This window comes from Pristiophorus japonicus, chromosome 2 (assembly GCF_044704955.1).
Source record: "Pristiophorus japonicus isolate sPriJap1 chromosome 2, sPriJap1.hap1, whole genome shotgun sequence".
In the NCBI taxonomy this organism is placed as follows: Eukaryota; Metazoa; Chordata; class Chondrichthyes; family Pristiophoridae; genus Pristiophorus; species Pristiophorus japonicus.
This window is the reverse complement of record NC_091978.1, coordinates 277702881-277847059: the sequence shown is the minus strand read 5'-3', so window position 1 is coordinate 277847059 and position 144179 is coordinate 277702881. Positions and strand designations below refer to the sequence as shown.

Genomic DNA, 144179 nt, shown 5'->3' with positions numbered 1-144179 from the left:
CAATGCATCCGCTATTTCCAAGGCCACCTCCTTAAGTACTCTGGGATGCAGTCCATCAGGTCCTGGGGATTTATCGGCCTTCAATCCCATCAATTTCCCCAACACAATTTCCCAACTAATAAAGATTTCCCTCAGTTCCTCCTCCTTACTTGACCCTCTGACCCCTTTTATATCCGGAAGGTTGTTTGTGTCCTCCTTAGTGAATACCGAACCAAAGTACTTGTTCAATTGGTCCGCCATTTCTTTGTTCCCCGTTATGACTTCCCCTGATTCTGACTGCAGGGGACCTACGTTTGTCTTTACTAACCTTTTTCTCTACATATCTATAGAAACTTTTGCAATCCACCTTAATGTTCCCTGCAAGCTTCTTCTCGTACTCCATTTTCCCTGTCCTAATCAAACCCTTTGTCCTCCTCTGCTGAGTTCTAAATTTCTCCCAGTCCCCAGGTTTGCTGCTATTTCTGGCCAATTTGTATGCCACTTCCTTGGCTTTAATACTATCCCTGATTTCCCTTGATAGCCACCTTCCCTTTTTTATTTTTACACCAGACAGGAATGTACAATTGTTGTAGTTCATCCATGCGGTCTCTAAATGTCTGCCATTGCCCATCCACAGTCAACCCTTTAAGTATCATTCGCCAATCTATCCTAGCCAATTCACACCTCATACCTTCAAAGTTATCCTTCTTTAAGTTCTGGACCATGGTCTCTGAATTAACTGTTTCATTCTCCATCCTAATGTAGAATTCCACCATATTATGGTCACTCTTCCCCAAGGGGCCTCGCACAATGAGATTGCTAATTAATCCTCTCTCATTACACAACACCCAGTCTAAGATGGCCTTCCCCCTAGTTGGTTCCTCAACATATTGGTCGAGAAAACCATCCCTTATGCACTCCAGGAAATCCTCCTCCCCCGTATTGCTTCCAGTTTGGCTAGCCCAATCTATGTGCATATTAAAGTCACCCATTATAACTGCTGCACCTTTATTGCATGCACCCCTAATTTCCTGTTTGATGCCCTCCCCAACATCACTACTACTGTTTGGAGGTCTGTACACAACTCCCACTAACGTTTTTTGCCCTTTGGTGTTCTGCAGCTCTACCCATATAGATTCCACATCATCCAAGCTAATGTCTTTCCTAACTATTGCATTAATCTCCTCTTTAACCAGCAATGCTACCCCACCTCCTTTTCCTTTTAGTCTATCCTTCCTGAATGTTGAATACCCCTGGATGTTGAGTTCCCAGCCCTGATCATCCTGGAGCCACGTCTCCGTAATCCCAATCACATCATATTTGTTAACATCTATTTGCACAGTTAATTCATCCACCTTATTGCGGATACTCCTTGCATTAAGACACAAAGCTTGTTTTTTTAACACCCTTTGTCCTTTTAGAATTTTGCTGTACAGTGGCCCTTTTTGTTCTTTGCCTTGGGTTTCTCTGCCCTCCACTTTTCCTCATCTCCTTTCTGTCTTTTGCTTTTGTCTCCTTTTTGTTTCCCTCTGTCTCCCTGCATTGGTTCCCCTCCCCCTGCCATATTAGTTTAACTCCTCCCCAACAGCACAAGCAAACACTCCCCCTAGGACATTGGTTCCAGTCCTGCCCAGGTGTAGACCGTCCGGTCTGTACTGGTCCCACCTCCCCCAGAACCGGTTCCAATGCCCCAGGAATTTGAATCCCTCCCTGCTGCACCACTGCTCAAGCCACGTATTCATCTGCGCTATCCTGCGATTCCTACTCTGATTAGCACGTGGCACTGGTAGCAATCCCGAGATTACTATTTTTGAGGTTCTACTTTTTAATTTAGCTCCTAGCTCCTTAAATTCGTTTTGTAGGACCTCATCCCTTTTTTTACCTATGTCGTTGGTACCAATGTGCACCACGACAACTGGCTGTTCTCCCTCCCTTTTTAGAATGTCCTGCACCCACTCCGAGACATCCTTGACCCTTGCACCTGACTCTGCTTCTGTCTGCCAACCAGTTCTCTATCCACGTCAGTACATTACCCCCAATACCATGTGCTTTGATTTTGCACACCAATCTCTTTTGTGGGACCTTGTCAAAAGCCTTTTGAAAGTCCAAATACAGCACATCCACTGACTCTCCCTTGTCCACTCTGCTAGTTATATCCTCAAAAAATTATAGGAGATTCATCAAGCCTGATTTCCCTTTCATAAATCATGCTGACTTGGACCGATCCTGCCACTGCTTTCCAAATGCGCTGCTATTTCATCCTTAATGATTGATTCCAACATTTTCCCCACTACTGATGTCAGGCTAACCAGTCTGTAATTATCCGTTTTCTCTCTCCCTCCTTTTTTAAAAAGTGGTGTTACATTAGCTACCCTCCAGTCCATGGGAACTGATCCAGAGTCAATAGACTGTTGGAAAATGATCACCAATGCATCCACTATTTCTTGGGACACATCCTTAAGTACTCTGGGATGCAGACTATCAGGCCCCAGGGATTTATTGGCCTTCAATCCCATCAATTTTCCTAACACAATTTCCCGCCCAATAAGGATATCCTTCAGTTCCTCCTTCTCACTCGACCCTTGGTCCCCTAGTACATCCGGAAGGTTATTTGGTTTTGTCTTCACGAAGAAAGACACAAAGTATTTGTTCAATTGGTCTGCCATTTCTTTGTTCCCCATTATAAATTCACCTGAGTCCGACTTCAAGGGACCTATGTTTGTCTTCACTAATCTTTTTCTCTTCACATATCTATAGAAGCTTTTGCAATCAGTTTTTATGTTTCCGGCAAGCTTCCTCTCGTACTCTATTTTCCCTCTATTAATTAACCCTTAGTCCTTCTCTGCTGAATTCTAAATTTCTCCCAGTCCTTGGGTTTGCTGCTTTTTCTGGCCAATTTATATGCCTCTCCTTGGATTTAACACGATCCTTAATTTTCCTTGTAGCCACGGTTGAGCCACCTTCCCAGTTTTGTTTTTACTCCAGACAGGGATGTACAATTGTTGAAGTTCATCCATGTGATCTTTAAATGTTTGCCATTGCCTATCCACCATCAACCCTTTTAGTATCATTTGCCAGTCTATTCTAGCCAATTCACGGCTCATACCGTCGGAGTTACCTTTTCTTAAGTTCAGGACCCTAGTTTCTGAATTAACTGTGTCACTCTCCATCTTAATAAAGAATTCTACAATGTTATGGTCACTCTTTCCCCAAGGGGCCTCACACAACAGCATTGGCAATTAGTCCCTTCTCATTACACATCACCCAGTCTAGGATGGCCAGCTCTCTAGTACCATCCCTAATACACTCCAGGAAATCCTCCTCCACCGCATTGCTACCAGTTTGGTTAGCCCAATCAATATGTTGATTAAAGTCGCCCATGATAACTGCTGTACCCTTATTGCACACATCCCTTATTTCTTGTTTGATGTTGTCTCCAAACACACCACTACTGTTTGGTGGCGTGTACACAACTCCCACTAACTTTTTCTGCCTTTGGTATTCCGCAGCTCCACCCATACCGATTCCACATCATCCAAGCTAATGTCCCTCCTTACGAATGCATTAATTTCCTCTTTAACCAGCAACGCCACCCTGCTCCTTTTCCTTTCGGTCTATCCTTCCTAAATGTTGAATAGCCCTGGATGTTGATTTCCCAGCCTTGGTCACCCTGGTGACATGTCTCCGTGATGCTAATTACATCATATCCGTTAACTGCTATCTGCGCAGTTAATTCGTCCACCTTATTCCGAATGCTCCTCGCATTGAGGCACAGAGCCTTCAGGCTTGCCTTTTTAAACACACTTTACCCCTTTAGAATTTTTCTGTAATGTGGCCCTTTTTGTTTTTTGCCTTGGGTTTCTCTGCCCTCCACTTTTATTATTCTCCTTTCTAACTTTTGCTTCTGTCTCCATTTTATTTCCCTCTGTCTCCCTGCATAGGTTCCCCTCCCCCTGCCATATTAGTTTAACTCCTCCCCAACAGCACTAGCAAACACTCCCCCTAGGACATTGGTTCCGGTCCTGCCCAGGTGCAGACCGTTCGGTTTGTACTGGTTCCACCTCCCCCAGAACCGGTTCCACTGCCCCAGGAATTTGAATCCCTCCCTTCTGCAGCACTCCTCAAGCCACGTATTCATCTGAGCTATCCTGCGGTTCCTACTCTAACTAGCACGTGGCACTGGTAGCGATCCTGAGATTACTACTTTTGAGGTCCTACTTTTTAATTTAGCTCCTAGCTCCCTAAATTCGTCTCGTAGGACCTCATCCCATTTTTTATCTATATCGTTGGTATCCAAATGCACCATGACAACTGGCTGTTCACCCTCCCTTTTCAAAATGTCCTGCTCCGAGACATCCTTGATCCTTGCAGCAGGGAGGCAACATACCATCCTGGAGTCTTGGTTGCGGCTGCAGAAACGTCTATCTATTCCCCTTACAATTGAATCCCCTACCACTACAGCTCTCCCACTCTTTTTCCTGCCTTCCTGTGCAACAGAGCCAACCACGGTGCCATGAACTTGGCTGCTGCTGCTCTCCCCTGCTGAGTCATCCCCCTCAACAGTACCCAAAGCGGTGTATCTGTTTTGCAGGGGGATGACCGCAGGGGACCCCTGCACTATCTTCCTTGCACTGCTCCTCCTGTTGGTCACCCATTCCCTATCTGGCTGTGGACCCTTTTCCTGTGGTAAGACCAACTCACTAAACGTGCTATTCACATCATTCTCAGCATCATGGATGCTCCAGAGTAAAACTGCCAGAAACTGCAGGCGGATGCACTTCCCACATATGTAGTCGTCAGGGAAACTGGAAGCGTCCCTGACTTCCCGCATATTACAGGAGGAGCATAACTCATGTCCGAGATCTCCTGCCATGATTTAACCCCTAGATTAACTTAATTTAACAACAATGCTAAAGGTTACTTACTGATAAAGAAAAAGAAAAATTACTTATCACCAGCCAATCACTTACCCCCTTGGCTGTGACGTCACCTTTCGATTTCTTTCTACTTCTTTTTTGCCTTTCTCCCAGCTGCAGCTGCACCAGCTGGTTTCTTGATGCACTTCGATCTCCCCGCTCGAAGTCCCGCTGCCTCCGACGCTCACAGACCTTTTTATAGGCCGCTCCTTGAACTCCCCCCGCTCGAAGTCCCGCTGCCTCCGATGCTCACAGGCCTTTGGGTTTAGATGCTCCCACACCAGTGAGCACAACTCAGCGTATGACTTGTCTGTGAGTTTTGCTGGAGCGAGCAGATTTTTCATGAGGCCATACGTTGGTGCCCCGCAAACGGTGAGGAGGTTCGCCCTTCGTTTGGCAGCGTTCCCTTCGTCTTCCAGCTCGTTGGCCACGAAGTATTGGTCCAATTGTTCCACAAAGGTTTCCCAATCATCTCCCTCTGAAAATTTCTCCAGGATGCCCATGGTTCTCTGCTTTGTGGTTCGTCATCTGTATCTCGTCACCAGTTGTTACGTCTTGAATAAAGAGTCAGACTAGATCCTGCAAGCTCAAAGTAAGGTGTGACCGTAGTCCTTTATTACAGATCTCAGAGTGCCTCTCCAGCCTGTGAGGTCTCCTTATATACAGGAGCTCCCAAGGGATTGTGGGATCCCATGGGTCTCCAGGGGATAAGCCCTCTGGTGGTTAGATATGGTAATTACAGGTTTACATATATAAATGGCTCGATGATTACCTCTGCAGCACCAAGGTGTTAACTGCCTCACATTAACGATTGATGGCAGACTCTGGGTCATCTGAGGTCGTGCAGCTACAGGTACGTATGTTCTGCCATATGCATTCCTGCCTGAAAACAATGTTACTTTGTGTACAGTACTTGCCAAAACCTCTTTATGCTGCAAAATTTGTTTGGTGTTATCGCTGGTGGACATAAATGCCTGGCCTATCGTTATGGCTTTGCTCAGGTTCGGTGTTTCAACTGTGAATAGTTTGTGAAGAATAACCTCATGGCCAATGCCAAGCACAAAAAAGTCTTTTAGCATTTGCTCCAGGAATGCCCTGCAAGGCGCCTTAACTCACCACTTCCTGGCCTTCAGACCGTTGACATGTGTAGAATCGATACCTTGCCATCAAAACGCTTTCCTTCAGATTTAGGTGCTCGCGGACCAGAGTACACAGTTCTTCATAGGATTTGGTTGTTGGTTTCACTGGAGCTAGAAGATTCTTCATGAGGCCATAGGTTGTTGCCCCACAGATGATAAGGAGGATCGCCCTTCGTTTGACAGCATTCTCGTCCCCTTCCAGCTCGTTGGCCATGAAGTATTGGTTGAGTCGCTCCACAAAGGCCTCCCAATCGTCCCCTTCTGAGAATTTCTCCAGGATACCAACAGTTCTTTGCATTTTCGCGTGGTTGTTCGTTATCTCGTCGCCAATTGTTGCACTCATAATAAAGTAATGCAACGGAGTACTGTAGACATTGAGTAAGTGTGTCCTTAGCTCCTTTATTTAAACTCTAGAGTGCTGGTACAGCATGGGAGGCTTGCTTATATACAGTGCTCCCAAGGTATGCTGGGATCTCTTGGGACTCCAACAGGTAGGCCCTCTGGTGGCGGTACGATACAGGTTGCCAATACATAACATTTTACACATTGTCAAGTCGATGCTAGTGTTGTAGCTGTACTGGAACAGTTTGGCTGGAAGCGCAGCTAACTCTGGAGCACAACAACTGGGATGCTGTCAGGACCCATAACCTTTGCGGTGTTCAGTACACTCAGCCATTTCTGAAAATCACGGAGTGAATCGAATTGGCTGAAGACTGGCTTCTGTGATGGTGGGGCCTCAGCAAGAGGCCAATATGGATTATCCACTCAGCACTTCTGGTTGAAGATGGTTGCAAAGGCTTCAGCCATGTCTTTTGCTCTCACATGCTGGGCTCCGCTATCATTGATGATGGGGATATTTATGGAGCCTCCTCCTCCCATTGTTTAATTTTCCACCACCATTCATGACTGGATGTGGCCAGACTGCAGAGCTTTGATCTGATCCATTGATTGTGGGATCACTTAGCTCTGTCTATAGCATGCTTCTTCTGCTGTTTGGCATACATATACACAAGAAATAGGAGAAGTATATGATTTGACCCCTCGAGCCTGCTCTGCCATTTAATAAGATCGTGGCTGATCTGATTATGGATTCAGCTCCACTTCCCTGCCTGCTCCCCATAACCCCTTATTCCCTGATTGAATATATTTAAGGCGGAGATACAGATTTTTCAGCAAAGACCCAGCTTCTACAGCACTTTGGGTTTGTGAATTCCATAGATTTACAACCCTCAGAAGAAATTCCTCATCTCAGATTTAAATGGGCAGCCCCTTATTCTGAGACTTTGCCCCCTAGTTTTAGTTTCCCCCCATGAGTGGAAATATACTCTCTGCATCAATCTTGTCCCGCCCTCTCATTACCTTATATGTTTCGATATGATCACCTGTCATTCTTCTGAACTCCAATGTGGTCTCGTGTTGCAGCTTCCTCAGATTGGCACCTCATTTTTAAACTGCTCCTGGCCTGCTCTTCTGCACTCCTCATTGATCCAGGGTTGGTCCCCTGGCTTGATGGTAATGGTAGAGTGAGGGATATGCTGGGCCATGAGATTACAGATTCTGGTGGAATACAATTCTGTTGCTGCTGATGGCCCAAAGCATCTCATGGATGCCCAGTTTTCAGCTGCTAGATTTGTTGTGAATCTATCCCATTTAGCACGGTTGCAGTGCCACACATGACTGAGGGCGTCCTCAGCGAGATGATGAGATTTAGTCTCCACAAGGACTGTACTTCTACCAATGCTGTCTTGGACAGATGTATCTGCGATAGGTAGATTGGTGAGGATGAGGTCAAGTAGGTTTTTCCCTCGTGTTCGTTCTCTCACCACCTGCCGCAGTCCTAGTCTGGTAGCTATGTCCTTCAGGACTTGGCCAGTTCGGTCAGTAGTGATGCTACCGAGCCACTCTTGGTGATGGACATTGAAGTCCCCCACCCAGAGTTCTGTGCCCTTGCTACTCTCAGTGCTTCTTCCAAGTGCTGTTCAACATGGAGGCGTACGGATTCATCAGTTGAGGGAGGGTGGTAGGTGATAATCAGCAGGAGGTTTCCTTGCCTATGTTTGACCTGAAGCCATCAGTCTTCATGGGGTCCAGAGTCAATGTTGAAGACTCCCAGGACCATCTCCTCCCGTCTGTATACCACTGTGTTGCCACCTCTGGTGGATCTGTCCTGCCAGTGGGAGGAATCTGAGACACTGGTTACAAGGTATAATTCTGAGTGTATGATTATGTCAGGTTTTGCTTGACTAATCTATGGGACAGCTCTCCCAGTTTTGGCCCGTCCCCAGATATTAGTGAGGAGGACTTTGCAGGGTCGACTGGTGTGCCGTTGTCATGTTCGTAGCTGGTGCCAAGGTCGATGCCGGGTGGTCCATAACCTTAAATTTAGATCTAGGCCAGTCAGGGGAGATGTCCAAAAGCACATCTTCACACAAGTGTAGTGGAAATCTCAAACTCACTTCCACAAAAGCTGTTGAGGCAAAGTCAATTGAAAATTTCAAAATGGAGATTCATAGTTTTTTGTTAGGCAAGGGTATTAAGGATTATGGAACCAAGTTGGTGAAATGGAGTTAAGATACAGATCAGCCTCGATCTAATTGAATGGTGGAACAGGTTAAAGCCTGTTCCTATGTTATCACTATCCCAGTGCTTCGACAGCCCAAGAAAAACCTCGTACCACTATCATATCCCAGCACATCCTCCCACATTCCCAACATACAACTCCAGTACTTAAAAATGCAAGAACCCTCTGTTGTGTTCCTAACACAGATGAGCCTGCAAACAGGGAGGTTAAAGTAACAGTGACCTCAGTCTTTATTCAGACACTCCAGTGTGAGGAACAGGCCTTAGGGGCCGGCTTATATACAGTGCTCCCAAGGGATGTTGGGATCATTTAGGACTTCAGGGGATGCGCTCCCTGGTGGCGGAACATGGGAGTGCATGCTTTACAGACACACAACACCCTCCAATACCCAAAACTGTCTTGTTTCTCCCACACCACACCAGCAACATTCCCACTCAGCTGTGCAGAGGTCTGGAGATCCCACACAGTGCGCTCACTGGATTTACGAGAGAAACCGTGCAGGAATGAAAATTTGAATGGGCCGCACAGCCTGTTAAAGAGACCATGCACAAAAATAAATTAGAGGGAACATTGACCCTTTAACTATTTTCATACCTTAAACCACCCTCCAAATATTACTATAACCACATCACTTCCCCCACTGACTCCACCAGTACTTCTACATGCCTGCTGCTTACCAGCAACTGGAAGCATTATCTTTACTATCTTCCTCTGGATCCTGGACTTTATTTAAAAAAAAACAAAGATGCAAAAGTCACTTCATACCTAAACAGACATGTAATAATCAAGACCACTGATCTGCAATTTCCAAGTAAATCTAGATATAATCACATAATTTCAGTGAAAATACTACTAAAAGCCCTATAATATGTGGTAATAAAAATGCAATTTTTATTATTCATTGGTTCTGTGGCATTGACTACATTCAGCAGACTAAAGTATAAACACTCTAGTTTACAGCTCCAAAAGTTTTTCACCTACAAGTGATTTTCATGTTTTCTGTTGCTATTTGCTTTATAGGTAACTACAGGTTGAAACTCCCTTATCCAGAACCACCCCTCATCCAGAACCATTCCTGGGCACCGGGTGGTGCATGTGCAGAACTCGAACATGAACAAATTGAAGTCTTTCCTCGCTGCCGACTCCCACAATCGCTGGCCTGACCCCACGATCCACCGTCTCTCCTTCCCCCCCCCCCTCCTCCCATGATCTCTCTGCTGCACTCCCAGCCTTAAACCAGCCAGCCCCAATTTCCCTTTGCTCAGTACCTGTACCATCCAATTTAATGTGACCACCACTCGTACAGAAAAATCCTTTATCCAGAACAGGCCAGGTCCCAAGGGTTCTGGATAAGGGAGGTTCAACCTGTATAACTGCACTGTGGAAATCTGAACTGCACTATGAATTATGTGCATTTTCAGCTTAACTACAGTACTGCATTTGTAGTAAGCAACTCAGTAAGATGCTATACAATAAAGTTAAATATCAAAAAAGCCAACATACCAAAATTACAATACACATCCATTTAACATTGTTGCACATTATTCTAACTTATGCAAAAATCAGGCTACATTCCAACATATACCCAAGATTTGCGTGAATGTACAAATACAGCCCCCTCCTTTCCATTGTGAGGGAGATATAGGGCCAGAATTTACGGTCGGAGGTGCACCTCTGGAGTACTCCTCCGAACCGAAAAATGCGAACCTACCTGCTGGCTCCTGGGCTTCGGAGATTTTGGATCCTGGGCCTGCAGACGTACGGCTACATAAAGGTCCACAGATCCCAGGGATGCAGGCGGTTCAGAAGCATCCCTGGGATCACATGGGCCAGGTGCTCCTATCAGAAAGGAAGATTCTTTATCATGCTTATGGGGGTTCCATTTACAGAGAATCCTCATTAGCATAGGAGGAATCCCCAAATAATTAAATAATTTACACAATTGGAATAAAAATAAATGTTCCCATTTTGACATTTAATTAAAAGTCTCTTTAATTAAGTCTTTACATTAAAAATTAAAAAAATAGATATATTTTAATTCGGGCCAAAATTTACAAACTAATTTTAAATATTTGTGGATGATGTTTTATTTTAAATTAATATTTATATAAACCCTTAGGCGAACCTCGACAGATCACAAGTTCTGGGTTTTTCGCACATGCGCAGCACATGTGGATACCCAGAACTTGCGGGGTCCTTTACAAGGCTTACGACTACATGTACTCTGCGTACGCAGTCATCGGCCCCACAAAATCTGGGCCATTGTTTACAACAAGCATTGTTAGACAGTCTAGTGGTGGTCATAGGCCAGTAATTAATTTTCAATCTAGCAAAATAGTAATTATTGAATCAGGACAGCTATGGACCATGCTATTATTCATGTTTAGTTGCCCATGGCTGGCATTTAAGTGTAATAGAGATTTTAGCAGTTTTTTTGTTGATTGTTGTTACATGAGAACAAGAGTATTTCGTACTGATTCCAATGGCTGCTGTTGGCTGTGAATCGAATCTTGAGTTGTTAGACGGTGACATGTCAGTTTGTTTTTTAAACCCTTTCCACCACAAATGCTTGTTTTGTCCATGTCACATACATGGCAAATTATACTTGGTTTCGCATGAGCTACATGATTGTAATTTTACGTTGGGATTCAGACACAAATGCAACGTTTAAATAAAATTAGATCCATAAACTTACTTGCCACTATCTATAATTATGTAGTCATTTATACAGTACATATTTTTTTTACTAGTGGTTCACGACTCAGACTATTTTTCTCAAACTGTTGAAAAATGTTTTAATTTTTCCTAACTCAACCACTCCTAGTTTATTGCTAAAAAAAAAAGTTAAATGCAATTTTTTTTGTCCCCCTTTACATGACACGTTGTGCGTGAATTTGCTGATAATTGAAACAATCTACTTGAACCATTCTTATCTTTAAAAAAAATGTAAAGCCAAATATTAATGCAAATGCAGTGGACCTGAATATATGCAAAACCTTTTTTTCCTGTTTTTGGATCACCAGCAATGGCATCAACATTGATACAACAATGGCATTCATTCTTATGGCAATGGTAAACAAAAATGAATCTGGCCATGACAACAATGTTGGACAACCAGAACACTTTTTGATTATACTAAATAAACGATTTGACTTGCTTTTATATTACGCAGTTTCATGTACAGTGCTTATCACAACACTGGTTATAAAATAAACAAAATAATCCCTTTCATTCTCACTGTAATCTTTGTCACTGGAGGTTTAATCAGTCAAAAGTGGGGTGAAGACCAAGAGAAGCTAATGTGAAAGTCAGAGAAGAATAATAGGGTCACAATATAGGGAGCAATGCCGGACAAGAGATTACAAAAGAGAAAAAATGTATTTTATACAAAAGTGCAGAGTAGACCATTAGTGTCAAAATATGTAAAACTGAGATGATTTGGGCAGGTGGGGGAACAACCTGTAGAGCTATCTGGTTAGAGCTCACCTTGAGTATTGTGTCCAGTTCTGGACACCCGAGAGATAAAAGGAGACAATAAGACATTGGAGGCAGTGCAAAGAGCCATGAGTCTGATTCCTATTGTCAAAGGTCTGAGTTGATGAAAGATTGGGAAAACTTGGGCTTTTCAGCCTGGAAAGATGATGTTTGAAAGGGGATCCTACAAGATTACTAAGGAAATAGAAGAGGTAAATCCAGAAAATTACTTTAAATTGAGAGAATAGAACAAGGAGACACAGGTTCAAGCTCGTAAAAGATAAATTTAAAATATCAGGAAGTTCTTCTTTACACAGTGAATAACCAACATATGGAATGGACCTTCACAAAGTAGTGGAGGTGAAAACCTAGGAATCATCTAAGAAACAATTACATTTTGAAATGGGAAGACTTTAGGCTTTTTCCAGATGGATGAATCAAAACGGGCTGCATGGCCTTCCTTAGCCATAATTATCTTATGATCTTGTGCACAGATTCACACATGTTGTGAAGACTGCCAAAATTTCATTCACTTGTTGACAAGGCGGCAAGTAGTAGCGACCAAGAAGGGTTCAGAATACAGAGACCCGAGGACCAGGGCTGATTTTAACTTTTGGAGGTGGCAGAAAAGAATGGTAACAGATCGACCATCCATTATACACCAATCAGCATTGAAGTCAAAGGATAGGAAAATCGTGGGAACATAGAAAATAGGTGTAGGAGTAGGCCAATCGGCCCTTCGAGCCTGCACCACCATTCAATGAGTTCATGGCTGAACATAATGTATAGCCAATCCGCTACTACCCAATCTCTGCCACCACCTAAAGTTAAAATGACCCCGATGACCGTTGGAGTCAAACCGGGTTTCCTGATGCGTCCAGAAGCAGTGTGTTCAACAATACTACTGCAGAAGTATTTATACATAAACAAATTGCATAGCATTACAGAAGAGATTTTAATTTTTGAACATTAACGTAAATCATTTGGTAGTATACTGCTCACTTTTCCAGGATCATTCAGGATTGCAAAAATAACCCCCGGCTACTATTCTCTACTGCTAACCATCTCCTTAAACCCGTCTCCCTTGTCTCCACCACACTCACCTCCAACAAGTGTGAGGAAACGTTTGTCTCAAAGGTTAAGACCATCCGATCAGCTTCCTCTGCGAGTTCACTTCCTTCACCTAGCCCACAGGGCCAAACTTCATCTGACGCTCCCACCTGCCATAGCCCTAAACTCACATCTTTCTCTAGTTTCTCTTTAATCTCCGCTCTTGATCTCTCCAAGCTCATCTTGTCCATGAGACACCCTTGACCCTATTCCCACTTAACTGCTGACCACCAAATTTCCTTTTCAGCTCCCATGTTAGCCAACATTGCTAATGATTCTCTCTCCTCAGATACTGTTCCCCTCTCATTCAAATCTGCTGTCATCACCCCTCTCCTCAAGGAACCAACCCTTGACCCACTTTGTTTGCAAGCTATCGCCCCATTTCCAACCTCCCTTTCCTGTCCAAAGTCCTTGAACGTGTTGCCGCCTCCCAAATCCATGATGATCGTTCCATGAATTGAATGTTTGAATTCCTTCAATCTGGTTTTCACCCCTGTCACAGTACCGGAACGGCTCTCAAGAAAGTCACAAATGACATGCTTTGAGAGCGTGACAAAGGTAAACTATCTCTCCTCATCCTTCTGGACCTGTGTGCAGCCTTTGACACAGTTGACCACTCCATCCTCCTCCAACCATTGTCCAGCTAGGTGGGAATGCACTCGCCTGGTTCCATTCTTATCTAATTGTAGCCCAAAAATCTCCTGCAATGGCTTCTCTTCCCACTCCCGCATCGTTACCTCTGGTGTCCCCCAATGATCTATCCTTGGCCCCCTCTTATTTCTCATCTATATGCTGCCCCTTGGCTATATCATCCGAAAACACGGAGTCAGTTTCCACATGTACACTGACGACACCCAGCTCTACCTCTACACCACTTCTCTCAACCCCTGCTTGGTATCTAAATTGTCAGATTGCTTGTCCGACATCTAGTACTGGGATGAGCAGAAATTTTCTCCAAATAAATATTGGGAAGACCAAAGCCATTATGTTTGGTCCCTGCCACAAACTGTGTTCCCGAAGCACTGACTCCATCCCTCTGAGGCAGACTAAAGCAGGAAACTATAGACCAGTCAGCCTTACATCTGTGGTTGGGAAAATGTTGGGAGCCCATTATTAAAGAAGCAGTAGCAGGACATTTGGAAAAGCATAATTTGGTCAGGCAGAGTCAGCATGGATTTATGAAGGGGAAGTCATGCTTGACAAATTTGCTGGAATTCTTTGAGAACATAACGAATAGGGTGGATAAAGGGGAACCAGTGGATGTGGCGTATTTGGACTTCCAGAAGACATTTGATAAGGTGCCACATAAAAGGTTACTGCACAAGATAAAAGTTCTCGGGCTTGGGGGTAATATTTTAGCATGGATAGAGGATTGGCTAACTAACAGAAAACAGAGAGTCGGGATAAATGACTCATTCTCAGGTTGGCAATCAGTAACTAGTGGCGTGCTGTAGGGATCAGTGCTGGGACCTCAACTATTTACAATCTATATTAACAACTTGGAAGAAGGGACTGAGTGTAACGTAGCCAAGTTTGTTGATGATACAAAGATGGGAGGGAAAGCAATGTGTGAGGAGCACACAAAAAATCTGTAAAAGGACATGGACAAGCTAAGTGAGTGGGCAAAGTTTTGGTAGATGGAGCATAATGTTGGAAAGTGTGAGGTCATGCACTTCTGCAGAAAAAAAATCAAAGAGCAAGTTATTATTTAAATGGAGAAAGATTGCAAAGTGCTGCAGTACAGCGGGACCTGGGGGTACTTGTGCATGAAACACAAAAGGTTACTGTGCAGGTATAGCAAATGATCAGGAAGGGCAATGGAATCTTGGCCTTTATTGCAAAGGGGATGGAGTATAAAAGCAGGGAAGTCTTGCTACAGTTATACAGGGTATTGGTGAGGCCACACCTGGAATACTGCGTGCAGTTTTGGTTTCCATATTTACGAAAGGATATACTTGCTTTGGAGGCAGTTCAGAAAAGCTTCACTAGGTTGATTCCAGAGATGAGGTGGTTGACTTATGAGGAAAGGTTGAGGAGGTTGGGCCTTGACTCATTGGAATTCAGATGAATGAGGTGATCTTATTGAAACGTATAAGATTATGAGGGGGCTTGACAAGGTGGATGCAGAGATGTTTCCACTGATGGGGGCATAATTTTAGAATAAGGGGATGCCCATTTAAAACTGAGATGAGGAGGAATTTCTTCTCTGAGGGTTGTAAATCTGTGGAATTTGCTGCCTCAGAAAACTGTGGAAGCCAGGACATTGAATAAATTTAAGACAGTGATAGATAGTTTCTTAACCGATAAGGGATTAAGGGGTTATGGGAAGCAGGCAGGGAAGTGTACCAGAGTCCATGATCGTATTAAATGGCGGAGCAGGCTCGAGGGGCCACATGGCCTACTCCTGCTCCGATTTCTTATGTTCTTCCTAGCATCAATCTGAGGGTCATCATCATCATAGGCGGTCCCTCGAACAAGGATGACTTGCTTTTACACCAAAAGAGTTGAGTTCATGGATGTTTCAATGAAGGACCCCAATGTTCCAGTCCTGAACTCCTCCAATTGGGGGGGGTGAAAGATGCCTGTGCATGGATTTTTTTAATGTGTGGCAACCATTGCACATCAGCTACCACATGGGCTTGACAGAGCTAGGCCTTATCCAGTGGCAAGGGTAAACCAGGATGACTGGAGACCTGCTCTGCTGCACGGACATATCGCAGTGTGTGCTGGCCCGCGCTGGCTCTGGGCCCTCAGCTCTTCTGGGTCCTGCACGCTCATTTGCTACACCTCCGCCACGATCTCTCACTGCTCAACTCGTCACATCTCAGCCATGATCTCTCATCACTCCTCTGCCTCAATCATTCACCGCACCTCCGCCACGATCTCTTGCTGCTCATCCGCTCCGACCTTCCCACTCCTCGGCCGTGCATGGCCCTGCCTATGCTTTAACCGGCAACCTGGGCCCCGGTGATGCCACCCAGTCACCCACTCTGAAGCCGTCGCACACCACCGCAGGTCGGGAGTATAAGAGCTGGAGCGCCGGGCCCCTGCAACATCATGGGCCACCCCGACCTGCGAGAGGACACCACTGCACGGCGGGAGTATAAGAGCTACAACTTACAGCGAGAGTCGTCCCGGGTAGGTGAAAACATTGCAGATGCCTTAACTATGATTGGAGTAATTATTTGCAAGGTCTTTTATGACCTTGCAAATCTGAAGTCATGACACTGTCACTATTCACTTCATACCCAATAAACCAGTTAACAATCCATGACCCACACATAATGTCCCATCAGTCACTGCAGCTCTTACCCAGAGTGTTTAGTTTGATGGAGTGATTAGTGACAGTGTGGGTAGTTCTGGTGAACAAGACTGTTCGCAACCTAGGTGTCATATTCGACCTTGAAATGAGTTTCCAGCCACATAACCACTGCATAACTAAAACCGTCTTTTTCCACCTCTGCAACATCGCCCATCTCCACCCCTGCCTCAGCTCTTCTGCTGCTGAATCCCTCATTCATGTCTTTGTTACCTCTGGACTTGACTACTCCAACTCACTCCTGATTGGCCTCCCACACATTCTACACTATGCAAACTTGAGGTCATCCAAAACTCAGCAGCCTGTGTAATAACTCGCACCAAGTCACGATCACCCATCACTCCTGTGCTTTCTGACCTACATTGGCTCCCAGTTAAACAACATCTCGATTTCAAAATTCTCATCCTCATTTACAATTCACTCCATGGCCTTGCCCCTTCCCATCTCTAATCTTTTTCAGCCTCACAACCCCACAAGAGGTCTGCGCTCCTCAAATTCTGCCCTCTTGAACATCCTTGATTATAACTGCTCCATCATCGGTGGTCGTGCCTTCAACTGTTTGGGCCTTAAGCTCTGGAACTCTATCCCTAAACCTCTCCGGCTCTCTAACCTTCTTAAAACCTACCTCTTTAACCAAGCTTTTGGTCATCTGCCTTAATTTCTTTGTTTGTGGCTCGGTGTCAAATTGATCTGTTTTACATAACATAAGAACATAAGAAATAGGAGCAGAGAGTAGGCCATACGGCCCCTCGAGCCTGCTCCGCCTTTAATACAATCAAGGCTGATCTGATCATGGACTCAGGTCCACTTCCCTGCCCGCTCCCCATAACCCCTTATTCCCTTTTCATTTAAGAAACTGTCGATTTCTGTCTTAAATTTATTCAATGTCCCAGCTTCCACAGCTCTGAGCAGCGAATTCCAGATTTATAACCCACAAAGAAGAAATTTCTCATCTGTTTTAAATGGGTGGCCCCTTATGCCCTCTAGTTTTAGTCTCCCCTATCAGCGGAAACATCCTCTCTGCATCCACCTTGTCAAGCCCCCTCATAATCTTGTATGTTTCGATAAGATCACCTCTCATTCTTCTGAAATCCAATGAGTAGAGGCCCAACCTACTCAACCTTTCCTCATAAGTCAACACCCACATTTCCAGAATCAACCTAGTGAACCTTCTCTGAACTGCCTCCAAAGTAAGTATATCCTTTCGTAAATATGGAAACCATAACTGCACGCAGTATTCCATGTGTGGCCTCACCAATGCCATGTATAACTGTAGCAAGACTTCCCTGCTTTTATACTCCATTCCCTTTGCAATAAAGGCCAAGATTCCATTGGCCTTCCTGATCACTTGCTGTACCTGCATACTATCCTTTTGTGTTTCATGCACAAGTACCCCAGGTCCCGCTGTACTGCAGCACTTTGCAATCTTTCTCTATTTAAATAATAACTTGCTCTTTGATTTTTTTTTCTGCCAAAAGTGCATGACCTCACACTTTCCAACATTATACTCCATCTGCCAAATTTTTGCCCACTCATTTAGCCTGTCTATGTCCTTTTGCAGATTTTTTGTGACCTCCTCACACATTGTTTTTCCTCCTATCTTTGTATCGTCAGCAAACTTGGCTACGTTACAATTTAATATAGATTGTAAATAGTTGAGGTCCCAGCACTGATCCCTGCGGCACACTACTAGTTACTGATTGCCAACCAGAAAATGAACCATTTATCCCAACTCTCTGTTTTCTGTTAGTTAGCCAATTCTCTATCCATGATAATTGTTGGGGTAAAAGGAAGACTTCTCTCCCTCGAGGCAGACTACCTGATATAGGTAATTGACACCTCGCCCGTCGCCCTCCGTATAACGACCATGAAATTAAACAAACAAAACCTTCAGTTTAACTGGCTTTATTTCGAGCAAATGCAAGGGAGGGTTCAATTGTTGAAATCTCTTGTATTTTGAAGGTTCAAGTATAATTTATACAGGTTTTGGAGGAGCTACCCTCCTACAAAATCGATAGGTCTATTGGTATAAGCGGAGTTACATTGATTTGTCGATTCTTATCAGACTGGCTGAGTGGTACATGCAATTGTCCATCTCCCATCATATGTTAATTATGTTTGTTCCGTGATTTGCACTTTGCCATAGTCTATATGACGCCTGAAGTAACTGCTCCCAAAATACTGGCTTTCTTATCTCTTCCTCAGAGACTTCTAATCAAAATTGTCACTGCTGACTTCTGCTGTTTTGTTAAGTGCTACTAAAGTTAACCATATTGTTTTATAAGTGTGGCTATACTTACATAAGTTAGTGTTACATACAATCGGCAATTATTCCTCAGACCCTCCTAATACTGATTAGTTCACGACCTTCAGCATTGTGTTGTAAACACCTAGCTGTCTGCCACAATTCTATATCCCTTACACTAATATATTACCCCCAACCCTGTGAACTTTTATCTTATGCAGTAACCTTTTATGTGGCACCTTGTCACATGCCTTCTGGAAGTCCAAATACACCACATCCACTGGTTCCCCTTTATCCATCCTATTTGTTACATCCTCAAAGAATTCCAGCAAATTTGTCAAACATGACTTCCCCTTCATAAATCCATGCTGATTGTGCCTGACCGAATTATGCTTTTCCAAATGTCCTGCTACTGCTTCTTTAATAATGGACTCCCAACATTTTCCCAACCACAGATGTTAGGCTAACTGGTCTATAGTTTCCTGCTTTTTGTCTGTCTTTTTTTAATTAGGGGCGTTACATTTACAGTTTTCCAATCTGTTGGGACCTCCCCAGAATCCAGGGAAATTTGGTAAATTACAACCAATGCATGCACTATCCCTGCTGCTACTTCTCTTAAGAGCCTAGGATGCAAGCCATCAGGTCCATGGGATTTATCTGCTTTTAGTCCCATTACCTTACTGAGTACCACCTCCTTAGTGATTGTGATTGTGTTAAATTTCTCCCCCCTATAGCCCCTTGACTATCCACTGTTGGAATATTGTTAGTGTCCTCTACCGTAAAGACTAATACAAAATATTTGTTCAGTGTTTCTGCCATCTCCATGTTCCCCATTACTAATTCCCTGGTCTCGTCCTTTAAGGGACCAACATTTAATTTAGCCACTCCTTTCCTTTTTATATACCTATAGAAACTCTTGCTATCTGTTTTTATATTTTGTGCTAATTTACTTTCATAGTCTATCTTCTCTTTCTTAATCATTTTTTGAGTCATTCTTTACTGATTTTTAAAAGTTTCCCAATCTTCTGTCCTCCCACTAGTTTTGGCTACTTTGTATGCCCTTGTTTTTAATTGGATACCGTCCTTTATTTCTTTAGTTAGCCACGGATGGCTATCTTTTCTCTTACACCCTTGTAACACTGCTGTGATGTGCCTTGGGTTGTTTTACTACGTTAAAGGCGCTATATAAATAAAAGTTATAATATCTGTGGAAAAATCAATCCTCAGCCATCTAGATTCTTCTAAACTTACTCAAATCTCTGGGACTCACTAACAATAAAATATCAATGTCTAGTGCTGCTCGTTTGGGGCACAATGCCCCAGCTGTAAATTCCTGCCAGACAGTTTTCATTTTTCTTCACATGCCTAGGTTATATTTCAAAAATTATCAAATTTCAGATCTAACCAAATACCTTTAAACACATGCCAATATAAAACAACTGCTTCCCTGTGGTTTCTTAAAACGCTTTATTTAAATACCACATTGTAATTTTTATGGCACGATAAGTTGTCTGCCAATTTTGTTTTCCACATTTTCATTGCCATGCTATATATTCTCGTATTCATGCAAGAACATTCTGAAAGGCCAGATTTGTTTAACTTCTTTCAAAGACTGAACAATCTTCCTTTTAAAGCCAGGACATATAGCTCGGAAAGGAGAAATTCGGTGCGATTTTATTTTGTTCAGATTGTGTGCTTCACCGTGTTTGTATGCCAAATTAGACTCTTGCATTCCACATCAACTTCTGCACAGCTGAAGTTTTTGAATGTCCACCAAAACAAGAGGCTAGAAAGTTAGCAATGCTCATAAAATATCCACAAAAAAAGTGTAGATGTGGAAGGGTTTGGAAATCATTCAAATGTCAAAATGTGATGCCAAGGAAAGTGCAGACCACTGATAATCAAAAAGAATTGGGGGTTTGTTTCATTTTTTTACTTTTATTCTCCCAACGTCTTTAACTTTCAAATGAACTTCCAGAAAGCTGTAAAAGACAAGATTTTTTTTGCTGTATCGGCAGTGTTGTGACCATTGCCAATAGTCAAAGCTGCCAACGCAAAAGCTTTGCTGTATATTCACTTCTTTGCTATGGCTTAGTGTGGAACACAAGGAAGCAAAATACATCAGAACACTGACTGATACAAAGTTAATTTTTCTTACAAACCTTTAAAATTCTAAACGTTTTTTGTACCACTTCTCATGGTAAGGCCAGGATTGTGATTTCTTTTTTACATACCAGTTTGATCTCAGGACCTGGTGACACTGATGAGGTATTTACTGCCCATCCCTGGTTGCTGAGAAAGTGGTGGTGGGCCCACCTTCTTAAACTGCTGCAGTCTTTATTGCTCATGTTCACCACAGTCCTGCTGCAGCCTAAATGTAAGTGTGACTTGCCAGTCAATGCAATATAGCAAATTTACTGTAACAATATATCACATGACTAATACAGGATATTACTACATAGAATTACGTAGAATATACAACACAGAAACAGACCATTCGAGCCAACCAGCCCATGCCGGTGTTTATGCTCCATCTTAGCGTTCTCCCATCCTTCCTCATCGATCAGCATAACCTACTCCCTTTTATGCTTATCTAGCATCCCCTTGAATGCATCTATCCTATTTGGTCCAACACCTCCCTGTGGCAACGAGTTCCACAATCTCACCACTTCCTGGGTAAAGCAGCTTTTGCTGAATTCCCTATTTGATTCTTAGTGACCATCTTATATTGATGGTCTCCAGATTTGCTCTTCTCCACAATTGCAAACTCTGTCTACTTGATGAAAACCTTTCATAATTTTAAGACCTCTATTAAGTCACCCGTAAGTTTTCACTTTTCAAGTAAGCAAAGATCCAGCTTGTTCATCCCTTTACACATTACTAACACTGAAAAAATACAGCCCTTGTAGATATATTTGCAAATCATTCACATACCACTCTACAAAACTTAAAATGTTAAGTAAATGTGTTTGTTGAAGAGGTTGTTAGTGGAGCGTTGGACCAGGGACATTTATCATATCGTCAAATCTCCAGTGACCAGCGTCTTGAACAGATGTTTATTTGCCATGATCTGGACATGACTGACTGTAGAGCTCCATCAGTAATGTCCGAGTTCAGCATTAAAGTGCCTATTAAATATTAGGTCTTGCTCAGTGATTCAAGAAAACCTTCATTTAGACTTTTTCGCTTAGAAATTTGAGTTAATGGTTTAAACTGTTTAACTGAAAACATTGAACATATTTTATTGTGATCATTCCCTCCTTTTTAGGATTATTTTGAGAGATTATATTATAAAATATTAGAGAGTAGTATTGTGGTAAACCAAGATGGCCGATCACAGAAAAACATTTCAGGTATTCGATTGGTTGGTGTTGGTGTATTTGGAAGCTGCAATTGGGTAGTTTAAAAAAAAAACTTAATTTAATTGTTAGGTGATTGTAGCTTTTCTTACCTATCTATATTGGGGTAACAGCATGGTTAACTTAAAGTGGTAATGAGCCAATTGGAAAGATGTGATGTACACTTTTAAGATGTAAAGCTGTGGGTGCAATGTCCTATGAGTATGTACGAGACAACTTTTATAATGCTATACAATTGCTTAAATACTAAAATAGAAAAAAGTTCATAGTAAAGTACAGAAAAAAGGATGAGAGACTCAAGCCAAGTTTTTGCGTATACAACATCCTCAAGGATGAAGATATCCAAGATTAAGATTTTTTTTTAAAAAGACAACTGATTTTCATGTAGAATTGTTTTTACTTAGTGCAGCAGACAATTTGTAATTACATTTGTTATTATACAAAGCAAGACAATTGCGATAACTTTGTATATACGATACTCCATTGTAAATATAAATGTGATTCATGGCTAGCATACCGAGTTAATGAGGACTTATTTGGTCCCATGTGTACGTGCAACTAAAATTAAGCTTCACTGTAAAACTATAAACAATACACAATCAAGACAATCCTGAGTGGAGGACAAAAGGGTTTCTCCCCCCAAGAGCAAATATGTAGGGTTTTTTTTCAACAGAGAAGATTGATAGAGGTATCCAAAATTGTGCAGGGTTTTGATAAGATAAATGGGAAAAATAAACTATTTCCATTGGTTAGTGAATTGGTAAACAGAGGGCATTAATTTGAGACCATCAAAAGAATGAAGGGAGATGTTATGAGATTTCTTCTGAAAATACAAAGGATATGGCGTACCCTACCAAATAGAGGTAAAATACATAATCACTTTTAAAAGTAAAGTCGATATTTGAAAATTAAATGATTATGGGGCAAGGTCAAAGGAATGGGACTACATGGATGGCTCTTTGAGAGCTGGCGCGGGCTCAATGTCCTCCTTTTGTGCTGTAAAATTCTATATCATGCAACACTATTGGAACCCCAATGGAATGCCTATATACACGTTAATATGCTGCTATTTCAATAGCAGCAGCAACAATTACATAAAAACATAAGAAATAGGAGCAGGAGTAGGCCATACGGCCCCTTGAGCCTGCTCCGCCATTCAATATGATTCATGGATGATCCGATCATGGATGCAGGTCCATTTTCCTGCCCGCTCACCATAACCCCTTATTTCCTTATCGTTTAAGATGCTGTCTATTTTTGTCTTAAATTTATTCGATGTCCCAGCTTCCACAGCTCTCTGAGGCAGCAAATTCTACAGATCCACAACCCTCAGAGAAGAAATTTCTCATTTCAGTTTTAAATGGGCGGCCCCTTATTCTAAGATTATGCCCCCTAGTTCTGGTCTCCCCAATCAGTGGAAACATCCTCTCTGCATCCACCTTGTCAAGCCCCCTCATAATCTTATTTGTTTCGATAAGATCACCTCTCATTCTTCTGAATTCCAATGAGTAAAGGCCCAACCTACTCAACCTTTCCTCATAAGTCAACCCCCTCATCTCCGAAATCAATCTTGTGAACCTTCTCTGAACTGCCTCCAAAGTATATCCTTTCGTAAATATGGAAACCAAAACAGTACGCAGTATTCCAGGTGTGGCCTCACCAATACCCTGTTCAATTGTAGCAAGACTTCCCTGCTTTTATACTCCATCCCCTTTGCAATAAAGGCCAAGATTCCATTGGCCTTCCTGATCACTTGCTGTACCTGCATACTAACCTTTTATGTTTCATGCACAAGTACCCCCAGGTCCCGCTGTACTGCAGCACTTTGAATCTTTCTCCATTTAAATAATAACTTGCTCTTTGATTTTTTCTGCCAAAGTGCATGACCTCACACTTTCCAACATTATACTCCATCTGCCAAATATTTGCCCACTCAATTAGCCTGTCTATATCCTTTTGCAGATTTTCTGTGTCCGCCTCACACATTGCTTTTCCTCCCATCTTTGTATCAGCAGCAAACTTGGCAACATTACACTCGGACCTTTCCTCCAAGTCGTTAATATATAGATTGTAAATAGTTGGGGTCCCAGCACTGATCCCTGCGGTACCCCACTAGTTACTGGTTGCCAACCAGAGAATGAACCATTTATCCCTACTCTCTGTTTTCTGTTCATTAACCAATCCTCTATGCATGCTAATATATTACCCCCAACCCCGGTTTACGATGGAAAGCACTGGCAAAAAAATGCAAAACAAATGAAAATATGGCACTCTCCCCAGCTATTGCAACTAATACATAGAGCAAAATGTGTAACAAAAATGGAAACTTCCTACTGTGAAGAAAAGGAATTTTCAGGCAAATACAGAGGCACTTACTTCCCTTTATGAATCCTACTTGAGCAGGTAAAGCCACAGGATTACTCACACCCATTTCATATATCGAGCTCGGCACTGGGGGCAGAGTTTATGCATAACGTGGAAATCCAGCAAGGTAAAATTTGCTTTCGCCCCCCCCCCCCCCCCCAAGTCTATATAAATATTTGGCCCACAGCACAGCCTGTACCGTTTTGCCCCAAGCAGAGGTACATTTTTACGATCCAATCTCCCAGGTACCACCCCCCCGCTCCCTCTCCCGGCATCATGTCCATCATCAAGGCCTCAGCTTTTAAAAACTTGGCTCATGTTCTTCCTCAGTTCTCCCCCCCTACCAAGTATATGCCACTAATTAATAACACATTACTTGTTCAATCTTGAATATTTGATATAAGATCTAAGACAAATAACCTCAGCGCTCTAAAATAAAAATAGCATTTTTCTCAAATAGCTAAATGTAGTATGGCACTACAATGTTTCAAGAAGGATAACAAAATAAATGGAAATTGGTTATCTGTAGACCCCCTTCATTCAAAAAACAAGGAATGAGTGAAAGGTAAATTTTCCTTCATTATTCATGATCTTGGACGGAACATGGATCACATTCCCAATTGTAGTGCACATCCACAAGGCAGCGACTGTTTAGGATCTAAGGTAGATGATAGAAATTTACAGCACGGAAGGAGGCCATTTCAGCCCATCATGTCAGCACTGGTCGACAGAGCTATCCAGCCTAATCCCACTTTCCAGCTCTTGGTCCGTAGTCTTGCAGGTTATGGCACTTCAAGTGCATATCCAGGTACTTTTTAAATGTGGTGAGGGTTTCTGCGTCTACCACCCTTTCAGGCAATGAATTCCAGATGACACCCCCCCCCCCCCCTCCCAGCCCCTCAAACACCCTCTGGGTGAAAACATTACTCCTCAAATGCCCTCTTAACCTCCTACAAATCACTAAATCTATGCCCCCTGGTTGTTGACCCCTCTGCTAAGGGAAATAGGTCCTTCCTATCTACCATATCTAGGCCCCTCATAATTTTATACACCTCAATAAGGTCTCCCCTCCGCTTCCTCTGTTCCAAAGAAAACAACCCCAGCCTGTCCAATCTTTCCTCAGCTAAAATTCTCCAGTCCAGGCAACATTCGCGTAAATCTCCTCTGTACTCTCTCTAATGCAATCACATCTTTCCTGTAATGTGGTGACCAGAACTACACGCAGTATTATAGCTGTGGCTTAACTAGTGTTTTATACAGTTCAAGCACAACGTCCTTGCTCTTTTATTCCATGCCTCGACTAACAAAGGCAAGTATTCCATATGCCTTCTTAAGCACCTTATCTACCTGTCTTGCTACCTTCAGGGATCTGTGGACCTGCACCCCAAGGTCCCTTTGTTTCTCTGCACTTCTCAGTGTCTTACCATTTATTGTGCATTCCCTTGCCTTATTATCCCTCCCCAAATGTATTACCTCACACTTGAAGTCCATTTGTCACTGTTCTGCCCACCTGACTAGTTCATTGATATTTTCCTGCAGTCGACAGCTTTCTTCTTCATCGTCAACCACACAGCCAATTTTAGAACTATCTGCAAACTTCTTAATCATACCCCCAACATTCAAATCTAAATCATTGATGTATACCACAAAGCGCAAGGGACCTAATACTGAGCCCTGTGGAACCCCACTGGAAACAGCCTTTCAGTCACAAAATCACCCATCAACCTTCCTGCCTCAGCCACCCTTTGCTTCTTGCCTCACCTATTTTTGGATCCAACTTGCCACTTTGGCTTTTATTTTCATGACTAGTCTGCCGTGTGGGACCTTAACAAAAGCCTTGCTAAAATAAATATGGACTACATCAAATGCACTAGTCATCGAGCCTCCTCGTTACCTCAAGTTAGTCAGAAACGGCCTGTCCTTAACAAATTCATGCTGACTGTCCTCAATTAATCCGTCTTTCTAAATGAAGATTTATCCTGACCCTTAGAATTTTTTCTAATACTTTTCTCACCACCGAAATTAGGCTGACTAGCCTGTAATTACTCGGTCTATCCCTTTCTCCCCTTTTAAACAATGGTACAATGTTGGTAGTCCTCCAGTTCACCACACTTGTAGCCAGAGAGGATTGGAAAATGATGGGACGAGCTTCTGCTATTTTCTCTCTTGCTTCCCTTAACAGCCTGGTATACATTTTATCTGGGCCTGGGGGTTTATCTATTTTCAAAAGATGCTAAACCCCTTAATACTACTTCTCACTATATTTATTTAATTTAATATTTCACACTCCTCCCCCCCCTCCGATTGCAACATTTGCATCGCCCCTTTCTTTTGTGAAAACAGACGCAAAGTATTCATTAACATACCCTACCCACGTCTTCCGCCTCCACACACATATTACCTTTATGGTCTCCAATAGGCCCGACTCTTTCTTTAGTTGTCCTCTTGCTCTTAATATATTTATAAAACATCCTTGGGTTTTCCTTGCCAATATTTTTTCATGCTCTTTATTTTCCTAATTTCCTTTATAATTTCCCCCCTGCACCTTCCATACCCCTCTCAGGTTTCTGCAGTATTGAGCCCTCGGTATCTGTTATAAGCCTCCCTTTTTTTCGTTAATCCTACCCTACATGTCCCTTGACCCCAGAGGGCTCTAGATGTTAGTCCTGCCCTTTTTCTTTAAGGGAACATACTTGCTCTGAACCCTCAGTCTTCACCTTGAATGCCTCCCACTGTTCTGACACTGATTTACCTTCAAGTAGTTGTTTCCAGCCCACTTTAGTTAAATCACATCTCAGCTTAGTAAAATTGGCTTTTTCCCAATTAAGAACTTTTATTCCTGGTCTTTGTCCTTTTCCATAACTACCCTAAATCTAACTGAATTTGATCACTAGCATCAAAATGCTCTCCCAGATGCCCCTTCCTGTCCAGCTTCATTCCCTAAAACTAAGTTTCTTCAGTTCAACCCATATAGCCTCATTTAATTATCCTTCTAACATATCATCCCTCCTCACAGCTGTAATTATTTCTTTAATACTGTAACTCCCCCTCTCTATCCCGTCTGAAAACTCTGAAACCCTTCTCTTGTTTGGCTTGCTAAGTACTGGCTAAGCAAGTTCTCCTGATGCATTTTAGGAATTCTGCACCCTCTACACTAATTTTAGCCCAGTTAATAGTAGGGTAGTTGAAATCCCCTATTACTGCCCTATAGTTTCTGCACTTTTCAGAAATTTGCCTACATATTTGCTCTTCTATCTCCATTTGACTGTTTGAGGGTCTATAGTACACTCCAGCAGTATGATCATCCCTTTTTTGTTCTCGAGTTCAACCCATAGTCTCATTTAATTATCCTTCTAACACATCATCCCTCCTCACAGCTGTAATTGTTTCTTTAATCAATACTGTGACTCCCCCTCTCTATCCCGTCTGAAAACCCTGTAACCAGGAATGTTGAGCTGCCATTCCTATTCTTCTTTTAGCCATGTCTCAGTAATAGCTACAATATCATACCCTCATGTATCTATCTGTGCCCTCAGCTCATCTGTCTTATTCCATAGACTTGCATTAAAATATATACCATTTAGCACTGCCAAACTCCCTTGTCTATTTTCTAGCCTTTGTTTTCTCTGCCTTTCAAATTCACTTACTAATTTTCTGTCTTCCAATTCCAGCTTTGCTTCTTTCCGTTCTGAAACTACTCACGTTCCCAACCCCCTGCCAAGCCAATTTAAACCCTCCCCAACAGCACTAGCAAACCACCCCACCACGAGGATATTGGTCCCAGCTCTGTTGAGGTGCAACCTGTCCAGCTTGTACAGGTCCCACCTCCCCTAGAAATCGTCCCAATGTCTCAGGAATCTAAAGCCCTCCCTCCTGCACCATCTCTCCAGCCACGCATTCATCCGCTCTTTCCTCTTATTTCTGTACTCACTAGCACGTGGCACCAGGAGTAATCTGGAGATTGCTACCTTTGAGGTCCTGCTTTTTAAATCGCTCTCCTAGCTCCCTAAAATCTTCCTGCAGGATCTCATCTCACTTTCTACCTATGTCGTTGGTCAACGACCTCTGTCTGATCACCCTCCTCCCGCAGAATGTCCTGCAACTGCTCAGTGTCATCCTTGACCCTGGCACCAGGGAGGCAACATATCATCCTGGAGTTACATCTGCAGAAACGCCTGTCTGTTCCCGTAACTATTGAATTCCCTACTATTGCTCTTCCACTCTTCTTCCTCCTCCCTTGTGCAGCTGAGCCACCCTCGGTGCCATGGACTTGGCTCTGGCTGCATCTCCAGAGGAACCATCAACCTCACCAGTGTCCGGAACTGAAAATCAGTTAGCAAGCTTGCAAAACTTCAATAAAACTATTTTTGCTATTAAATCGAAACTAAAATCTAAGTATTCTTTTGTACTCTAAATATGTCTTAACTAAAGAACATTTTATTAGTGTGAAGAAAGTTAATTGTTGAGAATATAACACTTTCCCATTTCAGGCACCTGTTAGTTTTAGAAATAACCCAAGTTTTTCTACTTGTCCCCAACAATGCGCCTTTGACCGAACCTCAAATAGGTACCAGATCATGTCTACTTTTGTGTCAGCCATCTTCATAATCTCCGAGTCTGAATAGAAACATAGAAACAAGGTGCAGGAGTAGGCCATTTGGCCCTTCGAGCCTGCACTGCCATTCAATAAGTTCATGGCTGAACATGCAACTTCAGTACCCCATTCCTGCTTTCTCGCCATACCCCTTGATCCCCCTCGTAGTAAGGACTACATCCAACTCCTTTTTGAATATATTTAGTGAATTGGCCTCAACAACTTTCTGTGGTAGAGAATTCCACAGGTTCACCACTCTCTGGGTGAAGAAGTTTCTCCTCATCTCGGTCCTAAATGGCTTACCCCTTATCCTTAGACTGTGGCCCCTGGTTCTGGACTTCCCCAACATTGGGAACATTCTTCCTGCATCTAACCTGTCTAAACCCTTCAGAATTTCAAACGTTTCTATGAGATCCCTTCTCATTCTTCTGAACTCCAGTGAATACAAGCCCAGTTGATCCAGTCTTTCTTGATATGTCAGTCCCGCCATCCCGGGAATCAGTCTGGTGAACCTTCGCTGCACTCCCTCAATAGCAAGAATGTCCTTCCTCAAGTTAGACCAAAACTGTACACAATACTCCAGGTGTGGCCTCACCAAGGCCCTGTGCAACTGTAGTAGCACCTCCCTGTCCCTGTACTCAAATCCCCTCGCTATGAAGGCCAATATGCCATTTGCTTCCTTAACCGCCTGCTGTACCTGCATGCCAACCTTCAATGACTGATGTACCATGACACCCAAGTCTCGTTGCACCTCCCCTTTTCCTAATCTGTCACCATTCAGATAATAGTCTGTCTCTCTCTTTTTACTACCAAAGTGGATAACCTCACATTTATCCACATTATACTTCATCTGCCATGCATTTGCCCACTCACCTAACCTATCCAAGTCACTCTGCAGCCTCATAGCATCCTCCTCGCAGCTCACACTGCCACCCAACTTAGTGTCATCCGCAAATTTACATTTAATCCCCTCGTCTAAGGTTAGTTAAAGGCAGTTTTTCAGGTCACATTTTCATCCACTGGGAATTTAGTTGAGACTGCCTACAGATATGTATTCCTTTGTGCCAGACACTGGTATCAAAAGTCTTGGGGGGGGGGGGGGGGGGAAAGGAAGTAATTGAGAACAATGAACTGCCACTTACAACAACAGGAACTTTCGATAACTTTCCCTAAAGGCTGTATAAGATCAGGCAACTTCTGTGTAAATTTGCCATGTTGAATTTTCCAGAGTTTATTTTAAGTGCTTTAGTCTCAGCTTGTCCTGAAGCCTAGCCTCTCACATTGCATCTTAAAACAATAAAAACCACAACCTTTCTGGTGACATTTTTATATCCAGGGAATTTAACAAAAATGTTTAACTCACTTAGAAACATCCATCTGTGGAGAATTCAAAACCTCTTGTCTGAATATAACCAATTAAGACAGCTACTCTGAACTTTGGGGGTGATTTCAAAAAATGAGACACACCAGAGAAACAGATTGTCTCATCCAGATACCTAGTGTTTTGCATTCACTAACTTTTTAAAACCATAAAAGTCACCCCATTATTCTCATCTTACCCTGTGATGCACACAAAGTTGAACTTTAATGTCTGAATTTTTTTTGCAATTAATTGTCGAGGTCATGTGGTAGCATCTTGAAAATGATTTTTAAAGGATCCCAATTTGGATTTCAATGCATTGATGCTTGCTTTTAGGTACAAGACAGCATAACCTCAGCAATTGCTAGGTCTTAAAATATTAAGAACATCTTCTAAATCCAAAGGGGAAACCAAGCCGACCACAGGAAACACAATCTACTTTTAGAATACCTTTCAAGACCTCATCATTTTGTACATCAACTAAGGAGTTCAATGTCAGCCCATTACACCATTTGCAAGAGCTTCTTACCACCAAGTGGAACTCTAAAATCAGGAACTGCAGAATTGTCCAAACTCGAGATTGGTTTATTCCATTGACTTCAATCAGGCAGGGTGTAAAATGCGTAGCCACCATTTTTGCGCTTGACAATAAAAGTAGTGCCAGCTGTGGCTCAGGGGTAGCACTCTCGCCTGAGTCAAAAGGTTGTAGGTTCAAGTCCCACTCCAGAGACCTGAGCACAAAAATTTAGGCTGACACTCCAGTTCAGTGCTCATAGGGTGCTGTACTGTTGGAAGTGCCATCTCTCAGTTGAACCTAGGCCCTCTCTGCTTTCTCAGGTGGACGCAAAAGATCCGATGGCACTATTTTGAAGAGCAGGGAAATTATCCCTGGTGTCCTGGCCAATATTTATCTCTCAATCACATTAAAAAACGATTTTCTGGTCTTATTGCATTGTTATTTGTGAAAGCTTGTTATAGATTCAGAAAAATACAGCATGGAAGGAGCCCATTTCGGCCCATCGTGTCCACGCCAGCCGACCAAGAGCTATCCAGCCTAACCCCACTTTCCAGCTCTTTGTCCATAGCTCTGTATATTTAAGTGCACATGCAAGTATTTTTTTTAAAAAATGTGGTGAGGCTTTCTGCCTCTACCATCCTTTCAGGCAGTGAATTCCAGACCCCCACCACCCTCTGGGTGCAGACATTTCCCCTTATATCTCCTCTAAACCTCCCCCCAATTACTTTAAATCTATGTCCCCTGGTTGTTGACCCTTCTGCCAAGGGAAACAGGTCCTTTCTATCCAGGCCCCTCATAATTTAATACACCTCAATAAGGTCTCCCCTTAGCCTCCTCTGTTCCAAAGGAAACAGACCCAGCATCTCTAATCTTTCCTCATTGGCAAAATTCTCCAGTCCAGGCAACATTCTTGTAAATTTCATCTGCACCCTTTCCAGTGCAATCACATCTTTCCTGTAATGTGGTGACCAGAACTGCACACAGTACTCCAGCGGCAGACTAACCAGTGTTTTATACAGTTCAAGCACAACATCCTTTGCTCTTGTATTCCATTCCTCGACTAATAAAGGCAAATATTCCATATGCCTTCTAAACCACCTTATCTACCTTCAGGGATCTGCACTCTAAGGTCCCTTTGTTCCTCTACACTTTTCAGTGTCATACCATTGAATGTGCATTCCCTTGCTTGTTAGACCTCCCCAAATGCATTACCTCATATTTCTCAGGATTGAATTCCATTTGCCGCTGTTCTGCCCACCTGACCAATACATTGATATCTTCCTACAGTCCACAGCTTTCTTCTTCACCAGCCTATTTTAGTGTCATCTGCAAACTTCTTAATTATACCCTCTATATTCAAATCTAAGTCATTGATATATACCACAAAAGCAAGGGACCCAGCACTGAGCCCCGCGGAACCCCACTGGATACAGCCTTCCAGTTAAAAAAACACCCATCAATCATTACCCTTTGCTTCCTGCCTTGGAGCCAATTTTGGATCCAACTTGCCACTTTGCCCTGGATTCTATGGGCTTTTACATTCATGACCAGTCTGCCATGTGGGCCCTAATCAAAAGCTTTGCTAAAATCCATATACCATCATCATCGGCAGTCCCTCGGAATCGAGGAAGACTTGCTTCCACTCTTAGAATGAGTCCTTAGGTGGCTGAACAGTCCAATACGAGAGCCACAGGTGGGACCGACAGCCGTACGTTCTTTCCGCTGCCTGCGCTTGTCTTCTGCATGCAGTCGGCGATGAGACTCGAGGTGACAGTGGGGATGTTGCACTTTATCAGGGAAGCTTTGAGGGTGTCCTTGTAACGTTTCCTCTGTCCACCTTTGGCTTGTTTGCCATGAAGGAGTTCCATGTAGAGCGTTTGCTTGGGAGTCTCGTGTCTGGTATGTGAACTATGTGGTCTGCCCAGCGGAGCTGATCAAGTGTGGTCAGTACTTCAATGCTGGGGATGTTGGCCTGGACAAGGACACTGATGTTGGTGCATCTGTCCTCCCAGGGGGTTTGTAGGATCTTGTGGAGACATCATTGGTGATATTTCTCCAGCAACTTGAGTTGTCTATGGTCCATGGTCTCTGAGCCATACAGGAGGGCGGGTATTACTACAGCCCTGTAGACCATGAGCTTGGTGGAAGATTTGAGGGCCTGGTCTTAGAACACTCTTTTCCTCAGGCAGCCATCATATACAATCCATATACACTACGCACTGCCCTCATTGACCTCCTGGTTATGTTGTATAAAAATTAGCTGCTGTGTTTCCTACTTTACAAGTGATTGCACTTCAAAAATACTTTATTGGTCATGAAAGGCACTATATAAATGCAAGTCTGTCTTTTCTAAAATTACTCCAAGTCTCCAATGAGCTAAAACCTGCATGTTATGCACGCCATTGATAGAATAGCACACCACAAGACTAACAATTAGGTACAATACACCAGAGACCATATTGGATGTCCATTATGTTTTCCTGCCTTCTCTGAATGGTGGCAAATACCATACTGTCAGACACTATATTCAGGATAAACCTATGATTTATTTACAATATAATTGCACAGAAGCACAAAAACACAATACTGATGGTACAAATACTTACAAACCAAAGTTAAAAATCAGTCAAGAAGTTAAATTGTCCTGACTGGAACAAATGTATGGTTCAATAATTGTGAAACCTTTAGCGGAAACAATTTTTTGCAACTTTCTGAGATGAAGATTGTAGATGTGAGAGGCGGCACTCTGCTCACTGCAGAGTCCAAGTATCAATCCCAGAAACTGAAAGATAGAAAAAGTGAACTGAAAATATTGAACACTGAACTAATGAGGTTCACTGAATGAGAACACTGAATGATGACAATTATCTTTATATCAAGACAAGTCCTCCAAGACGTTAATCTTGAGATATTAATTATCTTGCTCCCTAGATACACTGCTGCCTCAGTCATTAGTGACAATAGGCTCAAGTTTCGGCCCTCCTTTAGAAGAGGCATGCTTGTTTCCTGGAACAAAAAAATGTGCCTAAAGCCTACCTCGGTATTCTGCAATCTTTCTCGGGCCCGTTCCAGGTCGGCGCAGCGCACTAGCAGCTGCGGGGGGTGGGGCCAAAGCGTGGCGCCGAAGATCTGCCGGCAGGGCTAGCTCACAGCAGCACATTTAGTGCCGGCAGCCCTGCTCATGCGCGCTGGAGTGTGTGTGCATGTGCAGTAGCTCCTCGCCCCGAATCTGTGCAGGCAGTGTGGGAGGGGCCCGACGTATGCCGTCCCTAGCACTGGTCGAATGGGTTCCCCGCCGTTACCTGCGGGAACAGTGCCTGTCGCGTTCAACCGGGAGTATTATAAAAGAAGTCTGGAATGAGAAAGGGCCATTTGAATCATCAAGCCTGCACCATCCCGAATCCATACCTTATTATTGTGTCATGGAACAAGGAGGGAAGTCAGTGAGCATTTATTTACACAAAGAGTAATGACGTTGTGGAAGCAGTTGCTCAAGAGAGAGAGCAAGAGAGTAATATAAATGAGTTTAAGCTAAGTTTCTGGAGAGAAAATGATTGAAGGGTATGGGGAAAAGCTGGGTTTCTGGGGTTGAGATTATTTAAAAAGGGATGGGCTTGTTCCTACATAGGTGTCTGTTCTCCCCAACCCCATGGAGTTGTGTGTTTTTGCATTAATTTCTGAAGAAGCAATTACAATGAGCGTTCGCACAGTGGCTCAGCCATTTGGGGGTTTACAATGTATTGTTGTGCAGACAGCTTCAAATAATTTGATAAACTATACAAAATTCACTTGAGGGTGTAAAGATCCTGTGTTACTGGATGTTTTAAAGTACTTTATTCAGCTTTTACCTCCACCTACCTGTTGCGTGTAGATTTGTGTTAGTTTACCTAGGATTCTGTAAAAGCAATCAATATGGTAAAGGAGGGACAGTTCTGAAGCACGTCTGATTTAGCAATGCATGAAGCAGTAGCTTGTAATTCAAGACATACGTTCGGAGGAACTGGCTGAGATAGTCGGTTGTGATTAGGCATGTCAACAGTTAATTAGCAAATTTATTACGTCAAAAAATAGTTATGGTGTGGAATGGTGTAATCATTTTCAAAACGTTATAGTGATTGGTTGATTTATTGATTTATTTATCATTTATTACTGATGATGGCTCACTTGTAAAAGTGAAGTGTTTAATGTGGATAAATCATGGCAGTTTTGTGTATGACTACTCCCCAATGACAGAGACAAAGGAAGCCTTTTTCCTGGATATCTGAAATCAATTTTCAATTAATATCGTTTACCAAAAGACATTGAAAACAGAAATTCTCTAGGTTTAATTCAGGACGTAATCTTCAGTCACAACGCTAACTGTTGATTCATTTGTGTCTCACTCTCCGGCTCAATAATTATTTATAGCCAGTATCCTGTGACATCATTCATAGTTTAGACAATACTTTTAAATTAAAAAGAATGCAAATATTGCAAAAAAAATTAAGAGGGCCCTAAATGGGCAGACTTATAAATTATAAATATATAATACTTCTAAATATAAATTGTACTCTGAATTGTAAAACAGCTTTGTGGATTAAAAAGTACCAGAAACAGAGATGGCAATGTTTAGGTTCAAAGTCAAATTAGCCAAAGCTATTATTTTTTCCTATCTTAATGCAATATAAAAGTATCAAGTTTCAAATGATTAGAATTAAAAAGTAAAATACCAAAAAGACAAGAGTTAGTACCTTCAAAATTAAACAAAAATAAGTATCTGGACTGTAGCAGACAACACATTTTATTGCCACATGAATGGCTAAATGAACATCTTGAAAGAGAATAAATATAAAATCAGCAACCCACTGTAAGTCAATACAGTATTGGTGGTCAATATTAAATATCAAAGAAAATCACTACAGGAAGTATGAATTAGGTTTGTGTAGATCTATAAACAGTTGTTTACACCAGAATAATTTTTCACAACATTGCTGTTAAGTGTTGAAATTACAAGAATTATGAACTTCATTCATTTTTTTTAATAAGCTATTATGTATCTGTGCATTTTATCATCAAATTTCCTTTGAAGTAATATTTACAATTTCCAAATCAGCATTATAAGCTACAATCAACAATGAATCATAGGAATATAGCATGGTAAATACTTCCTTTAATATTTGTTAACATTGCTGTTGTCGGGGACTGCATTCTTCTGCAGTGAAACAAACTGAGGCTCCTTTTTACAAAATCTGGCTTTACTGCATCTTTAAAAAAATATTGCACGTTAGTTAAGTGACAGCATAATCACCACAATAAAAAGTAATTAATTTACCAACAAAACATTTTGCAGCTATGTAATGCTAAGTGTCATATTTTCAGAGTAAACTTTTTTTTTTATACACAATATAAAGTACAGAATATACAGAATTTAAACTGGTTCTTGTCATTTATAATGTACATCACAAAAAAATGCGAGGGTCTTATTCTAGACCTAGTATATAGTTAATACCCTGTACGAGACCTATAATTACAGGCTGCCATGCAACTAGGTATCGCAGCCAATCCAAAAGCTGGCCATACAAAACATGTGTGCGCTCCCACCTGTGAAGAAGTTAAAGAAAATATAATATTCGGTGCACACTTAATATTTGTTAATATTTTACACTTTGGGAACTGCGAGGCATCTTGCACACAAATTGTTCATTTTTCATTGGATGACAGTAAATATTATGCATGTCCAAAAGATGTACAATCACCTCTAATAGACCAATCAGCCTTGCTTTTATTGCTCTAATTCATTTACCATCAGTTTTAAATACATAAAATGTTGACAAATCAAAAATGTTCTGTACTCAGACAAGTTTCCTTGCAGATAATCAACTCTTGGATGGTTAAATAAGGAGTCCAAACAAAGGAAGTAGTAGCCGGACATTTAGAAAATCATAATACAATCAAGCAGAGGTCGGTATGGTTTTCTGAATGGGAAATCATGTTTGACAAGTTTATTAGAGTTCTTTGAGGATGTAACGAGCAGGGTGGATAAATGAGAACCAGTAGATGTAGTGTATTTGGATTTCCAGAAGGCATTCGATAAGGTGCCACATTAAGATAACTCTGCTGAATTCTATATTTCTCCAGTCCCCAGTTTTGTTGCTTTTTCTGGCCAATTTAAATGTCTTTTCCTTGGATTTAACATTATCCCTAATTTCCCTTATTAGCCATGGTTGAGCCACCTTCCCCGTTTTATTTTTACGCAACTATCAAAGCAGTTTATCAAGTGGGCAAAATCCAAAATAATAGTGTGTGTGTGGGCGGGGGAGGGGGCGGGTGCGGGGCATGAGAAGGGACAGAAAACACACATACTTAGGGCACCTTCCATACTTGCCTTAAAAGGGACCATGTCCAAAACTTGCATGTGTCATGGGCCGTTTTGTAAATAGTGTAGAAACTAATACCGCGGAGTTTAATCATCATCGGGAACTTCTATCGCAGACTAGCACTATTTTTTTGTGGCAACACATGCACACACGCCTGCAAGCTCACTAAAATCAAAATCATTACTTAAAATGACAAAAACAAATTGTGCCAATATTTACTTAAGTCATCAATGACTTCCACGTAGCTCTTATTCAACTTGTTTCATCTGAAATGTAACTAAATTATAAAGGATACGGATTATTCAGCATTCTTTTGAGGTCCACCTTTTCATTACAGTATGGGCATGTCTGCTTTTTACCCACAATGCACCAACCACGAATGCAGAATTCATGAAATCTGAATGTGTCCAGTTAAGGATATTCTGCTATTTGTCAGTAACAAAATAATTGTCATCGAGCAATCTGTTTGTGCTGATTCACTGTTTAGTTACCAACATTGATGAGCACAACAAAACACGTTTCTCATGTGCAATGCACAATGCGCTAACGAAAGGTCATCGACCTGAAACGTTAATTTTGTTTCTCTCTCCACAGATGATGCCTGACCTGCTGAGTTTTTCCAGAATTTTATGTTTTTATTTCAGATTTTCAGCCTCCACAGTATTTTGTTTTTGTGCCAACAATGTGAGTGGTTCATGTGTAACTGTAAAATACAGCATTCCAAAATTCTGTTATCAAATGTAACTAGATGGTAAAGTTTTAGATGCGTAGCTCATGCGCGTACACACACATTAGTCAACTGATGACGTCACCATTCTACAGGCATAGCAGAGTAAGCATTTTCTGGAATTTTCTTTGACAGTGGAGGCCATTTGGGGGAAGAATTTATTTATTTTTAAAACACAGTAATGAATCATCAATTGAATATGTGCAATGCTTTGGCCTCCAAACAAAGTATAAAATAAATTACTCAACCAATCTTCACAAAACAGGCAGTATTTCAACAGTTTATTATTGTTGGATATCAGAGTATAATTAAATGACAATACTGCAGTTAGCGAAGAGCTTGAATACTGATCCAGTAAGTTTGAAGCCCAAAATTTACTTTCACTCATTACCATATTTGGGTGAATTTTGTAAGTTCTCAACTATCTGCCAGAAAATGGTGTTTCTTCTTTGGGGCAAAAACTGAACATGGCTTGGCCAAGTCTACTTTAAATTCCCCTACTGCCAGCTAGATAAGGAATTGCAGTCACAGTAGTCATGCCAAAACTCTCCAACACAGACTTTCCTGTGTAGCAAGCTAAGCGCTGCCAAGAAAGATACAAGGGTAAAACAGATACACCAAAGATGGTGAACTAAAAATTGTGTTGCTTGGGCATTCCCCGTTATCTGCTAGTTCTTGCAAAAAAAAGAAATAACATTTTAAATTTACCACTATGAATCACTTCACTTTTTAATCCAGTCACCTGCACTGGGACATACCACACATTTTACTGTTTCCCTGCTCAGAAATGACTGAATAATGAATCAACCACCCAGATAATTTAAGCGCTCTATAAATTAACAGATGTAATTGCCCCAATAGTCATTTGTTCATTAAAAACTAGACTTATACACCAGTTACGTGTATTCAGATATTGAAACTATTTGAAATGAATTTGGGGAGGGGAAGAAGAGACTCAATTTTCAAGTGTGCCTTCAAAAATCACACAAATTTATGTAGTTAAGAATTTTTATGTTACTACTTTTGCATCAATGCAAAACAGTTTCAGATGAGGACTAGATACAGCAGTATTGGCCTCAGTTTTCAGCAGTCTGGTTCCGAAGGCACAAGATACAGAAAACCCTATATTAAAATGGTTATACATGAATGCCAGAAGCATTCGTTACAAATTAGAGACTGCTGCAGCAGTAAGGAACTTGAATGGAAACAATGGCTTACCTCTCAAAATGGATATGAATAAAACCCATTCAGGAAATCCAACTGTTAGAAAAGGAGTGGGTGTTGCTCAAAATGTCAGATACTTTGGAGGTAAAGAAAGTAGAAAGAGCAAAGCTACGCAATGAAATACTCTGGCTGGAGGTTACTAACAAAGAAAGTTAAAACTACACTAGGAATTTGCTACAGATGACAGAAGGAAACAGAATTTGTGTGAAGAGACAAAAAGGATATGTGAATGTAGAAAGTTTATGAGGGATTTCAACCAAATATAAATTGAGAATGTCAAGTGATCAACAATGGCAATTGATAAATATAGTGCATGACTGCTTCATGATGCAATGCATCAGAGAAACCACAAAAGGCACTTCTCAATTCAACTTAGTATTGGTTAAGTGACTTGGTAGCATATAAAAAGTTTAAAATAAAACAAAACTAGTCAGATCTGACGTTAACTCTGTTTCTCTCCACAGATACTGCCTGACCCGCTGAGATTTCCAGCATTTTCTGTTTTATTTCAGATTCAAGTATCCACAGTATTTTGCTTTTGTATAAAAAGTTTAAGTTGCGGCACCTCAGTGATAGTGACCACAACATGATTAAGTTCAATACCATTTGAGATCATACACAACGGACGATAAACATCTAGGTCTAACTTTTAAAATAGCCAAGTACAAGAGTGTGAAGGAAGAAGTAAAACACAATGATTGGGGAGGAAATAGAACACCTTAATAGAAGACAAATAGAATACCATAAAGGAATATTGAGGAATATGCAGGACAAATGCATTTATATTAGCACGTATTGACTCAAAAAACAAGATACTAAATGGATGAATATGTCAACCAGAAAAAGATACAAGAGGCAGAAGGAGTGAGGGTGCCCCTGGGATGATTACAGGAAACTACAGAAACATGTCAAGAGAGAGTGATGAGAGAAAAGAGGGAACTGGAAATTAATTTAGTTGCAAATGCTAAATACAACAGCTATTCCCTTGAAGTATTCATCTTACAGTATTCAGGTTACAAAGGTTATTCAGGGGTCCCCTGCAGTCATCTCCCTCCAAAACAGATACACCATTTTGAGTACTGTTGGTGGAGATGGCCCATCAGGGGAAGGCAGCAACAGCCAAGTTCATGGCACCATGGGTGGCTCTGCTGCACAGGAGGGCAGGAAAAAAAAAAGAGTGGGAGAGCTATAGTGGTAGGGGATTCTACTGTAAGGGGAATAGATAGGCGTTTCTGCGGCCGCAATCGAGACTCCAGGGTGGCATGTTGTCTCCCTGATGCAAGGGTCAAGGATGTCTCGGAGCGGCTGCAGGGCATTCTGGAGTGGGAGGGTGAACAGCCAGTTGTCGTGGTGCATATAGGTACCAACGGTATAGGTAAAAAACGGAATGAGGTCCTACAAGCTGAATTTAGGGAGCTAGGGGTTAAATTAAAAAGTAGGACCTCAAAAAGGTAGTAATCTCAGGATTGCTACCACGTGCTAGTCAGAGTAGAAATAGCAGGATAGTTAAGATGAATATGTGGCTTGAGGAATGGTGCAAGAGGGAGGGATTCAAATTCTTGGGATATTGGGAGAGGTGGGATCAGTACAAACCAGACAGACTGCACCTGGGCAGGGCCGGAACCGATGTCCTAGGGGGAGTGTTTGCTAGTGCTGTTGGGGAGGGATTAAACTAATATGGCAGGGGGATGGGAATCTATGCAGGGAGACAGGGGGAAGTAAAATGGGGACAGAAGCAAAAGGTAGAAAGGAGGTAAGGAAAAGTGGAGGGCAGAGAAATCAAGGGCAAAAATCAAAAAGGGCCACATTACAACATAATTCTAAAAGGACAAAGAGTGTCAACAAAACAAGCCTGAAGGCTCTGTGTCTCAATGTGAGGAGCATTCGCAATAAGATGGATGAATTAACTGAGCAGATAGCCGTTAACGGATATGATGTAATTGGGATTACGGATGCATGGCTCCAGGGTGAACAAGGCTGGGAACTCAACATCCAGGGGTATTAAATATTCAGGAAGGACAGACAGAAAGGAAAAGGAGGTGGGGTAGCGTTGCTGGTTAAAGAGGAGGTTAACGCAATAGTAAGGAAGGACAGGAATCTGTATGGGTAGAGCTGCGGAACATCAAAGGGCAGAAAACACGAATGGGTGTTGTGTGCAGACCACCAAACAGTAGTAGTGAGGTTGGGGATGGCATTAAACAGGAAATTAGGGATGCGTGCAATAAAAGGTACAGCAGTTATCATGGGTGACTTTAATCTATATGTAGATTGGGCTCACCAAACTGGTAGAAATATGGTGGAGGAGGATTCCTTGGAGTGTAAAAGGGATGGTTTTCCAAACCAATATGTCGAGGAATCAACTAGAGAGTTGGCCATCCTAGACTGGGTGTTGTGTAATGAGAGAGGATTAATTAGCAATCTTGTTGTGCGAGGCCCCTTGGGGAAGGGCGACCATAATATGGTAGAATTCTTTATTAAGGTGGAGTGCGACACAGTCAATTCAGAGACTAGGGTCCTGAACTGAAAGAAAAGTAACTTCGATGGTATGAGATGTGAATTGGCTAGAATAGACTGGCGAATGATACTTAAAGGGTTGACGGTGGATAGGCAATGGCAGACATTTAAAGATCACATGGATGAACTTCAACAATTGTACATCCTTGTCTGGCGTAAAAATAAAACAGGGAAGGTGGCTCAACCATGGCTAATAAGGGAAACTAGGGATAGTGTTAAATCCAAGGAAGAGGCATATAAATTGGCCAGAAAAAGCAGCAAACCTGAGTGAGAGAAATTTAGAATTCAGCAGAGGAGGATAAAGGGTTTAATTAGGAGGGGGAAAATAGAGTATGAGAGTAAGCTTGCATGGAACATAAAAACTGACTGCAAAAGCTTCTATAGATATGTGAAGAGAAAAAGATTAGTGAAGACAAATGTAGATCTCTTGCAGTCAGAATCAGGTGAATTTATAATGGGGAACAAAGAAATGGCAGACCAATTGAACAAATACTTTGGTTCGATCTTCACTAAGGAAGACACAAATAACCTTCCGGAAATACTAGGGGACCGAGGGTCTAGCGAGGAGGAGGAACTGAAGGAAATCCTTATTAGTCAGGAAATTGTGTTAGGGAAATTGATGGGATTGAAGGCCGATAAATCCCCAGGGCCTGATGGTCAGCTTCCCAGAGTACTTAAGGAAGTGGCCCTAGAAATAGTGGATGCATTGGGGATCATTTTCCAACATTCTATCGTCTCTGGATCAGTTCCTATGGATTGGAGGGTAGCTAATGTAACCCCACTTTTTAAAAAAGGGAGAGAGAAAACAGGGAATTATAGATCGGTTAGCCTGACATCGGTAGTGGGGAAAATGTTGGAATCAATTATTAAAGATGTAATAGCAGCACATTTGGAAAGCAATGACAGGATCAGTCCAAGTCAGCATGGATTTATGAAAGGGAAATCATGCTCGACAAATCTTCTAGAATTTTATGAGAGTGTAACTAGTAGAGTGGACAAGGGAGAACCAGTGGATGTGGTGTATTTGGACTTTCAAAAGGCTTTTGACAAGGTCCCACACAAGAGATTAGTGTGCAATAATAAAGCACATGGTCTTGGGGGTAATGTATTGACGTGGATAGAGAACTGGTTGGCAGATAGGAAGCAAAGAGTAGGAATAAACGGGTCCTTTTCAGAATGGCAGACAGTGACTAGTGGGGTACCGCAAGGTTCAGTGCTGGGACTCCAGCTATTTACAATATACATTAATGATTTAGACGAAGGAATTGAATGTAATATCTCCAAGTTTGCAGATGGCACTAAACTGAGTGGCAGTGTAAGCTGTGAGGAGGATGCTAAGAGACTGCAGGGTGACTTGGACAGATTAGGTGAGTGGGCAAATGCATGGCAGATGCAGTGTAATGTAGATAAATGTGAAGTTATCCACTTTGGTGGCAAAAACAGGAAGGCAGAATATTATATGAATCGTGACAGATTAGGAAAAGGGAGGTGGAATGGGACCTGGGTGTCATGGTACATCAGTCATTGAAAGTTGGCATGCAGGCGGTGAAGGTGGCAAATGGCATGTTGGCCTTCATAGCGAGAGGATTTGAGTATAGGAGCAGGGAGGTCTTACTGCAGTTATACAGAGCCTTGCTGGTGATACACCTTGAATATAGTGTAGTTTTAGTCTCTTAATCTGAGGAAGGACATTCTTGCTATTGAGGGAGTGCAGCGAAGGTTCACCAGACTGATTCCCGGGATGACAGGACTGACACATGAAGACAGATGGGATCGACTAGGCTTATATTCAATGGAATTGAGAAGAAAGAGGGGATCTCAGAAACATATAAAATTCTGATGGGATTGGACAGGTTAGATGCAAGAAGAATGTTCCCGATGTTGGGGAAGTCCAGAACCAGGGGTCACAGTCTAAGGATAAGGGGTAAGCCATTTAGGACCGAGATGAGGAGAAACTTCTTCACTCACAAGAATTGTGAACCTGTGGAATTCTTTACCACAGAAAGTTGTTGAGACCAGTTCATTAGATATATTCAAAAGGGAGTTAGATGTGGCCCGTACGGCTAAAGGGACCAAGGGGTATGAAGAGAAAGCAGGAATGGGATACTGAAGTTGCATGATCGTATTGAATGGTGGCGCAGGCTCGAAGGGCCAAATGGCCTACTCCTGCACCTATTTTCTATGTTTCTATCAGAGAAGACTACAGTAACATGTGCAGTATTAACAGCAATAATCCATGCAGAATTACAGACTTTGACTTCATCAAGGTGTAGGTTTCAGACAGGCTTAAAGCGCTTTAAACCAAGCAAGTCCACGGCAACAGATGGTATATATCTCAGAATACTAAGGGATGAAACTTGTGCCGTGCTCATTATATGTTGGGGAAGGTAGTTAATATAGTATCCATTTTTAAAAAAGGAGACAAGTTTAACCCATAAATTGCAGAACCATCATCACTACCTAGTAATGGAATCGATCATGAGATAATCTAAGGGTATCCTGTACAAGAATAACCTAGTAAATAACAGAATCTAGCTTTCGAAACTGTTGGGAAATAATAGCAAGTTCACGGCACTCACCATTATTAGTTTGTAACAAATACAGCAATTTGTGGCGAAGAGGAGATAGGCCAAGAATTCTGATTCTCCACAAATTGTTGGACAATAAGCCTGGAAAAATCTGAAAAATTTGCAACCTTCCCACAAGCCTCATGGAAATAAATTGTGTGGCATGGAATTTTTGGATTTGTGCCGTTAACGCAAATTAATCTCACAGCAGACATTTAGGGCTGGTAATTCATATTGTAAGGACCCGGTTAATGATATGATTTATGGTCCTGATATGGCAGTCAACCTTGGAGGCCCAGAATGGGAACAATGAAACTGTGGAGTCTCACTCTGAGGTAGTAAATTGTTTCTAGAGGTTTTTAACAACTTTATCTATCTTTTCAATATTTTTGTGCCAGTCATGCCATCTAGATTCCTGTTAGGAGTCATACAATTACCAGGATGGTAGAAGGCAAACTAGATGAATCCTGGTCTTTTTTTGTCTAGCAATTCCTATGAAGCAGTTCCACTGTTCCTAATCATGATGATCATGCATGGCCAAAGAACGTTTGTACATTTCGCACACCTACCCTGCCATTCACTAATAACTTCGCAAGGACCAATACAACAATTCTCAAACACAACTAGGTTAATATACTTTTATGCTTGTTTTTTTTTTTTTAAATTGTATTTTTCCTTCGTCTATTTTTTCTTTCCCTTTCTATTTCTCAGTCTCTATCCTATTTTCTTCAGTCATTTGCTCACTTTTTTATCCTTTTGTTTCATTAGGTAAGGAGATAGACCATTGGGCATGATGTTCATGAGGTCCCAGATAAGGTGTTGACATCACTGTACCACTATCAATTTGCATTTCCAGTACAAATATAGTGCAATTTGAATGGTAAGGTAGAAAGTCCAGTTCATGTCGCTCACCAGAAGATGTGCCATTTCAGCAATTTCTGGGCCAATATCTTGCCTGATGAATCTCATTACCTCTGAGAAAGTGACATCTGAAATGTACAGTGGAAAACAGTATTAGGGTGTACATTTATTTCCAAAGAGCCTTTGATAAAGTTCCTCACAATGCCTACTAAACTAAAAACATTGGGAATTTGGGTAAAATCTGAATGTGGATAAGAAATTTGGTTGAAGGAAAGTAAGCAGTACATATGTTTGCAGAGCAGGGATTACTGCTGAGGCTCCAACTGTTCTTAACCTACATGAATGATTTAGAATCCACTGCAAACTAGCCAAATTCACCATTGATATTAAGTCCAATGAAGCAGCTTACAAGAAGAGTTGGCAAATGGGCAAAATCAGTGACAGATGAAATTCAATGCAGTTAAGTGGAAGATATTGTATATTGAAAGAGTATAAATTCCTTCAGAAACTCACGACTATTCATGGGCATGGCCATCGCTTACACCCTTGCCATTTAACGTGGCCTCTCCTTTGGTCTGAATCAGACAAGGCCATCTCCGACCATGTCCTTGTATCCCTCATTGCGTACATTCTCCTACCGCCTTTCAACTCCACTTTTTTCTGTGCCAGCCCCTGGAAAAAGCTGTCCAAGTCACTTACAATTGTACTTCCAAGTTGCCTTTGGCTCTCAATTTACCACAAAGGGCCCAAGTTTCCACAGGATAAAAAACGGGCACCCCTCCGAGCTGGGCGCCCGTTTTTCGCGCCTAAAAGGGCGTCAGAAAAAAAATCGCGCTATTCTCGAGCGTTCTGCAGCTCCTTGTCTGTTTGGCGTGGCGCCCAGGGGGGCGGGGCCTACACTCGCGCCAATTTTGTAAGTGGGAGGGGGCGGGTACTATTTAAATTAGTTTTTTTCCTGCCGGCAACGCTGCGTGTGCGCGTTGGAGCGTTCGCGCATGCTCAGTGTGAAAAAAACATTGGCACTCGGCCATTTTTGTAGTTCTTTGTAGCTGTTTAATTTTTGAACATTTTTTAATAAAAGCACATTGCCATCAGCACTGAGGCTACCCTTCTCACTGTCTCCTTCCCCTCCCTCCCCTCCGCGGCAACAAGCCGCTGTCTCCTTCCCCTCCCTCCCCTCCATGGCAACAAGCCGCTGTCTCCTTCCCCTCCCTCCCCTGCGCGGCAACAAGCCGCTGTCTCCTTCCCCTCCCTCCCGTGTGACAAAAAGCCGCTGTCTCCTTCCTCTCCCTCCCGTGTGACAAAAAGCCGCCGTCTCCTTCCCCTCCCTCCCGTGTGACAAAAAGCCGCTGTCTCCTTCCCCTCCCTCCCGTGTGACAAAAAGCCGCTGTCTCCTTCCCCTCCCTCCCCTGTGCGGCAACAAACGGCGGTTTCCTTCGAACGATGGCTGAAGCACTTTCACACAGGTAGGAAGATGGTTTATTTAATCTTTTCTTTGCTTATAAATGTTTATTCAGGTTGGATTTATTTGTATAATATTTGTAGAAGTATAAATAAGGATTGATTGTAGAATTTAATTACTTCCCTTCCCCCCACCTCCCCCCCCACCTCGTTCTGGACGCCTAATTTGTAACCTGCGTCTGATTTTTTAGTGTAGAACAGGTTTTTTCAGTTCTACAAAAATCTTCACTTGCTCCATTCTACTTTAGTTTGGAGTAAGTTTTCACGGTGGAAACTTTGAAATCAGGCGTCAGTGGCCGGACACACCCCATTTTGAAGAAAAAATTCTGTTCTAAAGTAGAACTGTTCTACCTGACTAGAACTGCAGAAAAAAAAGTGGAGAATTGCGATTTCTAAGATAGTCCGTTCTCCACCAGTTGCTCCTAAAAATCAGGCGCAAATCATGTGGAAACTTGGGCCCAATATTTCTAAACCATATATCTAGTCAACCACTCCCTCGCCTCCACCTTTGATGGCCTTGTCCCCAGTCAAATATTTAGTCATTCCCATTCTGATTGCTCTCCCTTGTATTGCACCCATTTTCGCTTCCTCAAGTCCAAAGGGAGCAGACTTAAGTATATGTGGCGTGCAACTGGTTTAGCCATCCATTACCAGACTTGACTGAACCACATCAAGAGCTAATACAAAAGCAAAATACCGCAGATGCTGGAATCTGAAATAAAAACAGAAAATGCTGGAAATCTCAGCGGGTCAGGCAGCACCTGTGAAGAGAGAAACAGAGTTCACTTTTCAGGTCAATGAACCTTTGTCAGAACCTGAAATGTTAACTCTGTTTCTCTCCCCACAGATGCTGCCTGTCCCTGCTGAGATTTCCAGCATTTTCTGTTTTCACATCAAGAGCTCTTAGGCCTCACGCTCCTTTACCAAGACCACCCGCTGCTCGAGGATCGTCACTGAGACGAAAAATAACACTGGCTTCTTTTCTCTACTACCAACTCTTTTCTTAAGCTCTTTTCCAATGGCACCTCCACGCTCACCTTCGTGTGAGGAGCTCATAGACATCTTTGCCGCTAAGATGTTATGAGGGATATAAGATACAAGTTTTTGGTCACCTTTCTGAATATCTCTTTCTTTGGCTTGCCGCCCACTTGTGTCCGATTACACCTCTGAAGTGCCTTAGATGTACTTCTATGTTCAAGTCACTATATAAATGCAAGTAGTAACTGAAAAATACATGTCACAGGAATACTACATATGGCATAAACAATAGCTAAAGGTGAGGTGAAAAGACATTTGGCGAAGCCAACAGTAGATTTGCCACTTTATATGTCAAATCATTATGGAACAGCAATTTTAAAAAGTAAATAGAATGCTTAAATGATATTGCTCAGCTGAGTACAAGTTGGAAGATATCATGCTAAAACTCTAAGACCACTCCCTGAGCACTGCATTCCATTTTGTTTGCTAGTCAATTGCACCATCAGAAAACAAAAATGCCTATCCGTAGCATCAATGTAGAAATTGGGGCTCTTTAGCTTTGATAGGAGCTGGCTCAAGTGGGACTGAATAGAGGTATAAAAGATATAAAACAGCATAGATTAGGTTAAGCTGTACTATTACCAGACATTAAGAATACTACAACAAAGAGAGATAGACATTTCAAACAGGTTATTGGAAAGTACTTCATCACACAAAGTGATCAATATTTGGAAAAGTCTTCCAGATAGGTGGCAAAAGCCTTAAACTAATTTAAAAGATAGTTAGATGATGCAGGGGAAGGAGAAGCCAAGATTTTTTAAAGTTCCATATGAATGATAATTAAGATAGGGCAAAATTACTTCCTTCATCTGTATCCATCTTGAGTTAAGGGGTACAAGACTATCTCTAATAGCTAGTCTTAAATCACTTGGGCTTCATACCAGATGTACTGTAACTGCAGCCTGGTATAAAGCTACCTTTAAAAGCTTCCAGGCTGTCGCATGGATGGCCTGGTAACTTAAAACTTAATTTCCTGTTTTTATTTTTAGTTACAAGAGAGCTGCCCACTCTCCTAATATAAAAAATTAACAATGCATGTGCAGAGCTCTCTCCACATTTGCTAGACTCAACTAGCAGCACAGCACAATCTTCAGGTTCATCACACTTGGAGACCAGTACTTGTAGTATAATTGTGTTTTTAGGTAGTCTTAATAACTAAAAGCTGGCCTGGGACCAATATGTCCCGTTTATAAATATAGTTAAACTACACAGCGTACCAAATCAATGCAAATTTCACGATGTTGATATATAAATCCCAAACTATGGGCCAGAGGGAAAACCTAGTAACAATGGAAAACAGTGAATTCTGATAGTTTGGCAGCACCACCACAAGAAACATAGCAGTACTGCAGCCGTTTGTAACGTGCACATCTCAATGTAGAGGCCACAGAGTTTTTTTTGCCCAAACAGTAAACTGAATTAAATTGTGTAATGGTGACAGAAAGGATACACATCACAAAAAAGGATACACATGATTACAGGAGAGCTGGTAGGTGTCTTCTATAATTCCTTCTTCACTGATATCCACATAGATTTTCTGACCACACACAGCACAAATGTCATCAGATAGATTCCTGGATGGCATACTACCACAATTATAGAACTGTGAATAGAAGTACACAAAACAAGAATATTTAGCATATGAAGCAAAGTATTGGTTTATCTTGAAAAGAAATCGTTTTCTTACGGTAAAAATATTACTTACTCCAATAGTAGAGGCCATATAGTCAGAACAAATCTCAGCAAAATCTCTTCCCATAACCCCGTAATACAAGCCATAGAAAAGCAAAATTACACCAAAATCCATCGAGTCTTCAGTCTTTATTCTATGTTTAATGAAAAAGAAAATTGAACGATCAACTTTTCAGCTTCAGCTCCAATGGCTAACTGAGATGGTAAAATTGTAACCTGTAGCTCAGTTGACAATGGTGCTCTTCAGAAGCAATGTACCCAAAGTTGAATTTTTATCCTTGCCCAACAGAAAAGATCAATTTCCCATTCCTGACTATACCCTACCATTTTGACAAACTGTCCTTGTTTGATATTACTGCAAAGCCATTGGGCTGGATTTTCTGGTCCTATGCGCTCTGGGTTTCGCCCTGGAGCGACGTAAAATGGGGCGGCGAGGTCTTCTGCGTCCGGTCGCGATCCTTGGGTCGGGTTTTGCGGTGGCGCTTAGCACTGTCGAGAAGAGCTGCGCCAGGTGTGCTATGCCTCTCGTTGCAACACAGTCAAGAGTTTTGACTCGAACCCAACCCGTGCGCCTGGAAACGCACCAAGCAATGACCGCCTGGGTAACAAGAGTGGTCCAGCCATGACGGCGGCAGTGAGGAAGGTAAAGTGCTGCAAAGGTAAGTGCGAGTGTTTGTTATTCCCTTTTTTTTAGCGATTTGTGTGGTGGGCAATGTTTTTTTTAAATATATAAGGATCTCACCCCCACCCCCCTCCACCAGGTCTCTCTCGGAGCGCACACGGCCCGGCACTTTAGTTCATGAGTTTCCCATATTTGCGCCTCGAAAGTTGTACAACGCCTCCCTTTGCACTGCGCACTCTGGCGCAGGGCCCAGATGCCTAAACTTCTTTACTAAAGTGTAACCAATTCCCGGAAATCAGAAAAGCCTAAAATCGAGCCCAATAAATGTTAAACATGTGTAACCATGAGTTTACTTTATGCTCCGTACAGATTTATAGCATGTGCAATAATTCCAAAACGTTAGCTACAGAAAACTATGTTATATGTTTGATGGCATATAACTAGTTTGCTTCCATCACGAATTTATAACTTCTGCTCCCAAGAACCAGGCAATGAATGAGAAACCACATCAAAAAGCATCTTCTGCAAGCATATAGTACTGCAATTTGATCTGAAAGAAGAACTGGAGCAAGCTGATTCACTCACAAGAAACCTCATGAAACAATTACGCTTTACTAAATTCGGTGGTTGAAACACGTGGAAACGTTAGTGAATGCAAAATATAGTGGCTAACAAAAAGTAATTTCAAATTGTGTTAATAAAACATTCCAAAAAGTACCATACCTGAAGAACAAATTGAAGCCAAACATTGTAAACATTACCGCCAAATATCCCACAATTCCCACTGCATAACTTAGTTTGTAGATCAGAAGAAACCATTTGTAGACCATCCTGTTGATTTAATTTAAAAAAAACACTGTTCAGGAGTAGATCTTTTCTATTTGATTTTTGACTGACAAAAAACAGACATGAACTTTACAATGGTCTGAACTGTTTAATGTGTGAAAATCTTAAAGCATTTAGAATTTTCCCGATAAACCCACAACAATGAAACAATTACAAAATCTAGTACACGACACATGAAGTAAAAGCCAGCAATATGCAACAAGTAAGTGATTTAATGCAACAGTTCTAAAACGTTTTTGGTTGAAGAACCCCTTTTCAAATGGATTAGTAATCATGGACCCCCATATAAATTATAATACTGTATAACACTCAGTATGAAAGTGCGGCATGTAAAGAATGTTTTAATAATGCTTTTAAAAAAAACAGGTATTTATTTATGGATATCAGAGAGATGGGTGTGCCTGCTTCTCACCAATTCTGAGTACTCCACAGCAACATATGGCCACTATTAGCCACTTGTTGCTGGACATTTTTTTTAAGCCATCAACAGGCTAGCCAAGGTGAGGGTATGAGCACTCATACACATGCTGCTGGAAGCATGCCTCACCACCATACTGTTCCACTGGCATGTTCTGTAACAGCTGTACTGTGGGTTTGCACGTGTTTGCGCAAACATGTTCAAGCATGTATTTGAAGGGCTCCGCAGGCTTTCTGATTACGTGTCAGGAGATGGCAGAGAGTCACGAGGAATCGACAGGGAGCGCTCGTTGCAAAGTGAGTGAGAGCTGTAGGCCTCCGAGGAGGTGGGCCCAGCTGTTGAGAATAATTTGCAAGAACTGAATCAGTGTCAGTTTTACAAATTACTCCTGGTCCACAGACCCTAGTTTGAGAACCATTGATTTTAAACAATACAATACGTCAGAATGTGAGCCAATTACTATAAATCTTTGTGATCTTTCTAACAGAAACGGATGAGTAATAGCCATTTACTGCCAATGGAACTGGCATACGACTTGATACTACAAAGTAACATAACTCAAGTAAACAGAGCTCTATTAAAGAACAAACTAACTTGCATTATTATAGCGACTTTCACAACTTCAGGACATGTCAAAGCATTTCACAGTTAAATAATTATTTTTGACGTACAGTCACTATTGTAACGTGGGCAAATATGAAAGCCAATTTAAGCACAGTAAGGTCCCAAAAACAGCAATGAGATAATGACCAAATAAACTGTTTGTGATGTTGGTTCAAGGATAAATATTGGCCAGGACACCTGGAGAACTCCCCTGCTTTTCTTCAAATAGTGCCATGGAATCTATTACATTTACATGAGAAGGCAAACAGCCTTGGTTTAACATCTCAGCCAAAACACCATACCTCTGACAGTGCAGCACTCCCTCGGTATTGCATTAAAATGTCAGCCTAGATTATGCGCTGAAATCTTGGAGTGGGGCTTGAACTCCTGACTTCGAGGCAAGAGTGCTGCCACTGAACCATGACTGAAGCAAGTAGATACTAGTTTTTACATTTAGAATGTATTTTCTTCTTCTTAGGCAATCCCTTGTAGCGAGGATGACTTGCTTCCACACCAAAAAGGGATGAGTTCACAGGTGTTTCAATGAAGTACCTGATATTTCAGGTCCCAAACGACATGAACGGTGGAAGATGCCTGCACGGGATTTAAAAAAAAATGTGTGGTGGCCGTTGCACACCAGCCACCACACGGGCTTGTCAAGCTAGGTCTTGGTCCAGTGGCAAAGATTAACCAAGACAACTGGAGACCAGTTTTGCTGCACAGACCTACTGTGCACACATATTGCAGTGTGGGCTGGCCCATGCTGCTCCAGGGCCCCGACCTCGCCACTCTAGCTGTACCTGCCCATGCTCAAATCAGCAACCTGGATTATGGGAGCGTCCAATCCAGTCGACCACTTCACTGCCTCACCCTCTTGCACTAGCTCGTGTTGCTCTCTGGAGTGGCATGCCGTCACGACGACCATGGGAGTGCTTGAAGGGACAATGTAAAGGGAGCTTTACTCTGTATCTAACCTGTACTGTACCTGCCCTGGGAGTGTTTGATGGGACAGTGTATATATATTTTCATACACAGAAACAAAACACTGATAAGGATTATACATATTACACATTAAATATATAACTTGCTTTTATATAGCCTTTAACATAGTATAACGTCCCAAGGTACTTCACCATGAGCGTTATCAAACAAAATTTGACACCAAGCCACAAAGGAAATATGAGAACAGGTGACCAAAAGCTCGGTCAAAGAGGTAGGTTTAAAAGAGTGTCTTAAAGGAGGAGAGGTAGAGAGACAGATATTTAGGGGTAGATTTTGGCTAAGCCTGTTTTTCGGCGCACTTACCTGATCTTAAGGAAAAAAATGTTGCAACTTTGGCCGCTGTCTGGCCTCTTCACTGCAGTCGCGCAGCGTGGCCAGTCGACTCGGAGGGTGGAGCCTGCATTCTGCGCTGCGCATTGGCAATCGGCCATTACAGATCGAGCACTGTTCTAAAAACAATAGCCAATTCCTCCCATGAGGAAGGTTACTGAGGCACGGCAATGAACAGAGATAGATAAAGACTTTTAATAAGGAGAGGTCGGATGAAATGAGTTTTGTCTTTACCCAGCAATTCTTCTGCTGCCAAATGATATCAAGGTAAAATACAAGCTTTTTATATTCCATTTAACTTTGCTAATCCTCATCTGGCAGTGCTTTTTTCTGACACTGGATGCCCAAAATGTAGAAATTTTGTTCCCTTTCCCAGCACCAAGCAGTAAATAAGGTGGATTTTAATAACATTTTGAAGGCTTGATACTGCCCTTATGCCAGCCAGTTCGATCGCTCCTGCCCCTAGCCCACACCGAGTGGCCTCCTTGTTCGTTCTCCCGCCCCTATCCCTGGCCGAGTGGCCTCCCAGTGAGTTCTATGAGTTCTCCTGCGTGCGTTCTGAGAGTCCCGGGCCGAGTGCTGAAGGTAGGACTTTAATTTTTTATTATTTTAATTGTGCAAAGGAAGGATGGTTTTGCAAGTCTGTTCCCCAAGGCTTGGTTGGTTCAGGTCCAGTTCCTCTCCGCTTCCCGCCCCTATACCAGGCCGAACGGCCTCTGATGTACTTACATGCGCCGATTTCTTTAACTCTCTGCAAAGGTTTTCTGAAGTGGCCACATACACTAAGTAGAAATGGAGTAACTATTAGCTGGCCAAAGTTGCTTCAATAGCCAAAACTGGCATAGGTGACTGGTAATGCCCCTTTTGAGAAAAAAAAAACTAAAAACTGTAACTAAGTGAGTTACGCTGGTGCAAATTTATTGGGGAAACTGGGGATTTTTTAAAGTTAGGCTAGAAAAAGCAGCCTACTCCAAAAAAAAGAGCAACTCCTGGCCAAAATTGAGCCCATAGGGAGGGAATTCCAGAGCTTAGGGCCCAGGCAGCTGAAGGCCGCCTGCCAATGATGAAAATCAGGGATGCTCAAAAGGCCAGAAATGGAGGGGAACAGAGATCAAGGAGGGGTGTAGGGCTGGAGATTTCAGAGATGGGGAGGGGGAGAGGCGAGGACATGGAGGGATTTGAAAACAAGGAAACTTGCAATAAGTTTCACTGATGATGTAAACATCTTTACTTACTGAAACTTAGGACAGTTTTGGAGGACTTGTCACCTGGTGGTAATGCCTGTCGTGTGCTTCTACAATTTGGCTATCCACAGAATGACCTGGTTATTTATCAGGCCAATTATTTGTGAAAAATGTGATGATTTTCTTTGCTGCAATAACCCCTTCACCAGTAACATATCTAGGTTTAGACTGATCAAAATCTTTTCCTATTAATGGAGAACAAGATTTCAGACTCTGGCTGTGTTCTTAAATTTGTGTGGCTAATGGAATCTGCCTGATACTTTAACAATGAAATATACATGAAAAAGATGAAATTCAATTAAAAATGCAACAAAATTAAGAAAAATAATTTAAGCAAAAGCTAAAATCTAGTCTTCCTAAAATATATCTTTCAAAAAATGTAGTTACATTTTTAGGTTGCATTACACTGGACCTGTAGCATTAGTACATTAACTCAAAACAGTTATCGTCACCTCCAGACATACCCTCACCCATCTCTACTTCTGCCAGATGGAGTATAATGTGGGAAAGTGTGAAGTTATCCACTTTGGCAGAAAAAATAAAAAAGCAAGTTATTTAAATGGGGAGAGATTACAAAATGCTGCAGGACAAAGGGACCTGGGGGTCCTTGTGCTTGAAACACAAAACGTTAGTATGCCGGTACAGCAAGTAAACAGGAAGGCAAATAGAATGTTGGCCTTTATTGTAAGGGGGCTGGAGTATAAAAGCAGAGAAGTCCTGCTACAAATGTACAGGGTATTGGGGAGGCCATACCTGGAGTGCTGCGTACAGTTTTGGTCTCCTTATTTAAGAAGGGATATACTTGCATTGGAGGCAGTTCAGAGGTTGATTCCTGAGATGAAAGGGTTGACTTATGAAGAACGGTTGAGTAGATTGAGCCTATATTCATTGGAGTTTAGAAGAATGAAGTGATCATTTTGAAACAAGATACTGAGGGGGCTTGACAAGGTAGTTGCAGCGAAGATGTTTCCACTCGTGGGGAATCAAGAACTAGGGGGGGGCATAATTTTAAGAATAAGGGGTCGCCCATTTAGAACTGACATGAGGAGGAATTTCTTCTGAGGGTCGTAAATCTGTGGAATTCTCTGCCCCAGAGAGCTGAGGCTGGGTCACTGAATATACTTAAGGTGGAGCTAGACAGATTTCTGAACGATAAGGGAATGAAGGGTTATGGGAAGCGGGCAGGGAAGTGGAGCTGAGTCCATGATCACATCAGCCATGATCTTATTAAATGGCGGAGCAGGCTTGAGGGGCCAAATGGCCACTCCTGCTCCTATTTCTTATATACTTATTAACCTCCTCCAGCTCTACAACTCTCCAACACCCCACATCTCCTCCTCTCCCCGCCCCACCCCCACCAATCCTGGAACTCGCCGTTCTTACGGCTCTGGTCTCTGCATCTCGCTCATTAGCAGCTGTGTCTTCAAATGCCAACACCCTGAATTCTCTCCCTAAAACACTACACCTCTCCTCTTTTAAGACCCTTCTAAAAATCCACCGCTTTGACTAAGTTTTTGTTCACCCCTCTTAGGTACGCTACTTTGGTCATCCATTTTTTTTAATATTACGCTTTTCTGAAGTGCCTTGGAGCATTTTCTATGCAAAGGGATAACTATCTCTGACTTATTACAACAACAGGCATTTAGATAGTTACAATGGGATAGAGTTTCCCTAACCTGTTTTTCTGACGCCCTCACCCGAGGTGCGCTGCTTTTGTCCGCCTCCAAGCGTGCCAAAAAAAGACATCTGTATTCTGGCCGCTCCCCAGCCTCTCCTCGGTCGTGGCGCAGCGTGGCCCAATGGATTGGGAGCAGAGCCAGGTCCCGCTGCTAGAGTCTGCGCGCATGTGCAGTAGCTCCTGGCAGGCCGTTTCTACAAACACGCGCCGCAGGCTGTTTGGGAGGGGTCCGAAGCACGCCGTCCCTAGCGCTGGCCAAATGGGCTCCCTCATCGGCGGCCTGCTGCATTCTCTAAGGTAGGACTTCTATTTTTTTATTTGTTATTTACTGATTGATTTTGGTACTTTAGGTGCAGGGTTCCTTCTATTTTATTTGTTAATTAATTGCTTATTACTTTTTGTGCTTTGTTTGGTGCTTGGTGGTGCTTTAAATGTAGTTACTTGTGCTGATTCCTTAACTTTAGGTAAGGTTTTTCTGTGCGGACACAAGTGGCAAAATATGCTGGCCTAAGTTAGTTTGGAGCAACTATTTGCTGGCCAAACACCTAAAACAGGGGTACGTGACTGGGAACGCCCCCTTTTGGAAAAAAAAACTAAAAAAAAACTAACTCACTTACACTGGCGCAAATTAAATGGCCAGAATTGCAACTAAAACGATAGTCCAGAAAAATCAAGTTGCTCCAAAAAAAAAAGGAACTCCTGGGGAAACTTGGGCCCAGTACAACTTCTCGAAGCAGAAAATTAAGTTATACACTGATCACAATTGCAACAGATATACAAGAATGTATTTACCTGTTTCATTTCTTTCTACCCCTCCATGGCCTCCAAATTGTCAGACTGCTTGTCCGACATACAGTACTGAATGGAGAACATTTCTGCTCAATTAAATATTGGGAAGACCAAAGCCAGTGTGTTCGGTCCCCGCCACAAACTCAATTCTCTAGCCACCTCTTCCTAGCATCTGTCTGAGGCTGAACCACACTGTTCACAACCGTGGTGTCATATCTACCCTGAAATGAGCTTCTGACCACATATCCGCGGCATAACTAAGAATGCCCATTTCCACCTCCGGATCATTGCCTGCCTCCTCCCCTACCACAGCTCATCTGCGACTGAAACTCTCATCGATCCTTTGTTACCTCTAGACTTGACTATTCCAATGCACTCTTGGCTGACCTCCCGCGTTCTACCTACTTAAACTTGTCATCCAAAACTCAACTGCCCATGTCCTAACTCGCACCATGTCCCGCTTACCCATCTCCCTTGCTCGCTGACCTACATTTGCTCCCAGTTATGCAACGTCTCGATTTTAAAATTCTCATCTGTTTTCAAATCCCTCCATGACCTTGCCCCTCCATCCCCACAACGCCCCCCGCCATCCCCATTTTCGCTCTTCTAATTCTTGCCTCTTGAACATCCCTGATTTTAATCGTTCAACCATTGGTGGCTGTGTCTTCAGCTGCCTAGGCTCTAAGCTCTGGAATGCCCTCCCTAAATAGCTCTGCCTCCCTAACTCTCTTTCCTCCTTTATGACGCTCCTTAAAACCGAACTCTTTAACCAAGCTCTTGGTCATCTGCCCTAATTTCTCCTTATGTGGCTCAGTGTGAAGCACCTTGGGACATTTTACTACGTTAAAGGTGCTATATAAATACAAGTTGCTGTTGTTTGGAGTGAAACATGGTGAAGAACTAGAGTGGGAGTCATTTAATATGCAGGCTTTATCCTCCCGCATTTTCTTTTGATGGATATATTCATTTGTTCGCCACATCCCTGGGCCACGGAAACCTCTGCCAATTTGTCCATGCTTCTCTCGCCTTCTGCTATTCTGCTGTAAACATTTATATCTCCTCCAGACCCATCTTTTGTTTCTATACTCCTCATTTTGGCCTGTACCATAATCACTTGTTATTTAATCAATCCTGCTCTCCACCCCATCACAAACTTTTCCCTTTTGTTCTTTTCTGCCTTGCATTTTCGCTAGCTCTCCACTTGCTTGAAAGCTGTTCATTGTCAGCATCTTCCAATTCTGATGAAATGTCACCGACCTGAAACAATGGGGTGAAATTGCGGTCGGAGGCTTCTCCTTCGTATGAACGCCTCTGACCCGAAAAAAATCCATGAAAGTGCCTGGTGGTCCCGGAGGAACGTAGAATTCCAGTCGGAGGCCTAGATTCGCTGTGCAGCGCATGGGAAGATGTCTTCCACATACGTACAATCTGGAGTCATGTGGGTCTGGACCACCAATCACAATACAGTATTCTCACTGATACAAATGGGAACTCTTATACGAGTTTCCATTACTATCACTGAGAAAACCCCCTAAATACCGAAACACAGAATAAAACACTTCACATATTTTAAATGAATTGAAATTAAATGTAATTAAATGTTTTAGAATTTTTTAATAACTTGTCCTTAGTGAACAGCTTTTCCTTCAACTCTACTCACTTTGTTCAAATAAAAGGCGTTACTGTGAGAATCCATATGGGTGCTAGCTATGCCTGCAATTTGTGGAACATTCATTGTTCCTGTTCTACTCCGTTCCCCTCTCTGACCTCTTTTTCTAGTACATGAATGGCTGTCGGTGTCACTTACTGCTGTCGCCCTGAGTTAGGAAATTTAATCAATTTTGTTTCCAACTTTCACCCCACCTTTACCTTCAACATGGTTCATTTCCGACTCTTTCCTTCAGTCCTATCCTCGACTATTCTATCTCCACTTCTGGGGATAGGCTGCCCACAAATGTCTATTACAAGCCCATCTCCCACAGCAACCTTGATTATACTTCTTTCCACCCCACTTCCTATAAAAGAATCTATTCCATTCTCCCAGTTTTTCCATCTCCTTTGCATCTGTTCCGATAATGCCACCTTCCACACCAGAGCTTCAGAAACGACTTACTTTTTCCTCAGCCAAGAATTCCCCTGCACCGTGGTTGACACGGTCCTCGACCTTGTCTGTCCCTTTATCCGCACTTTCACCCTCACCCCTCCTCCTTCTCCCTCTCAGAACTATAACAACAGAATCACCCTTGTCGTCACTTTTCACCCCACCAGCCTCCACATTCAAAGGATCATTCTCCACCACCGAGGCCAAACATATCCTTCCCTCTCCTTTCAGCATTCTGCAGGAACCATTCCTACCCATGATACCCTGACCACTCTTGCATCACCACCAGCACCTGCTCCGCTTCCCCCGGCACCTTTCTTTGCAAGCGCAGGAGATGCAACACATGCCCTTTTAACTCCTGGCTTCCCACCATCCAGGGCCCCCAAACACTCCTTCCAGGTGAAACAGCAATTTACTTGTACTTTCAATTTGCTATACTGTATTCGTTGCTCACAATGCAGTCCCATCTACATTGGGAGGACCAGGCGCAGATTGGGTGATAGCTTTGCTGAATCTTCATCCCACTCCCAATCTGACCTTTCTATCCTTGGCCTCCTACACGGTTCCTATGAAGTTCAATGCAACCTCGAGGAACAGCACCTAATCTTCCGGCCTTAGTATCCACACCACTGGGGTCTACCTGCCTTTCTTTCTCCACATTCTTGGGCCATAGGAACATTTTCTTTGCCAGATTTTCCAGGCTGTGTTTATTTGCACAAGTGGGTTGGAACAGATTTCTGATTGGTCCCCTTGAAAGACAAGACACATCCAAGAGTTTGCCTGGAGTATGTAATTTGATCCTGCTGCTGGAGAGTAATTCAAAGTCTCTGAAAAGTGTAATTTGACCAGGTCATTATCACCAGTGGGCTCCCCGAGCCAATCTGCTCCAGTGCAGCCATGACAGTGGCATCTACCTGTTAAACGTGGAGGGCTACCTAGAAAGGCAAAACAACTCTCACATGGCCACAAACAGTTTACCCAATTGACTTCCTCCCAACCAGTTGAGTGATAGAACATAAAATGCTGGAAATGCTCGGCAACTCGGGCAGCATCTATGGAGAGAGAAGCAGAGTTAACGTTTCAAAACGTGAAACATTAGCTCTGTTCCTCTATCTGTAAATGCTGCCTGATCTGCAGATTGCAATCCACAGCAATGACTATTTTACATAATTTAAACTGCGAGGTTGGTTTAGTGAGGCACATTTCCTTCTACCAGAACAGGCGAGGGCGATATCATTGTAAGTGACATCACTTGCAGAACTGTAGACTTCTAGCATGCTGAGAATTACATCATTGATTGGCCTGGCTCATGAGCAGGATAACATCATGAGTCAACCGGAAGTTAATCACTCCGTCAAACTAAACACTCTGGTGAGAGCTGCAGTGACAGATGGGGCATTGTGTATGGGTTACAGATTGTTAACAGGTTTATTGGGTATGAAGTGAATAGTGACAATGCCTTGACTTTCAGATTTCATCCAGTCCAACGATGACACTTTCTACACAGGGACCAGGCTTTGAGAAATCAACTCGCTGTCGTTCATAGTCAACAGCGTGATCCAGGTCCGGGAGGGGGGGGGGTGAATGTGATCATCCCCCCCTCTCCCCCGCCCTCCCTCACCCCAACCCCCCGATCCCATCCTCTTCACCCCCCCAATCCCGTCCTCTTCACCCACCCCCCCACCTGTCCCCTCTCGCTCTCTTTTCCCCCCCCCCACCCACCCCGATCCCCTGATCTACTTCCCCCTCCCCCCGATCCCCTGACCTCTCTGCACCACCTCCCCTCCCCCACCCTATCCTGTCCTCTCACACGCCACCACCGATCCCGTCCTCTCTTCCCCTGCCCCCGCCCTCTTTTCCCCTGCCCCCGATCCCATCCTCATCCCATCCTCATTGCCCGCCCCCGGTCCTCTTCTCTTCCCCCCCCCCCCCCCCCCAACCTGTTCTTTCCCCGCCCGATTCTCTGTCCTCTTTCCCACCCCCAATCCGATCCCCAGCTCCCCCCACACCATCCGATTCCCAGTTCTTCCACTAGCCCCCCCCCCACCCCCTGATCCACTGTCCTCAAAGAACGAAGGACAAACGATGACGCTAATAATAACATTTAGTTATACAGTGCCTTTAACGTAGAAAAGCGCCCCAAGGCACTTAAACTATAATGGCATTAACAAATCAAACCTTGGTCTGTCTCCCTACTCCTCTGGCACTTTCTCCTCCTTTGCGTATCTCACCTTATTCCACCCCTCTCATTTAAAATTCTGATTCTCTCCCGCTCACCCAAATACCATAAAAATATTACCGATATTTCTTCACTACTTTCCTCCCTTTGCCTCTGCACCGAACGACTTCTCATCCTCTGTGATTTCAACCTCCATCTCATGTCAATCGCAGATAAGGCCATCTGACCATTTCCTCGTATCGCTCTCCACCCACATCCCCCTTCCACCACCCCCTACCCTACCTCCTTCTGTGTCCTCCCCGGAAAAAATGTCTCCTAACCTTCTTACAACTGCACTTATGACATCCAACTTGTCCAGCCTTTGGCCCTCCATTCACCATGACATTTCAGCAGCTAACGATCTGCTCAATCACACTCTTACCACCACCTTTGATGCCCTAGTGCCTGTTAGAACAATTACACTCGTTCACTCTGGCCATTGCCCCTGGTACAGCCCTGATATTCGCTCCCTCAAGTTCAAGGGATGCAGACTTGAATGGATATGGTGGACAACTGGTTTAGCCATTCACCGCCAGATCTGGTTAGACCACACAACCATTATCAGGTCCTGCTCTCGTCTGCCAGAATTGGTCACTATTCCAGAATCATTCTGGAATATAAAGATAAACTCCAGCTTCTATTCTCCACTGCTAACCATCTTTTTCAACCCCTCTCCCCACCCTCACCTTCAACAATAGGTGTGAAGAGTTCATGGACCTTTGTCTCCAAGATTAAAACCATCCGTTCAGCCGCCTCTGCCTCTTCCCTTCCTTCCCCAAGTTCACCAGGCAAAACTTCCTCTAAGGATCCCCCCTGCCCTAACCTCACATCTTTCTCCAGTTTCTCTCCGATCTCCCCTCATGGCCTTTCCAAGCTTATCCTGTCCATGAGACCCACTTCCTGCTCCCTTGACCCTATTCCCACCAAACTGCTACCAGCCAACTTCCTTTTCTGGTTCCCATGTTAGCTGACATTGTTAACGGTTCCCTCTCCTCAAGTACTGTCCCCCGCTCCCTCAAATCTGCCATCACTATCTCAAAAAAGAAACCCTTGACCCACTCTGTCCTTGCAAACTACCACCCCATCTCCAACCTAGCTTTCTTCTCCAATGTCCTTGAACGTCTTGTCGCCTCCCAAATTCGTGCCCATCATTCCCACAATTCCATGTTTGAATCCCTCCAATCTGGTTTCCGCACTTGCCACAGTACTGAAACGGCTCTCATCAAAGTCACAAATGACATCCTTTGTGACTGTGACAAAGGCAAACTATCCCTCCTCATCCTTCTTGACTTGTCTGCAGCCTTTGACACAGTTGACCACTCTATCCTTCTCCAATGCCTCTCCACCGTCATCCAGCTTGGTGGGACTGCATGCGCCTGGTTCCATTCTTATCCATCTAAATCAGAATCACCTGCAACGGCTTGTCTTCCCACCCTCGCATCGTTACCTCTGGCGTCCCCCAAGGATCTATCCTTGACCCCCTCCTATTTCTCATCTACATCTTGCCCCTTGGCGACATCATCCGAAGACACAGCATCAGTTTCCACATGTAGGCTGCTGACGCCCAGCTCTACCTCACTACCACTTCTCTCGACCCCCTCCAGGATCTCTAAATTGTCAGACTACACGTCCGACATCCAGTTTTGGATGAGCAGAAATTTTCTCCAATTGAATATTGGGAAGACCGAAGCCATTGTTTTCGGTCCCCGCCACAAACTCTGTTCCCTAGCCAGTGACTCCAACCCTCTCCCAACCTTTGTTAGAGGCTGAACTGGACTGTTCGCAACCTTGGTGTCATACTTGACCCTGAAATGAGCTTCGACCACATATCCACAGCATAACTAAGACCGCCTATTTCCACCTCCGTAACATCGCTGCCCTTGCCTCAGTTCATTCGCTGCTGAAGCCCTCATCCATTACTTTGTTACCTCTAGGCTTGATTATTCCAACACACTCCTGGCTAGCCTTCCACAATCTACTCTACATAAACTAGAACTGATCCAAAACTCGGAGGCCCGTGTCCTGACTTGCGGCAAGTTACGCTCACCCATCACACCTGTGCTCGCCGATCTACATTGACTTCCAGTTAAGCAACGCCTTGATTTCAAAATTCTCATTCTTGTTTTCAAATCCCTCTATGACCTTGCCCCTAACTATCTCTAATTTCCTCCAGTCTCTCCTCCCTTCCACCCCCCCCCCCCAAGAGATGTCTGCGCTCCTCTAATTCTGCCCTTGAGCATCCCTGATTATAATCGCTGAACCATTGATGGCCGTGCCTTCTGTTGCCTAGGCCTTAAGCTCTGGAATTGCCTGCCTAAACCTCTCCGCCTCTCTATCTTTCTTTCCTCCTTCAAGACGCCCCTTAAAACATAACTCTTTGAATTTCTGCTTACGTAGCTCGGTGTCAATTTTTTTTAAGCTTATAATACTCCTGTGAAGTGCCTTGGGACGTTTCACTACATTAAAGGTGCTATATAAATACAAGTTCTCAGGATAATAAAACCAAAAGACAGAAAGGGGACTAGAAATAAAATCTAATCATCTGCTGTGTTACTATATATAGACAAATATATATTATTAAAAATCTTGCGTATGGCAGACACCATTAAAGATGTGGTTGCAAGGTGACCAAGGCTGGGAACTAAATATTCAGGGGTATTTGCCATTTTGTTGATAGACCGAAAGGAAAAGGAGGTGGGGTAGCTCTGTTAATAACGGATGAGATCAGTGCAGTAGTGAGAAATGATATTGGCACAGAAGATCAAGATGTAGAATTCGTTTGGGTGGAGATAAGAAATAATAAGGGAAAGTCACTGGTGGGCGTGGGCTACAGGCCCCAAAACAGTAGCCACTCTGTAGCACAGAGTATAAATCAAGAAATAATGGAGGCTTGTAAAAAAAGGTACATCAATAATCATGGGGGATTTTAATCTTCACATTGATTGTGGACAAATCAAATTGGCAAAGGTTGCCTTGAGGAAGAGTTCATAGAGTGTATGCGGGATGGTTTCTTGGAACAATACGTTGTGGAACCAACCAGGGAGCAGACTATTTTAGATCTGGTACCGTGTAATAAGTCTGGATTAATTAATGATCTTGTAGTGAAGGATCCTCTTGGGAAGAGTGATCATAGCATGGTAGAATTTCAAATTCAGTTTGAGGGTGAGAAAGCTAGGTTTCAAACTAGTGTCCGGAACTTAAATAAAGGTAATTAAAAAGGTATGAAGGCAGAATTGATTAGTGTACTGGGAAAATATATTGAAGGGTAAGACTATAGAAAAGCTGTGGCAAACATTTAAGGAGATATTTCATAACTCTCAAAGATATATTCCAGTGAGAAAAAAAGATGCTAAGAGAAGGATGAACCATCCCTGGCTAATTAAGTAAAGGATGGTATCAAATTGACAACAAAGGCATACAATGTTGCAAAGGACAGTGGAAGGCCAGAGGATTGGGACATTTTTAGAAAACAGCAAATGACGACTAAAAAAATGATAAAGACAGAAGATAGCATATGAGAGTAAACTAGCAAGAAATATAAAAATAGACAGTAAGAGCTCAAGTATATAAAAAGGAAGCGAATAAGCCAAAGTAAACGTTGGTCCCTTAGAGGATGAGACTGGAGAATTAATAGTAGGAACAGGAAAATGGCAGAGACTTTGAACAAATATTTTGTATCGGTCTTCACGGTAGAGGACACTAAAAACATCCCAATAATTGATGAACAAGGGGCTATTGGGGGGAATTTAAAACAATCACTATCACTAGAGATAAAGTACTCGGCAAACTAATGGGACTAAAGGTGGACAAATTCCCTGGACCTGATGGCCTGCATCCTAGGGTCTTAGGAGAGGTGGCTGCAGAGATAGTGGATGCATTGGTTGTGTTCTACCAAAATTCTCTGAATTCTGGAGAGGTCCCAGCGGACTGGAAAATTGCAAATGTAACGCCCCTATTTAAGAAAGGAGGGAGACAGAAAGCAGGAAATTATAGACCAGTTAGTCTAGCATCTATTATTGGGAAAATGCTGGAGTCCATTACTAAGGAAGTACTGTAAACTCTCATTTACCCAGATTGTTTGGGGATTCGGCAACTCCGGGTAAACAAATTTTCCGATAGGGTGTATTTACATTTTAATGTTAATATTTGAAGGTGATAAAACCACCCACAAAATATTTTATATATCGTATCGTATAGATCTTGATCCGCTCTTTCCAATGAGCTATTCAGATTGAAAATCAATTCATAATTTTTCAAAATATAAAATAATTGACAAGTGCTAAATTTATACGGTCGAATAAATAAAACGAAGATTTAGTTCATGTTATTTGAATGTAATAAAATAAATGAAAATTGATTCATAACTTTTCAAAATTAAAAATAAATGTCTAATAAATGAAACAAAATATTTAGTTCATGTTATTTTATGATGTTAAATTTGCTTATTCTGCCATTGCTTCTTCAATTGCTACTTCTGCCAATGTTTCATCTGCAGATGCTTTTTCTGCGTTAACATTTGCGATTGATTTTTAAAATATAGTCCGTCAAAGTACGCACACTTCTGCCAGCTTCAAACTTCTTCATAATTTCTAATTTCTGCTGAATGTTCAATACTTTTCATTTCCTAACACTGCATTTGCTTTTAGTGCTGTCAGAAGACATTTTAAATTGTTTGATTTCAGGGTGTTTTGAACAAGTACACTCGACAGACTGATGCCTTGCAATGAACTGCTTTCAATGTGTGCGACAGTTGAAAAGTGAGCAAAAAGTCCACGCCTGCGTCAATTTATGTGTAACTGAGCAACCTGTCCACGCTTACGATAGTTGAAGTGAGCGAGATATTCACGTTTGTGACAGTTAAACTGCCGAATCTTGCAATATTTTAAATTCCGTTACGGCGGGTTTTCTGTTACATTCATATCCGGGTAAACGAGAGTTTACTGTAGTAGGACATTTAGAAAATCATAATGCAGTCAAGCAGAGTCAGAATGGTTTTATGAAAGGGAAATCAGGTGTGACAAATTTGCTGAAGTTCTTTGAGAGCAGTGAATAAGGGGAACCAGTTGATGTGTATTTGGATTTCCACAAAGCATGCGATAAGGTGCCACACAAAAGATTACTGCAGAAGGTAAGAGCTCAAGGGGTTGGGGGCAATATATTAGCATGGATAGAGGATTAGCTAACTAACAGAAACAGAGAGTAGGGATAAATGGGTAATTTTCAGGTTGGCAAACTGTTACTAATGGGGTGCCACAGGGATCAGTGTTGGGGCCTCAACTATTTACAATCTATATTAATGACTTGAATGAAGGGACCGAGTGTAATGTAGCCAAATTTGCTGATCAAGATAGATGGGAAAGCAAGTTGTGAGGACGCAAAGAATCTACAAAGGGATATAGATAGGCTCAGTGAATGGGCAAAAATTTGGCAGATGGACTATAATGTGGGAAAATGAGGTTATCCACTGGTAGGAAAAATAAAAAAGCTAATTATTATTTAAAGGTGGTGTGATTACAAAATGCTGTAGGAGAGGGGGATCTGGAGGTTCTTGTACATGAAACACAAAAAGTTAACATGCAGGTACAGCAAGTAATCAGGAAGAAAAATTGAATGTTGGCCTTTATTGCAAGGGGGATGGAGTATAAAAGTAGGCAAGTCCTGCTCCAACTGTACAGGGTATTGGTAAGAGCACACCTGGAGTACAGTGTACAGTTTTGGTCTCCTTACTTAAGGAAGGATATACTTGCATTGGAGGCAGTTCAGAGAAGGTTCACGAGATTGATTCCCGAGATGAAGGGGTTGGCATATGAAGAAAGGTTGAGCCTATACTCATTGAAGTTTAGAAGAATGAGAGGTGATCTTATCGAAACATATAAGATACTGAGGGGGCTCGACAAGGTAGATGCAGAGAGGATGTTTCCCCTCATGGGGGAAATCTAGAAACTAGGGGGCATAGTTTCAGAGTAAGGCGTAGCACATTTAAAACAGAAATGAGGAGGAATCTCTTCTCTCAGAGGGTCATGAATCTTTGGAATTCTCTACCCCAGAGCGCTGTGACGGCTGGGTCTTTGATATATTTAAGGTGGAGATACAGATTTTTGAATGATAAGGGAATCAAGGGTTATGGAAGCAGGCGGGGATGTGTAGCTGAGGCCAGGACCAGATCAGCCATGATCCTATTGAATGGCGGAGCATGCTCGAAGGACCAAATGGCCTACTCCTGCTCCTATTTCTTATGTTCTTATGTTCCTGTCGACAAACCTTGCTTCCTGTGTCATGATTTTAAATACATTTTGGTGTCAATATTTAACATTGAAACTTCCTATGTCAATATTTATAATGGTAAATTTCTCTCAAAATGTCAGCTTTTCACAATGGTGATTTGTTAATCAAATTATTCAGAACTGAATTTGAAAAAAAACTTCCACTTTTTCCTCAGTAACCAAAATTTCAAATGTCCAAAATTTTAAAAATGTCTGACAATAGCTAGATTAAACTTATTTGAATTATCATTCATCATCCTTATTTGCAGCCCTCAGTCTCTATCAAATGTTTGGATTTAGACTAACAACCCTGGCTAAAAATATTAAGTCCATCAGCTGAAGATATATCCTGCAGTCTGAGCATGTGCAGCATGCAGAATTTCTCATTTAGCTGGTCAAATAATGGAATACTTCTCGCTCGAGTCTTTAAAAATATTCATTGTTATTTTCAAAAATTACTTAGATAAAAAGCTGGAGGACAAATTTCAAAAGCTTTATTTGATTAAAATTCATATGTGCTTTTAAAAAGAAAGTGGGTTGATGTGAGAGTTAGAGAAAAAAACATGAGACTGTACTAATTATACACATGTAGTTTTTGTTCGATTTGAATTATAAATTTCAGAAAACATGTTAAATAGAGGGAGATAGACAGTGACAAGTTGTCTTTTCTCATCCTAATTTGAATCTCTAATTCTGACACGTGTCAGACAGACACAAAAACCTGAGAGGGAGAGCAAGAGAGAGATTGATCCACAAACCAATTACAAGTACTAAATTTCATGTTTGCAGAGATCTCTAAGAAAGCTTATACAGACCTGGAATACCCTTTCCCTCACTCCCATCTCCACCCAGTACTATCAGCTCCACGCTCTCCTCCCCGCACACCAGGGATCCATCAGTGAATAAAACCCTATATCCCACCCCAGGTACCCCACCAAAGATGCTGCAGACCAAGGATGCTTTCATGCTGTTAAATTGCAGCGCAGGTAAATCCCATTGCCTTTATCCTATGCTACTAAACACTATCTCTTTCCTAAACACTAAATGCTATCTAACTCCAACTTGACACCTTTATACAATCCTGCTGTGTATTCTCAACTTTAATACTGTAGGGATAAAAATTAGATACATAGGTAAAGAAATATACATATATATATTTATATACTTACTTAGATATTTCACAGAATATTGAAGAGTCATGGAATTCAATCCACAAAGCAAAATTAAACATCCTGGAACACCAACAACTTGCATTTATGTAGCTTTTTTAACATGCTAAAACGTCCCAAGGCACTTCACAGGAATGTAAACAGACAAAATTGACGCCGAGCCAAAGAAGGAGACAAAGGCCACAGATAAAGGTAGGCCCAAGAGCCCGGAGAGAGCGCGCGTGTCGGGGAGCAAGGTAAGTGACGTCAACGCAAAGGAAGGAGCTGATTGGTGAGTAGTCGGTGATAATTTATATAAGACTTGAAAAAAAAACAGAAATAAACTTAAGAAAAATAAGTTACTTAATAGTCGATTAAATAAAGGCATGGCAGGGCAGCTCGGTCCAGCGGAATGCAAATCCTGTGCCATATGCAAACTCAACCATGTGTGCAGGAGGTGTCATCAGTTGGAAGAGATTAAGCTCCGGGTTTTGGAGCTTGAGCAGCAGCTGGCATCACTGCGGTGCATCCGCGAGGCTGAGAGCTACGTGGATAGCACGTTTCACATTACGTGGTCACCCCGCAGCTCAGGAATGCATAGACAGAAAGGGAATGGGTGACTGCCAGACAGAAGAGGAGGACCAGGTAGGTAGTGTGCAGGAGTCCCAAGTGCATATCACTCTCCAACCAGTATTCTGTTTTGAGTACTGGTGAGGGCGATGGTTCCTCTAAGGAGTACAGCCAGAGCCAAGTCCATGGTACCACGGGTGTCACAGCTGTAGATGGGGAGGGGTTGGGGAGAAAGAGGAGGACAGGGAAAGCAATATTGGTAGGGGATTCGATAGTTAGGGGAGCAGACAGACATTTCTGCGGCCGCAGACGTTCACTCCAGGACGGTATGCTGCCTCCTTGGTATCATGTTTAAGGATGTCAGAGTGGCTGTTGAGGGGGAAGGATGAACAGCCAGAGGTCATGGTCCATATTGGTACCAACGACATAGGTAGAGAGAGGGATGAGGCTCTTCAAACAGATTTTAGGGAGTTAGAAGACAGATTAAAAAGCAGGATCTCAAAGATAGTAATCTCCGGATTACTTCCTGTGCCACGTGCGAGAGTATCGAAAGAGGAGGATAGAACAGATGAATGCATGGCTGGAGAGATGGAACAGGAGGGGGTGTTTTAGATTCCTGGGGCAGTAGAGCCAGTTCTGGGGGAGGTGGGACCTGTGCAGGCCGGACGGGTTGCACCTCAACAGAGCCGGTACCAATATCCTCGCGGGGAGGTTTGCTAGTGCTGTTGGGGAGGGTCGAAACTAAGTTGGCAGGGAGATGGACACCAGGACGTAGCATTAGAAAGGCGAAACAATGAGCACAAAGGATTGGGAGAGATGGATAGTACTAAAGCAAGAAATATTAAGGTATTAGGTCGGGTCAGACTAAGAAGACAGGATGGTCTAGAATAGGTTTAGTGTATGTATGTGAACGCACAAAGCATAGTAAATAAGGTTGATAAGTTGCAGGTGCAAATAACCACATTGGACTATGATGTCATGGCAATAACAGAGACATGGCTCAAAAAAGGGCAGGATTGGGTACTAATTATTCCTGGATATAGGGTGTTCAGGAAAAATAAGGAAGGAAAGATAGGAGGTACTGTGGCAGTATTGGTTAAGGAGAATGCTACATTGCTGGAGAGAGAGGATGTCCTGGAGGGGTCAAATACAGAATCTATATGGCTAGAGTTAGGAAATAATGGAGGTGCCATTACACTACTAGGTGTATTCCATAGGTCACCAAGTTGTGGGAAAAAATATGAAGGAGCAAATTTGCAGAGAAATGAGATGAAAGAACTAGAGAGCAGAAATAATGGGGGGCTTCAGCTATCCTAATATAGACTGGGATAATAGTGTAAAGAGCAGAGAGTGGGAAGAATTTTTGAAGTGTGTACAGGAGAACTTTCTTGATCAGTATGTTTCCGGCGGAAGGAGGCATTGCTGGATATTGTTCTTGGGAATGAGGTAGGTCATGTGGAACATGTGTCAGCAGGTGAATATTTAGGGAACAGTGATCATAGGGCACACTTCAGAAAAGGCACGAGAGTGGGAGGAGCGATAAACCTTAAAAGAGCTAGCCGGAACAGCACCAACGGACTAGGAGGGCAAGAAGTAAAAAGAATCCAAGGTGAAAGCAGGGAAGTGATTGGTGTGTCAGTATTTATTTCTTTTTTTTTGGCATTGGTTTAAATTGAGAGCCGGGATTAAAAACTAAACAATCAAAACTTAATTAATTAAATACATTAGAGATGGCAGGGGAGGTGATGTGTTAATGCTGCAGCATGTGGGAGCTAGTGGACACCAGTATGGTCCCATCATCATCATCATAGGCAGTCCCTCGGAATCGAGGAAGACTTGTTTCCACTCTTAAAATGAGTTCTTAGGTGGTTGAATAGTCCAATACGAGAACCATAGTCCCTATCACAGGTGAGACAGATAGTCGTTGAGGGAAGGGATGGGTGGGACTGGTTTGCTGCACGCTCTTGCCGCTGCCTGCGCTTGCCGATGAGATTCGAGGTGCTCAGCACCCTCCCAAATGCACTTCCTCCACTTAGGACGGTCTTTGGCCAGGGACTCCCAAGTATCAGTGGGGATGTTGCACTTTATCAGGGAGGCTTTGAGGGTGTCCTTGTAACGTTTCTGCTGCCCACCTTTGGCTCATTTGCTGTGAAGGAGTTCCGAGTAGAGCGCTTGCTTTGGGAGTCTCGTGTCTGCCATGCGAACTATGTGGCATGCCCAGCAGAGCTAATCAAATGTGGTCAGTGCTTCAATGCTGGGGATGTTGCCTGGTCGACGACGTTAATGTTGGTGCGTCTGTCCTCCCAGGGGATTTGTAAGATCATGCGGAGACATCGTTGGTGGTATTTCTCCAGCATCTTGAGGTGTCTACTGTACATGGTCCATGTCTCTGAGCCATACAGGAGGGTGGGTATTACTACAAGCCCTGTAAACCATGAGCTTGGTGGCAGTTTTGAGGGCCTGGTCTTCAAACACACTTTTTCTCAGGCGGCCGAAGGCTGCACTGGCGTACTGGAGGCGGTGTTGAAGCTCGTCGTCAATGCTTGCTCTTGTTGATAGGAGGCTCCCAAGGTATGGGAAGTGGTCCACGTTGTCCAGGGCCGTGCCATCTTGATGACTGGGGGGGCAGTGCTGTGCGGCGAGGGCAGGCTGGTGGACGACCTGTGTCTTACGGATGTTTAGTGTAAGGCTCATGCTTTTGTACGCCTCAGTAAATACGTCGACTATGACCTGGAGTTCAGCCTCTATGTGCGCAGACGCAGGCGTCGTCCGTTACTGTAGCTCGACGAGAGGTTGGAGTGGTCTTGGACCTGGCCTGGAGACGACGAAGGTTGAACAGGTTCCCACTGGTTCTGTAGTTTAGCTCGACTCCAGCAGGGAGTTTGTTGATTGTGAGGTGGAGAAGACAGCGAGGAAGACTGAGAAAAGGGTTGGGGCAATGACGCAGCCCTGTTTGACCCTGATCTGGACATGGATTGGGTCTGTGATGGATTCTTGGTGAGGATCACGGCCTGCATGTCATCGTGGAGCAGGCGGAGGATGGGGACGAACTTTTGGGGGCATCCGAAATGGAGGACGCCACTCCATAGACCCTCGCGGTTGACAGTGTCAAAGGCCTTTGTAAGATCGAAGGAGGCCATGTATAAGAGCTGGCGCTGCTCCCTGCATTTTTCCTGCAGCTGTCGCGCTGCAAAAATCATGTCCGTTGTGCCTCATAGGGGAGGAGTTCCTCGGCCACAGGGAGAAGACGGTTGAGGAGGACTTTAGCGACGACTTTCCCGGTGGCAACCACATCTGCTGTAAGTGTTGGCTGCTCGAGGAACTTCGGCTCCGTGTTGATGAGCTGGAGTCCAAGCTTCAAACACTGACATCAGGGAGGGGGAGAGTTACCTGTAACTGTATTTCAGCAGAGAGTCACACCCTTTAAGTTAAATAATTCAAATTTGGTCCGTGGTCAGGGACAGGAGGGTGTGACTACGAGGGAGGCAGATATGGGGACCCAGAATGTACTGACTGAGGAGCCTCAGCCCTTACAATTGTCTAACAGATATGAGGTTCTTACTCCCTGTGTGGACAACAGCAGGAGTTGCAGGGAGGATGAGCAAACTGACCACAGCACTGTGGTACAGGGGGCATTCAAGTTGGGGGAGCAAAACGAAATGTTTTAGTAGTAGGGGACAGTATAGTTAGGGCGATAGATACTGTCCTCTGCAGTCGAGACCGCAAGTCCCGAAGGCTGTGCCAGGGTTAAGGACATCTCCTCTGGGCTGGAGAGGAACTTAAGTGGGAGGGGAAAGAGCCAATTGTTGTGGTCCATGTAGATACCAACGACATAGGTAGGAGAAAGAAAGAGGTCCTGCTGAGGGAGTATGAGCAGTAGGGGACTAAATAAAAAGCAAAACAACAAAGGTAATAATCTCTGGATTATTACCTGAGCCACAAGCAAATTTGTATAGGGTAAATAAGATCAGAGAGATAAACGCGTGGCTCAAAGACTGGTGTGGGAGAAATGGGTTTCAATTCATGGGGCACTGGCACCAGTACTGGAATAAGAGGGAGTTGTTCCGTCAGAATGGGCTTCATTTGAACCAGGCTGGGACCAGTTTCCTGGCAAATTGAATAATTAGGGCTGCAGATAGGGTTTTAAATTAGTGGGGAGGGATCCTGTGAGCTGAAATTTTTAAAAGTCAAAGAGAAAGGAGAAGGCAATAGTTCAGGATAGCGATAAGAGTAATGATAACCACAGTGTGATAGGGAGGGACAGAGCGTATACACAAGAGTGCATCAGAAAGTGGGGTCAGAGTGGGGAAAATGGTTAAAAAGTCAAAATTAAAAGCTCTTTACCTGTATGCTCGCAGCATTCGTAACAAGATAGATGAGTTGACGGCACAAACAGAAATAAATGGCTATGATCTGATAGCCATTAGAGACGTGGTTGCAAAGTGACCAAAGCTGGGAACTGAATATTCAGGGTTGTTTGCCATTTCGGAGGGATGGGCAGAAAGGAAAAAGAGGCAGGGTGGCTCTGTTAATAGAGGATGAGATCAGTGCAGTACTGAGAAATTATAATGGCTCAGAAAATCAAGATGTAGAATCAGTTTGGGTGGTAATAAATAATAAGGGAAAGAAGTCACTGGTGGGAGTAGTCTTCAGGCCCCCTAACAGTAACTACACTGTAAGACAGAGTATAATTCAAGAAATAATGGAGACTTCTAAGAAAGGTACGGTGGATTTTAATCTTCATATTGATTGGACAAATCTAATTGGCAAAGGTAGCCTTAAGAAGGGAGTTCATAGAGTGTATGCAAGATGATTTCTTAGAATACAATGCAGAACCAACCAGGGGAGCAGGCTATTTTAGATCTGGTAATGTGTAATGAGATGGGATTAATTAATGATCTCATAGTAAAGGATCATCTTGTGATCATAGCATGGTAGAATTTCAAATTCAGTTTGAGGGTGAGAAAGCTAGGTCTCAAACTGGTGTCCTGAACTTAAATAAAGACAATTACAAGACATGAAGGCAGAGTTGGCTAAAGTGGACTGGGAAAATAAATTAAAAGGTAAGACGATAGATAACCAGTCGCAAACATTTAAGGAGATATCTCATAACTCTCAGCAAAGATATATTCCAGTGAGAAAGAAAGACTAAGAGAAGGATGAACCATTTCTGGCTAACTAAGGAAGTAAAGGATGGTATCAAATTGAAAACAAAAGCATACAATGTTGTGAAGAATTAGAGGATTGGGAATTTTTTAGAAACCAGCAAAAGGCTAAAAAAAAAAATGAGAGAGAGAAGATAGTTTGTGAGTGTAAACTAGCAAGAAATATAAAAGCAAACATTAAAGAGCTTCTACAGGTATATAAAAAGAGAGCAGCTAAAGTAAAAGTTGGTCCCTTAGAGGATGAGACTGGGGAATTATTAATAGAAAACAGGGAAATGGCAGAGACTTTGAACAAATATTTTGTATCGGTCTTCACGGTAGAAGATGCTAAAAGCATCCCAAAAATTGATAATCAAGGGGCTATTGGGGGGGGGGGGGGGGGGAAAGAGAGAGGAGGAGAGAAGAAACTTAAAACAATCACTATCACTAGAGAAAAAGTATTAGGCAAAACTAATGGGACTAAAGGTGGACGAGTCCCAGTTAGCCTAACACCGGTCATAAGAACATAAGAAATTGGAGCAGGAGTAGGCCATTTGGCCCCTTGAGCCTGCACTGCCAATTTGATAAGATCATGGCTGATCTGATCTTGGGCTCAGCTCCCCTTCCCTGCCCGCTCCCCTAAACCCTCCACTCCCTTATTGTTCAAAAATCTGTTTAGCTCCACATTAAATATATTCAATGATCTAGCCTCCATAGCTCTCTGGGGTAGAGAAGTCCACAGATTTACAACCCTCAGAAGAAATTCCTCCTCATCTCAGTTTTAAATGGGCGACCCCTTATTCTGAAACTATGCCCCCTAGTTCTAGATTCCTCCACGAGGGGAAAACATCCTCTCTGCATCTACCTCGTCGAGCCCCCTCATTATCTTATATGTTTCAATAAGATCACCTCTCATTCTTCTAAACTCTAATGAGTATAGGCCCAACCTACTCAATCTTTCTTAAGTCAACCCCGTCATCTCAGGAATCAATCTAGTGAACCTTCTCTGAACTGCCTCCAGTGCAAGTAAATCCCTCCTTATATAAGGAGACTAAAACTGCACGCAGTACTCTAGATGTAGTCTCACCAATACCCTGTATAGTTGTAGCAGGACTTCCCTGCTTTTATACTCCATCACCTTTGCAATAAAGGCCAACATTCCATTTGCCTTCCTGATTACTTGCTGTACCTGCATACTAACTGTGTTTTATGCACAAGGACCCCCAGATCCCTTTGTACTACAGCATTTTGTAATTTCGCTCCATTTAAATAATAATTTGCTTTTTTATTTTTCCTACCAAAGTGGATAACCTCACTTTTCCACATTAGACTACATCTGCCCAATGTTTGCCCACTCACTTAGCCTGATTTTTTGCGTCCTCCTCACAACTTGCTTTCGCACCCATGTTTGTATAATCAGAAAACTTGGCTACATTACACTCGGTCCTCTTCATCTATTATTGGGAAAATGCTGGAGTCCATTATTAAGGAAGTAGTAACAGGACATTTAGAAAATCATAATGCAGTCAAGCAGAGTCAGCATGGTTTTATGAAAGAGAAATCATGTTTGACAAATTTGCTGGAGTTCTTTGAGGATGTAACGAGCAGGGTGGACATAGGGGAAACAGTGAATGTGGTGTATTTGGATTTCCAGAAGGCATTCGATAAGGTGCCATATAAAAGGTCACTGCACAAGTTAAGAGCTCACCAGGTTGGGGATAATATGAGCATGGATAGAGGATTGGCTACTAACAGAAAACAGAGTGTCGGAATAAATGGATCATTTTCCGGTTGGCAAATTGTAACAAGTGGGGTGCCACAGGGAACAGTGTTGGGGCCTCAACTATTTACAATCTATATAAATATCTTGGTTGAAGGGACGGAGTGTAATGTAGCCAAATTTGCTACAACAAAAATAGGTGGGAAAGCAAGTTGTGAGGTGGACGCAAAGAATCTACAAAGGGATATAGATATGCTAAGTGAGTGGGCAACAAATTGGCAGATAGAGTATAATGTGGGAAAATGTGAGGTTATCCACTTTGGTAGGAAAAACAAAAAAGCAAATTATTATTTAAATGGGGAGAGACAACAAAATGCTGCAGAGGGATGAGGGACCTTGTACATGAAACTCAAAGTTAGCATGCAGGTACAGCAAGTAATTAGGAAAGCAAATTGAATGTTGGCTTTTACTTCAAGGGGGATTAAGTATAAAAGTAAGGAAGTCCTGCTGCAATTGTACAGGATGTTGGTGAGACCTCACTTGGAGTACTGCGTACAGTGTACAGTATTAGTCTCCTTATTTAAGGAGGGATATACTTGCATTGGAGACAGTGTGGTGAAACATTTTGGTAGCAAGAACGAGGAGAGAAAATATAAACTAAAGGGTACAATCTTAAGGGGGTGCATGAACAGAGAGACCTAGGGGTATATGTGCACAAATCGTTGAAGGTGGCAGGGCAGGTTGAGATAGCAGTTAAAAAAGCTTATGGGATCCTGAGCTTCATGAATAGAGGTACAGAGTACAAAAGCGTGGTAATTATGAACCACCTGCATAAAACGCTCGCCTCACCTGGGGTATTGTGTCCAATTCTGGGCACCACACTTTAGGAAGGATGTGAAAGCATTAGAGGGTGCAGAAAAGATTTACGAGAATGATTCCAGAGATGAGGGACCTCAGTTACATGGATAGATTGGAGTTATTTTCCTTTGAGCAGAGAATATTGAGAAATTTGATAGAGGTGTTCAAAATCATGAGGGGTCTGGACAGAGTCGATGGAGAGAAATTGTTTCCATTGGCAAAAGGGTCAATAACCAGAGGACACAGATTTAAAGTGATTGGCAAAAGAACCAAAGGCGACATGAGAAAAAACTTTTTTTTTTTTAAAAACACAGCGAGTGGTTAGGATCTGGAATGCACTGCCTAAAAGGGTGGTGGGGGCAGACTCAATCACGGCTTTCAAAAGGAAGTTGGATAAGTACTTGAAATAATTTTTTTTTTTTTTTTGCAAGGCTACAGGAAAAGAGCATGCTAGTGGGACAGAGTCAGCACAGACTCAACAGGCTGGATGGCCTTCTTCTGTGCTGTAACCATTCTATGATTCGATTAGGAGAGATTACCATAAGCTTGATCAAAGAGGTAGGTTTTAAGTCGCATCTTAAAGGAAAGAAAGATGGAAAGGTGAAGAGGTTTGGGTAGAGAATTTTAGAGCTTACGGCCTAGAAAGCTGAAGGCACGGCCATGAATGGTGGGTCAAAGGAAGTGGGGGTGCACAAGAGGCCAGAGTTGGAGGAACACAGTTCTTGGAGGGTTGTAGGTCTAGAGGAAAAAACAGAATATGACTTATTCATTCACTGTTAATCAGTGGTCTAGATGTTCACACCTACATAACATAAAAACTCCTATTGCTATAAAACTCTGAGCAACACCTCTGAATATATGACACACATAAAAGCAATGCTGATTTTTTATTTACATTATAAATTCAGTAATACTTCAACTCTTAAGTGGCAGGATATAAGTGAATGCATATTAGAAGCTTTGGTGATGCATGCAAAATTGATCAAGTGACTGAAGGAATGTACCACAACAAAAAGATTTCAATCAATCAAACCGTCGAAGGTTAGTGTACAAGTTATTGGTACTGCTCCATACAAGTATCTTAAGCATGAAATGGGAATACTCCAGTGAAATTGTAAAAATGACTAGTGAACACAGCTTTGAAAATGTGGGTGCATATGTTTGCAATAAAGAACGGATTGATTGATCAGGATTCTAACACACTGAATGTTGATTTCTTACAAGGTACCTTGCAAACACTAGAGATTGTATTCTTTGTACTATTTTTTATGGTTAAGCTGTTGTAATGAAGAATGTTAAAAATATATATACATAAAATTAAAGATTCTTCATGGAAGCTATTTGCATTAATAAACTCATGAACACTCAATACAGATGTCAGATTACTCCATGAGGAATTGAAAAATGCACTAGATGGGTTATAAAACTGTACCTGCCTATCACTCAAAATCACATATCAGTGTTAAATATAAATTCCTCACAATATTTTAGTCACACAGCAACCATAATTAACAAGGCAGAACAAAAAGACACAATTTTCACTGAGGGTTACTGCAGTAGTTTCATACCGTGGTGTTCTTCCGGAAAGGGGTTTACGGGTAGCTCTGAAGATGACATAACTGGTAATAACAGAGAACATCCCCCATGTGGAGAGAAAGCGCCACCAGTAAAGTTTTACTGTGAAATATAAAGGAACAATCCACATCTGGAGCAAGGTGACCAGCTGTCAAAGAAAATGCACAAGTCCACTATGAATGTTTATCAGCATACAGCACAATCTCTACAGATCATGATTAAATAAAAAAAGGTTAATATATGCCGTTAACTTTCATAGCATGACAAGTTACCTAAATTTTTAATGATCTAGCTTTACCCTGCCATTATATTTATCGTGAAACAACGTCATGATTAGATTTGCAACAGTCTTAAAAGTAAAATCATAGAAGGTCTACTAATTGAATCGCAATAAACATACTGCTAGCTTGTCAGTATAATGTAAACATGAATCAAAATTCAATGAACTACATTGATAGTACTTTGACGTAGGTTACACTTGTACTTCTGTCTGTGTAACAAAGTGGTTAATGAACACCAGAAAACTGGAACTTTTGGGGGCAAGTGGTTTTACATTTCAGTTTGAATCAGTAAAAGCATTTAGTAGATTATAGTATATTCTATGCCCATGTCTTATAATGGAGTTAACTGTAGCGTAACAACTTCATCTGTAGGTTTTGACTTATTTAAAATGGATTAACTGGAAGAATAAGGAAACATAACTTTTGAAATTAAAATGACAAAGCAGAGTTCCTTTCTGACCAGGAAGTTGGATAATATATATGCCTACTTTAATTCACTCAATAATCTTGGGAAGTGAATTAGGTTGGAACAAATTTATTTCAACTATGTGATAGAATACAGCAATTTACACAAAATACTCTGCAATCCAGAAAACATGGAAATTTCTAAAGCAATTAATATGTTGTGGACATGTTATCATGCTGGACTGTGCAAAATTCAGTAGTCAATTGATAGAACAAGATGCAGTTGTGCGTCTGCACTCTTAATACCATTGGTGCTGGTACCGTCAACATCTTGATATAGAAAAACACATCATCTACTTTATTGTTTAACGGCACCATTACCATCTGGATTTTATTAGCACAAATTTTACTTATCCATACATCATATCCCATGGAATTTCCTGACAAATCAGACTGTTGCCCAAAGGCTAAATATTTTTCTCATTAAAAGGCTTAAATGAGCTAAATAGGACCTGGACCTCAAGCAAATCCTAAAGTGGGGGTCTAAATAATTAGAAGGCAGCAGGACATTTAATTTATCACTGCCGATTTTTGGCCTGGCTTGTCTTGCAAATGAAGTTCATAAAGTTGAGTGAATTTACATTATGGCGAGTGTGCAGACAGAACGAACAGCTGCCATTCACTTTTTTAAATTGTTTTATGTTAACCTTTATGTGTACATATTTAGAATAATGTGCTGAATGATCAACAAGCTACGGGTTAATAAGAGAAACATGAGATTTCTCTTCTACCAACTCTACCGCATTTTGCACCAACATACCTCAAATTTAGCTAACCGGGTTAATCACAGACTGTTCATTTATAAAACTAAAGTTTTCTGAATTTTTCTGACCCTTTAAATTATTTTTTTATAATGAGGTTACAATTTATATCAAGGAACACTTAAAAAGTTTGTTTTACTATTTACAGTGCCCGAGTGCAAAGTCTGCAATCTGCCAGGTCACACACAGTTTGCCTTGGGCCACACAATGTTACTACCGTACAGCTTTGCAATAATTCTTATGTTAAATAACAGCAATTATTACTATCCAGAAAGGTCTGAAAATGAGATGGCATTCTCTCCCAATTTCCTTTCCATTAAGCAAGCCTGTTCCTTTTATTACTATATTTCAATACAAGAATTAGAGCACTAATTTAAAAAAAACTAATTGAAATTACTTGTTAAAACAAGGAGTATTAAAACAGACAATGCACGTGAAAAGCCATGCTGTAATAGTAGATATTGCATAACAGCTAAAGTATACTATCCATTATAGCAGCAGCCATTTTGGATCCATTACATTGCAGCTGAAATCTGAGTAGCCAAATTGCACATAAATTAAGACCCATGCTTCACACCATTATGATTGCAGGTTTGTCTTTGTGGCAGCTGCACAAAACTTAATCAAACTTCTCAAAATATAAACAGGCTGTTCCTATTAAAGATTATTAGTAACAACTAAACATAACAGATGACGTGTTCCAAATTGGGTCCTTAAATTCAAATCCAGCTTGGGAGCAGGTACATTTTAGTAACTTGTCTACAACCACCTGCTATCTTTAGGGAGATTTGAAAAGAATTACTATTGAAATTCCTTCTTAGATGTGTAGTTTTGTTACATATTTATACTTGCAATTTATAAATAGCAGGCAAAAAGGAGATAAAGGAAAAAATATTTTTGGTGAATATTCAATTTGGTCAGAAATAATAGTACTTTATAAAAAAATGACAAACCAAAAATCAATAACTGCCTTTACATATTGTTTGCATGCAATATGTAATACGCCTACTTTCGAAGCTTCACAATGTGTAGTTAGCAGAGTGCATTATTACAGGTTATTTGAAAAACCCATTAATCATCCAAGAAGAATCAAACACATCTGTAATAATTTTCAGTCTTAAGTCACAAGTTCAGTATTGACATCCATTTTGTGTCCTCGTGACTGTTTCCCTCTTATAATTACCACAATTTGATCATGAATGTAAAAATCCTGCTTAAATACCCAATGATTTTGTAAATATGGTTTAGACAGAGTAGTTAAAACCAATTTTTTTTTTAAAAACAAATAGAAAAAATTATTTGCAAATACACACTTTTGACTTTTTGTGACCACAGTGAAGAACGTCAAAGCTGGGCACCACATAACAACATTAACCAATTCCAGGTCAGGTATAGCAGAGCAGAGCAAAGCTCACTCTTTACTCTGCCTAATCCCCAACTTTAGCCAAATACCCTCTACTGGAGTGATGCAAAGATTTCAATTTCTCACATGGCAGTAAAACTGCTAGTTGCGAGAAACAGATTTTTTTAAGCTTGTGTGCTATCAATTCATAGGTTGGAAGTTGTAATATTAAAAATAAAACTCACATTATATGATCTACAATGACGCTGTTTCCATTGGACTAGCACAACCTGAGCTATTACAAGGGCGGCAATAAGAATAAGCACCATTTCTGCATGCATAGCCTCATGCCCACGGTGTTTTGCATGTATCTTGGCATGTTGTAGTCTGCAAAAATGAAGATTTGAAAACAAAATTTGAATGCTGAATGTGTGGATATTGTTTAGGGGAAAAAGTTGTTAAACAATGTTTTAAACATACTATTCTGAATACTGAAAATTAATTAGATAATACAATATTTCTGTCAGGGCCTCTCAAGTTTCCAAAATGATTCAATTTCCTGTCATATCTGGAAAATGTTCATATTTATCCCAAAATGGCTGATGTGGAATGATTCATGTTTATTCCCAATGCTCTTTCACTTTCCCATTTTTCTTGAAGATATCTCTTCTCCTCCCTGCCCCCCCCCCCCCCCGCCCCGCCCCCAACTAAAAAAAAATCTAAGATTACTGTAATGCTTTCCATAACAAAATTGGAATTTCAGGAGGGAAGATGAAACTTAGGGTCTGGCACTATATCAAGCCAAGTTTATGCAATTGGAGATCCCCACACCAGAATTAGAAATAATTTTCTCAAATTATTTATTACACCTGGGCTAATGCCAACATTTTCCCAATTTTCTCCTGAATATGTTTCTCAAATAAAAACCTAAACCTCAAGAATTAAACAAAAATGGAAACCAAGAATTTCAGTCATGTGCAGTTATTATTTGACACTATTTACATTTCAGAAACTTCTTACTGGAAATTAATACTTTTTTTATTTGAGGCACCAAGTATCAGCATCAAGCTCTCCCACAGAGTACAGTATGGGCTAGATGCATATTGAGGTTTCCTCCATTCTGGCTCAATAAAGTGCATTAACACCAACCTCAAGAGCAATCACTATTTTCCATTTTTCACCTCAGCAACTTTGGTGAAGTTTGCTCAATGTGGCCTGAATAGTAATTTATTTTACATCGGACAACATTTTTGATGGCAGGATACAATACGACAACTTGCTTTTGTATAATGCCTTTAACGTAGAAATCGTAGAAAAAGTCCCAAGGCGCTTCACAGAATTATCAAACAAAATTTAGTACCAAGCCACATAAGGAGATATGTGGGCAGATGACCAAAAGTTTGGTCGAAGAGGTAGGTCTTAAGGAGCACCTAAAGAGGAAAGAGAGGTAGAAGTTTAGGGAGGGATTACCAAGGCTTAGGGCATCAGCAGCATGGCTGCCAATGGTGGAGTGATTAAAATCGGAAATGCGCAAAAGACCAGAATTGAAGGAGCGCAGATACCCCAGAGAGTTATAGGGCTGAAGGAGATTTCAGAGATCGGGAGGGATGAGGCCATGGGATTTGAAAACAAGTTTGAGAATTTTAAAATCAAGGCGTTTCCAGTCGGGAGCCATTGTACAGGGACTTGGTGCGAGTTACGGGCAGAAGAATTTTGGATGAGTTTAAGTTTATTGAGGGTGCAAGGGAGGTTGGCCAGGTGTGCACTGGAATAGTAAAATCTAGAGGTACAAGATACAAAATCAGTAATTAAAGCACTCTGTCTGAAGTCCATACACGGTATTTTTTTTTTATAAACGGTGAGATTGAGAAATGTTGGTGTTCAGAGGGACCTGATGTCCTTGTACACGAATCACAAAGTTAACAGGCAGGTACAGCAAGCAATTAAAAAAGCAAATGATATGTTGGCCTTTATTACAAGAGGATGAGTATAAGAGTAAAGATGTCTTACTGCAATTATAGGGCCCTGGTGAGACCGCAGCTGGAGTAGTATACACAGTTTTAGTCTCCTTACCTAAAAAAGGATATACATGCCATTGAGGGAGTGCAACAAAGGTTCACCAGACTGATTCCTGGAATGGGGGGGGATTTCCTATCAGGAGAGATTGAGTAGATTAGGCCTATATGATGAATGAGAGGTGATGTCAAATTTTTATCACATAATACTCCTGTGAAGCGCCTTGGGACGTAGCGCTACGTTTAGGGCGCTATATAAATACAAGTTGTTGTTGTGATCTCATTGAAATATACAACATTCTTACAAGGCTTGACAGGGTAGATGCAGGGAGGATGTTTCCTTTGGCTGAGGAATCTAGAACCAGGTGTTACAGTCTCAGAATAAGTGGGACTGAGATGGGGAGAAACTTCTTCACTCAGAGGGTTGTGTATCTTTGAAATTCTCTAACCCAGCAGGCTGTGGAGGCTAGAATACAGAACTCGATAGATTTTTGGATATTAAGGGAATCAAGGGATATGGGGATAGTGCAGGAAAGTGGAGTTAAGGTCGAAGATCAGCCATGATCTCACTGAATGGTGGAGCAGGCTCGAGGGGGCGAATGACCTACTCCTTCTCCTAATTCTTGTGTTCGTGCACTGCAAAGAATAAATCATTCTGGAACAAAGTTTTTATTTTCCACACTGTACACCTAACAAATTCACACCAATCATATCCAGTATTTATTTCTTGATTATGTTAATGTTTCACACAAAGTTTCCCACAAGGGAGGTGGAACGGGAAAAAGTAAAGGTGAATAAGCATAGTGAGGAAGGATGGAACAAGGTGAGTGAGAGAGCACAAGAGAAAGAGCTATGCAGGGGGAACTATGGGCTATCTAACTGACCAACAAATCTTCCTGGCAAGAGAACCATTCACTGAAACAAAAATAAACTCTAATCTACCATTATCATCTTTGGATAGCCTCACAGATGACAGAAGCACTAAAAATCAAGATAGCACATTTTTTAAATACATTTTCAAATCAATAAGACCACCACGATTTTTTTTTTTGAATAGCGTGAGGAAATGAATAGGGTGAGGAAACAAACACTTTAATGTTTGGAATTAGTCATACAATTGTTTTTTTTTATAAAGACTCACTATAATTAGAAATTTTCATTTAAGTTTTACAGCAGAGTCACACTAGATAATGAAATGCCTCTACTGCATTCTATAGTTTAGCCTAATATTGTATTGCTGTGTATTATAGTTTTCACACTAAATGAGCTCCAATCAATAAAAAGACACTTTACATCATAAAAATGAGTGGAAATTATTATGTACTAATCATGGTACTGCTTACCTCCACTGGTCTTCATCCGAAGGAAATTTTAAAAGATCTATCTATGGGCAAAAGAAAATTGAAAATTAAATCTCATTAATGACCTATGGTCCATTAGTACAAAACTACATAATACATATAGGTTATGTAATGGGTAGCAGTGACACATCAGCACAGATTAGGCTGGTGAAATGCTCACTATTGAAATAGGGTCAGGCTCATAAGATATTGGTGGTCACTGTAGATGAGGTTATATATTTATAACATTTTCAGCTAAAAATGTGATATTTTATATTAGTACTTTGGTTTTTAATACCAAGGGGAAAACAACTAAACCAAACTGGGAAGTAGAATTTATATTTTCACTAGTACTTTGTACAGAACAAACACCCGGAATATCAAATTTTATTATACTTATAAGACAGAAAAATTAGATGAGACAATTAAATGAGAAAATTCTTCTTCAGATATGAGTTCTTACCCAACACAGTATGACAGTACGTAAACATGGACTACCATTTTCAAGTTCTAATTGTTACACTACCACTGTTTTGATGGCAGAAGTGTCCTTGAGTGTCACAATTCTCTCAGCATTCAGCACCTAGTAATTTAAGGGCACAAATTTACCTACATGCACCAGATTCCCCAGCCCACTGTGCTAATTAACAGTACTGTATTGCTGTTATTGATTTTATACCCCAGTTATACTGCATGTTTAGTACTGATGTGACAAAATCATCACAGGCATGCCAAGTTGTACTTTAATGCTCCTGTTAGCTATTTATGAGATTTAATCAGTAGTTGGACTCTAATGAGTAGATTTCCATGCATATATATTTTTTTTAAGTTTAACAGGAATTCTTCTTGTTCGGGGCATAGACGCACTCCCATTAAAGTATACAGCTTATCTAACCAGTAATGTTTTTTCTGGGGTTAGACTGTTCACCATTCCGCAATGTATGAGCAAGCTAGGCCCATTCCCTCTGATAGCTTCACTGTACAGCACCTCTTATCTCGGGAGTATATCTCCTTTTATAATGGTCAGTACTCAAAGAACAACATTTCTATTTTGTCACCCTCTTTAAAATACATTAAACAAACTTGCAATGTCAACATATGGTATAAATAAGACACTAATTGCTGACAGAAGCTAAAGCAATCAAAACTGTATTACTCACTCACTTGTTTGGTTTTCTATAAGCACAAGTCCCAATGTGTATTCTCTCTAAATATACACACATGAAAAATATGACAACATTGCCAAATATAACTGTAATTTTTCTCTTTTCTTTACACCATAGTATTCTCACTTTCTCAATAAAACTTGAAGGGAGTAATAGGTATGGATGTGTATACAACAAGCCCTGCAAGAGGGAAAGATCTTGGGCGAGAAATTCGTGGCCTTAGCGCCACTCCATAGCGCCATTAACTGACTCTAAAATGGCGGCCGTCGCTCTTTTGCCAGTTGCTGGTGGTTCCTGCAGCTGCTGCTGTTTTCGTCCTTACCTTTGCGCTGCCGGTAACTGGCAGCACCATGCTGGACAAAATGACGGTGTTGTGACGTAAATCGGCGGGCAACACCGACACGACGTCACAAGCGCAAACTTTGACCCGAGCGCTGTATCCAAAGCGTGCCAGGCAAGCAGGTGGACAGTGGCAATGTCTACACCTCTTAAAGGGACACACATATCGTTCAGGTAAGTTTGTGTAAGGGGGTAAAAAGTACACTTGAGTAAGAAGCATAAAAGAATTAGGAGGTTGAGGAATCGGGAGTTCCTCTGTCTTATGGTATAGATTGTAATATTGACCGATTATGTAAAACTCGCTTATATATGTAAAGCACGCTTATACACTCGGGTATACACTGAGTTAAGAAGAGGGAGACAGCAATGCCTGATGGATAATGAACTATCATAAGTAGCCAATACTTAGCACAGAAAATAGAAGATGAAAACATACACTCAGTACTGAATAACAAGGGCAGTGGAGAATCAACAGCCTAGAAAGATAGCATTCCCTGGGAAGCAAGAGCAATCAACGCGTCATGAGAAACTGAGGCAAAATTGAACATATTCCAGAAGGGTAACACCATGGGAGATGGACAGGTGGGGGAGAACCACTCAGAACCAGTCTGAGCAGTAGGCCAATCGGTGGTTTTGTAGGAGGATCACACAAATCGAAAAATCGTATACACGAATGTGCCGAGATGGCCCAACCGATACAGGACCTGGTCAAAGGGGGGAAACCCTCCCAATATCAGGAAACGGCATTTGTAAGTTAAAACAAGCTCTGAAGTGCTCCAGCCTTGGGATTACCCGACCAGAATATGCCCTTCCACATCTATACGTACCATAGCAAAGTTTGCATTGGGACAGGCCTAGGCCAGTGGCATAACAATCCTACATACTTTAGTGGAAGTGCTTTACACAGGAAGGCTAAAACCGGTATCCGACACACAAAGGACTCTTACCCAACCCCACCCCACCCCCCCGAAATGGGACAGTAACAATAAAAGACAAAAGGCAGATCATTTTGCAGGGAGAGGAGCATCAGTGTAGCCTGACAGGAGAAGACAAAGGAAGTAGTCAGGCTTGAGTAGGCAGACATGGATCCATGCGTAGATGGGTCCTGGCGCTGTATCAACAGGACACCACGGACAGGATTGAGGGGCGAGGCGGGAAGGAGGGAGGGCGAGGCGGGAAGGAGGGCGAGGCGGGAAGGAGGGCGAGGCGGGAAGGAGGGCGAGGCGGGAAGGAGGGCGAGGCGGGAAGGAGGGCGAGGCGGGAAGGAGGGCGAGGCGGGAAGGAGGGCGAGGCGGGAAGGAGGGCGAGGCGGGAAGGAGGGCGAGGCGGGAAGGAGGGCGAGGCGGGAAGGAGGGCGAGGCGGGAAGGAGGGCGAGGCGGGAAGGAGGGCGAGGCGGGAAGGAGGGCGAGGCGGGAAGGAGGGCGAGGCGGGAAGGAGGGCGAGGCGGGAAGGAGGGCGAGGCGGGAAGGAGGGCGAGGCGGGAAGGAGGGCGAGGCGGGAAGGAGGGCGAGGCGGGAAGGAGGGCGAGGCGGGAAGGAGGGCGAGGCGGGAAGGAGGGCGAGGCGGGAAGGAGGGCGAGGCGGGAAGGAGGGCGAGGCGGGAAGGAGGGCGAGGCGGGAAGGAGGGCGAGGCGGGAAGGAGGGCGAGGCGGGAAGGAGGGCGAGGCGGGAAGGAGGGCGAGGCGGGAAGGAGGGCGAGGCGGGAAGGAGGGCGAGGCGGGAAGGAGGGCGAGGCGGGAAGGAGGGCGAGGCGGGAAGGAGGGCGAGGCGGGAAGGAGGGCGAGGCGGGAAGGAGGGCGAGGCGGGAAGGAGGGCGAGGCGGGAAGGAGGGCGAGGCGGGAAGGAGGGCGAGGCGGGAAGGAGGGCGAGGCGGGAAGGAGGGCGAGGCGGGAAGGAGGGCGAGGCGGGAAGGAGGGCGAGGCGGGAAGGAGGGCGAGGCGGGAAGGAGGGCGAGGCGGGAAGGAGGGCGAGGCGGGAAGGAGGGCGAGGCGGGAAGGAGGGCGAGGCGGGAAGGAGGGCGAGGCGGGAAGGAGGGCGAGGCGGGAAGGAGGGCGAGGCGGGAAGGAGGGCGAGGCGGGAAGGAGGGCGAGGCGGGAAGGAGGGCGAGGCGGGAAGGAGGGCGAGGCGGGAAGGAGGGCGAGGCGGGAAGGAGGGCGAGGCGGGAAGGAGGGCGAGGCGGGAAGGAGGGCGAGGCGGGAAGGAGGGCGAGGCGGGAAGGAGGGCGAGGCGGGAAGGAGGGCGAGGCGGGAAGGAGGGCGAGGCGGGAAGGAGGGCGAGGCGGGAAGGAGGGCGAGGCGGGAAGGAGGGCGAGGCGGGAAGGAGGGCGAGGCGGGAAGGAGGGCGAGGCGGGAAGGAGGGCGAGGCGGGAAGGAGGGCGAGGCGGGAAGGAGGGCGAGGCGGGAAGGAGGGCGAGGCGGGAAGGAGGGCGAGGCGGGAAGGAGGGCGAGGCGGGAAGGAGGGCGAGGCGGGAAGGAGGGCGAGGCGGGAAGGAGGGCGAGGCGGGAAGGAGGGCGAGGCGGGAAGGAGGGCGAGGCGGGAAGGAGGGCGAGGCGGGAAGGAGGGCGAGGCGGGAAGGAGGGCGAGGCGGGAAGGAGGGCGAGGCGGGAAGGAGGGCGAGGCGGGAAGGAGGGCGAGGCGGGAAGGAGGGCGAGGCGGGAAGGAGGGCGAGGCGGGAAGGAGGGCGAGGCGGGAAGGAGGGCGAGGCGGGAAGGAGGGCGAGGCGGGAAGGAGGGCGAGGCGGGAAGGAGGGCGAGGCGGGAAGGAGGGCGAGGCGGGAAGGAGGGCGAGGCGGGAAGGAGGGCGAGGCGGGAAGGAGGGCGAGGCGGGAAGGAGGGCGAGGCGGGAAGGAGGGCGAGGCGGGAAGGAGGGCGAGGCGGGAAGGAGGGCGAGGCGGGAAGGAGGGCGAGGCGGGAAGGAGGGCGAGGCGGGAAGGAGGGCGAGGCGGGAAGGAGGGCGAGGCGGGAAGGAGGGCGAGGCGGGAAGGAGGGCGAGGCGGGAAGGAGGGCGAGGCGGGAAGGAGGGCGAGGCGGGAAGGAGGGCGAGGCGGGAAGGAGGGCGAGGCGGGAAGGAGGGCGAGGCGGGAAGGAGGGCGAGGCGGGAAGGAGGGCGAGGCGGGAAGGAGGGCGAGGCGGGAAGGAGGGCGAGGCGGGAAGGAGGGCGAGGCGGGAAGGAGGGCGAGGCGGGAAGGAGGGCGAGGCGGGAAGGAGGGCGAGGCGGGAAGGAGGGCGAGGCGGGAAGGAGGGCGAGGCGGGAAGGAGGGCGAGGCGGGAAGGAGGGCGAGGCGGGAAGGAGGGCGAGGCGGGAAGGAGGGCGAGGCGGGAAGGAGGGCGAGGCGGGAAGGAGGGCGAGGCGGGAAGGAGGGCGAGGCGGGAAGGAGGGCGAGGCGGGAAGGAGGGCGAGGCGGGAAGGAGGGCGAGGCGGGAAGGAGGGCGAGGCGGGAAGGAGGGCGAGGCGGGAAGGAGGGCGAGGCGGGAAGGAGGGCGAGGCGGGAAGGAGGGCGAGGCGGGAAGGAGGGCGAGGCGGGAAGGAGGGCGAGGCGGGAAGGAGGGCGAGGCGGGAAGGAGGGCGAGGCGGGAAGGAGGGCGAGGCGGGAAGGAGGGCGAGGCGGGAAGGAGGGCGAGGCGGGAAGGAGGGCGAGGCGGGAAGGAGGGCGAGGCGGGAAGGAGGGCGAGGCGGGAAGGAGGGCGAGGCGGGAAGGAGGGCGAGGCGGGAAGGAGGGCGAGGCGGGAAGGAGGGCGAGGCGGGAAGGAGGGCGAGGCGGGAAGGAGGGCGAGGCGGGAAGGAGGGCGAGGCGGGAAGGAGGGCGAGGCGGGAAGGAGGGCGAGGCGGGAAGGAGGGCGAGGCGGGAAGGAGGGCGAGGCGGGAAGGAGGGCGAGGCGGGAAGGAGGGCGAGGCGGGAAGGAGGGCGAGGCGGGAAGGAGGGCGAGGCGGGAAGGAGGGCGAGGCGGGAAGGAGGGCGAGGCGGGAAGGAGGGCGAGGCGGGAAGGAGGGCGAGGCGGGAAGGAGGGCGAGGCGGGAAGGAGGGCGAGGCGGGAAGGAGGGCGAGGCGGGAAGGAGGGCGAGGCGGGAAGGAGGGCGAGGCGGGAAGGAGGGCGAGGCGGGAAGGAGGGCGAGGCGGGAAGGAGGGCGAGGCGGGAAGGAGGGCGAGGCGGGAAGGAGGGCGAGGCGGGAAGGAGGGCGAGGCGGGAAGGAGGGCGAGGCGGGAAGGAGGGCGAGGCGGGAAGGAGGGCGAGGCGGGAAGGAGGGCGAGGCGGGAAGGAGGGCGAGGCGGGAAGGAGGGCGAGGCGGGAAGGAGGGCGAGGCGGGAAGGAGGGCGAGGCGGGAAGGAGGGCGAGGCGGGAAGGAGGGCGAGGCGGGAAGGAGGGCGAGGCGGGAAGGAGGGCGAGGCGGGAAGGAGGGCGAGGCGGGAAGGAGGGCGAGGCGGGAAGGAGGGCGAGGCGGGAAGGAGGGCGAGGCGGGAAGGAGGGCGAGGCGGGAAGGAGGGCGAGGCGGGAAGGAGGGCGAGGCGGGAAGGAGGGCGAGGCGGGAAGGAGGGCGAGGCGGGAAGGAGGGCGAGGCGGGAAGGAGGGCGAGGCGGGAAGGAGGGCGAGGCGGGAAGGAGGGCGAGGCGGGAAGGAGGGCGAGGCGGGAAGGAGGGCGAGGCGGGAAGGAGGGCGAGGCGGGAAGGAGGGCGAGGCGGGAAGGAGGGCGAGGCGGGAAGGAGGGCGAGGCGGGAAGGAGGGCGAGGCGGGAAGGAGGGCGAGGCGGGAAGGAGGGCGAGGCGGGAAGGAGGGCGAGGCGGGAAGGAGGGCGAGGCGGGAAGGAGGGCGAGGCGGGAAGGAGGGCGAGGCGGGAAGGAGGGCGAGGCGGGAAGGAGGGCGAGGCGGGAAGGACGGCTAGAAGGGGGCCAATCCGCTCAAGTGGCTGAATTGGTGGCTCTCACTGAGGCTCTGAGGCTGGCTAAGGGAAAAAGAGTAAACATCTAAAGTGTCAAAGTGTAATAAAAAGGCAAGCCTGAAATCTCGGTGCCTCAATGCGAGGAGTATTCGGAACCCAGGAGAGGGCTCTGAGCTAGTTAGAGTGGGTGAGAGCTCAGATGAACAGGACCCCAAGAAAGAATGCAAAAGGCAGGAGGCAACAGAGCAGAGTAGTACTGGGGTAAGTGTAAACCACAAGCTGATAGGAAGTGATAATATGAATAGTAAGAGGCTGCAGGAGGGGTCAAAACTAAAAATTATGGTTTAAAAACTAGTATTAAAACACACTACCTAAACGCACGCAGCATTCGAAATAAAGTAAATGAGTTGACGGCACAAATCATTACAAATGGGTATGATTTGGTGGCCATTACTGAAACATAGTTGTAGGGTGGCCAAGACTGGGAATTAAACATACAGGGGTATCTGACGATTCGGAAAAATAGACAAGAAGGGAAAGGAGGTGGGGTAGCTCTGTAAATAAAGGATGATATCAGGGTAGTTGTGAGAGATGATATTGGCTCCAATGAACAAAATGTTGAATCATTGTGGGTGGAGATTAGAGATAGTAAGGGGAAAAAGTCACTGGTGGGCGTAGTTTATATGCCCCCAAATAATAACTTCATGGTGGGGCGGGCAATTATCAAGGGAATAATGGAGGCATGTGAAAAAGGAACGGCAGTAATCATGGGGGAATTTAACCTACATATCGTTTGGTCAAATCAAATTGCACGGTGTAGCCTTGAGGAGGAATTCATAGAATGCATACGGGATTGTTTCTTAGAACAGTATGTTACAGAACCTACAAGGGAGCAAGCTATCTTAGATCTGGTCCTGTGTAATGAGACAGGAATAATAAACGATCTCCCAGTAAAAGATCCTCTCGGAATGAGTGATCACAGTATGGTTGAATTTGTAATACAGATTGAGGGTGAGGAAGTAGTGTCTCAAAGAGCATACTATGCTTAAACAAAGGGGACTACAATGGGATGAAGGCAGAGTTGGCTAAAGTAGACTGGAAACACAGACTAAACGGTGGCACAATTGAGGAACAGTGGAGGACTTTTAAGGAGCTCTTTCATAGTGCTCAACAAAAATATATTCCAGTGAAAAAGAAGGGCGGTAAGAGAAGGGATAACCAGCCGTGGATAACCAAGGAAATAAAGGAAAGTATCAAATTAAAAACCAATGCGTATAAGGTGGCCAAGGTTAGTGGGAAACTAGAAGATTGGGAAAGTTTTAAACGACAGCAAAGAATGACTAAGAAAGCAATAAAGAAAGGAAAGATAGATTACGAAAGTAAACTTACGCAAAACATAAAAACAGATAGTAAAAGCTTTTGCCGATATATAAAATGGAAAAGTGTGACTAAAGTAAATGTTGATCCATTAGAAGATGAGAAGGGGGATTTAATAATGGGAAATGTGGAAATGGCCGAGACCTTAAACAATTATTTTGTTTCGGTCTTCACAGTGGAAGACACAAAAACCCAAAACCATGCCAAAAATTGCTGGTCATGGGAATGTGGGAAGGGAGGACCTTGAGATAATCACTATCACTAGGGGGGTAGTGCTGAACAGGCTAATGGGACTCAAGGTAGATAAGTCCCCTGGTCCTGATGAAATGCATCCCAGGGTATTAAAAGAGATGGCGGAAGTTATAGCAGATGCATTCGTTATAATCTACCAAAATTCTCTGGACTCTGGGGAGGTATCAGTGGATTGGAAAGCAGCTAATGTAACGCCTCTGTTTAAAAAAAGGGGGCAGACAAAAGGCAGGTAACTGTAGGCCGGTTAGTTTAACATCTGTAGTGGGGAAAATGCTTGAAGCTATCATTAAGGAAGAAATAGCAGGACATCTAGATAGGAATAGTGCAATCAAGCAGACGCAACATGGATTCATGAAGGGGAAATCATGTTTAACTAATTTACTGGAATTCTTTGAGGATATAACGAGCATGGTGGATAGAGGTGTACCGATGGATGTGGTGTATTTAGATTTCCAAAAGGCATTCGATAAGGTGCCACACAAAAGGTTACTGCAGAAGATAAAGGCACACGGAGTCGGAGGAATTGTATTAGCATGGATCGAGAATTGGCTGGCTAACAGAAAGCAGAGAGTCGGGATAAATGGGTCCTTTTCGGGTTGGAAATCGGTGGTTAGTGGTGTGCCACAGGGATCTGTGCTGGGAGCACAACTGTTTACAATATACATAGGTGACCTGGAAGAGGGGACAGAATTTGCAGATGACACAAAGATTAGTGGGAAAGCGGGTTGTGTAGAGGACACAGAGTGGCTGCAAAGAGATTTAGATAGGTTAAGCGAATGGGCTAAGATTTGGCAGATGGAATACAATGTCGGAAAATGTGAGGTCATCCACCTTGGAAAAAAAAACAGTAAAAGGGAAAATTATTTGAATGGGGAGAAATTACAACATGCTGCGGTGCAAAGGGACCTGGGGGTCCTTGTGCATGAATCCCAAAAAGTTAGTTTGCAGGTGCAGCAGGTAATCAGGAAGGCGAATGGAATGTTGGCCTTCATTGCGAGAGGGATGGAGTACAAAAGCAGGGAGGTCCTGCTGCAACTGTACAGGGTATTGGTGAGGCCACACCTGGAGTACTGCGTGCAGTTTTGGGCACCTTACTTAAGGAAGGATATACTAGCTTTGGAGGGGGTACAGAGACGATTCACTAGGCTGATTCCGGAGATGAGGGGGTTACCTTATGATGATAGATTGAGTAGACTGGGTCTTTACTCGATGGAGTTCAGAAGGATGAGGGGTGATCTTATTGAAACATTTAAAATAATGAAAGGGATAGACTAGATAGAGGCAGAGAGGTTGTTTCCACTGGTCGGGGAGACTAGAACTAGGGGGCACAGCCTCAAAATACGGAGGAGCCAATTTAAAACCGAGTTGAAAAGGAATTTCTTCTCCCAGAGGGTTGTGAATCTGTGGACTTCCAAGGATGTAGTTGAAGCTAGCGCATTGAATGTATTCAAATCACAGATAGATAGATTTTTAACCAATAAGGGAATTAAGGGTTATGGGGAGCGGGCGGGTAAGTGGAGCTGAGTCCATAGCCAGATCAGCCATGATCTTGTTGAATTGCAGAGCAAGCTCGAGGGGCTAGATGGCCTACTCCTGTTCCTAATTCTTATGTTCTTATGTTATGTTCTTATCTATACAGACAGTCGGTATGCTTTTGGAATAGTGCATGATTATATGATAGCCTGGAGTAGTCAGGGATACATGACTTCAGGAAGAGGGACAATAAAACACGAGGCTTGTTTAGAAATAAGTGGAAACCTCCCAAGAGTGTGCGATGGGCAGACGAGGCAGCCAAGGGGGTGGTGGAGACAGGTATACTGGCCGGGGAAGCCCAGGTTGGAGTATGTACGTCGGGCCTGAGGAAGGAAACATGCTTCAGGTACAGGGAGAAGCCACTCCACAGGAAAAGGAGGGGTGGAAGCAGAGAGCAGCCCAACATGGGACTGACGGGGTACGGAGGAAAGATGGGAATTTATACCACAGGTATGTCCATGCAGGTAGAACCAACATGATAAGCTCAATGTCCAGATGCTGGAAGGGACTGGGTAGAGATATAGAGAACCACTGTAGAAGGTGCCCGACATGTGCAAAATACAACCCAGGGGGGAAAGTAAAGGTCAGAATGGGACATAAGCTCCAGCAGGAAGGACCCTCGGAAAACTTAGATAGATTTTACTGGACCATTACCCAGCAACAAGGGGAAGACATACTGCCTAGTTATAATACCCCAATGGGGAATGCCACTGCAGCTGGACTCAGATCAAGGTACACACTTCACAGGGAAGGTGATAAAATAGGCCTGCACTTTACTAGGGATCAGGCAAAAATATTCCATATCATCTGGAATCTTCCAGATTGGTGGAACGAATGAATAGGACCTTAAAAGCAGCCCTAGTCAAGGCAATCAAAGAGACTGGAAAGGGATGGGTAGACAGGTTACCCCGAGTACTGATGAAGCTCAGGGCAACCCCTAGTCGGACAACTTGACTGACACCCTTTGAACTAATGGGACTGCCAGAAGTCTTGGTTACAGGAAGCGAGGACGCAAGACCTTATAAAGACAGGATACGGAGGTTTGTGATGGAACTCTGTAAGCAGTTACATGATTTAAAGGCACAAGCTAGAGACCAGCAAGTATTCAAGCACTTAGAAAACGACACTAAAGAACAGAAGGTTCAAATACCCCAAAGAGACCAGTCAGGTAATGGTGAGGATTAACCCAGAGAAGTCTGGGCTCACACCAAAATGGACCGGACCCTATCAGGTAATAATGGTAAGTGACATGTGCGCATGCATAGTTATAAGGGGTATCGGCATTAACCGGTGACAACCAAGAAATTGTCTTTTTGCAGGATTTTGGTGTTCGTGGGAACCACGTGGGGTAACGCAGCCTCATATCAAGGACAATAGGCTGAGGGACAGCAAGGCCTGTATTACAGGGACTCGGGCGACATTAGTTGTGATAAAAAAATCAAAAACGCTGACGGTGACAGACGGAGCAATAGGGGACTTAAATTGTAGCATCGGAATAACGGGCATAAAACGTAGCAAGAAACAAAACAACATTGGAGATGGGCCAGTAATATGGGACCAATAATTAGTGGGAATAAGACCGCGGTGTGTTATATAACCAGGAGGGGGGGACAAAGATACTGCACCCGGAGGAAGGGGGTGCAGATTTCACTCAACATCTATGAATGGTGGTGGAGGGTTATCTCCCGAGATAGACCCACCAACACGGTCCCACCTACTACTTTAGCAACAGCGAGCACTACCAGGGTCCCGAACACCACACCCCCCCAGCGCCACCAACGTGTCTAACTATAAACACTGGGGCAAAAGGGTTGGATTGGTAATAAGGCAGACCAAGGATAAGATACACTTCGGAGTACGTCAACGAATAATTACTGGATTCCTAAATTTAACAGACCTAACCATCACCAGCTTCTGCAGTCAAACACCATAAGCCTGTAGAGAAACCTGACCCTGCGAGCACTTGAAGGTCCTGAATCAAAACCATGGTTTAATGTGGAAAGAGGGTCAGGTAAAAAGCGGGATCGGGGAAAAAGCGGGATACTGGAAATGGTAGGCGCGGGATACGTGGCGGGAGTTGTGACGGTAAACACTATAGACCTGCACACAATAGATGATCGAGTCGACGCCCTAACACGAACCTTACAGGGATTGTTGGAAAGCGATGAGGATAATGAAAAGTACAGGCACAACTGGGATATGGCGCGGAAAGAGAATTATTACAAGTGGCCCACACATTGCAAGACCACGCCAGAACTATAAATTCGATAAATAGAGCGGAAAGAAACTTGAGTAGAATCATAGACAGATATAGTATGCGCAGGATACAGAGCATGGTTACTCAATGGTATACAACATAACCTAGAGCAACTTCAAAATGAAAAGATGCCGGATTGGATAACACTTAATGTATTTACTAACTGGACCTTGGACAAAAACATGACTCATGCCTGTGAGGTGCAGAGAAACAGTCATGCTTGGGTCCCAAAGGTCAGATGTGTAACCGGACATTTAAATATAATAGGTTTTGTACTATCTATACCACAGTATGATGTGACAAAGGGAGATCCCCTATATCAAACAAATAATAGAGGATATAAAAAATCAAACTCGCATGCAGTACCATGACAATCCAGAAATGTAACTGAAGAGGATCAATAGTACTAAGAGTCTCAGCATAGATGATTGTTATAAAAATAACCAAGTTGTTTTATGTTGAGATCAACTATGATCAAATTTGACTGTGGAGATGACCAAGTAGAAGGGTGCACCTTGAGTATCACCCCTTAGTGCGGGACTACAAAACTACCGCTGCTCCACAAGGAAATGGGGAATGGTGTGTGAGCACCACAGCGACTGAGATGATGGTCATAAATACCTCATGCGCCATCATGAATACTGACTTCTGCTTTACCCCGCTTGATGAGACACACATAAATGGATACGTTATAAACTCTGAACTGAAAGAAGAAACCATCAATGGGATAATGACAGACACTATCTGAGAAGGGTATGTGAAGGCCATCGGGCCGCAAGGAAAACCGATACTCGAATTGAATGAGGAACAAATTCAACTGAATTGGACACAATGAAAGAGAATATTCGAAGCAACATAGAAAAGACCCCAGGTGGAGGAAAGATAGAAGAAACAGAGGATACCCCAGGCAGGGCAGAATTCAAACACTGAGAAAATGGAATGCTGGACTCAATGTGCAAGTGCATCTGTGGATACGGATTGTCACATGTACTGGTTGTAGTGCAAGGGAACATACTGATCATCTTGGTAGTATTAGCCTGTAAAAAGTGTAACTGACATAAGAGACAGGCAATAGCCCGAAAAATAGTGAAAACATTGAATAAAGGGAATATAGACAGTCCGGCAGAAAGAACTTATCTGGTATAACCTTGAGGGGAAAGCCAACAGGTGGATCCTGCAGTTCGGGAAGTAGAAAGGACAACCCTAGAAGCTCACCCATGAGGAATTAATTGGGAAATGGCCTACCTTGGGCATATAGCCAAGGGCCATTAGGGGGGGGGGGGGATTGTAAGGGGATAAAAAATACACTTGAGTAAGGAGTATAAGTGAATTAGGAGGTTCTGAGGAATTGGGAAGTTCCTGTGTCTTACGGTATGGATTGTAATATTGACCGATTATATAAAACTCGCTTACATTGGGTTAAGAGGGAGGCAGCAATCCCTGATGGTTAATGAACCATCATAAGCAGCCAACACTGCATTGACCCTTAGTACAGAAAATAGATGAAAATATACTGAACTGTACTGAATAACAAGGGCAGTGGAGAATCAACAGCTTGGAAAGATAGCATACCCTGGGAAGCAAGGTCAATCAACACATCATGAGGCAAAGTTGAACACATTCCAGAAGGGTGACACCATGGGAGATGGACAGGTGCGGGAGAACCACTCAGCCAGTCTGAGCAGTAGGCCAATCGGTGGTTTTGTAGGAGGGTCGCACAAATCGAAAAACTGTGCTTGTAGTTTGTACTCTTGTACTTTGAAGTGTTCATCGGAATAAAACCGGTAAACCGAGGTTTCGTCTGCATGATTCTGTGGTCACTATACAATACAGGCAGGTGTTGATTCCTTATATCAGGGAGTCCACCTTGAGGAAGAGAAGTCTTCTTTTTACCCCAACATTTGGATTTAAAGTTTTGGACTGTGTTTGTTTTATTTTATTGAAGTGGTGGCTTTCTGCAATAGATATGAAAAGTTTTTTTCCCCAAGTGTGTAGGGAGTGGTGCTGGACGCTTGCAAGGGCTCGGATGGTAAATGAAGTCCTCTGAGAAGACAGAACCTGCTGTAAATACTCAGCAGGTCACACAACATCCTTGGAGAGGAAAACAGAGTTCACGTCTCAGGTCGCGATGCTGCCTGACCAGCTAAGCATTTCCAGCATTTTATGCTGTAATTTCAAATTTACAGCATCCGCTTGCAGAGGCAAGAGAAAAAAGCCTCAGAGGAATTAGACGGAAGGAAGCATCCATTGTTAAGGAAGTGGTATCAGGGCACTTAGAAAATCATAACATGATTAGACAGCGTCAACATGGTTTTATGAAAGGGAAATCATGTTTGACATATTGATGAGTCTTTTAAGGATGTAACTAGCAGGGTAGTTAAAGGGGAACCAGTAGATATAGTGTATTTGGATTTCCAAAAAGCATTCGATAAGGTGCCACATAAAAGATTATTACACAAGATAAAGGCTCATGGGATTGGAGGTAATGCATCAGCATAGATAGAGGATTGGTGAATGGACAGAAAACAGAAAGGGTCTTTTTCAGGTTGGCAGGCTGTACCTAGTGGGGTGCCGCAAGGATCAGTGCTGGGCCTCAGCTATTTACAATCTATATTAATGACCTAGAAGGGACCGAGTGCAATGCATCCAAGTTTGCTGATGATACAAAGCTAGGTGGGACAGTAAGCTGCAAGGAAAACACAAAGCATCTGCAAAGGGATATAGATAGACTAAATCAGTGGGCAGTAAGGTGGCAGATGGAGTATATAGGGAAATGTGAAGTTATTCACTTTGGTAGGAATAGAAACAGATTTTTTTTTTTTAAATGGTGAGAAACTTTTAATATTGGTGTTCAGAGAGATTTGGGTGTCCTTGTGCAAGAAACACAGAAAGCTAGCATGCAGGTACAGCAAACAATAGGGAAATCAAATGGCATGTTGTCCTTTATCTCAGCCTTGAATATATTCAGAGACTCAGCATCCACAGTCCTCTGGGGCAGAGAATTTCAAAGATTCACAACTCTCGGAGTGAAGAAATTCCTCCTTACCCGTCTTAAATGGCTTACCCCTTATCCCGAGACTGTGCCCCCTAGTTCTAGACACTCCAGCCAGGGGAAACAACCTCAGCATCTACCCTGTCAATCCCTTCAGAATCTTGTACATTTCAATGAGCACCTCACATTCTTCTAAACTCGAGAGTATAGCCTATTCTGCACAATCTCTCATCTTAAGATAGCCTTCTCAACCCTGGAATCAATCTAGTGAACCTTCATTGCACTGCCGCCAAGGCAAGTATATCCTTCCTTAGATAAGACGATCAAAACTGTGCACAGTACTCCAGGTGTGGTCTCACCAAGGCCCCGTACAATTGTAGCAAGACTTCCTTACTCTTATACTCCAACACCCTTGCAATAAAGGACAACATACCATTTGCCTTCCTTATTGCTTGCTGTACCTGCATGCTAGCTCTGTGTTTCTTACACAAGAACACCAATATCTAAAAGTTTCTCACCATTTAAAAAATATTCTGTTTTACAATTTTTCCCACCAAAGTGAATAACCCCACATTCCCCTACATTATACTCCATCTGCCATCTAACTGCCCACTCACTTAATCTAACTATATCCCTTTGCAGTGCTCATCTCTGATTAATCCCCTTGGAGAATAAGCCACACCCTGAAGTTTCTCTGGAATGTGTAGCTGGAACCGCCCAGCCCAAGTTCTCACTGGCTTCGCAAATTCTAACTCTATCTACTTTGACTTCCAGAAGCCAGAGGATAGATCTCCACAGAAGTCACCAAGTGCCAACCAAAATCCCTTACCCCAGCACAAATGCATCCCTACCCCCAGCGCAAATGCATCCCTATCCCCAGCCAAAGTCCCTTGCCCCCAGCGCAAGTTCTGCCTCCCCCAGCTGAAGTCCCGCACCCCAGTACAAGTGCTGCGTCCCCCAGCTGAGGTCCCGTACGCCAGCGCAAGTGCTGCCTCCTGCAGCTGAAGTCCCGTACCCCAGCGCAAGTGCTGCCTCCCCCAGTTGAAGTTCGTTGTCCCCCAGCGCAAATGCTTCCCCAGCCGAACCTCTCCCTCCCTCCCTCCCCCTCCTCCTCCTCCTTAACACAATCACTAAGGAGGTGCTGCTCTGAGATAATGGGACTAAAGGCAGATAAATCTCCTGGACCTGATGGTTTGCATCCTAGGGTCTTGAGTAGTGGTGGCAGGGATTGTGGATGCATTGGTTGTAATTTACCAAAATTCCCTGGATTCTGGGGAGGTCCCAACAGATTGGAAAACTGCAAATGTAATGTCCCTATTTTAAAAAGTAGGCAGACAAAAAGCAGGAAACTATAGACTAGTTAGCCTAACATCTGTAGTTGAGAAAATGTTGGAGTCCATTATTAAAGAAGCAGTAGCAGGATATTTGGAAATGCAAAATTCGGTCAGGCAGAGTTAGCATGAATTTATGAAGGGGAAGTCATGTTTGACAAATTTGCTGGAATTCTTTGAGGATGTAACAAACAGGGTGAATAAGGAGAACCAGTGGATGCGGTGTATTTGGACTTCCAGTAGGGATTTGACAAGGTGCCACATAAAAGGTTACTGCACAAGATAAAAGTTCACAGGATTGTGTGTAATATATTAGCATGGATAGAGAATTGGCTAACTAACAGAGAACAGAGAATTGGGATAAATGGTTCATTCTCTGGTTGGCAACGAGTAACTAGTGGGGTGCCGCAGGGATCAGTGCTGGGACCCCAACTATTTACAATCTAAATTAACGACTTGGAAGAAGGGACTGAGTGTAACGTAGCCAAGTTTGCTGATGATACAAATATGGGAGAAAAAGCAATGTGTGAGGAGGGCACAAAAATTTGCAAAGGGGATGGAGTATAAAAGCAGGGAAGTCTTGCTACAGCTTTATAAGGTATTGGTGAGACCACATGGAATACTGTGCCGTTTTGGTTTCCATATTTACAAAAGGATATACTTGCTTTGGAGGCAGTTCAGAGAAAGTTCACGAGATTGATTCTGGGGATGAGGGGGTTGACTTATGAGGAAAGGTTGAGTAGGTTGGGCCTCTACTCATTAGAATTCAGAAGAATGAGGGGTGATCTTATCGAAGCATATAAGATTATGAAGGGGCTTGACAAGGTGGCTGCAGAGAGGCTGTTTCCACTGATGGGGGAGACTAGAACTAGAATAAGGGGCCGCCCATTTAAAACAGAGATGAGGAGAAAGTTCTTCTCTCAGAGGGTTATAAATCTGTGGAATTCGCTGCCTCAGAGAGCTGTGGATGCTGGGACATTGAATACATTTAAGACAGAACTAGACAGTTTCTTAAACGATAAAGAGATAAGGGATTATGGGGAGCAGACTGGGAAGTGGAGCTGAGTCCACGAACAGATCAGCCATGATCTTATTGAATAGCGGAGCAGGCTCAAGTGGCCATATGGCTTACTCCTGTTCCTATTTCTTATGTTCTTATTATTTTACTACTGCTACACAGCACGTCTTAATAATTGCAATTAACTCAAGTCAATTAAATGTAATGGAATTATTACAGGATGCAACATAAATGTCACACTCAGGACTAAATAAACCCCTTGATCTTCATGTTATTTTAGGACATCAGAACCTGCAATCTTTGTTAAATTTCTACAATATTTTGGGACATCTAAGTGATATCTGAAGAGTCAACACAGTAGAATACTTTTATGTACAGGGAGAAAAAATGTAGGTATTCACCGATAATGAATTACTACCGGGGCAGCAACATTCACAAACACAAGATGAATGGAATGCCCAGTTAATCCATACTAGTGACAAACACATCCGAAGGTGCAGCACTCCCTCTAATGCACTCAAATGTCATACTACTGTACACGTTCCAAGTCCTGGAGTGGAATTGAGAGGCCATCGTGCTACCACCTTACAGAAATTTGCTGCACAGAAGGAGGCCATTTGGCCCATTGTGTCTGTGCCGATCGAAAAAAAGAGCTGTCCAGCCTAATCCCACTTTCCAGGTCTTGTTCCATAGCCTTGCGGGTTACGACACTTCATAAAAACGATGAGCGTTTCTGCCTCTCCATGGCAGTGAGTTCCAGACCTTTACCGTCCTCTGGGTGAAAAAAAGTTCTCAACTGCCCTCTAATCCTTCTATCAATTACTTTAAATCTGTGCCCCCTGTTTTTAAGAACATAACAATATACATAAGAATACCTGAGCCAAGCTGACAAATAAAAGCAACAGAATTTTACTGAACGCACAAAAAATAAAGAAACTTGATAAGCAACGTGTGCCATCATTGTTCCCATTATTAGCCATTTTCAAGTACACTTTACACAAACTAACAAAGTGTTCCAAAGACCGGGAACAGTTACTTTTGTGTTTATTAAAATTGAAATGAAGCAGCAGCACACAGTTAGCACATTCTATAAATCATCAATTTTTTAAATTAATTGATAGGGTTTGAATGTAACTGTTCACAAAAAAGCTGAACATCTGGAGGCTGAGAAATATCCGGCAGCCCGAGAAATATCCGGCAGCCCGACAGTGACATTTCGACGGAGAAGCCACACAGGACTCCATCACCCCCCCGCCAGGCATCTCCATCGCCGCCCCCCCCCCGCCTCTCTTTCCCCACCCCAACTCCACCCCGCCCATGCACCTCCCCCCCCACAACCCACGCGCGCGCATCCAGCTCCTGGCCCAACCCGCGTGCGCAGCACCCCCATCCAACCCGGCGCGCGCATGCACTCCCCCTCCCCCCCCCGTGCGCGCATGCACCTCCCCCCCCCACAACCCGCGTGCGCATGCACTCCCCCCCCCAACCCGTGCGCGCATGCACCTCCCCCCCCACAACCCGCGCGCGCATGCACCTCCCCCCCCACAACCCGCGCGCGCATGCACTCCCCCCCCCCCCCCACAACCCGCGCGCGTGCATCCACCTCCCCAACCCGCGCGCACATGCATAAACCTCTCATCCCCCCAAGCGCACATACATGCACCTCCCACGCGCACATGCATACACACCCCCCCCACGCGCACATGCATACACCTCCCCCCCCACGCGCACATGCATACACCTCCCCCCCCACGCGCATATGCATACACCTCCCCCCACCACGCGCACATGCATACACACCTCCCCCCCCTCCCCATGCGCACATACATACACACACCTCTCTTTCCCCCCCCCCACGCACATACATACACCTCCCACCCACCACGCGCACATATATACACCTTTCCCCTCCCCCCCCGCGCACGCACATGCACCACCACCCCACCCCCCGCGCGCACACGCCCACAGCCCCCCGCGCGCACACATACACCTCCCCCCCAACCCGCGTACATACACCTCCTCGCCCACCCACCCCCACGTACATACACCTCCTCGCCCACCCACCCCCACGTACATACACCTCCTCGCCCACCCACCCCCACGTACATACACCTCCTCGCCCCCCCACCCCCACGTACATACACCTCCTCGCCCCCCCACCCCCACGTACATACACCTCCTCGCCCCCCCACCCCCACGTACATACACCTCCTCGCCCCCCCACCCCCACGTACATACACCTCCTCGCCCCCCCACCCCCACGTACATACACCTCCTCGCCCCCCCACCCCCACGTACATACACCTCCTCGCCCCCCCACCCCCACGTACATACACCTCCTCGCCCCCCCACCACCGTGTACATACACCTCCTCGCCCCCACCACCCACGTGTACATACACCTCCTCGCCCCCACCACCCACGTGTACATACACCTCCTCGCCCCCACCACCCACGTGTACATACACCTCCTCGCCCCCACCACCCACGTGTACATACACCTCCTCGCCCCCACCACCCACGTGTACATACACCTCCTCGCCCCCACCACCCACGTGTACATACACCTCCTCGCCCCCCCCACCACCCACGTGTACATACACCTCCTCGCCCCCCCCCACCACCCACGTGTACATACACCTCCTCGCCCCCCCACCACCCACGTGTACATACACCTCCTCACCCCCACCACCACCCACGTGTACATACACCTCCTCACCCCCCCCACCCACGTATACATACACCTCCTCGCCCCCCCCACCCACGTATACATACACCTCCTCGCCCCCCCCACCACCACCCACGTATACATACACCTCCTCGCCCCCACCACCACCCACGTGTACATACATCTCCTCCACCCACCCACGTGTACCCACCAACAGTGTGTGTGGGGGGGAGGGAGGGGTGAAGATGTGGCGGGGGAGGGGTGTCGTGTGCGCGCGCGCGGGGAAGGAGGGAACAGACGTGTGTGTGTGTGTGTGTGTGGGGTACCCCTCCGCCGCATGCTCGCCGCCAACCTCTTGCCGCCAACTCCCTCCTCCCTCCTCCCTCCTCCCCCCTCTCTTTCTCTCTCTCTCTCTCCTCTCGCGCACACACACACACACCGGGACCCCGGGGACGGGAGCGGAGCTCGGGAGCTCGGGGCCCCGGGGCAGGGATACACTGACCGGTTGGAGACTCACTCGTGACGGAGAGACAAGGAAAGGGAGGCGGTGTGCTCCCCGGCTAACATTTACCTGCTCGTCCTCCATATTCAACTCCAGCACCTGTGCTGCCACGACCGCCATTTCCCGTCCGGGGGCGGGGCGATTGAGTCACTACAATGCGCGGCAGCTAGAGCACTGCGTGCGCGTGACCCGTACCCCTCGTCCACCGTGCGCGTGGACTGGACCACCATATGCCTCTTTGAATCAGCCCTAACATTTTTGTCCATGTTGACCGAGAAAAGTTGCCATTATTATGAATGAGAAACAGCCGCCAAAGCACACACAACCAATAATGAAAGATAGAAAAAATGCACAACATATTTTAATGAATTTAAATTAAAGTTATTTATGTATTTAAAAAAATGTATATTCCGATAAAAAAAAGTTTTTATATTATGGTTTAAAATAAACTTATCATAGTGGGGAGGGTTTTCACAATAACGTGTTTTTAAAATTTTATTTTACAATATTTTTGTGTGTTTTAAAACTCTTATGCCTGTAAAAGTAGGCTATGCGCTTGCTTTTATCAGACGCAAGAGTTTTGAGGACATTTGCTGGGCAAGATATGGGTAAATACTGCAATCTTACCCTTGCAAATGTCCTCGCTCCCGAGATGCGGAAGACCTGTCAAGCTCCAGCTTGACAGATTGGAAAAGTCGGTTTTCAGCACATGCGCATTGAGCGCTGAAAACCGACTTCCAATGCCTTCCCGGGTCCGTAGAAACTCCTTACGGACCCGGGGAGGCCGCGATTTCTGGGTCTATATTTTCATCTTTGCAGAGAAAGGTGGTACACAACAAAAGAGAGAGAACTCAAACAGGAGGAGGCCCGGCAAATCTGCACCCACTGACATCCTTGGAAGACAGGGTCGCTGCTTTGATGTGTCCTGGCTGGAGAAAAGCAACCACCACTGCACAAGCTGGGCTTACACTCGAGAGAGAGAGAGGGTAAGTCCTGCAAATTCCACAGTCTGGCTTTGCTCAATGTTAAGTACTGCACATCCAGGGCCCCACCATCCGAGGCTGTGGGTCCCAGTGGGATGCAGTGAGGCACACCCAGGGTGAGGAGAGGGAGGAGAGCTCGACCGCGCTCTCCTGAGGTGCAGGATGTGACAGATGTGGTTCAGATGATGGCAATGAGCGCGGAGAGCATTGACCTTACGCGATCACTCCTAGATACCATCAGTGGGGTGGGTGATGAGGTATCGGGTCTGTCAGGAGAAGTAACAAAATTTTTTCGAGAAATGGGAACACTGTCCAGGCACATGAGGGAGGGAATACACTCTTGGTAAACATGAGGCAGGGAATGTTGCAGGTAGTTGAGACATGTTGGGGCACATGAGGGTGGGAATGCTGGAGTTAGCTGCTGCAATAAGGGACCATGCCAAGACCCCGTAGCCATTGACTGAATCAACTGCCACTCCCACTACAATCCCCAGACCAACCTCTGAAGAGGCCCAAGCCAGGCCTTCCACATTACCGCCTGCCCATGCCCCCCCATCAAGAAGTGCGCATTACCCAACATGCTCGAAAGAATAAGCTTTTTACCGACCCAAGAAATGCTGCGCCACCGCCTGTGGGCAGGGGTGGAGTCAACAAGACCAAGCGCAGTGGGTGGAGGAGAGATGGGTGCAGCCTTTCTTTGCTGTTGTTGTTATGGTTATTGTTGTTACTGTTGTAACTGTTCTCAAATTACAAGTTTTTGGTAAGTGATGTAAATTTACAAGATTAAAAATTTGTAAGTGATCTTAACTGAAAACTTTAACGTTTGATACAGGAATATTTAAATTAAAGTTAAGTACAAACAAGTGTTAAACTTTTGAATAAAATATATTTTAAATTATAACTGAATTATTTCCATTATTTGTTCCATTAACACAACATAACATTACAGAACCTGTCCAAACAGTAAACATGGTCCATTTGGAATAGTTGCTGCTGAGCCTTCAGGTAGCAAAGCGTTCACGGAGGAACTGCTGGTGCAAGGCTTGAGCAATCGTTAAAGGGGTACGACGCCTGCCCTCCTCCACCGTTGTGCTCTGGGTTCAGGTAGTTGCATGGCTTACACGTCTTCCTCCTCCTCCTCCTCCTCCTCCTCATCTGCATCTTCCTCCTCACCATCAGTCACTCTCACTTCAGGTGGGTCTTCGACTACCAGCTGCTGCTGCCCCAAGATGGCTAAGTTGTGCAGGATGCAGCACACAACAGTGAACTGACCGATAATCTCAGGGGAGTATTGCAAGTAGCCTCCAGAATGGAAACGCTGCTTCAAGATCCTCTCTATTATGCTGCACATTGCAATGTGCTACTTGTTGTATTCCCGGTAAGCTTCCGTCCGGGTTACGTGTAGGAGCATCATGAGCCAGGTGGCATGGCCGTACCCTTTGTCTCCCAACAACCAGCTCTGCCATTCTGGCTGTTGCTGAAACATGGCAGATATAACGCTGTCGCATAGGATAAGACTTTGGGCGGCAGATGATGTCATGCATTCAACTATCATTATAACCCATGTATAAGCTGACCTAAGTTGTACACTTTGAGAACATTGAACACAAGGGGGTGAACTTGTGGGAGACACTCCTAACACTCCGGGGCCCAGCGTCGGCGGCAGTCGGGAGCAGCGTCGAGGAGGTGCGTGGAGAGGCCTATAAAAGGCACAGCAGGGAGTCCGGGGTGCAGCGTCGAGGAGGTGCGTGGAGAGGCCTATTAAAGGCACAGCAGGGAGTCCGGGGCCAGCGTCGGCGGCAGTCGGGAGCAGCGTCGAGGAGGTGCGTGGAGGGTCCTATTAAAGGCACAGCAGGGAGTCCGGGGCCAGCGTCGGCGGCAGTCGGGAGCAGCGTCGAGGAGGTGCGTGGAGAGGCCTATTAAAGGCACAGCAGGGAGTCCGGGGCCAGCGTCGGCGGCAGTCGGGAGCAGAGTCGAGGAGGTGCGTGGAGAGGCCTATTAAAGGCACAGCAGGGAGTCTGGGGCCAGTGTCGGCGGCAGTCGGGAGCAGCGTCGAGGAGGTGCGTGGAGGGTCCTATAAAAGGCACAGCAGGGAGTCCGGGGCCCAGCGTCGGCGGCAGCCGGGAGCAGCGTCGAGGAGGTGCGTGGAGAGGCCTATAAAAGGCGTGACTTGTGCAGCTACAGGGAGAAGGCAAAAAAGAAGTAGAAAGAAATGAAAAGGTGACGTCACAGCCAAGAGGGTAAGTGATTGGCTGGTGATTGGTGAGTAGTTTTTCTTTTTTCTCTTCTATATCAGTGAGTAACTTTTAACATTGTTGTTGCCAATTTAAGTGTATCTAAGGGTTAAGTCATGGCAGGAGAGCTCGGTCGGGTGTTATGCTCCTCCTGTACCATGTGGGAACTCAGGGACGACACCAGTGTCCCTGACGACTATATCTGCAGGAAGTGTATCCACCTCAAGCTCCTGACGGTCCACGTTGTGGAGTTGGAGCTGAGGGTGGATTCACTCTGGAGCATCCACGATGCTGAGAATGACATGAGTATCACGTGTAGCGAGTTGGTCGTACCGCAGGGAAAGGGTCCAGAGCCAGATAGGGAATGGAAGACCAACAGGAAGAGCAGTGCAAGGAAGGTAGTGCAGGAGTCCCATGTGGTCATCCCCCTGCAAAACAGATACACTGCTTTGGGTACTGTTGAGGGGGATGACTCATCAGGGGAGGGCAGCACAGCCAAGTTCATGGCACCATGGCAGGCTCTGCTGCACAGGAGGGCAAGAAAAAGAGTGGGAGAGCAATAGTGATTGGGGATTCAATGGTGAGGGGAATAGATAGGCGTTTCTGCGGTCGCAACCGAGACTCCAGGATGGTATGTTGCCTCCCTGGTGCAAGGGTCAAGGATGTCTCGGAGCGGGTGCAGGACATTCTAAAAAGGGAGGGAGAACAGCCAGTTGTCGTGGTGCACATTGGTACCAACGACATAGGTAAAAAAAGGGATGAGGTCCTACGAAACGAATTTAAGGAGCTAGGAGCTAAATTAAAAAGTAGGACCTCAAAAGTAGTAATCTCGGGATTGCTACCAGTGCCACGTGATAGTCAGAGTTGGAATCGCAGGATAGCGCAGATGAATACGTGGCTTGAGCAGTGGTGCAGCAGGGAGGGATTCAAATTCCTGGGGCATTGGAACCGGTTCTGGGGGAGGTGGGACCAGTACAAACCGGACGGTCTGCACCTGGGCAGGACCGGAACCAATGTCCTAGGGGGAGTGTTTGCTAGTGCTGTTGGGGAGGAGTTAAACTAATATGGCAGGGGGATGGGAACCAATGCAGGGAGACAGAGGGAAACAAAAAGGAGGCAAAAGCAAAAGACAGAAAGGAGATGAGGAAAAGTGGAGGGCAGAGAAACCCAAGGCAAAGAACAAAAAGGGCCACTGTACAGCAAAATTCTAAAAGGACAAAGGGTGTTAAAAAAAACAAGCCTGAAGGCTTTGTGTCTTAATGCAAGGAGTATCCGCAATAAGGTGGATGAATTAACTGTGCAAATAGATGTTAACAAATATGATATGATTGGGATTACGGAGATGTGGCTCCAGGATGATCAGGGCTGGAAACTCAACATCCAGGGGTCTTCAACATTCAGGAAAGATAGAATAAAAGGAAAAGGAGGTGGGGTAGCATTGCTGGTTAAGGAGCAAATTAAGGCAATAGTTCGGAAGGACATTAGCTTGGATGATGTGGAATCTATATGGGTAGAGCTGCAGAATACCAAAGGGCAAAAAACGTTAGTGGGAGTTGTGTACAGACCTCCAAACAGTAGTAGTGATGTTGGGGAGGGCATCAAACATGAAATTAGGGGTGCGTGCAATAAAGGTGCAGCAGTTATAATGGGTGACTTTAATATACACATAGATTGGGTTAACCAAACTGAAAGCAATACGGTGGAGGAGGATTTCCTGGAGTGCATAAGGGCTGGTTTTATAGACCAATATGTCGAGGAACCAACTAGGGGGGAGGCCATCTTAGACTGGGTGTTGTGTAATGAGAGAGGATTAATTAGCAATCTCGTTGTGCGAGGCCCCTTGGGGAAGAGTGACCATAATATGGTGGAATTCTGCATTAGGATGGAGAATGAAACAGTTAATTCAGAGACCATGAGACCATTGTCCAGAACTTAAAGAAGGGTAACTTTGAAGGTATGAGGCGTGAATTGGCTAGGATAGATTGCCGAATGATACTGAAGGGGTTGACTGTGGATTGGCAATGGCAGACATTTAGAGACCGCATGGATGAACTACAACAATTGTACATTCCTGTCTGGCGTAAAAATAAAAAAGGGAAGGTGGCTCAACCGTGGCTATCAAGGGAAATCAGGGATAGCATTAAAGCCAAGGAAGTGGCATACAAATTGGCCAGAAATAGCAGCGAACCTGGGGACTGGGAGAAATTTAGAACTCAGCAGAGGAGGACAAAGGGTTTGATTAGGGCAGGGAAAATGGAGTACGAGAAGAAGCTTGCAGGGAACATTAAGACGGATTGCAAAAGTTTCTATAGATATGTAAAGAGAAAAAGGTTAGTAAAGACAAATGTAGGTCCCCTGCAGTCAGAATCAGGGGAAGTCATAACGGGGAACAAAGAAATGGCGGACCAATTGAACAAGTACTTTGGTTCGGTATTCACTGAGAAGGACACAAACAACCTTCCAGATATAAAAGGGGTCGGAGGGTCTAGTAAGGAGGAGGAACTGAGGGAAATCCTTATTAGTCGGGAAATTGTGTTGGGGAAATTGATGGGATTGAAGGCCGATAAATCCCCAGGGCCTGATGGACTGCATCCCAGAGAAATTAAGGAGGTGGCCTTGGAAATAGTGGATGCATTGACAGTCATTTTCCAACATTCCATTGACTCTGGATCAGTTCCTATGGAGTGGAGGGTAGCCAATGTAACCCCACTTTTTAAAAAAGGAGGGAGAGAGAAAACAGGGAATTATAGACCGATCAGCCTGACATCGGTAGTGGGTAAAATGATTGGATCAATTATTAAGGATGTCATAGCAGTGCATTTGGAAAGAGGTAATATGATAGGTCCAAGTCAGCATGGATTTGTGAAAGGGAAATCATGCTTGACAAATCTTCTGGAATTTTTTGAGGATGTTTCCAGTAGAGTGGACAAGGGAGAACCAGTTGATGTGGTATATTTGGACTTTCAGAAGGCTTTCGACAAGGTTCCACACAAGAGATTAATGTGCAAAATTAAAGCACATGTGATTGAGGGTAGTGTGCTGACATGGATTGAGAACTGGTTGTCAGACAGGAAGCAAAGAGTAGGAGTAAATGAGGATTTTTCAGAATGGCAGGCAGTGACTAGTGGGGTACCGCAAGGTTCTGTGCTGGGGCCCCAGCTGTTTACACTGTACATTAATGATTTAGACGAGGGGATTAAATGTAGTATCTCCAAATTTGCGGATGACACTAAGTTGGGTGGCAGTGTGAGCTGCGAGGAGGATGCTATGAGGCTGCAGAGCGACTTGGATAGGTTAGGTGAGTGGGCAAATGCATGGCAGATGAAGTATAATGTGGATAAATGTGAGGTTATCCACTTTGGTGGTAAAAACAGAGAGACAGACTATTATCTGAATGGTGACAGATTAGGAAAAGGGGAGGTGCAAAGAGACCTGGGTGTCATGGTACATCAGTCATTGAAGGTTGGCATGCAGGTACAGCAGGCGGTTAAGAAAGCAAATGGCATGTTGGCCTTCATAGCGAGGGGATTTGAGTACAGGGGCAGGGAGGTGTTGCTACAATTGTACAGGGCCTTGGTGAGGCCACACCTGGTTGTATTGTGTACAGTTTTGGTCTCCTAACCTGAGGAAGGACATTCTTGCTATTGAGAGAGTGCAGCGAAGGTTCACCAGACTGATTCCCGGGATGGCGGGACTGACCTATCAAGAAAGACTGGATCAACTGGGCTTGTATTCACTGGAGTTCAGAAGAATGAGAGGGGACCTCATAGAAACGTTTAAAATTCTGACGGGGTTAGACAGGTTGGATGCAGGAAGAATGTTCCCAATGTTGGGGAAGTCCAGAACCAGGGGACACAGTCTAAGGATAAGGGGGAAGCCATTTAGGACCGAAATGAGGAGGAATTTCTTCACCCAGAGAGTGGTGAACCTGTGGAATTCTCTACCACAGAAAGTTGTTGAGGCCAATTCACTAAATATATTCAAAAAGGAGCTAGATGAAGTCCTTACTACTAGGGGAATCAAGGGGTATGGTGAGAAAGCAGGAATGGGGTACTGAAGTTGCATGTTCAGCCATGAACTCATTGAATGGCGGTGCAGGCTAGAAGGGCCGAATGGCCTACTCCTGCACCTATTTTCTATGTTTCTATGTTTCTATGTAACCTGGACTTTCAGGTATAAAAGGGGAATCGCCACCCACCTTCATCATTTGAGGTCTTGGTAATAAAGGTAACTGGTCACAGAGTGACCTTCTCTCAAATATGGGCCTCGTGTGCATTTATACTGTATAGTAAGGACGTATCATTGGCGAAGAGAAACTGGGATTTAAACCACGAGAGCATGGCCACTAGCAGCAGAGAAAAGAGGTACTGTGTTGGTGATGATTGGGACGACTTTATTGAGAGACTACAGCAAAGTTTTGTCACTAAGGAATGGTTGGGACAGGATTCGACTGACAAACGCAGGGCTCATCTCCTGACGGTTTGTGGATCCAGAACATACTCCCTGATGAAGGACCTTCTAGCGCCAGAGAAGCCGGCGGACAAGACGTTCGAAGAGCTCAGTAAGCTGATCGGGGAACACCTTAAACCGGCGAGCCGCATGCATATGGCGAGACACCGGTTTTTCACGCACCGGCGGCGAGACGGCCAAAGCGTTCCTGACTTCGTGACAGATCTCCGGCGACTGGCGAGCCTATGTAAGTTCCCAGATGCATGCAGGGCGGAGATGCTGCGAGACTTTTTTATTGAGGGCATCAGGCACGCTGGGGTTTTCAGGAAACTGATTGAGACCAAAGACTTGACCTTGGAAGCGGCAGCTCTGATAGCCCAGACATTTATCTCAGGGGAGGAAGAGACCAGAATGATGTATGCCAAAAATCTTGGCCTTAATGCAGCAAACGACCAGGGAGTCAACATTGTTAACGCGGCACACAGTTCTCTTGGCAGGCAAGGGCAATCGGACATGCCTCAGCATGTAGTCGAACCCAAAGGGGGAATTCAACAGAGACAATAGCTAGCTGAACGGTGATTCATGCCATCGCAATGGACAATGCGGCCAGTAATGGGGCCATCAACACCTGTTAATGGTGCGCCTAAGGACAGTTACAGAGACAGTCAGAGACGATCGACTGGTAATGGACCTTTTGTTTCCAACAACGGGGGCCTCCAGTTCATGTTGTAGGTGTGGAGGCAAACACCCAGCCAGAGCTTGCAGGTATCAGCAGCATACCTGCAGAGACTGCAATGTCAGCGGTCACTTGGCGTGTATGTGCAGGATGCCTGCAGCCAGGTTTATGTACGAGGAGGACGGGCCCGATGTAAGCCCTATGAGGCCAAATGAATACTGGGGGAAATCGCTGAAAATTGAAGTTCAGCGAGTTCATGTGGAGCACATATACAGTTCATATACCAGGACGCCACCGATAATGATGAAAGTGCTCCTCAATGGCATTCCAGTATTAATGGAGCTAGACACGGGGGCCAGCAAGTCCCTGATGAGTATCAAACAGTTCGAAAGGTTGTGAGTGTCCAAGGCCAGGAGGCCAAAATTATTGCCGATTGACGCACAGCTACGGACATATTCAAAGGAGATCATTCCGGTGTTAGGCAGCGCCACGGTAGTTGTGACCCACAAAGATTCAGAGAACAAGTTGCCACTCTGGATTGTCCCGGGGGACAGTCCCGCACTACCGGAGAGGAGTTGGCTTACTGTCATGAACTGGAAATGGGGCGATGTCAATGCAATTTCCTCTGTGGAGCGAGTATCATGCTCACAGGCCCTGGACAAATTTGACTCATTATTTCAACCCGGCATCGGAACTTTCATGGGGGCCAAGGTAGTGATTCACATAAACCCAGACACCAGGCCAGTACACCACAAGGCCAGAGCGGTGCCGTATGTGATGCGGGAAAAGATAGAATGCGAATTAGACTGCCTGCTGAGGGAAGGCATCATCTCGCCAGTCGAATTCAGTGACTGGGCGAGCCCGATCGTGCCGGTGCTCAAGGCGGATGGGTTGGTCAGGATATGTGGCGATTACAAGGCCACCATCAATCGGGTGTCACTCCAAGACCAGTACCCGCTACCGAGAGCGGAGGACCTCTTTGCGACGCTATCCGGTGGCAAACTTTTTTCAAAATTGGACCTGACCTCAGCTTACATGACCCAGGAGCTGGCGAGTGAGTCGAAGAAGCTGACCACCATCACGACACACAATAGGGGTTATTTGAGTATAACAGATGTCCATTCGGGATTCATTCAGCCACCGCGATCTTTCAGCGAAATATGGAAAGCCTCCTCAAGTCGATTCCAAGGACGGTGGCTTTTCAAGACGACATCCTCATCACGGGTCGCGATATTGAAGAACACCTCCACAACCTGGAGGAGGTGCTACGCAGACTGGACCGGGTAGGGCTGCGACTGAAAAAGGCGAAGTGCGTCTTCTTAGCTCCAGAGGTAGAATTCCTGGGGAGGAGGGTAGCAACAGACGGGATCAGACCTACTGCGTCCAAAACGGAAGCGATCCAGAGAGCACCCAGACCCCGTAACACAACAGAGCTGCGTTCGTTCCTGGGGCTCCTGAATTATTTTGGTAACTTTCTTCCCAAATTGAGCACGCTGTTAGAGCCGCTACACGTGCTCCTACGCAAAGGTCGCGATTGGATCTGGGGGACAGCCAGGAAAGGGCTTTTGATAGAGCACGCAATTTGTTATGCTTCAACAAACTGTTAACGTTATATGACCCGTGTAAGAAACTTGTTTTAACGTGCGATGCGTCGTCCTATGGGGTCGGGTGTGTGTTGCAGCATGTGAATGCCAATAGTCAGTTACAGCCGGTAGCTTATGCCTCCAGAAATCTGTCCCAGGCAGAAAGGGGCTATGGGATGGTAGAAAAGGAGGCGCTAGCATGTGTATATGCAGTAAAAAAGATGCACCAGTACCTGTTTGGCAGGAAATTTGAGCTGGAGACAGATCACAAACCCCTAACGTCCCTTTTGGCCGACAACAAGGCCATAAATGTGAATGCATCGGCCCGCATACAGAGGTGGGCACTCACGTTAGCCGCCTATGACTACACAATTCAGCACAGACTGGGCACTGAAAACTGCACCGATACACTCAGCAGGCTCCCACTAGCCACCATTGAGGGGGCGACTGAGCATGATGCTGAGATGGTCATGGCTGTTGAAGCTTTCGAAAGCGAAGGCTCACCTGTGACAGCCCGTCAGATTAAAGTCTGGACAAATAAAGACTCGCTACTGTCTTTAGTTAAGAAATGTGTCCTGAATGGGGACTGGGCAGCCACGTACGGGGCATGCCCTGAGGAATTTAAACCGTTTCATTGGCTCAAGGATTAATTCTCGATTCAGGCCAATTACCTACTGTAGAGAAACCGAATAGTCATGCCCCAGATGGGCAGAGAGGTGTTTATCAGAGAACTTCACAATGAGCACCCGGGCATTGTCATGATGAAGGCAATTGCCAGGTCACATGTTTGGTGGCCAGGGATAGATGCAGACCTGGAACTTTGTGTTCGCAGGTGCAACATGTGCGTTCAGCTGGGCAATGCACCCAGGGAAGCCCACATGGTCCTGGCCCGCCAAGCCATGGTCACGCATCCATGTGGACTACCCAGGTCTTTTCATGGGAAAAATGTTTTTGGTTGTAGTAGACGCCTACTCCAAATGGATTGAGTGTGCCATTTTAAATTCAAGCACATCCTCTGTCATGGTAGAAAGTCTACGGGCAATGTTCGCCGCCCATGGTCTACCAGATGTCTTGGTCAGTGACAATGGCCCATGCTTCACAAGCACTGAATTCCAGGACTTCATGGCAGGCAATGGAATCAACCATGTCAGAACGGCACCGTTCAAGTCGGCCTCAAACAGCAAGGCAGAACAAGCAGTGCAGATAATCAAAGAGGGGATGCTCAGAATCCAAGGGGGTTTCCTACAAAGCTGCTTATCACGCCTCCTGTTGGCCAATAGATTCCGACCATACTCACTCACAGGGGTTCCACCCGCAGAGCTGCTAATGAAAAGGACGCTCAAAACCAGATTATCCCTTATACACCCTACTATGAAGGGAATTGTTGAGAGCAGGCGTCAGTCACAATGTGACTACCATGACAGGAATGCTAGGTCGCGATGTATTGACGTCAATGACCCCGTTTTTGTCCTTAACTATGCTGCAGGGCCCAAATGGCTTGCAGGCACTGTGATTGCCAAAGAGAGGAATAGGATTCTGGTAGTTATACTTACCAATGGACAAATCTGCCGCAAACACGTGGATCAAACTAAAAGGAGGTTCAGCAACCCCATAGAAGAAGCAGAGGAAGAACACGACGTAGAGTGTACTCCACCACAGGTGACCGAACACCGGAACCAAGTGGAGGAGAGCCCAGTCACTGTGGACAGTCCGGATAGGCCTGAGGCACCGCAAACAGCAGACACTCAGGCCAGCGCTCAACAACTGGAGTCCCAACTCAGGCGCTCTACAAGGGAGCGTAAACCACCAGAGAGACTTAACCTGTAATCCCAATAAGACTTTGGGGGGCAGGTGATGTCATGTATTCAACTATCATTATAACCCATGTATAAGCTGACCTAAGTTGTACACCTTGAGAACATAGAAACATAGAAACATAGAAAATAGGTGCAGGAGTAGGCCATTCGGCCCTTCTAGCCTGCACCGCCATTCAATGAGTTCATGGCTGAACATTCAACTTCAGTACCCCATTCCTGCTTTCTCGCCATACCCCTTGATCCCTCTAGTAGTAAGGACCTCATCTAACTCCTTTTTGAATATATTTAGTGAATTGGCCTCAACAACTTTCTGTGGTAGAGAATTCCACAGGTTCACCACTCTCTGGGTGAAGAAGTTCCTCCGCATCTCGGTCCTAAATGGCTTACCCCTTATCCTTAGACTGTGACCTCTGGTTCTGGACTTCCCCAACATTGGGAACATTCTTCCTGCATCTAACCTGTCTAACCCCGTCAGAATTTTAAATGTTTCTATGAGGTCCCCTCTCATTCTTCTGAACTCCAGTGAATACAAGCCCAGTTGATCCAGTCTTTTTTGATAGGTCAGTCCCGCCATCCCGGGAATCAGTCTGGTGAACCTTCGCTGCACTCCCTCAATAGCAAGAATGTCCTTCCTCAGGTTAGGAAACCAAAACTGTACACAATACTCCAGGTGTGGCCTCACCAATGCCCTGTACAACTGTAGCAACACCTCCCTGCCCCTGTACTCAAATCCCCTTGCTATGAAGGCCAACATGCCATTTGCTTTCTTAACCGCCTGCTGCACCTGCATGCCAACCTTCAATGACTGATGTACCACGATACCCAGGTCTCTTTGCACCTCCCCTTTTCCTAATCTGTCACCATTCAGATAATAGTCTGTCTCTCTGTTTTTACCACCAAAGTGGTTAACCTCACATTTATCCACATTATACTTCATCATTGACCACAAGGGGGTGAACTTGTGGGAGACTTTCCTAACCTGGACTTTCAGGTATAAAAGGGGAAGCTCCACCCACCTTCATCACTTGAGGTCTTGGTAATAAAGGTAACTGGTCACAGAGACCTTCTCTCAAGTATGGGCCTCGTGTGCATTTATACTGTATAGTCAGGACGTATCAGAGAGGTCAATAACTAGGAGGCATAGATTTAAATTAATGGGTAGAAGGATTATAGGGGAGTTGAGGTGAACTTTTTTCAACCTGAGGGTGGTGGCGGTCTGGAACTCACTGCCTGAAATGATGATAGAAGCAGAAACCCTCATAACATTTAAAAAGTACTTGGATAGGCACGTAAAGTGCTGTAACCTACAAGGCTATGGACCAAGAGCTGGAACATGAGATTAGGCTGGATAGCTCTTTGTCGGCCGGCACGGACATAATGGCCTCCTTCTGTGCCATAAATTTCTATGATTCTCTGATGACAACTCTGCTGACGGACCTCCATTGCCTTGCCTGCTGCCACCTGAGAAGTGTAGAGGAACAGAGAGACCTTATGATTCTAACCACTCCTGATCCTCAGACCTGTGTCCTGAATTGCTTCTCATCCTATACCGTGCCTCCTACCCCATTTTTTCCTTTCCGTGCACAGATTTCAGTGCCCCCAGTCCCCTCAGTCCTCCTACAATCCAGCCTCTACCAAGTACTATCCCACTCCTGCCATCTCTAAACCATGTACCATTGCTTCCATATCCACAACCATCTGCTCCAGGGCCCTTGCAATCCCAGACCCCCAGCTCCATCAATGCATGTTCCAATACCTTACTGATAACCTCCTCTCGGCTGATTCTAGTACCCAACTCCAACCTGGTACATGTTTCCCACACCTTCCTACATCTTGCACACACCCTAAATCTTAAATGTTTTTGTCATGAGCAATGGCGCAGTCTTTTTTACATAGAATTACATAGAAAATACAGCACAGGAACAGGCCATTTGGCACAACTGTCAGTGCTGGTGTTTATATAGAATCATAGATTAGAATCATAGAAATTTATAGCACGGAAGGAAGCCATTTCGGCTTATCGTGTCCGCGCCAGCCGACCAAGAGCTATCCAGCGTAATCCCACTTTCCAGCTCTTGGTCCGTAGCCCTGTAGGGTTTCTGCCTCTACCATCCTTTCAGGCAGTGAGTTCCAAACTCCCACCACCCTCTGGGTGAAGAAATTTCCCCTTATATCTCCTCTAAACCTCCCCCCAATTACTTTAAATCTGTGCCCCCTGGTTGTTGACCCCTCTGCCAAGGGAAACAGGTCCTTCCTATCCACTCTATCCAGGCCCCTTATAATTTTATATACCTCCAAAGATAACAGATCCAGCATCTCCAATCTTTCCTCATAGCCAAAATTATCCAGTCCAGACAACATTCTTGTAAATCTCCTCTGTACCCTCTCTCGTGCAATCACATATTTTCTGTAATTGGTGACCAGAACTGCACACAGTACTCCAGCTGCAGCCTAACCAATGTTTTATACAGTTCAAGTATAACATCCTTGCTCTTGTATTCCATGCCTCGACTAATAAAGGCAAGTAACCCATATGCCTTCTTAACCACCTGATCTACCTGGCCTCCTACCTTCAGGGATCTGTGGACCTGCCTTCCAGTCACAAAAACATCCATCAACCATTACTCTTTGCCTCCTGCCTCTGAGCCAATTTTTGACCCAACTTGCCACTTTGCCCTGGATCCCAGGATTGCTACCAGTGCCACGTGGTAGTCAGAGTATGAATTACAGGGTAGCTCAGATGAATTCATGGCCTGAGGAGTGGTGCAGAAGGGAGGGATTCAAATTCCTAGGACATTGGAACCGTTTCTGGGGGAGGTGGGACCAGTACAAACTGGACGGTCTGCACCTGGGCAGGACTGGAACCAATGTCCGAGGGGAAGTGCTTGCTAGTGCTGTTGGGGAGGGGTTAAACTAATATGGCAGGGGGATGGGAACCTATGCAGGGAGACAGAGGGAAGTAGAATGGGGGCAGAAGCAAAAGATAGAAAGAAAAAAAGTAAAAGTGGAGGGCAGAGAAACCCAAGGCAAAAATCAAAAAGGGCCACATTAAAGCAAAATTCTAAAGGGGCAAAGTGTGTTAAAAAGATAAGCCTGAAGGCGCTGTACCTCAATGCGAGGAGTATTCGTAATAAGATGGATGAATTAACTGCGTAGGCAGCTATTAACGAATATGATATAATTGGGATTACGGAGACATGGCTCCAGGGTGACCAAGGTTGGGAACTCTACATCCAAGGGTATTCAACATTCAGGAAGGATAGGCAGAAAGGAAAAGGAGGTGGGATAGCGTTGCTGGTTAAAGAAGAAATTAATGCAATAGTAAGGAAGGACATTAGCCTGAATGATGTGGAATCTGTATAGGTAGAGCTGCGGAATAACAAAGGGCAGAAAACTCTAGTGGGAGTTGTGTACAGACCACCAAACAGTAGTAGTGAGGTTGGGGACAGCATCAAACAAGAAATTAGGGATGCGTGCAATAAAGGTACAGCAGTTATCATGGGTGACTTTAATCTACATATAGATTGAGCGAACCAAACTGGTAGCAGTATGGTGGAGGAGGATTTCCTGGAGTGTATTAGGGATGGTTTTCTAGACCAATATGTCGAGGAACAAACTAGAGGGCAGGCCATCCTAGACTGGGTGCTGTGTAACGAGAAAGGACTAATTAGCAATCTTGTTGTGCGCGGCCCCTTGGGGAAGAGTGACCATAATATGGTAGAATTCTTTATTAGATTGGAGAGTGACACAGTTAATTCAGAGATTAGGGTCCTGAATTTAAGGAAAGGTAACTTCGATGGTATGAGACATGAATTGGCTAGAATAGACTGGCGAATGATACTTTAGGGGTTGACGGTGGATAGGCAATGGCAAACATTTAAAGATCATATGGATGAACTTCAACAATTGTGCATTCCTGTCTGGAGTAAAAATAAAATGGGGAAGGTGGCTCAACCGTGGCTAACAAGGGAAATTAGGGATAGTGTTAAATCCAAGGAAGAGGCATATAATTTGGCCAGAAAAAGCAGCAAACCTGAGGATTGGGGGAAATTTAGAATTCAGCAGAGGAGGACAAAGGGTTTAATTAGGAGGGGGAAAATAGAGTATGAGAGGAAGCTTGCTGGGAACATAAAAACTGACTGCAAAAGCTTCTATAGATATGTGAAGAGAAAAAGATTAGTGAAGACAAACGTAGGTCCCTTGCAGTCAGATTCAGGTGAATTTATAATGGGGAACAAAGAAATGGCAGACCAATTGAACAAATACTTTGGTTCTGTCTTCATGAAGGAAGATACAAATGATGTTCCGGAAATACTAGGGGACCGAGGGTGTCGCGCGAAGGAGGAACTGAAGGAAATCCTTATTCGTCAGGAAATTGAGTTAGAGAAACTGATGGAATTGAAGGCTGATAAATCCCCAGGGCCTGATAGTCTGCATCCCAGAGTACTTAAGGAAGTGGTCCTAGAAATAGTGGATGCATTGGTGATCATTTTCCAACAGTCCATCGACTCTGGATCAGTTCCTATGGACTGGAGGGAAGCTAATGTAACACCACTTTTTAAAAAAGGAGGGAGAGAGAAAACGGGTAATTATTGACCGGTTAGCCTGACATCAGTAGTGGGGAAAATGTTGGAATCAATTATTAAAGATGAAATAGCAGCGGATTTGGAAAGCAGTGACAGGATCGGTCCAAGCCAGCTTGGATTTATGAAAAGGAAATCATGCTTGACAAATCTAGAAATTTTTGAGGATGTAACTAGTAGCATGGACAAGGGAGACCAGTGGATTTGGTGTATTTGGACTTTCAAAAGGCTTTTGACGAGGTATCACACAAGAGATTGGTGTGCAAAATTAAAGCACATGGTATTGGGGGTAATGTATTGATGTGGATAGAGAACTGGTTGGCAGACAGGAAGCAGAGAGTTGGGATAAACGGGTCCTTTTCAGAATGGCAGGCAGTGACTAGTGGGGTGCTGTAGGACTCAGTGCTGGGACCCCAGCTCTTTCTAATATACATCAATGATTTAGATGAGGGAATTGAGAGTAATAATTCCAAGTTTGCAGGTGACACTAAGCTGGGTGGCGGTGTGAGCTGTGAGGAAGATACTAAGAGGCTGCAGTGTGACTTGGACAGGTTAGGTGAGCGGGCAAATGCATGGCAGATGCAGTATAATGTAGATAAATGTGAGGTTTTCTCTTTGGTGGCTAAAACATGAAGGCAGAGTATTATCTGAATGGCAGCAGATTAGGAAAAAGGGAGGTGCAACGAGACCTGGGCGTCATGGTACATCAGTCATTGAAGGTTGGCATGCAGGTGCAGCAGGCGGTGAAGAAGACAAATGGTATGTTGGCCTTCATAGCTAGGGGATTTGAGTATAGGAGCAGGGGGGTCTTGCTGCAGCTGTACATGGCCTTGATGAGGCCTCACCTGGAATATTGTGTTCAGTTTTGGTATCCTAATCTGAGGAAGGACATTCTTGCTATTGAGGGAGTGCACCAAAGGTTCACCAGACTGATTCCCGGGATGGCAGGACTGACATATGAGGAGAGACTGGATCTGTCATGTATTCAACCAGCATTGTAACCCATGTATAATCTGACCTAAGTTGTACACTGTGAGAACAATGACCACCAGGTGGGAGACACTCCTAACCTGGACCTTCAGGTATAAAAGGGGAAGCTCCACTCACCTTCATCACTTGAGTGCTAAGGAATAAAGGACAGGTCACAGACTTACCTTCTCTCAAGCATAGGCCTCGTGTGCATTTATACTGTATAGCAAGGATGTGTCAGGATCGACTGGGTCTGTATTCACTGGAGTTTAGAAGGATGAGAGGGGATCTCATAGAAACATATAAAATTCTGACAGGACTGGACAGGTTAGATGCAGGAAGAATGTCCTGGGTGTCCAGAACCAAGGGTCTCAGTCTAAGGATAAGGGGTCAGCCATTTAGGACCGAGATGAGGAGAAACTTCTTCACTCAGAGAGTTGTTAACCTGTGAAGTTCTCTTCTGCAGAGAGTTGTTGATGCCAGTTCGTTAGATATATTCAAGAGGGAATTGGATATGGCCCTAACAGCTAAATGGACCAAGGGTTATGGAGAGAAAGCAGGAATTGGGTACTGTGGTGAATGATCAGCCATGATCTTATTGAATGGTGGTGCAGGCTCGAAGGGCCGAATGGCCTACTCCTGCACCTATTTTCTCTGTTTCTATGTTTCTATGCTGCATGATGTTGTGCTCCTCAGGTCGCCGCATACAATTGGCCAGCCTTTCCACGTGGAGAGGATGGGTCCCAGGCTCTGCGTCAAGCCACGGACCAAGTTGGAGGTGGACTCCTCTACAGCAGAATTGGTATGCATCTTTGCCCCCTGGCAGGGTGGCACCTGTGGTGTCCCTTCCACCCAGTGTGGCTGCTGCCCACTAGAGCAATGTGCATTCCACTGTGATGATCCATGCTCTACACTAGCCTCTAAGTTATGTGTGGTGCTGGTCTCTGAGCTGGTGCCTGGGGGATCAGGGATCATGAATATTTGTGGCTATGTAAGAAAGCTGAAGTGGCCACATGCCTCTAGATGATGTGTCTCCTGCTCTGCCTGTGGCCACAGTGTCTGCCACTCCCCACCCGATCAATGCCGGTACTGCCTCCTCAAGAGTGATCTCATTCTGTCGTGCTTTCCCTCCCTTAGTCAGATCCTGCTGACACCTATGATGTGCTATCTTGTCCTGGAACAGGAAGAGTGGTGATTGTGAATGAATGTATTGGCAGGTGTGTTTGTGTGTCTGATGCCTCACATGGTTGAAGAGCTGTGAGATGTTTCTGAGGTGTGAATAGTGCATGTGAAGAATGCAATAGTGTGGGGTGTGTGAATGTCAGTTTATATTTAGATGGTGGATGAAGTGTGTTGAGGTTATGATGCTGGTTGTGGTGCAGTTATTGAGAAATGTGTTTGTGAGATGGGATCTTACCTTGACCACTCGTGTCAAATTATAAATTTTCTTCCGGCACTGAAGCCATGTCCTGGCAGCAGGACTCCTGTCTGTGACCTCTCCAGCAATCTCCTCCCACATCCGCCACATTATTTGCCTCTGTGGTCCTCCTTCCCCCTGCGGGTACAGGACATCCCTCCTCCGCTGTACCTCCTCCACCAGGATCTCCAGCGCAACCTCTGAGAACCTGCTAGCCCTCTCCCTTGGTCCTTGAGCCATCCTAATGCTTGCCTTTTCTGTCAGACAGTGCACTCAACATCTTCAGTGGAAGTGCGTGTGCGGAGGCTGCATACACGCTCCAGGAAAATTGATCCTAATCAGGGCTTGAGTGCTAAACATGCAGATATCTGATTTCACACCTCTAAGCACGTTTAAATCATGGCAATCACAAATTAGCCTCAAAAGTGCAGGCTAAAACCAGACTTTTAACTGGGCATATCTTATTATCACAGCATCCACTTAGCACCTGTTTTCATGCTTTCTCCCAAATAATACCCCATCTTTATTTTTATCCTATTGAATTTCTCTCTCCCTCCTCCTTTACTATTACATTGCCAGCATCCTAATCTTTAGAGAAGACAGAAGCAAAGTATTTATTAAGAAATTCAACCATGCCCCCTGTCTACAAAAGAAGATTTCCTTTTTGAGCCTTAATCAGCCCCACCTTTCCTTTGAGTATCCTAAAAATAACCTGAACTCATTTTACAGGTGATTTAATTTTTAAATAATTGCAATTAAATTATTTTTATATTTATTTAAGAAGCAGGCCTTATGCCTGCTTTTACCAGGCATAAGAATTTCATGGGCATTTGCTGGGCAGATGTTGGGCAAATAGCCCAACTCTCCACCCACGAATGCCCTATTCCTGGGATGCGTTGAATCTGTCAAGAAGGTTCTTGACAGATTGCAAGTTCCAGGTTGTCACGCATGCGCTTCATGTGCAAAAAACCAGGAACTTGCGGAGCCCTAATGGGCGCGTACGCACCATTTACGCACCAGTAGGCACTGTAAAATATGGGCCAATATCTAATTTTAGGGTGTCAGCCTTGGCTCAGTGGTAACACTCTTCCCTCTGAGTCAGAAGGTTGTGAGTTCCAGCCCACTCCAGAGACTTGAGCATATAATCTAGGCTGACACTCCAGTGCAGTACTGAGGGAGTGCTGCATTGATGGAGGCGGTATCTTTCAAATGAGATGTTAGACTATGGCTATGACTGTCCTCTCAGGTGGACACCATGACATTATTCGAAGGAGAGCAGGGGACTTCTCCCTGGGGTCCTGGCCAATATTTATCCCTCAAGCAACATTATTTTAAAATTATACTATGTGGTGATTATCGCATGCTGTTTGTGGGACCTTGCTGTGTATAAATTGGCTGCTGAGTTTCCTGCACTACAAGAAACTATGTGTTTTGAGTCCAAAATGGCATCTGTGCCATGTGCATACACTTCTGGATCGTGCTGGACACCATTTTGGTGAGGTTGTGAGCCGAAGATATGCTGAGAAGACAGATCGAGACATCAGTCTGCGCGTAACGCTGATTTGATGTCAACATTGCCATTTTCTACCTCAACAGTCAGCTAAACATGCGGTCAGCAGCAGATTAGTTGCTGTTTGATATCTACTGGTACTTGATGAGTTTGTTTGGAGATTTGTTATCTTATTTGAAATTGCTGAAGTGTCCAAGTAGTGATGTAGGAGGTTACTTCAAGGCTTCTGCTCAGACCGGTTTCTCCCAGACATGGGTGCAATAGTTTATATTCCCCTTGGCCTGCAGCATGACAAGGAGAATGAGCAGAGCCAACACAGAGATGGACAAGCTACTCAAAGAGGGAGGAGGGGGAGAAAGGCCCTTAGCAGGAGGTCATATCCACCCAACGTCTTCAGGGAGCATTTATCCTACCTCAGCCTCAGCGAGGAACAGTTTATGCAACGACTCTGCTTCACTAAGGTAGTACTCATTGAAACTTCCAACCTGTTGCAAGCAGAACTGTAGCCTCAGAGCAGGGTGAGGATGGCATTGCCACTGGCTGTCAAGGTGAGCGTCGCCATGAATTTTTATGAAAGGACTCCTTCCAGGCTGGAGCAAGCGATATTTCCAACATCAGCTCGTTTGCCGTGCACTGTTGCACAAGGGAGCTCACTGAGGCTCTGCATGCAAAGAGAGACGAATACATTTCATTCTCTCTTGCCAAAGAGAAGCAGGCGGAGCGAGCATGGGGTTCATCACGATAGCAGGCTTCCCCATGATGTAGGGTTCCATTGACTGATACATGTCGCTTTGTGGGCACCGGATGTGAATTTGGACATGTACCGCCACCTGAAGGGATTCCACTTCCTCAATGTCCAGCTGGTGTGCAACCATACTCAGCACATAATGCAGGTCAATGCTCAGTATCCTGCCAGCAGTCATGATGCTTTTATTCTGTGGCAATCCACTGTACGATATTTAAGTCACCATGACAAACCAGAGGGTGGATGATGCTGACCATCTGGCTCATGTGCGCAACCCAAGCACACGTTGGCAGCATATATACAAGTAAAGCCATGCTGCAACACAGAATGCGATAGAGCAGACCATTGGAGTACTTAAACAACGCTTCCGCTGCCTGAACCTCTCGCTCTTGCTCTCTCTCTCTCTCTCTCGGAGTCCTGCAGTATATGGTGAAGAGTGGAGGAGGAGGAAGGGAGGAGACAATCAACAAAGCCCCTTTATGGCCGGGCTGACCGTAATAGATTCATCCAACTGCAGTACCAGTGCATGCAACTCCAATTCTCCATTCACCAACAGTCCCACACCTTACCTCCCTCTGTTACCGACCATCACAGCATCCCTTGGCCACAATGCTACAATAAAAGCAACAACCAAACAAACATTCCTAAACAAATTTATAAATTAAACCATCCAATATTGCATACAACTAATCACCCTTATGCAATTCCTTAGCGCCTGTCTCCCATGTGCCTTTTCCTCTCCTAATGCTCCTACACAGTGCTATGCCAGTGGCTGCAGCATGGCTGATGGAAGGCTGCTGACTTTCAGTGGGGAAGACTGCAGATGGCTTTGGAGGACAACCCCAAACAGCTCCAGGCTTAGAGGGCCTGGCTTCGAACGGCACGATCTCGGCATGGACGGCAGCAATCTGGGCTGGCTGGCTGATAGGCAAAAGCAAGGGCACTGGCAGTGGTGGGAGCATGAATGCTGTCACCCTGAGAGAGAACAGCAAGTTCGTGCTCCATGAACATGCCCTTGGGGCGGCATTGGAGGACAGATTGCTTAACAGCTGCAACACCTTGCAGGCCCCTTTCTACACTGGTAACCGCGGCCACGATGGCAGCAAGCTGAGCTTGCATGGCAGAGGTCTGAGCTTCCACTGCAGCACTCAGACATTGGGTGTGTTATGCACATAGACATTGTAAATGTGTAAGACATGCCACAGAGAGCGCAACTGTTGGAGGCCCAAGGGTCACCTGCACACCTCCTGCAAGAGAGTATAAAAGGTTGTCTGCCATGCTACTTAGGCACTCTGGAATTGTGTTAAAGAGATTAAGGTCACATCAGTTTTAGCTCACAGTACTCAGTCTTGTGGAGTTCTTCCATACTTAACAGGGTAGTTTCTGCTTGTGCTGAAATTAAAGCTGAGACATCAGCCATCAGATGATGCATCATGGTTGAGTCTACAAGTGCGCTAATAGATTTACCCATCAATTCCATGCTGGCAATCATGGGCTCCAAGCTCTACACAAAGCCCTATGCAAGACTGGTGCTGGATTCTTCCATGCTCCATGATATTGCTCTGGCAGGCCTGCCAATGTGCCAAGCATTTAATTGTGCATACCCATCAGCATTGTTCTGTAGGCTGCCCCATCGAAGTCCTCATCTGATTCCTCTACAGCAGAACTCATGTGCGACCTCAGCCCTCCTTTGAGCTGGAACCTGAGCTACCCTTTCCTTCTGCCCTGGCTCAGGCCACTTGTGCCCGGTGGCTCACCACGTGCAGATCCCACATTTAACCTATCCGCTAAAGTACGCGGAATGTCAATATCTGAGCTGGTGGTTGCAAGTGTGAAATCGAGTGAATGTGCTGTGTCTTCAGCATCACTGTCTTCTTCCTCTTACAATTCCTGCTCCTCCACCATTGCCTGGTTGCAGTTCTTGGCTATCTGAAAGGAGAAAGGCACAAGGGTAAGGTTGTGGTGAGGGGAGGAGGAAAGCAAGAGGTTCATGCTTACACCATCAGAAGAGAGGGAAGTGGGATGTAAGAAGAATGATTAGGTATGAGGATCCCCTTATGTTGGATTATTTTTAGCCCCGCTGCTGGCTACAGGCTCAGTGATGTCTGCTCCAATGATTTCCAGCACTGTCTCCTCCATGGGAATTAGGTCATGCAGGTGTGCCCGTCCCCCTGTGGATACTCCCTGATGCTTCCGGTTATGAGTCACCTTGTTCTGCAAGAGAAAGGGGAGTGCATCAGTGAGTATGGTGCAATGTGTTTGCGTGATGTGCCTGTCATGGCAGTGTGTGCAAGCTGAGAGATGTGGGTGTGAGGCTTGCAGCAGTGCTAAGTGTGTGAGGGTGGGGTGAAGCTATGAATGTGAGGTACGAGTCGTGATCGATAGAGATTGTTGGTAGGCAAGTGAAGGGAGGGGTGGTGCATTGAGCAGTATCTGAGCCTAGTGGTTCAATTGTAAGGATATGGCTTTTGAGGATGAATTCACTGACCTTGACCACTCGTGTGAGACCATTACACATCTTGCAGCACAACATACATGTCCTTGGGGCTATATTGTTGGCATTGACCGCGATGTGCTCCCATTGCCTTCGCACAGCTTGTCTGGAGGGCCTCCTGGACCTCTGTGGATTAGAGGACCTCTCTCCTTCTGTCCCTCTCCTGTACCAAAGTCTTCACTGTTGTGCCAGGGAATCTTGGAGCATGCTCTCTGCCCTGTTGAGCATCAGTACGTCTTCTTCTTGTTTATACTCTTTTCCCCAGCCACTTCCAGCATCTGCTGCAGCCAGAAGGTACCTCCCCTTTAAGAGGTGCAGGCTAGCTTTAAGTGGTGTTAGCCTTTGCATGAACTTGGACTCCCTGCTGAAGCAAGCAGCCATTCAGCAGCACATTCAGCATTGGGCTGATCGCTACTATTATTTATTTTAGCAGACAGCACGAATTTTGCGTGGGCATGGGTTAATCGCGCATCACGATCCACCCCGCCCATTTTCGGGTCTTGTCCTATTTCTAGGCCACCATATTTCAAATTATTTCAAAAGTATTTCACTGACTGTAAAGCGTTTTGAGATTCCCTAAGCTCATGAAAGGCACTATATAAATGCAAGCTTTTTCTTTCTTTATGCTAGACATCATTCTGGCTTAGTTAGGTTTGATATGTTATTTGAGATGCACACGGATCGTAGGACTAGAGGCCTTGCATATAAAATTAATTGGCACAGTGTTAACTTAGGTGGCAGGAAGTATTTCTTTTTGCAGAGTCATCATCCTCTGAAATAGATTACTAACCCAGGCTGCACCTCTTTAAAAATGACAGCTTCCTGTGTGGCGAGGACAACAACAATAACAACTTATATTTATATAGCACCTTTACTGTAGAAGAAAGTCCCAAAGCATTTCACGGAGGCGTAATCAAGGAAGTGGGTTTGAAGGATGATCTTAAAGAAGAAGAGGGAGGTAATTTACTGAAGGGGTTTAAGGAGGGAATTAAAGTGCATGGATCTTAGGCAGCTTAAAGCATAGCTGCCACTGCTGGGATGAATGCAGGAAGTGGTGTGTTGCACGTGACGTCAGAGCTAAAGGGACAGAGAATTCGACGTGTGGGCTTGAGGAGGTTACAGAGATATGGAAAGGCAAGGCCACAAAGGGATTTAAACAGGGTTTTAAGGGCATTTACTGCTACAGAAAGTAAGTTGCTAGTAGTTGTCATTGTGAGGATTTAGCAGGGGGTGCAGTTTCCTGGAACTCTGCTTCATTGCCCTAGTGAGTCAGAAAAGAATTTCTCAGAATTTATCCTGAATTAGCCACAAGCTGTTTTGTGTTTTTTTGAGTTTCCTAGGAAATTGTATGGAAGGAGGCTTTACTAGACCTAATGGTCTTTTCCCACCCTTTTCACATTTTGTATTGTATTGGCAAAGTGATCTGGTTATTAATGGTATATCCTTCAACTCATAGTGAGTTACCTTTTTCCCATATCCCTTTATTACCCTTTCCCTCAACCACCTCGCTTAATCTATTCTTAACTGTTAATATGGTCTCAGTTTCAATCACTTATAACTCTCAGTGTAAAAATGTTTATCCTGCTCTCTGTTTATCCTATTTCTTATATTCTTATTGTTGTATATGAATAAAGAGTCTGACTGGATACTGTGAGGTCAGAGTAAAGTGTGACCTTAGTCTTTTATTGCAGGTCTCCAGAGTGCCTCTCCAGCCTGTGAGGCCTCCTTAAGTACCTATGCTCTCAAGGAATTGTGGGATCCCTTGGGACTCCAGGGGATGAGCCCTCTGGTGGCTGTACAAGGTGTATACAAGTTTACATACATAACAACACTCTCCCCCCCCCAAAGTCAACAGTGTAACTATTTACAAGATGAGTTGATCTGGGGCCTTTCTTTCCCTGGTTGACTGTCTCGGTGCAAATGTTGGTTTTGTTGAATGGTTTGTTGGGCCCTCAATGGGCTGCTATGCAGCTGGACTTGCTGGGCTGCTGCGGGTGATGGGTTCTGCTTCGTGGCCAACCGCGGTGTCGGTTGCCACTGGTGTATACGTTGGGGGGGTCAAAGAAGGTAGGGTCCAACGTTGGTTGCTCAGGATAGTCCGGGAATCTGAGTTTGATTTGGTCCAAGTGTTTCCGGTGAATGAGTCCATTTGAAAGTTTGACCCAAAACGCCCTGCTCCCCTCTTTGGCCACAATAGTGCTGGGAAGCCACTTGGGACCTTGTCCATAATTTAATACAAATACAGGATCATTGATTTCAATTTTGCGTGAAACATTATATGTACTTTGCTGAAGCCGCCTGCTCTCTACTTGTTCATGTAGATCAGTTTGAACTAACGAGAGCCTTGTCTTAAGTGCTCTTTTCATGAGCAGTTCAGCAGGTGGAATCCCAGTGAGCGAATGGGGTCTCATGCAGTAGCTAAGCAGAACTCGGGATAGTCGAGTCTGCAGTGAGCCTTCAGTTACCCTCTTCAAGCCCTGCTTGATGGTTTGCACTGCTCTCTCTGCCTGACCATTGGATGCTGGTTTGAACGGGGCAGATGTAACATGTTTGATCCCGTTGCGGGTCATGAATTCTTTGAACTTGGCACTGGTAAAACATGGTCCATTGTCGCTCACAAGGACATCAGGTAGTCCATGCATGGCAAACATGGCCCGCAGGTTTTCAGTGGTGGCAGTGGACGTGCTAGCCGACATTATCTCATATTCAATCCATTTGGAGTATGCATCAACAATCACAAGAAACAGTTTACCCAAAAACGGGCCTGCATAGTCGACATGGACCCTGGACCACGGTTTGGAGGACCAAGATCATAAACTTAGTGGCACCTCCCTGGGTGCATTGCTTAACTGCGAGCATGTGTTACATCTGTGCACGCAGGACTCTAAGTCCGCATCGATACCGGGCCACCACACGTGGGATCTGGCTATCACTTTCATCATTACGATGCCTGGGCGGGTACTGTGGAGGTCACTGATGAAAGTGTCTCTGCTCTTCTTGGGGACCACTACCCGATTGCCCCACAGAAGTGTAAGGGGTGGTCTCTATGAGGGGGTCAGGTTTCCTTCTGACCAACTTGAGCGGTTCGAATCGCTCCCACTCCCTTGGGTTCTAGACTGTGGATTTATTTGGGGGATGTGACAAAGTGCAAAGGACACTGGTTTGATGCAAAAGAACTTTGATTTTATTACAGTCAAGAAAATTACAAACTTATAATTACTCCAATAAGAAAGTACAATGTCGAAACTTATGCAAACTTATTAAAGAACAATACCTTACACACTCAGAGGGGGTTACAATAGCTTATAATGACTTTAATAGAGAACAACACATTACATTCAAAGGGGGTTACAGTAGAATTACACCGCCTGCCTCCCAATACCTAACCCTAGCTAGGTGGACTCCAGGGCAGACAGGGACTATGCTTACCAATCCTTTTGACAGTTAACGGTAGATCACGGTTTCAGGGTTCGCTGGATGTGGTAGAGCCTGCTTGTCGTACCCCGAATGTCGGAGAAGACTTCTTGCTGCGCAATCTTCAGTTGGGTTGAGTCCGCTGATGCGGTAAGGCACGTTTTGGATCTGTGAGGTAAATACCCGTTTTCTTTGGTTAGAAATAGGTTTCTACAGTCTTTCAGGTAATGTTTCACCCGTTGGTAGGTCAGGATTAGATTGTAGAGTGGAAACGTTTCGATTCTTCGGTTTTTCCCCGTTGGAGTTTTGTTTCGAGTTTGGTCGATTGCGGTGGTTTTCCGTTGATACCACGTTGGTTGTAGTCGGTGCTGCCGCGATGTTGATGTTCTTCCTTCCTTCAGTACTTCAGGACTTCGAGGCTGGAGAAGTTAGTTTACAACTTGTGCGTTGGTTTCTCTCCTTGTCTTGATGACATCAGCTTGGTCTCGGTTGTATGGCAAAGTGAGTCATCTGAGGTAGTAGCAACCTTGTAGCTACTTAACAACCTAACCGCAGTTAAAAACAGGGGCCAGTTATACGGTTTGAGTGGTTCTAATCTTGGCGCCAAATCAGTTCAGAATTCTTTGTTTAAATTTGGCGGGCTTGATTCTTCGTTGTAATATTTTGGTGGGCTCATTAAAAGTTAATATGTCTTGGGTGGGTTGATGTTCGAAAACTGTTTCCTGATGGAAATATTAGTTTGGTAATTGTAATGACCTTTTGTGCTTAGTTTTTCACATACAGGCTGTATTGGGCCTCTTTGTGATGTATATGCTGAAATGGTTTTCCAGTTTCAAGTTGATGGTTAGCTATTTTGTAATGTTAATGTCTCTTGTGGAGAAGGATTCTCAAATACCCATTTCTCCAGACAGGTTACTTTAGTCCTCACACCCAGGTAGTCTCACTAATCAGGTTATCTCCTGTCAATCCTTTTAAGCCTGCCCACAGCCTTGAATTTGTCTTGTAAAAGTTCAAAATTCTATTAAAGTTCGTAGTTTCTTCCCTAAGCACTTTAGGATTCCAAACTTTCCGGTAGATAGTCCAAATTAAATTTCCTTTCGAATGAGCCCAAACACAGGGGTGGGTTCTTGTGAATTTTGCACCCCTTCAGAAGGCAGTCTGCCTGTATAGCCATTTCATCTTTGCACCGCTGGTACGGCTTTATCTCTTCCTGCATTTCCACTGGGACACTGGACCAGCTCCCGTGAAGAACACAATTTTTTACTAGGGACAGTAAGGGGTCCTGGCTCGTCCAGGTTTTAATCTGTTGGGCTGTGACATAGAAACATAGAGACATAGAAAATAGGTGCAGGAGTAGGCCATTCGGCCCTTCTAGCCTGCACCGCCATTCAATGAGTTCATGGCTGAACATGCAACTTCAGTACCCCATTCCTGCTTTCTCACCATACCCCTTGATTCCCCTAGTAGTAAGGACTTCATCTAACTCCTTTTTGAATACTCACTCTCACTCTCAAATGGTTCCATAACCATGACTAAATCTGGGGGCTGCGCCATTTCCACCCCAGTGGTGGGCAATGGCAGCCTACTGAGAGCATCGGCACAGCTTCGTGTGCCTGGCCTGTGGTGGATGGCGTAGTTGTATGCGGACAACGTGAGCGCCCGTCTCTGGATACAGGCCGATCCATTCGTATTTATCCCCTTACTCTCGGAAAACAGGGATATTAGTGGCTTATGGTCCGTTTCCAATTCAAATTTTAGCCCAAACAGAAATTGATGCATTTTCTTTACCCCACAGACACACGCTAATGCTTCTTTTTCAATCATGCTGTCGGCTCTCTCAGCCTTAGACAGACTTCTGATGCATAAGCAACCAGTTGCAATTTCCCAGATTCATTAGCTTGCTGCAATACACACCCAAAACCGTACGATGACGCATCACATGCAAGTACCAAATGTTGATATGGATCATACAACACAAGCAATTTGTTCGAGAATTACAATTTTCTAGCTTTTACAAAGGCATTTTCTTGGCTTTTGCCCCATACTCATTCATCTCCTTTACACAGGAAGGAGTGCAGTGGTTCTAACAATGTGCTGAGACCCGGTAAGAAGTTACCAAAGTAGTTCAGGAGTCCTAGAAACGACTGCAGCTCTGTCACATTCTGTGGCCTTGATGCGTTCTCGATTGCCTCCGTCTTCGAATCGGTGGGCCTGATGCCGTCCGCCGCAATTCTTCTCCCCAGGAACTCCACTTCAGGCACCAGGAAAACGCACTTCGAGTGTTTCAACCTGAGCCCCACGCGGCTGAGTCGACTAAGAACTTCCTCCAGGTTCTACAGATGCTCCTTTGTGTCCCAACCTGTAACCAAGATGTCGTCCTGGAAGACCACCATGCACGGGACCGACTTCAGTAAGCTTTCCATGTTTCTCTGGAATATCGCCGTGGCTGATCGAATTCCAAATGGCATCTGTTATAAATGAAGAGACCTTTGTGCATGTTGATGCAGGTGAGGCCTTTTGATAATTCCCCCAGCTCCTGCGACATGTAGGCCAAGGTCAAGTCCAGCTTCGTGAACGTCTTTACTCCCCCCAGCGTGGCAAAAATGTCGTCAGCCTTTGGTAGTGGGTATTGATCCTGCAGGGTGAAACGATTGATAGTTACTTTATAATCACCACAGATTCTGACGGTGCCATCTCCCTTGAGGACTGGAACAATTGGACTGGCCCACTCGTTGAATTCGATAGCTGAAATGATGCCCTCTCATTGCAGCTGGTCCAAATCGATCTCTACCCTTTCTCTCATCATGTACGGTACTGCTCTCACATTGTGATGGATGGGTCGCGCCCCCGGAATTAGATGGATCTGCACTTTTTCTCCTTGGAACTTCCCGATGCCTGGTTCGAACAGTGAAGGGAACCTGTTTAAGACCTGGGCACACGAAGTGTCGTCAGCAGATGAGAGAGCTCGGACATCGTCCCAGTTCCAGCGTATCTTTCCCAGCCAGCTCCTGCCGAGCAACCGGTACCACCCAGAGTGGTAGCTTGTGCACAGCTCCATCGTAGGAGACCTTTACAGTAGCACTGCCGATTACGGGAATCATTTCCTTTGTGTAAGTTCTCAGTTTTGTGCGAATGGGAGTCAAGACTGGCCTTGAGGCCTTGCTGCACCACAATTTTTCAAAAGTCTTTTTGCTCATAATGGACTGGCTCGCGCCCATGTCCAGTTCCATTGACACCGGGAGTCCATTTAATTCAACTGTCAGCATTATCGGGGGACACTTTGTGGTAAATGTGTGCACACTATAAACCTCTGCCTCCTCGGTCTGAGGCTCTGGTTCATCGTGATCCGCCGTGGATCTGTCCTCCTCTGCAACATGGTGGTTTGCAGGATTAACAGGATTTGCAGCTCGCCTGCACATACGTTGGAGGTGTCCCATTGTTCCACAGCCCTTGCAAACGCATCCTTTGAAGTGGCATGAATGGAAATGAAGATCATCCCCGCAACGCCAACAAGGTGTTAATGGCCTTGCATTCATCACCCTTGATGGTGGACTCTGAGACATCTGTGGACGTGCAGCTGCAGGCAAGTGGGGCCTGCCTTGTATGTTGCGATTTGAAAACAACATCACTTTGTTCACAGTACTTGTAGCAGCACTGAGAGGTGCTGAGAGATTTGCTTAGTATTGTCACTAGTGGCAATGAATGCCTGGGCTATCGCTATGGCCTTACTCAAGGCTGGGGTCTCTACAGTCAAAAGTTTGCGAAGTATCACTTCATGGCCAATACCAAGTACGAATAAGTCTCTGAGCATGTGCTCTAAATGTCCTTTAAATTTGCAATGTCCTGCAAGGCGCCTTAGCTCGGCGACATAACTCGCCACTTCCTGGCCTTCAGACCTTTTGTAGGTGTAGAACCGGTACCTCGCCATCAGAACACTTACCTTCGGGTTCAGATGCTCCCGGACCAGTGTGCACAAATCATCGTATGATTTCTCTGTGGGTTTCACTGGAGAAATCAGATTTTTCATGAGGCCATACATTGGTGCCCCACAGACGGTGAGGAGAATTGCACTTCATTTGGCAGCGTTCGCTTCTCCTTTCAGCTCGTTTGCACGAAGTATTGATTGAGTCACTCCACGAAGGTTTCCCAATCATCTCCCTCCGAGAATTTCTCCAGGATGCCCACTGTTCTCGGCATCATTGGCTTTGGCATCTGTATCTCGTCGGCAGTTGTTGTATATGAATAAAGTCTGACTGGATACTATGAGCTCAAAATAAAGTGTGATCTTCGTCTTTTATTGCAGGTCTCCAGAGTGCCTCTCCAGCCTGTGAGGCCTCCTTAAGTAGCTATGCTCCCAAGGGATTGTGGGATCCCTTGGGACTCCGGGATGAGTCCTCTGGTGGCTGTACAAGGTATATACAAGTTTACATACATAACACTTATGTTCTATCCTAAATCTCTTCTATTTAATCTTGTATCTATATCCCGTCATTCAGGGCCTTTCAATCACGAGAAACAGTCTGTTTCTGTCTGCTCCATCCCAATTTCATCAGAACAGCCTTTTGTCACATCCAGGGTCACTTGGCAAATGATGCGAGGGTGAGTGACCTTTCAGCAGTAAACTTACAATTGTCATTTGAAACTTGTAGTTGTTTGATTATGTTGAGGGAAGAAGTTCAATTCTAGAATACTGTGGAGCTTAATCAAGAAATATGAAGAATAGGATGAACAAATGGTGATGCTTATAACAGAAGTCCTTTTTCTGACTGGTACTGGTATAGTATCATTGTAATGCTGGGTACTGCTCTGATGTCCTATAGAAACTTGAGGCAGATTGAGTCACATGCTCTGGCATGACATCAGAAGCCTGCGTGGATTTGGTAGTGGTGAATTCCTGAAATGTTGTGAAGGTATGCATACACTTAACACCGTTCTTAAAGTATTACCATATGTCAACTTAATCTTCGTATGGAGTACTTTGCAGGCATTGTTGGCTACCAGATGAGTGAACACAGAAAAGATATTTAAGTTCCTTCTTTAATTTGGCAGTAAACAGTTTCTCTATCCAATTATGACATTTCCTTCATCCAAATCAAATGTAACAATTGATCTGTTAAACTGTAGTGATGTTGCATACGAAGAATGAAGACAGGTGAAGTGGTCTTATTGGATGAGGGATAATTGAACTGGAGTGTGCAGACATAATTCAGTCTGCATTTTAAAGTCACGGCTTTCTCTTTAAAAACCAGCATGCATAACATCGGGTTCCCCAAAGACCTGCACTCCCATGAATTTAACCCTCGGAGCCAAATTTAGCTCAATAGTAGTATTTTTTTAACATATATTACACCAAGACCCCCTCTGGTGACATGGTCAGAAATCCCAAACTGTGATTATCATACCTTGATTTGATATGATCGTCTGTAGTTAAATAGCAACAATTATGGCGATTTTGGAAGCAAAGTTGGTTAGAGTATATGTATTTCTCTACAGTAGAGGCTATGGATCTGGTTGATGCATAACTGAGGTGCTACATTGCCACCACTGGCAGAAGATTATAATTACAGCATGACAAGTTTACATAAGCAATTTTCATTATAAATGTGGACATGAGAATTTATAATGGAAAAGTTGACAGGATGTGCACGCAGGTGCAAGATCTTTAATATGTGATAGATATTGATAAAATAGTAAAGTGTCTGCTGCGAAATCTGTCAGTTTTCTTCTTTGAACCCCAACACCTTTATTCTTGGCTATGTTTATTTTCTTCTTCCTCAATGGTCAAGACTCTTTTCCTTCTTCCTAATCAGCTTTTTTCATTATTTGCTCATCGTATTCTACAAAACATTTTTACCCATAGATGTTTTCTGCCCAATCACATTTCAGCAAAAAATTCTGCCCATTCGGTCGGTCTGGAGCAACGGAATTGCTATGCCGGTTCCTCAGACATCCCACTATTTACCCAATAACATTTTTAAAAACATACAAAATAAAACAATAATTTACAAAGAAATTACAAACTTACCCATAAACTATCACATCCCATCTTCCAATCACCTTTATACACAATCAACAATCTCAACTCTGGGTACATCGTGCCCTGCTAGCAGATAGCACCGAATCTGACCACACTCTTCTACTCCAGAGTCAGGCCCAACGTCAACAATGTATTTATAATAGACATACTGATGACTCATCTCTCCATATCTTCCACTGCTGGCTCTGGCCATTTCATGCGCTCCTGCTTGTTCTCTCTCCACTGGCTCTCTGCTATGGTCTGAAAAAAAATAACAAGAATAGAGAAGAACAAGAAGTAACAGAACAAGAAAAGCATAACAAAAAGAGAATAACAGGAGAGAAAGATAAATGGAGTAACAGATATATGGAACAGAGTAATGAGAGAAAGAATAACAGATGCAGGAAGAGAGGGAGGGGAAAACACAGAGAGAAAAGGAGAGCACCATAAACATTCCCAACTGCCAAACCTCTTATCACAGACATGAATACTGGGTATCTTCAAGATGGACACACATATAACTCTCAACTCCCAAAATGTTCAATGTCCTGAAAATATACCCTTACTATTAATAAATAATACTGTGTCCTTGCTCCACTTTTCAATGGTGGTTGTTTGCTCTAACAAAGTCCGCTTACTACATAAACGTACCTACTGCTGAATGGTTTGAAACAGTGTGATTATTCCTCCCATTTAGCTATGTATTAGACAATGGGGCCTCAAAATTGGAGCCTTAATGGCCAGTTGGTATAAAAATTGGTGGCCGTCTCACTTCCGCCCACCTCTGGCTGATCCTGAGGTGGCCACTATTTTGGGTATGTCGGCAGCGTTGCCGCTCTCTGCCGATATTTAGATGAGGCAGATCGTGACATCAATGAGCGCGCAAAGCTCATTTGACACACGATCTGTCATTTTCAACGTCTCCGCTCCATTTAACACCCTCTCCTAATCATGACCAACTGACCATGCGTTCAGCAGCAGGAAGGACCCCCATCAATGCTATTTAAAGGGATCAGCAACAACATGCAGGTGGCTTGCGTTTTCATTTCTACTGGCTCTGTGTAAGTTTATGCAACTGTTTGGAGCATTCTACAGTTATTTAAACTTGCTGAGGTCACAGGGAGTGTTGCTGCAAGTGGAGAACATCTTGCTTCTCATTTAACAGGTTCTGCTCACACCACTTGCTCACAGTCATGGAGCTCTACTTGCAGTCCGCCTTGCGCTTGAATAAGACGGAGATGGAGCGGAGGCAGCAAAGAAGAGGACAAGGTACTCACAGAGAGAGGAGGAGGAGGGGCAGGAAAACTCTCAGCAGGAGGCCTTTTCTACCTAGGGTCTACAGAGAGCTCCTCAGCCTGCGAGAGTGTAGGGAGGCTCTGCTTTAGCAAGGAGGTGGTCACAGAACTCTGCCACCTCCTACAACCAGAACTGCAGCCTCAGCGCAGGGCAACGACAGCTCTGCCAGTGGCCTTTAAGGTGACCATGGCTCTCAATTTTTTTGCCGGTCTGGAGCAGGCAAAATAGCTAACATCTCCCAGTTCGTCATTCAGCGCTGCATCCGGGAGGTCTGTGGCTCTGTACTGCAGAAGATGGGACTTCATTGACTTCTCTTTGAACAGCGAGCATTTGATTTTGCCAGGATAGTGGGCTTCCCCATGGTGCAGGCCACCAACGACCGCATACACGTGGCTTTGCGGGCACAAATACCAATCGTGAGATGTTCCGTAACCGCAAAGGCATTTAATGTGCAGTTGTACGACCATGCCCAGCGCATCATAGTGAATGCCCAGCGCATCATGGTGATGCTTTCATCCTGCGCCAGTCCGGTGTGCCAGCAATCTTCCAGCTACCATTTCAAACCCAAGGGTGGCTGCTTGGAGACAAGGGCTGTCCACTCTACACCTGGCTGATGACACCCCTCCACAACCCTACCACTCGTGGCCAGCATTCATATAATGACAGCCATGCTGCCATGAGGAACGTCATCGAACAGACCAGGTGCTGAAGCAATGGTTCTGCTGCCTTGACCGCTCAGGAGGAATCCTCCAGTACTCACCGGAATAGGTGTCCTATTTCGTGGTAAACTGCAGAATGCTGCACAATATGGCCATTATTGTTGTACAGCCACCTAGTGGACTACTGATGTAATAACAATTACATCAGTTCTAGGAGCCATATTGTTCAGTTCTCTGGGGTTGAAATTCCCTTTATAATGCAGCCCGTTAATACTGGTGCTAGGCGGTTTACGGGCGCCAAAGGCCTACTACCGGTGTTAAGCAGCATCCACAGCTCGGAAGAAATTAATTAGGATCTTTGGTAGAGGCGCCAAGAGGTAACACTGCACCGTCTAATGACACCCACGTGGTGACATCATCCAGCGTACAATGGCCCCTTGGCGCCGCTCCTGCAAGGTGTCCATACTGCCTGGGAAAAGTGGAGGGAACATCGTGGTGCTCAGGTGTATTCGCCCAGAGATCAAGGTAAGCTATTTATTTATTTATTTCATCTTCTTTTCATTAGTTGTAACAGTCGGGAAATTTGTATGTCGGTTGGGGAAGTTTAAGGTTTGTTTTCTTTCTTCCCTTTTCTTCCCATTTTTCAGCTAGCATGGCAGCAGGCTCCCATTGCGAAATTTAATAGGCCTCCTGAGCTCCTGCCCCAGGATGAGTGTGCAACGCCACTTTTTAGCATTGCTCTCTCATTTTTGGATGTATAAATTGAATTTGGCAGTTTGAGCCTGAGCCTGGCAGTAAAATCAGCACTCAGGTGGTGATACCGCCTCAAAAATGGCGGTATTGAATTTCGGCCCTCTGTATTTACTGTGTCTCAAGATCATCATAGGCAGTCCCTCGAAATCGAGGAAGACTTGCTTCCACTCTAAAAGTGAGTTCTTAGGTGACTGAACAGTCCAATACGGGAATTACAGTCTCTGTCACAGGTGAGACAGATGGGTTGTCTGGTTTGCCGCACGCTCCTTCTGCAGCCTGCGCTTTTTTTCGACATGCTCTCTGTAGTATACTCACAGAGCACAAGCACACACAGCTTTCTAACATGGCAGGCAGCCCTCGGAAGTCTCCAGAATCTGCTGCTTCTGTTTAATTATTAACTCGGTAGTTGCAGTAAACAATACGTCCACATCCACAGTGTGGCGCTACAAACATTACAAGCTTACAGACATTATACTTCTCCTTCCTTAATGAAGAAGTTATTATAACAACATCATACATATCTTGCATTTTTATACATAACACAGGATATAGACTTATTTTTTTCCATATTTACAAATTTAACTTAACCACTTGTTTTCTATTTCGAAAAGGATACCTTCGCTCTCGAACAGAACCTTCCAAACATGGTGTTGAATCTAAACTCCTTCGAGGCTTATCCTGAGGAACGTTTTCCTCCATGGAATTTCCTTGATTTTCTTTTGAACTCACTCTAACTTCAGATTGTTTGTTTCCCTGACTCGGACTCAGACTTAAATTCTGATTTTCTCTTGGATTTGTTTCTAGTACATTGGATGTAGGATTTGTTACTGGTATATCAAAACTATCTAATGAGTCAGAAATAATTGAATCATTCCCACTTTCAAGTACTTCCATGTCTGTAGGTAAAATATGATCAATATGAACAAATCTGTCCATTATCAAACATCTTGATCAAATATGTGCGAGGACCACATATCTTCACTACTCTTCCTAGTAACCACTTTACCCATTTATGGTGATGGTTCTTCACTCTCACCTTCTGGTTTAATTTCACACTACTCTCTTTTACTCTACCTCTATTATGATTCTCTTTCTGTCTAAATTGTATCTCTTCTACGGACTGTGCCAAATTTGGTTTTAACAACGAGAATCTGGTTTATGGCTGTCGTTTGAGAAACAATGGTGTTCTACCATTAGTTGTATGAGGAGTATTATGATATGTAATAAGAAAATTAGTCAATTTGTGATCCAATGACAACTGTCATTTCTTTGGATTTGGATCTAACATTTGTTTTATGAGGGCAAGTTTTACAATTTGTACAGTGCACTCTACTGCACCATTCGAAGCAGGGTGGTATGGTGGAACCTTGGTATGTCTCACACCATTTTTGCTCATGAACTGTGCAAATTCTTCTGAACAAAATTGTGGTCCATTATCCAAAACAATTTCTTCAGGGAGGCCAAATGAAAAAAATAAACTTTGCAATATGTCCAAATGTTTTACTTGTTGTTATTTTCCACATTGGAAACACCTCAACCCACTTTGAATGGCTATCAATCACAATGAACAATTGTTGTCCTTCTAACTCAGCAAAATCAATATGTAGCCTTTGCCACACCCTGGGAGGCCATTTCCATGGCTGTAATGGTACTGATGGTGGTTGCTTACTTACCGATTAACATGTCGTACACTGAGTCACGATGTACTCTATATCTTCATCAAGACCTGGCCATCATAAATAACTGCGTGCAAAACTCTTGGTCAAGCACATTCCCAGGTGCTGGTTATGGAGATCTCCGAATAATTTAGACCTAAATTTATTTGGTATAACCACTCTTGCACCCCACATGATACAATCTTTATCGACTGATAATTCATTCCTTCGAATGAAGAATGGATGTATATCTTTGTCTGTTATCTGGTTTGGCCATCCATTTGCAATATACTCATACACCTTTGACATCACTGGGTCACGTTTGGTTGCTCTACCAATCTCTTCAGCTGTGACTGGCAGTTCATCAATGTATGAAAAATAGAACACTTCTTCCCTATCCGGTGTAACTTGTGATGGGGAAGGCAATCTAAACATTGCATCAGCATTACTGTGATCAGCTGATCATCTGTATTCAATATCATATGTATATGCTGACAAAATCAAAGCCCATCTCTGCATTCGGGCTGCAGCTAATGTTGGAACTGTGGACTTTGGATGGGGGATTGCTGTTAGGGGCTTATAGTCCGTAACAATGGTAAACTTACGAACATACAAATATTTGTGGAAATTCTTGACCCCAAAAATGAATGCCAAAGCTTCCATTTCAATTTGCGCATAATTACTCTCATTGACACTGAGAGTGCGTGAATCAAAAGCAATTGGTCTCTCCTCCCCACTGCTTAATACATGAGAGATTACTGCCCCAACTCCATACGGAGAGACATCACATGCTAGCTTAATCTTCTTAGATATGTCATAGTGAACTAACATGGTGCTCTCTACCAATTTGCTTTTACACTCCTTGAATACTGTGTCGTATTCTTTTGACCACTTCCAATGGAACTGTTTTTTCAATAGTTCATTCAGTGGATGTAATACTGTAGCCAAATTTGGTAGGAACTTCCCATAATAGTTCAAAAGACCCAAGAATGAACGAAGTTCAGTGACATTCCTGGGAGTGGGTGCATTTCTTATTGCATTCAGTTTTCCCATGGTTGGATGTAAACCATCTTTGTCTACTCTGTACCCTAAGTACTCCACTGAGTTTTGAAATAACTCACACTTACGAGCAGACACTCGTACTCTGTGCTTCTCTAGCCGTTTGAGGACTTCATTCAATATATTATTATGAATTTGTCTATTTGGTGCTGAAATTAGTATGTCATCCAAATAACATACTACCCCTTCAATACCTTGCAAAATCTGGTTCATCACCCCTTGGAATATGGCAAGGGTGGAAGACACTCCAAATGGTAGCCTATTAAATTGATATATGCCTAGATGAGTATTTATAGTCAAACATGACTTGGACTCCTCATCTAGTTCAAGCTGTAAGTAGGCATTCGTAAGATCCAGTTTTGAGAAGATCTGACCACCTTTCAGTGTTGTGAACAAATCTTCTATATTCGGCAATGTATTGGGGACTTACCCTCTAGAACCTGGTTTACGGTTACTTTATATCACCACACAATCTTACCTTGCCATCAGACTTAGGTACAACCACAATGGGTGTAGCCCAATTACATCGATCTATCTTACAAATAATGTTCTCAGTCTCTAGTCTTTTGAGTTCTTGCTCAACTTTCTCCTTGAGTGCATATGGTATGGAATGTGGTTTGTAGTAAACCGATCTAGCATCCTTCTGTACCCTGACACTCGCCTTGAAGTCTTGGATCGGACTGCCTGTTTCGCAGAACATCTTCGGATACTTCTTGATAACAGCATCCGTTGATGCAAATCTCGCTTCCACACAGAAAATCTCACTCCAATTCAGCTTCAGTGATCTCAACCAATTTCTTCCTCGTAAGGCAGGCTTGTCTCCTTTCA

At 44.6% G+C, this 144179-nt stretch overlaps 1 protein-coding gene and 1 long non-coding RNA gene across 2 annotated transcripts; both read right to left on the bottom strand.

The window, feature by feature from the left end:
• Nucleotides 1-35719: 35719 nt before the first annotated feature.
• On the bottom strand, nucleotides 35720-105177 carry rnf175 (ring finger protein 175). Its single transcript, XM_070871419.1, has 9 exons — nucleotides 105109-105177; nucleotides 84734-84774; nucleotides 81621-81762; nucleotides 78520-78674; nucleotides 50743-50850; nucleotides 49411-49531; nucleotides 49175-49308; nucleotides 37609-37710; nucleotides 35720-36537 (listed from the first exon to the last, which is right to left on the bottom strand). The coding sequence occupies exons 1-9, from the start codon at nucleotides 105157-105159 to the stop codon at nucleotides 36417-36419; spliced, it is 975 nt and encodes a 324-aa protein (XP_070727520.1). The 5' UTR covers nucleotides 105160-105177; the 3' UTR covers nucleotides 35720-36416.
• On the bottom strand, nucleotides 37724-49149 carry LOC139246522 (uncharacterized). Its single transcript, XR_011590347.1, has 3 exons — nucleotides 47780-49149; nucleotides 45258-45334; nucleotides 37724-38714 (listed from the first exon to the last, which is right to left on the bottom strand). It is a non-coding gene; the product is annotated as an uncharacterized lncRNA (long non-coding RNA).
• Nucleotides 105178-144179: the final 39002 nt, after the last annotated feature.

Bases quoted from the DNA above. Each gene is read 5' to 3' on its own strand.
- rnf175 (XM_070871419.1), bottom strand. From the start codon at position 105,159: ATGGCGGTCGTGGCAGCACAGGTGCTGGAGTTGAATATGGAGGACGAG. The intron at 50,851-78,519 runs GTATGAAACTAC...TTAAATCAACAG, and splicing joins CTTTCCGGAAGAACACCACG to GATGGTCTACAAATGGTTTC. The intron at 49,532-50,742 runs GTATGGTACTTT...CATTAAACATAG, and splicing joins GGCTTCAATTTGTTCTTCAG to AATAAAGACTGAAGACTCGA.